Genomic DNA, 121896 nt, shown 5'->3' on the forward strand with positions numbered 1-121896 from the left:
TGCATATGTGTATATATGTTTCTATGTATTTTTATATATATATTAAAGCAGGCAAGGTAATGTCAGGTACTTACAACTTCTTATGTAAGTTGTAAGGAAATTTGTCAGGAGCAGCAAGCAAGCAGATAACAAGAAAGGCAAGGGCCTGCCTTTGAACAAGTAAGGCAAATGAGGCTGTATATGCACTTTATACTTCCCCCCCAACAAAGAACTCCTATCTTTGCTACCCCCAGTTACCATGCTGGGGAAACTGTCGGTCAGAACGTTTCCTATTGTGTAATCTAATCTTCTCCAAGGAAACTAGCTAGGTACTTTGTAGAAGAAAGTGGCAGATTATTACTAAAACTGATTCTACCACCTGCCTTTTAGTTTAGTCTAATTAAGGTATAATTTTCTAGCATATAAATAAGTTTTTCTTGCTCAGTAAGTCTACCTTGAAAAGAAAAAGGGTTTACGAACTTTACTGATTACTAAGTTTCTAACTTATTTCTGATTCTTTACATCAGGTGTCATTCCACATTACTGTTTCTCAAGTAGCAAAAGTGTTTCCCACTGTCCTTCAGTTCTCACTTTCCTCCCAAACTCACTTCTATCCCCAAAAAACGCTTTACTGTCCCTTCATCTGTGGCATGTTCCAGGGCTACACTGACAGAATGTCCTGTGAAATAATCTGAGTTAGATTTTTTTTTTAAGCATCCACAGAGGTTGGTTTTGTTGCCGTGTGTCGTCGTTTCACCCCAGCCGGCAACTAAGCACCACACAGCCGCTCGCTCACTCCCCCCCGGTGGGATGGGGGAGAGAATCGGAAGGGTAAAAGTGAGAAAACTCGTGGGTTGAGATAAAGACAGTTTAATAGGTAAAGCAAAAGCCACGCACGCAAGCAAAGCAAAACAAGGAATTCATTCTCTACTTCCCATCAGCAGGCAGGTGTCCAGCCACCTCCAGGAAAGCAGGGCTCCATCACGCTTAATGGCTACTTGGGAAGAGAAATGCCATAACTCTGAATGTCCCCCCTTCCTTCTTCTTCCCCCAGCTTTACATGCTGAGCATGACGTCATACGGTATGGAATATCCCTTTGGTCAGTTGGGGTCAGCTGTCCCGGCTGTGTCCCTTCCCAACTCCTTGTGCACCCCCAGCCTACTCGCTGGTGGGGTGGGGTGAGAAGCAGAAAAGGCCTTGACTCTGTGTAAGCACTGCTCAGCAATAACCAAAACATCCCTGTGTTATCAACACTGTTTCCAGCACAAATCCAAAGCACAGCCCCATCCCAGCTACTATGAAGAAAATTAACTCTATCCCAGCCAGAACCAGCACACCGTGGACGTTCTGTTCTGTTTCTTTGTTAATCAAATTGCTTCATTAAGAGATTCCCACTTTCCCCTGTCCTTCAACAAAGCAGTTGCTTGTTTGCTTCTTTATAAACGGGATCACTTCACTAAGGTGACTTATCGCACAGCCCTGTAAACAGAACAGTGAAGTGCAGATTGAGAATAGGAATGCGCAGTTCGGGCTGGGGCGTTCTTATATCGGGGAATTTCTTATATTTGCTCTATTGCCTGAGAGAATGTTGCATGGAACAATTTCCTTGCTTTTTTATATTCTTTGCGGCTGAGATGATCATGAAAGTAAACTTCAGCTCCGGATGTGTCTGAACTTTGTGAAAAGTTGGACTCAAATCAGTATTTCCAGCAAGTTTAACCGGAACGGTGCTTCAAGTGCTAGTAGTCTTGCTCTGTTAGGCGTTTCAAGATACTCCCTTGGCATATGTTCCGTTTAGATCACTGGAGGTTGTAATTTCAAAACCAAATTGCAAACATGACTTACAATTTGGACTGAAATTCCAGAAACACTCTGAAGTTGGAATAAGTGCTGACGGTCACCAAAGCTACATTTCCACAGCCTAGCTGAGCTGATCCAATTGCTGTGGTTGAGCAGCGGTCATGTGCATATCGCTTCTCTGCTGCCGTGCTTGGAGATGTAGTCCTGCTCCTTCGTGTGCACCGGCTCCGGCATACGTCTGACCCTACAGTAAGCCCACACTTTAGGGACTGAAGCAGAGAGTAACCTGTCTGCTCTCCCACATAGGTCAGCTTTCTGTAAAATTAGGTTTCTAAACTGACTCACTGTAGAGTCACATGAGTGATGCCAAAGGCAATGCGAGTCTTCCAGAAAGACCTCCAGGCTTGACTGGGAGACATCACAAAGTAGAAAGCCATCTTCTCTTTGACTCTCTCTTCTGGTGGTCAATGGCCCTACCTGAAGAAGAATTGTGACATATTTCCAGTTTCCCCTAATCCAGCCTACATCATGGCCACTGATTTGCACTGTGATGATGTCAGAAAGTACTCTGAATAAAGCTATCAAAAGGACTGTGAATAAGACTAGGGAAATGGGTTTTACCTCTGTGTTTAGTATTCATGAGAACCATAGTTTATTCAAGGTTCATAGACAATGTTAAAATTGGAGAAGATACTGAAAATAACCACAGAATTTGTTTGATGGCTGGATAAAGTGTTTTTCAGTGAGAAACTTCAGAAATCAAATCTATTTAGTTTATCAAAGATTGAGAGGTACAGTCAGTAAGTTTCTTCCTGAGGAGATAATACTAAGAAGATCTTTTATCTGGTGGAGAGAAGTGTACCAAGAATCAGTGGCTTGAAAGCTGAAGCCAAACAAATTTAACCTGGAAAGAAAAGCCCTTTTTTTTTTATCACTGTGAGAGTAATTAATTAATGGGGTTGGGGGAAACTGCCAAGGGAGCGGTGGATTTTCTTCTCTTGATGTCTCCAAATCGAGACTGAATAACTTTCTGAGCAAGTGCTTTTGCCAAACTCCAGTTAATGAGCACAGTACAAGGGTAATTAGGTGAAATGTACTGGTCTGAAATGTACAGGAGGTCAGAGTAGATGATCTAACCATCCCTTCTGGCCTTAACTTCCATGAATCTATGAATTATCCTAGATTTGTTGGCATGCAGTAGGATTGAAAAAGCAAGCCTTTGAGGAAAAAACTGTTTGCGATTTGCCTCAGGAAAGTAATCTTCTGGTTCATGCAAAGGAAACCAGATTGATCTGTATTAATGGTGTCTGGCAGAACATTTTCTCAGTTGCTTGCCAAAGTTTTGGTGAGGGTTTTATTGCCAACTGTAGGAAGCGATATGAATTGATATAAAATATACAAACAACTCAGTAACCTTCTCACGGGAGTGAAGTATATATGATGAACACAATTTCTTCGGGTTTGTTCCCCTCAGAGAATTCAGGAATGTGGCTCTTCCCAAAGTGTAGCAATCATGCCTAAGCATTTTATAGACTTCTAGTGAGAAACTGCCAAGCCTTAGAGACTTGTCAAGGGCAGAGGTTGAATATTAATCTTCACCACTGTCATTTCAACTGCATCTGAGCTCCCTCTTCTGACGTTTCGATTTCTTTTTAACCCCTTAGAGGGACTGTAAAATAATCCCACCAGGTATACTCCCTGGAGCAGGTACTGCAAGTAAGTCTCATCAGAGTGCTGTGGACAGCAACAGCTGAATAGCAACTCCCTTGGCTGCAGGTCCATATCCTATCATTTCAAGCAAGGATGTCTGTGATCCTTTCTCAACAATGTAAATACTTTCTTTTTTTTTTAACTACAATATTTTTCTGCCACTACCTTTTGTGCAAACCCTTTCAGGGTAACTTTTTCAAATACGATTGTACTAGGAATAAAAGTCCCCAGACATTTCAGCCACCTCTCCCTGATTTACTGCATCTGGAGAGCTTCCTAGGATGCTGTCCAGAAAAGACACTGATTTTAAAGCTTGCACGATGTTTAAGGGAATCAGTTCTTTATTATCCTCAGAGGTATGCACTCTTCTTTAATCACATCACAACTATCGTAGTTTATGTCTAAGCTGTCATCTTCAGAGGGCAACATTTTATTCTTTTTTAAATACATAGACCCATATATGAATAAACATTTTCTGTCTTTTTGGCTGCCAGGGGCATGAGAGCATTCTTGCACTTTTTTTTGTTGTTTTGTGGGGTTTTGGGTTTTTTTGGGTTTTTTTGTTAACTTTGCAGTAATATTTATCTCTTTTTGACTACTTTTTTTTTTTAACATTTAAAGATTGCCTGCACGGTCACACATCCCCTCAGACATCTCCACCCACAGCCATATTTCAGCATCCCCTCCCAGTCCCTTCAGTGTATCTGAAGTTTCATCTTCGCCAGACTTTTTTTGGCAAGAAAAGAGCTCCATGGTGGCTGCTAGTTCAGCTTTAGCAAGAGAACAAATAAGGGAAGTCTACAATCAGTTATCAGTATTTTCACTTGACTTTGCATGATATTGCTGTTCCCACTTTATGCTTAGGAGTTTTAGTCAAACTCTTTTTCGTCCAGGTAAGGGGTTTTCTAGCATGGTAAAAATTCACTGCCCAGAAAGTATTCGTTTTACTCATTAGATCTTGGGCATGTCCATTGCACTCCGAAGTATGCTTGCCCCTTAGGGAAGAAGAAGGGAGAAGAAATCCCACATGGTAGTTGACTGTCATCTTTTAGGATGCATCTTCTAGAAGATACGATGATGATGGGCTGGGCTGTGTGGAACTGGTTTCATTTCTGCCAGTACAATCAGATATTAAAATCCCACTTGATCCCTAGGCTAGCAGTGAAGACCTGATGAAAAAGCAGGGAGTTATTTATCAACTTCCTCAAGGCTTTTCCTACCAGACTACAGTCCTCTGGCCAACTCATCTTCTCTCAGCAGACCTGCTTGAAAATACCTGCTTCCTAACATGGGTACCAGAAAAGACATGAACTAGTGACAGCAACAGTAAAAAACTCATGAGAAAATGTTAAGAAAACAGACGAAGAACAGCATATCGAGGAACAGCCTATACAAGGGAAAGGATGGTTTTAGATGGTTATTGGCATACATTGAATTGAGTTTGACAAACGCTGACCATTCACAGAGCACTAATGATAGCTAACAGGCAATTTTGTGCATATTTTCAGTAAAAACTGAGCATTGAATTATTGTTGCTATTCAGACTGATAGAAGTTTTACCATCTGTTAAACTTTTTTAGATTTCAATTATTTGTCTTTTTCTACCTATAAATACAAAATTAATTATAGAGTGGGATATATACAAAAGAAAAGACTGAGAGAAAGAAGGCGGCTCCCCACAATAGCTTGGCATGCTGTAATCTAATCTTCCAGTATCTAAGTTATGATGCTGCAGGCTACAGAGGGTGAGGTTCTCCTCGGACAAAAATACCTGTCTTGGTTGGTACCACAGAGTCATCCCAAACAATATGAATTTCCATCCTCATCCTCTTTCTCTCACTTTCATTCTGACCATAAATTTCATCCTGAACTGGAAAGTTTCTCCATCTGAAGTCAAAACCAACATGTTCATGAGAAAAATTTTAGTTTCAAACTTTCGTTTTCAAATGAAAAAGAATTCTTGCCAAAGTCTGCAATCAGCTCTATTCAAGTGTAGTAGCTGCTAATGACAGCTATGCTGCAGGATTATACACCATATATCCATAAGGACTGGTGCTTTGTATTTCTTGTTTGTCTTGGATGTATTAGTCTTGTCTTCCTTGGGACTCTTCATAGCTGTATTGCAGCTCCACTGGGCACAAAGAGGTAGAAGATGAAGTTCAGAAAAGGCTTATACAGGCTCACCATTCTACCACTGTGTTTTCTAACCCCAAGGTTAGCAGGGTTAGATAGGCAGTGCTGAAAACAACAGCCTAATTGAAAACAATTCCCTAATCTGTAAAGCAGCTTCTGTGAATGCTGTCACAGAGAGTCAAAACTCTGGGTGTAGATACTGACTCTCCCCAGCTTATTTGCTTTGCAGCTGGTATATTCAAGCGCTGGCATGACCTCTTTATGCCTTTCCCTCTATACATTTTTATTCTTGAGTGTAGATACATAAATGTATTATTATGTATTCCTTTCTGTGGTAACAATACTGGTTACGCTTGAGTGTACTACACCAGTTATAACAGCAGAAAAGGTTGTGAATAGATGCTATTTGAAGGTAGCTACTGTTCTGAGAAGAGAAGATGGTTGTGATTAGATGGTCTCATTTCTATGCATGATTCTGTGACCCTAAAAAGAAACTAATACCAAAGCCTTTCTCCTCTGATGATGGAACCAAATATCTGAGAACCTACTATGTTTATTCTCTTGTCAGGGATCACACAGACCAATGATAAGAGAAAAAAAGTCAAAATAGTATAACATGGTGGATAGTGCTTTATTGAACAGAGAATCAGAGAAATGTGACTGACAGTTTGGTAGGCTCTTTAGAGACTAATAAACCAGGTGAAAATAAAAACTAAAAAGTTATAACATCTAGGAGATTTAAGCACTAAGCAGAAGAAAATTAAATTATCTAGTGTACAAACATTCTCCTCCAATTGGGGGGGGGGGGGGGGGGGGGAGAAAGAACAAGAAAACACTTTTTTGATAGAGTATCTTAGAAAAAATTCCTGGATATGAGAATCAAATACACCATCCAGATGGGAGTTTCAAGTTCTTCTAGGTTATGTTGGCTGTTTATATACAGGCATATGTTTTTAAAAACTCATTGTGAAAAATGGCAACAATCCTTGTGTAAACTAGCTGTACGAGAGTATTCATTATGTTGAATACTCAAGTCTAGCATTACACAAACAAAGCCTCTATTGTGATACCAGCTAACAGGACACAACATGATCCTGCAGCGATAAGGCAGGTAGAATTTGCAGTATTGAGCATGATGGGCTGCTCTTTCCAGTGTGGCAATAAGCACAACGTATACTTGTCTACATGATCATGGAGCAATGGATGATTGAAGTTCAGACCTGCAGACAATGCTCGAAGTATTAGTAAGGAAATACAAATAACTGGCCTATTTAATGTCCGTACAATATCCTGTCCTTTTTCCATTGTCACAGATTTCTTCTGGCACCCAAGCCTGCAGTGTCCAAATGAGTATCAGCTGCAGACTCTCTTACAGATCTACCAGTTGTAAACTAGGTATAAGAATAGATATAGAAGGGTTGTGAATTTCTTTCAAGTTAATGGATGCATTAGTAACCACCTAGACTCTGTCTGAGGTTCTGAGCCCTGACTTGGGAAATGCAGATGTAAGCCTTGAAATGTCGTGCTGATTGAGGCCTCAGGAAAACTGCATTCATAAGCAGCGGGACCCATATGCAGTGATTTGCTTTGTTCTTGAGGCAGGGAGGGGGGGATGGGCGGGGGGCAAACTGAATAGCTCTTCTATGACTCAGTATGAGAGGAAAAGGCAATAATAAACAAGATCTCAAGAGTATATAACAATCAGTACATTCCAATACAGAGAACGCATCCTAAACTGCTTTCTTGGGAAGAATGGCAAGGTAAATCTATGGGAGAGGCTTAAAATTTCTTCCAAATGAGCTGTGAGAGGGCTGTGGAAGAGATTCCAGGATCCCAACCTTTACATCAGTCCCTTGATCCACGGGCTCCCAAGGTCAATTGCTAGAGCCACAGAGAGAGTATGTCATGATGATGACTGGGGCATTGCTCAGGAGAAAGGGGTGACTGGGGTGTCATTGGCAGCAATCATGTCCACCTCCCATCAGATCCATTTCCCAGAGTGAAGAGTTTAAAAAGCTGCTTCTTGTAATCTCCCCTTCCCAATACTCATTCCTTCAGCACCAAATGTGCATTCCTCCAGCTCCTCACACAAACAGCTTCCCAAGGCTACTCATATGGCCAAATAGTCCTGAGGTTGGTGAGCAAATGAAATTCTTCCTTCAATTTCACTGTCCTCAGCCTCCCTACCCCTGCAGCAGGCCCACGCCTTTCCTCGTAATTCTTGAAAAGGCTCCCAACAAAATCCCCAAGCAAGACCCAGCAAGAGAGCAGGAGACACACGTCTCTCTCAGAGAGCAATATAAACACAGACTGTGCAGTAGACTTCAGATTCATAAAAATCCAGTTTAGAAAAGGTGATTTAAGGGATTTAGGAATATAGACTGAAACTTATAAAGCTTTTGCTCTACAGCTGAACCCAGCCTCAGTCTTCCTAGGGACCCCAAGATAACATATTTCATCAGTCGTCTGCCTAAATTCTGCCTTCCCAAGATGGGGATAAAACTTTTCTTCCCCACTATGATTTTGTGAGGATAAAATCTGCTGATGATCATGAAGTGCTCAGATACAGTGATACAAACCCTCAAAACAGAACATAAAATATAGTCCCAGACTACACTTCTGCCAATATTTTCCTTTCAGATGTTAATTCCATGCCATTTGTAGTGCTGCTGTGTAAAAGCTTAGCTTTGATTAAGGTGCTTCGTATGAGCAGTCGTGAGCCAGTATGTCCTGTCTTCACTAATCTTTTTTCCTCTTTCCTTACCCTCCCTTTTGCCTGTACCAGAGCTGCAGAGATTTTAGACTTGAAGTGTAGCGCCGGGCTCAGGAAAAGTAAGCTTTGTTCTCCCCTTTTTGCTGACATTTTGTGTGACCTCAGGGAAATCATTTAACCCGTTTGTTTCCCGTGCACAAAAAGAGAGCGGGGATGTTTTCTTTGTCCCATCCACCAGTACGATGCAGCAAGCTCTCCCAGCTGCCTCCGACTGCATGTGCAGACAGTGGACCTTGTCTGCGTCCTGTCTGAGGCCGTTGAGCACCACCATGGCCATAATACAGAAGAGGAGCAGTTAACAGATGGTGGCAGTAATGCCAGGCCCCGAGCCATTCAGAAGAGATTCCCTGGCTTTCAGGTTATGAGGAGAAAGGTGGTGCTTTCCACCCACCTTAATCCTACTTCCATATGACTTTGGGAAAGGACTGCAAAGGAGGAAGGCAGCTGCCAGCTAATAGGAATAACAGGAGCCAAACCGGGAAGTGCTGGACATTTGCACCTTCGGAGGTTTTCCTGAAGTCTTTTTTTGCTCTGTGCCGATCAGAGTCTTGCTGTGGTCCTGGCTGATCTTCTCCCCAGCTTCACAGAGCACCTCGTCCTCTCCCTGCCTCCTCCCAGCCGGCCCCCCAATGCTCCTCCATTCCCCTGGGGTATCCTCCTCCCTGACAAGCTGCCCCTTTTCCACCCCCTGAAAAGGGGAATGGTTTTGTGGCTGTTTCTGCTTGTGCTGCCATGCTCTCTTTCCCATTCCTGTGTTTGTCTTGTCTAACTGTAAACCTTGGGCTTGGTGGGAGCTGCTTACTAGTCAGCATTTGACTACCACCCTGAAAAGCCTTACTTTGTTGGCCCTGCTACTCTAATAAATAATAATAATAATAATAATAATAATAATAATAATAATATTTCAACAAGGTAAGAAGACTAACACAGGGGGATGGTGGATCTTCCACAGGGCTGTTGGACCTGGTTACAAAACAGTTCTCAGAAAAGCAAATTTCTACAATTTCCATGTATTCTTTGTTATCAATTATCACTAAAATTAGTCAGAAAACAAAGCACTTTAGATACTAACACTGTAAAAACTGCTTGAAAGAGAACAATATGTATCTGCCTAACATCATTAATAGAGCTAATAAAAGCACAGTGCAATGGCAAGTGCAGACGTCAATGAGGTTTTCAATAACTTCTTTGGAAACCAGAGCTGGCTTGATTTTCTGTTTCAGAAATATGCAAATATAGTGGTGATTTGAGTAATGCAACACTTTACCTTTCATATTTTCTCCTAATCCTATATATCTGCTGCTTCAGTGGTTAAGATCTAATAAGTACCAAACCATGTCTTCGTTGATGAAGTGTAAGAGTAACTTAAAATGTGTACTGATTTTACCAAGGACACCTTTCAGAAATCTCATCTACAGTTGACATATCTAAACACACATGCTGAGTTAAGCAGAATTAAAACCAGAACTTGAGTTGCTCTTATCTCTGTTTAACTGCAGCAAGTTTGTGATACTTGTAAAGGGTTGTGTATGATGAATGTATCAGTGAGTCAATGCATAACAGATATATTTGTGTGTAGATGTACTTGAAGGTATATACAGATTTGGGTTATGAAGTACAAAATTTAAGGGGAAAAACATTGTGTTTGGAAGACTTCCTCCGCATCTAACCGAACCCACAATCTATCATCAGTTACTAAAATAAAATTAAGAAATACTGGGCCTGAATGCTTCTATTAGTTTATATTCTGTTACCTTTTCTGAAGACTCTGACAACTGCTCAAGTACAACTGTGAGAGTATAACATTTGTACAGCATTTCTGCAGAGCTGAAGACGAATTCCGCCCAGGGAAACAAATGACATTGGAAAGTATTTTTATATAAAGAGATTTCCAAGTAACTCAAACCAAAAAGAAAATATAGATATAAAAATAAAAACAATGCATTTTTTCATTCCCTTGCCAAACTTGGTGATATCTCTGTGGGGCCACCCATGAAGGTTTGAGGAAGAGAAAGAAGCAGGGTGATTTGCCCCGGACCTCATTTTGAGGCATCAGAAGGGAAGCAACTCACTACATTATGATACATCCAAAAATGCAGCTTGTGAGAAGCCCACTTTTTTTTTTTTCTGAGGCTCAGGAACCTTGTGCTCCTCTAATAATTTACTTGCCAACCCCTGCTTTCCCACCCATGGGCACAGGGCCGCCCACCGGGGCAGTGAGCTGGAGTCCCCCTCACCAGAGTTTCCGAACAGTACTGCTAGAAACACCTCACGGAAGGACCTAACCCACCCCCAAGATGTGCATTTCCTACAGAGTGAGTGAAATGTCCTGCCCCGAGCACTTCTCCGACCGTAGCAATGAGCTGGAGACCGCGGCCTTGTATCACCAGTCTGTATCAACACCCAGGCAAACTTAAATTGTGTTTCCTGCATTGTCTCAGCAGAAAAAGATAAAGGGAACCCACAGCTTGGAGAAAGGTGTGGTCAGCCTTCCTCCTCTTTTCACCCTTTTGTTGGCCGGGCAGCTGGATACAGTTTGTATCTCTGAGGAGAAACAGCCAGATAATACAATCATTTCCCAGTCTCAGGTGCTGTAATGCCAAAACCTCCCCTCTGAAACCTTTCAGACAACCTGGCTTCTTCTAATCATACACAATGCCTTCTCCAGATACAATTATCTGCTCCAAAGCACAACCTGACAGTACAGAACAAAGAAAGCTTCCTTTCCTGGGACAATGAACAGCACGGTGAGGGGCAGGATAGCTGTGCTTGCTGATGATGGTACCAAAGGACAATGACATTACAGCTTGCTGACACTACTGCAGAGCTGAGTGTCTGGGACACGAGTGCCCTGCCCCTCTGCTCCACTGGCCAGGTCCAGCCAAACCCACCTCAGCTCCTGGCTCCTTCTTCACCCTGGTCAGCCATGTTCCTCTTTCTCCTTAAGCAAGTGCCAAAGCAGTGTAGAGCTTCTGCACGTGTGGGGTCACTTGTTGGACCTGTAGGTCCCGAGAAGGGGGTGGGGGGGGAGTAGGAGAAGAGGAAGGGTTTGTGCTGGAAGCAGGGTCCTGCACCCTGAGGGGAGGAGGGCAGGAGTCCCCCTGTGCCCAACCCTCTATAAAGAGGTTTTATATGAGGTGTGAAGTATGAGAGGTGAGATATGAAAGCCTTTCAAGGACTGGTCTCTGCTCTATCTGAGGAGTGATGAGCTCGTAAAGAAGAAAGAAACTGTTCTTATCCGAATTTCCCAAGAAACCCACTGACCCCTTGCTTGAAAAGTTTGATAGCACTGTAATATGATGCATTTTTTAGTATCAATGTCAGTGAAGGCTCAAATTGTGTTTTCCATAAAGAACAAACGTCGCAGGCTGAATGCTCTCAATTTGCCTGCTTAAGCCAGGCGCAGCTCCATTTTGAATCTGCCTGAATGTGAGTTTCTGTTTGTCACCACCACAGAGGTTGCAGCCTGTAGAAGAACTAAATTTCACTTTGTTGCAAATGTGCAAAGCCTGGAAGGGGATCTCAAAAAGCATGATGTTACCTGTTTTCTTTGGGCACTGAAAATCCAACTGCACAGCCAGCGATAATTGTTGCTTTTCCATCATCTTTGGCTTGAATTTTTCCTGCCCTTACTAGTGTGGAGGTGCTTCATGCTTGCTGCTCAGTCTTCCAGACCACCCATGACTGCATCTCAAATGTTCTTGTATGTACAAACTTCACAATGCTTAAGAATACAAAAAGTTCCCATGATTATAAATGTTTCATAAAATTCATATTTAAGAAAAACATTTCAGTATTTTTCAGTAATGTGAATGCAATATTAGGCTTATAAGCATTTAAATGAGTCAGATGCTCTAGTAGTCCATTTCAGAAATTTTTCTTTGTACATGAATGAAAAATTTAAATGGAAATGGTTCTGAAAGAAATAGTGCTGAACATAGCCATGTGAAAAGCAATCCAAAAATCCTGACAGAGGTAAAGAAAAAGAAGTGAAAGTGCCCAGGATGTACTGGGGCCTAAGAATGAAAGATAAATTGTTCCTTGCATGTGCTGTGTCAAACCAGTTGTTGCTCCAAAGCTCTTTACAGGCTTTATGTCCACACACCGAGCGAGCTGCACATCCTCCCCAGCAATTCTGAGTAAGATGCAGAAAGGGGAACTCTGCCCAGGGACTGCCAGGATTAAAGCACCTCAGAGGCTTAAATTTGCACTTTTTCTGTCCTTGTGCTAACTGACAGGGCAATGTCAGCCCACAAAGATAGGCTTGATCCCACAGAGATTTCAGACTCCAAATAACTACCAATAAATCCAAGGAAAAAAGTTGAAATCAATGGAGTAACCAGTCATTGCTCTGCACTGGTAGGTGTAATAGCAAAGGGGGATTTTAAGGAAGCATACGAAGGAAGATAATAACACATTTTGCGGAGCTCCTCATAAGCATGAGAGGCAGTATGGCAAAAAGGACATAACTGCCACTTTGAAGATTAAAAACTGGATAATAGAAGCCATCATCATAAGTCAATTTGAGGAAGACACAAGATTTCACCGTTTGAATGTATGGTTTTACAGAGCGTGGTATGCCCAGGAGATGAAAAGGGACTGACTTAAATAAAAATGAGGAAGTGGGAATGAGAAGCTTTAAGAAAAGAGAACTATAAATTCTGTAAGAATAGCTGCTATAAAAAGAACATTTACATGCTAAGAAGGAAGAAATAAAGGATACAGCTGAAGATTGTCAAAATAGCTCTAAGCCAAATGTGAAATAGTTTCCAGTAATTCAGATCCCTCATGGGCAGGCAGGTCCTGGGCTCTCCCATGCAAGGGGAGTGCTCTGAGGCTGGCATGGTATGACGGCATGTCCTCCAGTATGCTCTCCGTGTTGCACATGCCAGTCAGTGAAAAGGAAACGGATTGTAGGGGAAATCGCCATCTGCTTTTGTCAATAAAAGACCGCGTGCATGGCTTGAGCCTAAACAGACTGAGGCCAGCCTTTTATAGCTGCATGGGGGAAATGGGAGACCTTACTAAAGTGTGAGAAAGTATAATTTAAAAGGAATAAACAAAAATTACTATGACACCGTTTCATCTACTCTGTATAGACTCTAACATAGTATCATAGAAGGCATGGGAACTTATAAAGGCAGGGGTTCACATTAAACCTATGATTTTCTCAGCTTCCTAGGACCTAGGTTCAAGAACATTATTACAGATATTGTTTTCTCACACTTTAATGTAATTTGTACTGTGCAGGGGAAAAAAGATTGTAAAGTTTCTCTTTCCTATAAATGTGTACAGAAGGCATTTGTATGCCCCATTTACTGAAAGCACCTCACAATCTTTGGTGTATTTATTCTTCCAAGGCACATAAGAAGATGTATTAATATCCATGTTTCATAAACCACTTAACTGAGGCACAAGGTGACAGAAATGCAACATCTTGAAACTGAAGTGAGTATAGGCGTAGCTGAGGCAGCACTATAGACAATATCACACACCAAATCACACAGAATCACAGCATGGCTGAGGTGGGAAGGCCCTCCTGGGGATCATCTAGTACAACCCTCCTGCTCAAGCAGGGTCACCTAAAGCCGGTTGCCCAGGCCTGTGTTCAGGTCACTTTTGAAGATCTCCAAGGATGGAGACTCCACAGCCTCTCTCTCCGGCAACTGAGGCAACGCTGGCTGGCCTATAGTTCCCCAGATCCTTCTTCTTGCCCTTCTTGGTGATAGGAGTGACATTTGCTTCCTTCCACTCCTCAGGATTCTGCCCTGATCACCACAACCTTTCAAAGATAACCAACAGTATCCTTGCAGTGACATCAGGCAGCTCCCTCAACTCTTGTGGGTACATCCCATGAGATCCCATGGGCTTGTATACATTGAGTTTGTTTAAATGTTCCTTTCAACGGGGTCCTCCTCCACCAAGGATAAGTCTTCCTTGCTCCGGACTTTCCCTCTGATCTCAGAGGCCTGGTGTTTCTGAAGGCTGGTCTTACCAGCAAAGACTGAGGTGAAGAAGGCATTCAGTAGCTTGGCATCTTCTGTATCCTTTGTCACCAGGGCCCCTGCCCCATTAAGTAGTGGGCCCACATTTTCCCTAGTCTTCCTTTTGCTGCTGATGTACATGTAGAAGTCCTTCTCATCCCTCACCAGATTCAACTCCAGGTGGCCTTTGGCTTTCCTAACCCCATCCCTGCACACTGTGTCTATATTCCTCCTGGGTCACCTGCTTCTGCCTCTTGAGTGCTTTCTTTTTGTGTGAGTTTAGTCTGGAGCTTCTTGTTCATCCATGCAGCCCTCCTGCTGCCTTCGCTTGACAGTGGCTTGATAGCAGCTTGGGTACAAGGTGTGTTTGGCAACATGGGCACAGAGAGATCAAGGCAGAAAAATTTTCTTCACCAAGATGTGGAATCAATTCATCTGTGCTTATCTCTGTGTTGGCTTCCAATATCCACAACAAGATGTACTACAGGTAGTGCCCCAATCCAGCAGCCTGGTCTGCAGGGCAGATACACCTACAGAAACTTACCCCAATCGCATGGGCAGTCTGCCACGGGGCAGGAATATGGGCACAAATGCCCCTGTCTTAAACTAGTTATTTTACCAGTAACCCCTCCTGCCTCTTGCATTACACATATGTGCCCTTCTAAATCAAACAGCTGAATTTGTAATTGTTAACCCATTTGTTTTAACAATGCCTAATTTACTGGCCTGCAGCCTTTGAGCCTCATAGCTGTGGTTTCTTGCAATATTGGCTGCAGAAATGACCTCTCAGTTGTCCCAGTCACTACATATTCAAAAATCAGTATGTGGCTGCAGGAACATTTATACAGCAAACTTCTAAAGTCACTGTTAAAAAAAAAGACCTCCATTACCCATTTCTTACACTAAGAGGTTGGATCAATCCCCTCAACGTGCAGACAGTAATTTCCTTTACCTATTAAACTTAAATTGGTGGTTCTCATCCTACAGATCCATACTCCTAATGACAACTGGACTTGCTGTATAAGTAAGGTGGACGCTTCTAGGCGTTTGCAGAACTGGGTATGAACCTAATCCTCTTGCATCAGGTCACTATGAAAAGCAAGGTGCTAAAAGACAAAATACACATAGAATAAACACTTTCTAATATTAAAATGTTTAGACATAATCTAAACCAAAATAAAATTGTGGTGGGTATATAATACTGGAATGATATTCTGAATAGTATGATTCATTCTCTCACTGTGCCAATAAAAAAAAAAAAAAGATGGAAGGCCTGACGTAGCTAATATGAAGTGTCAATGAACCTGTCTTTCTGTTGAGGGGTTAAAAACTGCAGCTAGATCTACAAAGGGTCATATGTGCATTTTGGTCGTCCAAACCCAAACTGAGAATTTAAAACCATCACTCAGTTGCTGAATTCATCAGACTGGACCCAGTAGTCCTAGCTTGAAGGTGTGATCTGTCACAGTTTTTCAAAATGCCAACAGAGAGAAAGAAAGAGGCTAGAGGTCCTACCAGAGGTGCCCAACCAACAGACTGTTTCCCACCTCAGTTGTCCTCTTTCTTCAGAGAGCTCCAGAAGCAGGTGCCCAAGGCGCTTCCCTGGAGAGACACGGAGGAGGTCTCTGCGCGTGTGATGTCCATGGGCATTGACCTACCCTGTGTGTGAAGGAGGTCCTGTCATGTGGTAGTGAAGGGGCCATGGCATGCAATCCTCTCTTAACCCCAGCGTAAGCTGCGCAGCTGACTTGCCTAGCTGCAAGCATGATACTGCCGCAGCGTACCACCTCTCTCTGCTCAGTTTGTTCCACTTTGCAAAGAAATTATTATTTGGGGACTGAAGAATGAGTTAAAAAAGAATCACAACTGTATACTGTAGTCACTGGGTCAGACTGCTAACACTGGGCTCTGGGTGCCAGCCCTTGCTTGCTCCAAGAGCTAGAAACTAGGAAACAGTAGCATTTTCAGTGGAGCAAGGACTCGGGGCAAGCTGTCTCCCGCTCCCAGGCAAGCAAGCTAAACAATTAGACTGCAGAATCGTATTCATTTTTTGGAGCAATTACTATGTAATTCTCCATGCCAAAGAGCTACTCTTAATTCATTTGCTGAACAGCTTCAGCAAGAGAAAATGGAAACATTTGTGCTCACACTCCCTCACCCTAGAACTTCATGGGAAAAGCAGGGGGAGGTAAATGAAGGGATTGAAATTTTCTTAGGTGGGAATTAAACCCGTGTTTCCTGAGCCCCACCATTGACCTGCTGGGTGAAAGGGGACTGCCTCTTAAGCTTTCAAAGGGGCTAAAGCACCTCACGGCAGGAAAGATGACAGAGCACCGGCTCCCGAGTGAAGGGATATGCTTCCCTACAACCAAATATAAGGAATCCAAGTCTCTGAGACAGGCACAAATGCCTCCTATTTCCTATTTTAGATGGTTTTCTGTGTAGCTGGGGCTTATATGACCACTGATATCAAATCTGTGCCCTACTAGGACACCAGACAGTACAGGTCACACAAATTTCTGCCAAGTTGACTGGGATGCAGTCAATAGTGTTTATTCCAGTTACCTGAAGCAAACAATCTTTCTGAGCTGAATATAATAATAGTAATAATAATAATAACAACAACAACAACTTGTACCGGCTTAGCCTTTTGCACCTTGTGGCTACAATGTATTTGTTCAGGCAGAGAGAATCATAAAACCAGACTCGGGGTACCAGCCTCTACTTGCCAGCCGAGCAAATTACAGACTTTGGCACTTGGCTTTCTCCCTGCAGCCGGAGCCCTAGAGAGAGCCTAGGCACTTGACATGGAGGTTGTTAAGTCCACAACCCTGAGCCCTTGCTTGATTTAGCCCTAAATCAGTTTCGATTCACAACAACTAAATATCAGGAATCCAAGTCTCTGAGACAAGCACAAATGCTTCCTATTTCCTATTTTAGATGGCTTTCTGTTTAGCTGGGGCCATCAGTTTCATTTCACACCTTGTGACACTTGTTAGCGTAACTGTGCATGGTTCCATTCTCATTTAAGTTTTCTCCATACACACCGATGTAGCTGAAATTCATAAAAGCCTCATTGGCTTGTTCATCAAAAACGCTGTAGCCACATGACACAAAGCACTCATCATTAAAGCACACATGGTCTTTCAAAAAAACTTGGTGAGGCATCGCCTGTCAATGCCATTGTAACGAATACCTGGTTATTGGGCATTTTTCACTCAGATCAGTCCTCCCAGCACAACTGAAGGAGGAGTGTGAAAATGGAAATGAGCAGAAGTTGCAGAGAAGGGGGATTGTGTGACGCAGTGGTGGTGTTGAAGCAAATGTCATTGGAACTGCAGTTTAACTTCATGCCGAATCAGGTTATCACCTGCTTGTCATCGCTTCTACTTGTCTGGCCACACCAAGAGTTACAGAAGCTAAACCAGCAGGAAACTACCCTTCCCCCCTCAAAAAGGGGAGGGGGGAAAAAAGAGAGACAATAGTTTTCTGCTGGTTTAACTCTCTAAAATGGCTTATCAGGAGGTCAGAGGAAAGCCAGGGCACGCACAATGGGGGGAGTGGAGCTGTAGGGCCAGAACACAGGAACGAAGGGAGCAAAGGACTGCCGCAGCGTTGACTTAGCCCGGGTAAAACTGTTGGGGAACTACAGTCGGAGCAGTATTTATCCTTAGAACTGACGGATGTAAAATGTTTACAACTCCTACTGCAGGGCTACTATCTCCATTTTTTTGTTCACGCACTGCTTAATGCATTGGAGCCCCAATGCCCTTTCTTTGCTGCTGAAATGTGGTTCTTTAAAGCAGAATCAGCATATAGCGGGGACCAGTCATTTAGTGGTATATTCCCACCTTCCCTGTTAGTTGTTGTTTCTTGCTGTGATTGCTCTTAAGGGAGGGGCTTGAGCTTTACTGGAATGTTTTTGCTTTTGTATGATCTAAGGAATTTTTGTTTGTTTTGGGTTGGGTTTGTTGTCAGGTTTTCTTATTCTTGCTTTTAGTTTGTGGGTCTTTTTTTTTTCCCCAGAAGAAACCAGCCTCATTACTGGAGGCTGGTTATCTAGTTGGTTGACAGGTATTTTTTTATTAGATATGAGAAAGACAAACTGTATGATACTTTTAAAATAAATAAGCTCTGTTAAGTTTTCAGTTTCCCAGCGCACCGGACATTCAAACAGTCTGGATCCTACTTAACAAACATTGTTGAATGTATTCAGTTAATAAAAGCTTGGCAAATATTAGTAAAGGGCTTGTAATGGTTGTGAATGACATAAAGGTTAAAAGCCTTCAATAGCATTGCACCAAACTGGAGTAAAGCTTGAAGAAACTGAAGTGATGTGTCAGTAAGAAATCCCAGCACTGATTAGGACATCATGAAATAGTCATTTTTCAGCAACAGGAAAAGATGCAACTATTCCACAAATCTGAATTTAGTTTTAGAACTTGAACTTTTAACATTATTCAGATCATATTGTCCTGTTCTGTCGTTATCAGAAAGTATATACAGATTAAAACAAGAATGAAATTCCCTCATTGTCCCAGCCTGACGGTTCCTGGGAAAGCAAGATGTTTTCTTTCCTATGCATACATTACACTGTTTCTCCATAAAGACCAGAACAAGAGAAGAAAGGGCTTCGGGGTAGATTGGCATATAGGGAACATTATCTCTCGGTGTAAACTTTGATTATCATTTTTTGTTTTGCCTGCTGCCCTCCCTGCACAGAGGAAAGGTCTCCGTGCACCCCAGGACACAAGGAGGCTTCCCAGCACCTCCTCAGAGCTCGGATAGCCCAGGGGAGAGGCACAATGGGAACACCAGAAAGCACACGCTGTTTCAGGATTTCTGTAAACACTGGATTCCAGCCCCCAAAACCGCTCTTAGATTCACTTTCTTTAAAGGCTTGTCTGGACGAGGATAAAGGTGTAATAAAAAAAAAAAAAAGTGTCAGTGAAAACTTTTAATTAACATGTTTTCAAATTCTCAGTGTTGACAGGGTGTGTTGCATTTTAGTGCATTTGCCAGCAAACCTGTTAAAATACATTTGTGTCCCGTCTACACATGGCAAGTTAGGACATGTTTTTAAAAGTTTCAAAATTTAGCAGGAGTTAAAACATGCTCGTGATTGTGCTTTTACCTTAGCCGAGGGTGAGTGTCACTGGTGGGTTTTGCTGGGACTCCGGAGAGCAGCTGCCACACCAGCAGGGAGCTGTTATTTAGCCGCTTTCTCCTTTTCCTGAATTGTCAAATGAAAGTAACATTTCATTTACCTGCCTTGCAGGAATGGATGAAAAGAGATGTTTATACAGTATTGTGAAAAAAAAGTAAAAGCTGAGTATTAGTGAGATGAGAGGTTGGGCAGTGGTTACAGGAGTCGGAAGCCATGCTTTCATAGGGTGGCCAATGGCAGTTTCGGAGGACCTGATGTAAGGTCAGGATTTCTGTAGCCACATAACCCAGAGCGTGGCACTGCATTCAGCTGTTGTTTCAAATGCGGCCAAACACTTTGCAGGGGCAACTTTGCCTCAGCCGCTCTTGGGCCGAAAGCTGGCAGCTTTTTTTCTAGCCTCCCCACAGAAGGTCAGCATAAAGTTGACATAAACACTATATACCATGCTTATACCTGGCTAGCTTGACAGAAAGGTTTGTGTTTATGCCCAAAGTCATAGCTGCAAGGCACAGATTCAGTATTAATGATCATAAAGTCACAGCCGAGCATCAGTAACCCTGAGTCAGCTGCAGTGCTGATTTGCTGGGCAGCACCGTACAAACCACTTCATCAGTCCACACCTCAGTCTTCCCCCTTCCCAAATGGAGAGGACGAAAATAATCTCAGGTGAAATGTGCTGAGAGGAGTCACATTCCGGAAGTACTGCAAAAAGACAACTTCATCTGGGGGGTGCAACACACAATTAGAAATCAGGAAATTGGCTGTGGCGGGGCCCTTAAGCTCTGGTGAAGCTAGAAGAGGCGAATCCTGCCGCCTCCCTGAGAACAGTGCCCCAGCCTTGTTTCTTCTTGTTCATTTTCGGGGTCCCCAGAGCTGTTCTCAGTTATGGCTGTCGTCTTCTCAGAAATATCGTCACCCATGTCACACAGGGGCGGGATATGATTTTTTGCTGACACAGCTATTGTGGTAAAAGCCCTAATGCAAATACACTTAGAATGGTACCGCTTTTTTCAGGCACTAAATCTCCAGCAGCCTATTCACAAGCACCTTTACACTGATACATCCTTGTTCCTGCCAAAGAAGTGCTGCAACATCTTTTGTGTGGAAGGCACTGTAGAAAATTGGTATTTTCACATTCGTATCTGATTAGTCCTGCTGCAATACACCAATCAGGGATTGTTTCGGGTTTGAGGTTTTTTTCCCTTCTTTCTTTCTTTTTTCCCCCTTGGAAGGAGATGAAAAGATCAGGAACTTGAGTAAAGTGCAAGTTTAAGAATGAGGAATCTCCCCTCCAGCGTATCTGTTTGCTCAGAGCTTAAAGGTGTGGTGTGACAAGGAGCAGCCTGGTAACTGGTGGGCTCAAGAGGTCAGTCAAGGGGTTAAATCTTGTATTTGTACCTCATGTTCAAGGGTTTGGGTTAGAAAGCAGAGATAACTGTCCAGGTTGTAGTGCACTGGGACTGACAGAAGGAGTGTACATACATTCCAAATTTCCTGCTTGTCCAGAGACTCTACAGAAGAACTTGTGAAACTAAGCATCAAGAATAACATCAGTCAAGGCTTTTTCTTTTTTTCTTTTTTTTTCTTTTAAAGTTGTAAAACATTGAAATGGTTGAAAAACATATCAAAAGCATAATGCAAAGCACACGCCGTCAAAACTCCCACAGTCATTCTGTGAAATTTTTCAGTGACACTACTCTGAAATTCAGATGTAGCTACGGTGGAAAGTAAACTGCATATGCCCATGCAGGTGAAGTTGCGTATACCCGTGCAAGGTGGACAGATGACTTTTGATACTGCTTGTGAAGTCCTGTCACGGTCTTCCAGCAGGTCTTCTCAGGTGATCTGTTACATCAACCGGTGTAGAAAAACACCAAGAACAATCACGATCCGCTTAATATCCAGATTAAAAGGAGCCGAGAAAACACTACGCGTGGAGTCCCCGTGGGAAGCGGAGGATGATCACGAAGAAGGAAGCTGTCCGGCGGTCCCTGCCCCACGGTCGCGCTGCCGTCACGCCGCAAAGGTGACCCCTCTGCATCTCTCTCCATCCCCTTCTGCCGCCGGTGCCCTCTGCCGTGCACCGCTCCCCCACGCACGCCCCGGGGGGGCGGCGGCAGGAGAGGGTCTCCCGGAGAGCGGCTCCCGCCACCGCGGCCCCCGGCAGCGGCCGCCGCGGCGACCCCGGCCCCACCCGGCCCCGCCGAGCCCAGCCCCGCAGCGGCGGGGCCGGCGGCCGCAGGTGACGCCGGGGCGGGCAGGGCCGCCCCCGCCCCGCTCCCGGCCCCGCCAAGGAGCCCCCGCCGCCCCCCGGCCGTCGCCAGGGAAACCGCCCGGCGGCGCGGCGCCGCCGAGGCAGCACCGGGGCGCGGCGGCGGCACCACCGGCACCCCCGCCCCGCCGTGGGCGTTCACCCCGGCGGGGCCACAGGCCGCCCCCCGCGCCGGCTCCGGGGGCTGCGCGGCCGCGGGTGGGGGGGAGCCCCGCGGGGGAGCGGGAGGCCGCTGCGCCGGGTTCAGCGGGGCGGGCGGCGGCGGCCGAGACAAAGGGAGCGGCGGGCAGCGGCGGCTCTCGGCGGCGGGGGAGCTGTGCGTGAAACGCGGCGGCGGGGAGGGAGAGGCTCCATCCCGCCCCCCCAAAAGACCCAAAGGCCCCTTCTGCCCCCAAGAAACGAAATATTCCCTTGAGCGGCTGAAAGTAACCGGCTGCCCTCGCCGGGGTGACTGCAAGGCGGCGGCGGCCGCACAAAGCCCACCGGCCCCGGGTAATCCGCGGGGAGAGGAAGGTGGGCGGCTGGGCCGAGCCTCCCCGCTCCGCAGCCCTTCATTATCGGAATAATTTTAACATCCTCGTTTATAAACAAGAGGCGTTTGGGGGAGATTACCCGAGTTCGGGAAACGATCGTGCTGACGCTCGCTTCTGCTCCTTAAAAGGGGGGGGGGGGAGGGGGGTGTCGGGGAGGGGGAGTCTGGGCCGGCCTTTCCCCGCACCGCGCCGCGGAGGGAGCCCGCCGGCTCCCCACACACGCCGCCCCCTCCCCCGAGGAAGGAAACCGATCCGATCCGTGGTGTCTCACCCACCCCATCGCTGCTCAGCGCTCGAGATCACCGTTAATTCGCCTGCATTAGTTTCGGGTTACACCTTATTCGAGGGTTTAAATTCAACGTAAATAGGCGTTCGGGGCTGGGGTTTGGGAAAGCGCAAACGTTTCCCCGATAATGCCGCTTCGCCCACTACTTGAGCGCATGGAAACGTAATCTTGAAACGGGTCACCGCCTCAGAAAATACTTTAAAAACACAAATCAGGACTAATCAGACAGCAGAATTTAATTAGAGCCGTAGGCTAATCACAAAATACTTTATTCCAAGCCAATATCGCCATGGGGGAGGGGTCCGTTTCTGCTTCGGCAGCGGCTCCTGCCGCCGCCGCTTTAGCGTTCGCAACATCTGGCCTACAGACCTACTAATTTCGACTCGTGATCTCGTTTGGCGAAACCCGATCTACGTGGTTCAAATACCTTCCAAATTGGGGGCGATTTAACAATCGCGACCAATTAAACCCAGGGAAGAAAAGGAAAAAAAGCTAAAGGGGGGGGGGGGGGGGAAGGCAGCAAATCCCCTCCTTCCCTCTCCCCCCGCCCCGGGCTCGCACACACTATCTGTTGCTCTCTCACGGCGGCAGCGGGTGGGGGCGGGCGGCGGGGCCGGGACGGACTCGCACTCGCACTCGCACTCACACTCGCGCTCACCCGCACGCCCCTCGCACCATTGTCCCTGCCCGCCCGCCCCGCTTTACTGGGGTGTTTTGTTCGCTCCCCGGCGCGGAGCTCCGCGCGCCCGCCCGCGCCGCGCCGGAGCGGCACATTCATTATCGGCCGGGGGCTGATTTCAAACCGCTGCCATCGCGGCTCCATTGTTCGCCGGGCGGCCAGGCCCCGCCCCCCTTTGTGTGGCGCGGCGGCGATTGGCCGGCGCCGGGCGGAGGGCTGCCGTCACCGCTCGGGAAGCCCATTCATCTGTGCACTTGGGCGTTGGACTCCGCATCTTATTAGCAACCAGGGAGATTTCTCCATTTTCTCCTTGTCTACAGTACGGCTACAAATCTGGGATTTTTTATTACTTCTTTTTACTAAACTTGGGCTCCTTTTTTTTTTTTTTTGCTCGACTTTTTCCTCCCTTTTTTTCCCCTCCCTCCTGTGCTGCTGCTTTTTGATCTCTTCAACTTTAAATTTTTTAAAAGGAGTGCATTATAATCGGTTCTGTTCTCTCTTCTCTTTTTTTTTCCCCTCTGGTGTGTGTGTGTGTTGCTGCTGCTGCTGGTCGCCCAGTATTTATACCAACCCAACGCTCTTTGTTTCCCCTCCTTTTGGATCTGTTGAGTTTCTTTGTTGAATAAGACAGCATGGGTGCCCAGTTCTCCAAGACCGCTGCGAAGGGCGAAGCCTCCGCCGAGAAACCCGGGGAAGCAGTGGCTGCATCTCCATCCAAGGCGAATGGACAGGTAAAAAAAAAAAAAAAAAATTTAAAAATATTAAACCTACTCCTTTTTTTAATCTAACTTCGACGGACTCTCTTTCGCATCCTGTTTAATTCTTCTTCCTTTGATGCCCCGGTGGCACATTCAATGGAGAATACGGTCGATCCTTTTATCTTTGCAACTCGAGGCAAAGGAATAATTTATTTTGTTTAAAACGGGCTCGGCTTTGAATGATTTGTTCCTTTATCTTTCCTGCGGGGGGGGGGGGGAGGGAAGGGGGCACATCTTTTTTTTTCCTTTTTTTTTTTCTTTTTCTTTTTAATCCCTCCTGTATTATGGTGAAGTGTCCCAATGGCTCTTAAACGGAAGGATCTTATACCGCTCGGCTTTTCTGCCCGCTTAACCTCCTTCTCCCGAAGACGCTCGGTGACTAGCGCGAAACGCCTCTCGTGGTGGCAGGATGGCTGTGTAGTAGCGGGGGCCGGAGCCGCCCGGGCTGGGGGCTCGGGGCTCGGCGGGAGCGCGGCGGCGGGCAGCCCCCTCGGGCGGGAGCGCGGGGCAGGGGCTGCGCCGCCCACCCCGTCCGCGGCAGCTCCGCCGGGGGATCGGCAGCCGCGGGGCACGGTTTTCTGTCACACCCCCCCCCCCCACCCCCACGCGTGAGCCGGCTGCCGGGCTGGCCGTGCCCCCGCTGCCCCTCGCAGCAGCAGCGGCGGCGTTGCGGGCGGGCACCCCCCGCCGCCCCCGCAGCTGCCGCCCGGGACAGCCAGCCGCGCTCCGGGCGCCTGAAAGATGCAAATACGGGGCGGGGGGGGGAGGAGGGGCGGGGGCGCCTCGCCGCACCGCCCGGGTGGAGAGGGGCAGCGGCGGGCGGGGGGCCGGGGCCGGGCGAGCTTTGTTAGCCTTCCCCGCCCCGCGCCGCCGCCGCGGCTGGACGGGGCGCGCCGGGGGCGGGGGTGCGCGGCGCCGCTGCCGCTGCGTGGAGCCGCGGCGCCCTCTGGCGGCCGCCGCCCGTCCCGCCCGCCGCTGGGGGCGCCCGCCGCGGCCCGGCCCGGCCCTGGCGGCGGGGGGTGGCGGATGGCCCGGGGGTTTAAACCGCGGAAGCAGAAAGCGGGCGAGGAAAGGCCGCTGGGCGGGGAGGGCGGCGGCGGTGGTGGTGCCCCGTGTCCCCCCACCCTCTCGGCCCCGCCGGTAACGCCCGTCGCTGTCTTGCAGGAGAACGGCCACGTGAAGGTGAACGGCGACGCCTCCCCCGCGGCGGCGGAGGCGGGCAAGGAGGAGGTGCAGGCCAACGGCAGCGCGCCCGCCGAGGAGACGGGCAAGGAGGAGGCGGCCTCGTCGGAACCCGCCTCCGAGAAGGAGGCGGCCGAGGCGGAGAGCACCGAGCCGGCCTCCCCGGCGGAGGGCGAGTCCTCCCCCAAGACTGAGGAGGGCGCGACCCCCTCGTCCAGCAGCGAGACCCCGAAAAAAAAAAAGAAGCGCTTTTCCTTCAAGAAGTCCTTTAAGCTCAGCGGCTTCTCCTTCAAGAAGAACAAGAAGGAGGCCGGCGAGGGGGCCGAGAGCGAGGGCGGCGCCGCCGCCGCGGCGGAGGGCGGGAAGGAGGAGGCGGCGGCGGCCCCCGAGGCGGCGGGCAGCGAGGAGGGCAAGGCCGCCGCCGAGGAGGCCTGCGCGGCCGCCGCCGCCGGCAGCCCCGAGGCGGCGAAGGAGGAGGCGGGGGACTCGCAGGAGACCAAATCGGACGAGGCCGCCCCCGAGAAGGCGGCGGGAGAAGAGGCCCCGGCGGCGGCGGCGGAGGAGCAGCAGCAGCCGCCGCAGCAGCAGCAGCAGCAGGCGGCAGAGGGGAAGGGGAAGGCGGCGGAGGAGGCGGCGGGCGCCGGCGCCGCCACGAGCGAGGCGGGCAGCGGCGATCAGGAGGCGGCCCCCGCGGAGGAGCCGGCGCCGGCGCGGCAGGAGCCCCCCTGCGAGAGCAGTCCGGAGGGACCCGCCGCCGAGTCGGCGGAGTAAGCGCCGCCGCCGCCCCTCGCCGACGGACTTTTCTTCCCCCCTGTTTGTTTGTTGGAGTGGTGCCAGGTACTGGTCTCGGAGAACTTGTCTACAACCAGGGATTGATTTAAAAGATGTCTCGTTTCTTTTTTTTCTCTCCCCCCGCAGCTCCCATCTCAAATCGTTGTGTGTTGCCGCCATTCCAACGGGCGGAGGGGGGCCCCCCTCCGCCCTCCTCTCCCACCCTCTATATTTTCGGGGTTTTTTTTGGTTTTTTTTTCCATCAGTATTAATGTTTTGTTTTGGTTGGTTCGGGTTTTTTGTTTTGTTTCGTTTTGGGTTTTTTCATACTTTGCAGCTCTCTTCATACTATAAAACTTTTCCCGATCGGTCTATGGACGTGCCCATATATGAAGGAGATGGGTGGGTCAATAAGGGATATCAAATGAAGTGACAGGGGCCGCAGTGGGGAACCCGGGGCGCGCAGCCCTTGCCGGGAGCGCGCCCCGCCAGAAATGATGTAAGGGGTTAGTCTTTTTTTTAAAAGAAAGTTATTACGATGTATTTTGTGAGGCAGATGTTCTATAAGGTTTACAACACTACAAGTCTTGATTAAGAAGGAAAGGAAAAAGGAAAAAAAAAAAAATAAAAATCAATACCCAGATAAAGAGATCATAGTCTTAGGAATTCATTTAAACCATAGGAACTTTTCACTTATCTCATGTTAGCTGTATCAGTCAGTGATTAAGTAGAAATACAAGTTGTATAGGCTTTATTGTTTATTGCTGGTTTATGACCTTAATAAAGTGTAATTATGTATTACCAGCAGGGTGTTTTTAACTGTGACTATTGTATAAAAAAACAAATCTTGATATCCAGAAGCACATGAAGTTTGCAACTCTTTCCACCCTGCCCATTTTTGTAAAACTGCAGTCATCTTGGACCTTTTAAACACAAATTTTAAACTCAACCAAGCTGTGATAAGTGGAATGGTTACTGTTTATACTGTGGTATGTTTTTGATTACAGCAGACAATGCTTTCTTTTCCAGTTGTCTTTGAAAATAAAGGAAAACTCTTCAGATGCAATGGTTTTTTTGTGTAGCATCTTGTCTATCATGTTTTTGTAAATACTGGAGAAGCTTTGACCAATTTGACTTAGAGATGGAATGTAACTTTGCTTACAAAAATTGCTATTAAACTCCTGCTTAAGGTGTTCTAATTTTCTGTGAGCACACTAAAAGCGAAAAATAAATGTGAATAAAATGTATAATTTGGTTGTCTTTCTTTTATGGATACTCTGGTAGCTTAAAGGGACTAGCCAGCATTGCCTAAATTGGTATAGAGGAAGTCATGTGTGCTGTTAGCAGTAGCTTTGAAAACTACCTTCCTAGATCCTGGACTCTGTAATAAATACTGTGCATCTTTTAGAGAAATTGGGCAGTGCACCAGGTAATACATAGGCTTTTCTGGCTCTAAAAAGAAGACTGGAAGGCAGTCTGGGCATGTACAGCGTACGATTCTCCTGTCCAGGCTCCATCTTGCTTTTAAGACCAGAGGTATCCAGCATACGAGAGTCTTGCCTCTTGAGGAAAACAAGATTTAATTCGAATTGCTTAGGGTGGGGCACTGAAATTCTTACGCCGAGTTGCTTAAAAATTAAGCTCTTGAACAGACAACGTCTTGGTATGCTGGTCCTATTTAGGTACCTAGACAATTAGCTTGAAAAACTTTAGCCTGGAGGGAGAAAGGGGGAATTAACGCTGCCATTCTGCTCAAAGTAATTAAAAGCAATATTCTCTTTTTTTCCTCAAGTGCTACTCCCAAGTACAGGTGAGTTACAAAACAGATTTCAAAATTTGTCTATAAAAATAATCACTTGGTGCTTGCCTTTAATTGTCAGGCTTTTTGGCTAATTTCCAGCATATTGCTCAGGGCATATTATGCCTTAATAAAACAGTGGGTTCATGCAAGAAAAGCAGCCAGTGGTATTTGGAGGGTGGAAATTGATTCAAGAAAGTGTTGCTTCTAAGTTTATAGGAGAAAGTTTAGTGTTACACTTACTTGCTTCCACCTAAATTTTCAGCAGAAACTCTTTGGAAGCAATTACGATTCATTTTATGAGAAAATGGCACGTTAGCACCTTGTTCCCTAAAGAACAAAGCCTAAACTGAATGAAGTACAGTAGATTTCCTGCTGAATGCATACTTTTTTTTTGTTTTTTTCTTTTTTTTCTTTTTTTTGATTCAGCTGTCTACCATTTTAACTTTGGCTTGTATGTACTCTAGTTGCCCTGGTATTTCTCTATAGCTTTAGAAATGTATTGAAACTATGCTATAATTGCTGAGGGACAAAAATAAATGGATGTAAAACAAGATCCTCCATACCAGTGTCATTCTTGGAGTACATGTGTTTGAAGTCTAGTGCATAACTGCTTTGCTAAGGGGTTTTTATAACATGGCTGTAAAAACCTGTTCTGAGACACATGATGTCTTGGCCATAGAGTCAATGTCTCTTTTTAATAAATATATATATATTTAAATCCAAGGTTTCTTAAAGAGAAGTCTGAATTTCTTCTTTCTTTTTTTTTTTCTTTGTCAAACTGTATGTGTACATACGAAGAAAATAATCGCTAGTGAAGTTCTTTTCCAGATTTTTCCCAACCTGCTCACCTCAAACTTTCATGTTCTTTCCTCGTTCAGCTGGTGGTGGTTTCTGAAGCGCTTCCAGTTCCTGGGGGTGCAGAATTGCTCCTGCCCCAGCAGCCGGGCTCCTGGCCTGGGGCTTCGTCATTCCATGGCTTGGCTTGACTTGAAATCTCTTTCCAAGTCTTAACACTAGTAGAGTGTCAAAAATACATCTTAAGAAGACCAGTTGTGTGGTCTACTCTTCTGGTCCCAGCGGTTGGGTGAGATTCGATGATGCCAGTTTTCCACTGTGCGGTTTAAGAAGGCAGGAATCAGAAAGGGTTTGGAATAGTGGAAATGGAGGAGTGTTGAGCAGCTTCCTCCTGCCAAAGAATTGTGCAAGAGCAAGGATTTCCTCCCTCAGTCCCCAAGGCGCTGAGTGGTCACTCCCGTGCAATTGTAGAACACCCTTATTTATGTACAAGGAGAACGAAGGGGCTAGGCGTTAGTGACTGGTGAGATGGTTAATCTTCTTACCGAGAAAGCTTTATGCCTTTGTTTTTATTGCATTTGGTTGCTGCTATGCCTCAGTGAAAATATTAATAAGTATTGTAATTTCAACAAATTCTCTCAGAATTCGAATGCATGTGACTTTAAAATGTGCGATTTCAAGCTGATTTTCCTATCTTGTGGGTTGCTGTGGTTCTTTTTAAGCAGAATGTTATTATTGCTATGAACAAGGTAACTTCTGTTGTGCTGAAACAATGTCATATTTTTAGGTAAAACTTACACCGGAATCTAATTTTGCCTGACTAGGGGCTCTAGAGATTTACTTCTTTTATGTTTATTTACTTAGACCGAGGCAACAGTCTTCCTTGTTCAGGGTCAAAACTCAGTCATACAAAAGTCCCTTCAAATTTCATGCCTATCTTGGTAATATCTAAAGTTAATTTCAGACTCTCCAAATCACAATGTCTGACCTCAAGTACTCGAGTTCTGTATCTGGTCCTGATAGTTATTAATGTGAAATTGTAGAGACTTTGCCTTCAGGCAAGGAAGCAAGGCAAGAAAAGGGAAAGGCAAGCTGGGTGAGGGAAATGGAGCCTAGGCTTTGCCTTCTGCTGGAGTGCGTTCCCCTTCCCGCTTGTGTACACAACCTCTGTATACCAATCAAGTGTCCACGTACCAACTTCTGACATACCTAAAAACTCCTGTTGGTTGTATTTATTTGATGCAAACGTTGCATATATGAGTATTTTACTCCTTTATTGTGAGGGAGGATGTTGTCTGTGTTTTAAGAAAGTTTTTTGTTATCTAATGCTGTTTGAAACAGCTAACTCTTAAACTTCACTTGCAGATGATTAGACAAAGATCAAAGGTTTTAACCTGCTTGGATTGTTCGGGTTTTTCTAAGTTGTAAGTCCTTTTATATTGCTTTTTTAAAAAAATCTAGAATAACATGCGTTCTAGTTTGAAGCTGTAATACCAGTTAATGGTTTCCTGCAAAATCAGTCCCGTGAATTCAGTCTTCACACTATTTGTATAGTAAAAGAGTAGTAAAAGGTCATCGTTGGTGATAGCCGACTCATTTCAGTGTTCGTTTGTTAGGTTTTAAGAGACTGAGGTAAAATGTGTTTTCCATAATGGTGTAGCTTGGTTGAAAGCATCCTGTTCCTAGGTTATGGCCAATTTTTCGACCCTGCTTAGGTCACTGGGGTAGAATGAAACAGGTACTTTCCTTCCTGGAGTATGCAGAAAGTGAAAATAGTATATTGTGTTTATAACGTACTGTAGACAGTGAGGTTAATTTGTCCTCTTTACAATTCCGGGGACCTCAGCTAATTGACAATGAATGGGAACTACTGCGATTGCAACCGAGTCCAGCAGGGCAGAAGCAAGCGGGCCAGGCAGCCTCCTGTTACTTGAATAAAGGAACGTAAGAGGTGGTGCTACGGTGAAGTACAAGGTTACTGAAAGCCTCTGTATTAGCTTGCCCTGGGGAGAGCCAGCGTGGTGGTGAGCTTTTAAGGCCTGTTGCTTGCTTGAGGATTTAGAAAGGGAAGCTGTAGCAGCGTGTTTCATGATGGGTTTACTGAGACAACTGTTGAGTTTGCTCTGAAGTGGGAACATTGCCTATTGGGAGGATCCGAGGAGGGTCAGCAATGGGATCAAAATGATGATTACAGCTAAACAGATGAGTGACCAAAGTGTTCACATACCGTGAATAAAGTAGAGAGTTAGGAATATGTAGATTTGGGCTATATTACTGGGTACACTTTCTATATGAAAGCAAGAGACGTGGCCTCAGAATGCCCCTATTTTAGGATATGGATAATGTTATCGGGTAGAGGTGACATAAAACTTCAGTTAATGCTTTCAGAACGTTTTGAAATCTTGAGGAGGGTTACAAGTATATTATTATTACTATTATTATTATTATTATTATTATTATTATTTTATTACAAGTATCTTTGCCCTCAGTCTTTGTTATAGGATGACATGTTTGTCCAGAACAGGACTACCAAGATGCCAGGTGAACCTGCAAGTTAATACTTGCAGTTAGAAAGACCCAAACAAGATACATGGAATATTAGTTCTCAAAGCTATGATGGCTATGGAATATTAGTTCTCAAAGCTATGATAAAGCGGCAAAGACATTATTCAGTTAAAAGGGGGGGGGGGGTTTCTCTTTTTTTTTTTTTTTTTGTGCCTAACAAAGTTCTGATTTCAGAACAGCACTATGGGGAAGCATTGCTGGTGGTGTACACGTCATTATCACCTAGTAGGTAAATTTTCCAGAGCTTGGGATTCTTAGGTTAATTCTTGTGGCCATGTACATGATAACCTGCACTAGAAGAGCACTGGAGAGGAATTGTTTTGAGCCAAGCAACGCTACCTTCTGAGGTCCTTTCCAGCACCACAGCTGATACCATTGGTAATAAAGTATTTGATAGTTGCTCTCAGCGGAGACCACGGTGACTAGAGATTTATTTTTAGGTACAGCCCAAACTAGACTCTGTCTCCTGAAATTCACAGCTTAGCTTCTAAAAAAGAGAGAGAAAATAAAATACCTATGAATCTATCGGTTAGGGAAATCGTACTTGCTGAGTAGCTGTAATAGCTGCAAGAAGTGACTTGCTAGCCTATATTGGAGTAGTTCTCTCTCTGAAACTTGGTACGTAGACCCACCTGAATATTTTGAATTAATTTGATAACACAAAATCCATGCTTACAAGGGTGACCTGGTGTTCGAAGGAAACAAAACCCATTGTGGAGCTGTTGCTAATAGGCTCCTCACTGGAAAAGAACCATTCTGGACCAGTAAGTGAAGACCTGCATAGGCAGGGCCTTTACAAAAAGGGAGCGAGAGGAAAAAAAAACACCACACCAAACTTTAGGAACTAAAGGAAGAAACTGCTTTTTTTCTAGCCCTCTGGAGCAAAGCTGTCATAGGTGTAAAGTACCCCACCTTCTGTCTTTAAAAAATACAATTTAATTACGCAAGACACTGTCTCCACTGGAGTGCAAAGCCAAGCCCCTTTCGAAAACCACCAAGGAAACCAAATCCAAAATTGATGAAGGTAACATTTTTCAGGAATGAATCATTAGGCCGGTCACAAGCCTTACATTGCAGTTCAGGAGCCTGTTAAAGCAAGTTTACTAGACACAGTACCTCTGAAGAGACTGGGCAGCAAATATTTTCCATCTCAGTAATCAAACAAAATGGCAGAAATCATGGGCTGATACTCAGAATACATGAAGGAACATGAGTCTTTTTCCACTGGTTCTATTTTTGCATATCTTAAGTATGTCTTTCTAATAAATATCCAGGAAGAAAACTTAAACCAGTGGAGAGAGAATAATTCCAAAATTTCTCTGAATCCATTTTCCTGGATGTTTTTATATAGGTTTATTTGAATTCTGTTTTAGTATTTTATTCTGGTGTTTAACACCTAACTTTCCGAGTTAGGGCTCACATGGAGAAACAATGTCATGTGTATACTGAATTAGCTAAGGAATTTTGCAAAGGACTCATTTTGGCCTCATTCTTCTGTCACTGAGATCTGTGAGAGGGAAGTTAACCAATACAAAGTGCTTCTAAAATTCCCCCATAAATGTTGCTGATGATAAGAGAAATACATTTTATTTTTCCAGGCAGCATCTACCTGCTTTCCACCTGAAATGGAGTGTGTGCAGTAAAAGGACAAGAAAGTGACTGTGTTAAGAGACTGAAGACACATAGGACCACACTGGCAAAATGGACAGGAGCACTTTCACGTGTTGCTGTCACCAATGACAAAAATGAGATGCTGCTGGAAGCTTATCCTCATTATTATATATGTGAGAGTTTACACCCCGGAGGTTCATCAGGCCTAGCTTTTCCCCTGCCACTGCCACATGGAGTCTGTCTAATGCTCGACAAGCCTATACTTTGAAGTGATGATGCAGAAATGTATTTAAAAGCTCATGTGGATAAATCATCAGAAAAGTTTGCTATTTTCAATGTAGAAATGATAATTTTTAGTGACCATTGATATCCACTGAATGCTGTGTTACCTGGTAAATTTTTTGTCTTTGTGTTGCCTACATGGAAAGATGTCATTTCAAGATCATGGAGCTTCTGATTCTCTTCTAAATTGGGCCAAAGGGGAGAAAGAAGGGGAAAATACCTTTCCAGTGATGTTAGAACAGGACCATCGACTTCAGTAAACAGGGAAGAGAGATTCAAAGCCAACAGTTCTCTATTTAAATCCCAGTGCAAATCTAATCTAATCTAAAGAGGCTTTAGGGCTTTGACTTGCATCTTGTTGTTGTTATTGCATACATGATATGATAGTCATTAGTTTAGTAATCGGTGGATGTATGGAAGTAGAAACAAAATAGTGCTTCTGAAGTTTCTCTCCTAAATGCTTCATGGTAGACACACCAGGTGTAACTGCAAGAAGCAATCACTGGAAACATTCCGCGTGGCTCTGTCATGTAGAGATGCAGAAGGTGGAAGTTCTAAGTTGTTCCTGAGGATTTTAGGAGAAATAATACACTCTTTATCTTTTGAGACAAAGATAAAATGAGGAACACGCATAGCGTAACTCTTCAGGAAAGCCACACAAGTTCAAATGACACTGTAAAAGGGAGCTGAACACAAGATGTTCCCAGTAGCATTTGAGTGAAGCGACTTACATGTAAGACATACACCATTTGCAAGTGAGACTGGACATTTTAAAATTTTCCATGATCTTACTGCAGGCTTCCTTTCACATGAATCTGCTGCATTAAAGGCAACCAAATAGCAGATGACAGGGACGTAGCCAGCTGGGAAGGAATTCCGAAGGAGGAGCACGGCCGGGGACCGCTTCTGAACAGCAGCACAAACAAAGGTTCGTTCCCGTAAGAACTACTATTAGGAAATATTTATATTTTGATACGGGCTGAAAGGGCCCAGATTAAATATGAGCCTTGCTTGTGCTGGGCACTGTGTAAACATGTGTGACAGACAGTCTCTGCTCTGAAAAAGCTTCCAGGCTAAATGCAGAAAGGTTAGGCTGTTTCACTTCCTACCATTGTTAAAATCACATTTCTATTTGTCTTGGTCAAGATTATGAAGGAGGAGGGAATTAATTACCAACTTCCCTTTTTTTTTTTTTTAGCTCTATGTTATTTGGAAGTTTCTTTTCTCACTTTATGCTCTTTGCCTTCGTAAAACCTGAACTGTGATACTGAAAGACTTGGCATCCGTGTGCAAGTGGCCAGGGCATTTTCATCACCATACATAGTGATGGGCATTTTAAGCAATAAGAAGGATTAAATTAGAAGTGGCTCTTGAGTGAAAAGATCATGAAGCACCAAAACCTTAAAATGTAGCTAGAACCAGATTATCGATAGCTCTCTAGTGACACTTTGAGGCTATTTTCATGTACTGAAAGTAAAATACGTCCTTCGGGTGGCTATTTTGTGCACTGGCAATTCCCACCCTGGGAGTAGTGTGGCTTTTGGGGAAGGAGGGAAGGAAGGTGCCTAGTTTAGGGAGAATATTTGCTTGTAGATACATGATTTTTCTTTTGGGTCTGTTCATTCTTTATCAAAATATATCCTCACCTTTATTAAATATTGGCATATTAAAGTACAGAAATGAAATTCTTCGTGGATTTTCTTTTCTATTAAGAAAGTGCCTTAACACCCTGAATTTTCCAGTTATTCTTTGTGACTCCTAAGAGTATTAATAAGAAGTTTACACAGTCCAAATTGTGTTTTAAAACTACAGATATCAGAAGAAAATATATGTATTCCAGCTGACTTACTGTAGAAAAAAAAGAGAATGGAACTATTGGGAAATTGATTCAGACCCATCATCTGAAATGCCGCGAGTCCTCATGAACCAGCAGCCCGATAAGATGCATGGGTATATTGTGCATTAAATAGAAGAAAAAGCACATCTGTTAGAGATTTTTCATCTTTATTTTCACATGGCATTGAAAGAAAATGGCCTCACTGGTTTGTTAAATTGATCGTATTCACTATCATTTCTAGCACGCTGTGCCCCATTTATCAGAGGCACTTACCTACAGATCACAAGTTTAAAAACTTCTCCAACTTTTCCACTAATGTAGACAGGAATGGTAGTGCAGGGATTGCCTGATGACATTTTCACCATCATGTTGCATAAATCAGCTAAAGTGGTAAAAATGCTTGTGGTTTGGCTATATTTATAGTCTCTGTATTGCTAGCAGCATGGGAGAGCTATGGGAGGGAATTTCCCTAAAACTGTTATAGCCAGTGTAACCACTGAGACATCTAGCACTTGTTGCTACCAAGAGTGTTAAACTTGGAAAACTCTATCTACAACCTGCCAAGAGGAGGAAAGAATAAGTTAATAATTAAAAAAAGTAGTAGTCAAAGGATTTCACACAGCATTAGGAGATGAGCCGAACAATTTCTGAGCCATTAGTGAGAGCTTTTGACAACAAAAAGAAATGGGATAGTCTGGAGAACTGGAGAAAGGCAAATACAATACTGATTTTAGGTACGGTTTCACAAAAGAGCTGGGGAAAAAGAGGAGTGAGAAGTGGTTGGGGAGTTAAAAAAAAAGAAAAGGAAGGGACTGGCAGAAGGACAAAGAGACATGGGTGTTATGTGGAACCACAACACTGTGAAGCAAGGACTAGGGAAATTACAGACAAAGCAGCCAACTAAGATAACTGAAAATACACTAGAGCAAATGCATTTATAGGGAAATAAAATAGTAAGAAATAGTCAAGATTAGCTTCACAAGAATAAAACATGTCAAGTCAATGTAATTTTCTCTTCTGACAGCATATTCAGCCTAATAGTTCAGCGGGAGTCAGGAGCTGTGATGGATCTTGGCTGCTAATATTTTTGATGCTGTCCTGTGCAACATCCTCATAAGCACGGCCAGGGAAATAAGAACTAGGAGAATAGGTGCTGAGCAAAGTCAGCTGAAAAAAATAACCTCAAGGTGTAACAGTCAATGATTTGCTGCTATACTGGGAGGACTGGAAGTGCACATAAAAGGGAACTCAGAATACTATTGGACTTCACATGGTAATAAACTGGAGACATGATCCAAAAATCAAGCAGAAGTTCAGCAAAGGGCTATGCTTCAGGAAAGAGAAGAAATCCAACTCAGAAACAGAAAATGGGGACTACCCAGGCAACAGGAAAGGAGCCTGGGGTTGAGGTGGCTCACAGGCAGTATCAGTCAAGCATTAGTCCTCTTCCGAGTGCAGAGGCAAGGGCTCAACAGTGTCATTTTAGGCATCTTTTAAGAAATATGCACTTTAAGAACGATCTTAGGCAATGTGGAAATTGCACAGGAAAGCAACACACAGGCTTTACAAAGAAAAAAACCCATGGGTTTGTGTACTCCAGGTAAGGAGAGATTTGGAGCGTTAGGAGTTTAGATTGTTTTTTCAACACGTGAAAGGTTATAATAAAGAGAAATCAGTTGTTCTCTGTGTCAGCTGGAGGCGGGACCAAAAATAATTAGTATAGTTTGTAAGAAAGAGGATATTGCTTAAGTTTTAGGAAAGGATTTCTAACTACAAGCATAATTCAGTGGTCTAACAGATTACACAACAGGAAAGTTGTGGAAAACCTTCTTTCCTGTGGAGGTTTGGGGTTAGAACACATAATCTGAAAGGGACAGTTTGTCTTTATCCTACCTTAATGCCAGCGATGGTCAAAAGCATAGCTCAAGATCCCTTCCCTACCTATCTATCTTTGCTTTAGAATTTTAATTCAATGTAGTGATTTCCAAAAGGTCTTGAGAGACCAGGGAAAACTTTGTCTTGTGTTTCAGTAAAAGTTAAGCTGGTGTACAGGAAAGGGAGGGTGCAATAACAGTTGTCCAGAATTTACCTCATGAGATACATATGTATAAACATCCAACTAAATAAAAATACACATGCACTAACAGAGCCACATATTATTCTTAATGCGGTTATCAGTAAGGTCTCTAAGCAGAAACAGATTTTGGAAATAAATCAATTGTTTTTAACGTTTATTTTATAAAATAATAATATAATACTCCATTGCATGTTAACTAGTCAGTCTAAAGGGTGGACTCTATTGAGTTAGGTATTATACACTCACAGTAAAAAATGAGATCCCCATTAAAATCTATAGCCTGTATAGAAAAAAAGTTGCAAGCAAAACAGCACTGAAGTATTGCCATTCTGGTTTCACGAGGAGGAACTGGTTTACCAGTAAGAGTGTCCCAGTCCTTTAGCATTTGGCATTAAACCACTTGAATTAAGTGTCTGTGGTGACCAAAGGTACAAAGACCATCTGCTAAATGTAGCAGTTTCCATATCTACAAGTACAGCTATATATTATAATCTACGATAGACCTGCAGCAAATGTGTTATATACCTAAATAGTGTTGTAGAGTGCAACTGTACACAATGGCAAACACATCTGCAACATGCTGACCAGCAGCAAAGATTAATCAGAAAAGAAAATTTTTTGGCAGAGAGGGGTGCTCATCATTCTTCACTGAGTTCTCCCGTCTGCATTGATCTTCAGCTGCTAAAACCAGATCCACCTTTTCATAGTCTATAACCTCTCATATATATATACACACACTATAAGGTAGTATACAAGTACATATACATACATACATATAGAGAGAGTCTACAAACAACAGCAGTGATGATCTTGTTTACCCCACTGTACTGACCACATTTGAACAGGTTGTGGGTTTCAGGGAACATTGTGTTGGGTGCTCCATCACGATTTTGGTCATTACATATTATGTCTACTCAGGACACACGCTACTCCATTTGATGTTTTCTCCTAGTGTATACTTTTTAACACTCTTCTATGAATGTAACTGGTCTTATTTCAAGGGAAATTCAGCCACTTGCTTCTGTGCATGTCATCTCATTAATCACCCAAGTGCCAATTGGGAGCGTGGTGGATTTCCGTCACTCCATGAGCAGTAATCACCACAGTCTGATCAAGGTAGAGACTGGCATTCCCTGATCTCAGACTCCTGTCAGTCTGAGCACTTCAGAACAAATATTTTTTTCTCCTTTCTTTCTTTTTAAAGTATCAAAATTTCTCATTTATCCACTAAAACAACATGCAGGAATGTGACTTTCAGATATCTCTTATGAGCCCAGTTTCCTCTTAAAACAAGGAAATGCAAACAAAGTACAAAGCCAAGGCTGAGAAACTGTCAAAAATAAAGTTACACATGAAAACTTAACTTGGCTTCTTTTAACAAACACAGTTTTCATGGAAACTTTAATAACGTCATCCTAATCATGAAGGATTTTTTGTAATGTGCCTGCCTCAGCCAGCACATGGGTTTCAGTAGTACCTACCCCTCATATGCCTGTGACCGTCTGAGACGTGGTTATTTATGCAGTAGATCAGCAAATAAAACAGTAATGCAGTGTTCCTCAAAACAGAACAGAATGCGGTTGACGTCTCTCACATCTTACATCCCTATAATTCAGGTAGCAAAGTAGGAACGAAGAAGAGAAAGGACTGTTGTGTGCTCAAAGCACTGAACTGGAGTCCCGCGGAAATGTGCTCTGCCGCTGTCTCTGCTGCTGGTTTTCCATACAACCTTGGGTAAATGATTAGTCCAATATTTGAGAAGTATTTTGTGCGGGGGTTTTACAGATTGTCTGAATATTTACCAGTCTAGCCTAACAAAATGGGAACAGTCCGTCCTTTGGTATTTAAGGTTTTCTACACGAGAATGAGGAATGCAGAAGTAGTGGACCGTTTAGAAATTTTGGGTTTAATCGCTCTGCTCTGTAGTTCTCCCTATATAAGGGGGAATAACATAACTCCTTGACTTCACACATGGATTTGATGTCTAGGCTCCCTTTATAATGTCTGGAGAAAGTTAGCTACCTGGGAAAGACATTTCCAATGCCCCACTCCCAGCTGCCCTGTTTAGCCAGTGGGAAACACAGCAAAGAAGGGAAAGGAAGGATGTGGGGGACTTTCTACATATGTTTTTATGTACTTATTTTTACAATAGCTGAGAGTTAGAGTGCTCTTGGGAACTGCTGGCAAGCTTACATGCCTGGCTGAAGAGATTTGAATACCTATCTCACAGAAAAGTCCTCCCCCCGCTCCCCAATGTATTCACTCTTGCAGGAGAGAAGGAGTAGTAGGAAAGGGAGAGTTTAATCTCTCTCTCCTTGAGGCCATCTCATTGGGCTCCAAATTATTAGATACTTGGTGGACCAGAGAATGAGCTACCTTAAGTCTTACTTTTTCATGGATTTAAGTACTTGAGTTTGAAGGCTTATTCTTTTTTTTAAACACGGGCTTTTGTCAAAGGGGGTTGTAAGCTTTATAAGAATATAAAGAGGGTGTGAAGTCTTAGCACTGTCGTAGCAACCTCAGCCTTTGTGTTTTTCTGACTTCTAAGTGGGTATTTGTCAACTTTTCTATTTAGCCTAGTTTTTGTATGTTATTTCTCTGTTTTAGATAAAAAGGGCAAGAAACAGTCTGATTGTACACATGCAAAATTATGTCATTGTACTGACTTAAGTAAGGTCATCAGGTCTGACACTTAATCTGCTATGAACTGGGAAAGAGAGCTGACAGTACTCTCTAAACCTTTTCATTCCTCATGTACTGAAGCAATGGCATCCACTCTGGCTTTTTCAAGTCAATTGGCCTTAACAGCTGGGGTTCTTGACAAATGTATCCATAACTGAGATGTCGTTAAAGATATTCTTAGTAAATGAATCCCTGGCAAAATCATTTTAAACAAGGGTTTAAAACTAAACTAAGAAAAAGAGAGAGGGGAAAAATGAAAGAGGTCTACGTAGTATGCAGAAAAATGACAAGTTGATTTAAAACTACTTAACCAATTTTCTTCAACCCGAGAGTGTTTTCTTGAAGAGGCTATATTGTAAGCCAACTTAAAGACTTCTGGCTTGCCATTTTTGACTTAAACAGATGCAGAAGATTTCGATAACAACATATGGAAGATATTTTTTTTTTCACATTCATTTAGCTGAAACAATTTTGTTCAAACTTTTCTGACATAATCCAAGAGTAAAACCAAATATGGAAATCCTCAGCCCCAGAAGAATGTAAGAAATTAATGAGAGGTGCTAAGTTGAAGCTAAAATGAAAGTTGGCACTGAACTCTACCTAAACAGTCATTAGGATGGATTTTTAATAAAGCTGCAGCCATCTTGGGTACTTTGTTAAGAAAGAAGAAAAAAAAAAAGACCTACAAAAATCCTCCCTGGTCACTCATGAATCTTTTAAAGGGCAGCTTCGCCAAGCTCATTTCTAGAATTTGAGATGTTCCACCAGGCCTTTAAAGAAATACCACTTTTACAGTGTGTGTATGTATATACATAAAACCCCATATGTCTTGCAGGAGATGAGTATTGGCATAGAGCACAAATGAACATCAGCTGCAACTTTGAAAACCAATATTAAGCATGGCTGCAAATGTTTTGGTGAACAATGGAAATGGTAATTGTAAACAGTAACTGTCAGAATAGAAACTGGTAAAGGCATCCCCACCACCACCCCTATTTAAGTCATGGCCTTATATAATGCTACAATCTCTTTGTCGTTTGTACACAATAAAGGTTTTATTTATAAATTTGCTCTGTATACTGTATCACTGGGTTGCCGATTTTACCAAATGAGTTACACAATTCACGGTGAGAGCACAGCTATACCTGTGTGAAGAAAATTTTTGCAGCGTAACTCTCCTCTCTATGGAGGAATGTGAGAGGGGGATGCAGTCTTTCATCAGCCCAAATGCTCTCAGGCAGGGGCGAATGGGGAAGCAAGCACCTGGGGTCTTGCACCCTAAGCAGGCCAGTGCCGCTCATGCGGTGTGACCGCGAGGACAACGCTGTGGGCAGCGCCTGCATCAACTGTTCCCCCAGCCTGTGGGGACGATTGCGAGCAGACAGGCATGGATGTGGTGGCACCCACACCAACATCGCCATGTCCTGCAGGAGCAGCGTTGGTGGCTGGAAGTGGCGAGGCTCCAGCTGCCCTGGCCAGGTCTTCTCCTGGCCACCGCCCTGGCCACGAGTTGCAGCACGAGCTTCCCCCAGCTGCAGACCAGACCGTGCAGCCCTGGGTGGTGGCTGCGCTTGGACTCCGCTCAGAAAAACCTCCTCGGGAATGCTGAGTGCTGCCAGCAGTGTAATGCAGCCTGGCTCCTTGCAGTTGGGGAGCAAAGTTAGCTGGCTTTTGGCCACCTCTTTCACAGGAGCCTAGCGGGGGACTAAGGGTTCCCTCTGCAGAAACATAATTCTCTGTGGCTTGCTTGTAATTTGATCTATAGCTGTCAAGAGTGAATGCTGCCTGAACTTACCAAGATGCATAAAATAGCGTGTATAAGGACGTCCCTTGTTAAGGAACCCCCATTGTTTAACTGTATTAAAGAATGGAACGAATCATGATATTTATACAGAGAGCATTGCACTAAATCTCTAGCATAAAAATATTTTGTGTGCAGGCCTCGCCTGCTAATTCATTTTATCTTGCTGTCCTTTATTCAGCTTTTGCTATGATGGCCTGAAATAAACAGCAAGACTTCAGTTTTGTCCCCTGTCAAAAACTGAATTTTGCATGCTTGCTTCATGGGAACCATCTAACTGACTTCAGTGCCAGTATATGGAGCCCCTGCATGCGACAGGAGCAGGAGCTAATTCTCATGTACAGCACTGTGGTGTGGTAAAGGCTGACTTAAATACAACTAATGATATAATTAATGGCCAGACTGGTTGCTTTTCATTATCTTGTCCAGCTAAGCAAACACATTTCAAAGCTCCAAAGGAGTGAGTCAACGTCCAGAAAAGTTGATTTATCAGTAACAGGCAGCCAAAGCTGTTCTGTATCCCTTTCAAACAAATAATCCTTTCCAAAACTAAGTAAGTATATGAACTGCTTCCTGAAAGAAATGTGTCTGTGCAATGAAAAACACGAGTCATAAGATGGTTTCTACTGCTTTTTCTCCTTTACCCCTTCAGGCTTTTTATGTTGTCAGCAATTTTAAATCTTAAAAAAAAAAAAAAAATCAGCTTATAAATGATCCAGAAAACTTCATTAAAGCTTCTAATTTTTACCAAACTGACCATACAAATTATCTAGTATGGAAGTGAAACAGCTACAATGGAAATGTCACGTCATGCTATTGTACAAATTAGGAAGCATCATCAGAAACTGATTTTAGTTCCCTTTTAATTAAAATACTCATTTCTTCTCCAAAATTTACATTCTACTGTTTAAAAACTCAATGAAGCACCTTTTGCAATTAGTTATATGTATTCAAACCAAAAGGCAAATGCATCTTTAAGAATATCTTTACCCTAGTATGGTATGTCATCCCTTTATATGGGAAAAGCTGGCTCTGTCTCCTTGAGATGTTTTCATTTTTCTTTTCAAGAACCACTAAACACCATCAGTTTGAACAATAAAGCACTTCTGACATATTTCAAGTAGGGAAACCATTAAATTAAAATTCTCAAAAGCACAGGTCATTTTTTGAAGTGTAGATCATTAAGTTTAATTGTCCCTTACAAGAACTGGGCAAATCAAGCTCTTAAGATTTTAAAAAAAGATCCAGCTGCTAAGCTTGTGGAAGATATAACTATTCACATTATTTATTTTTTTAATTGCACAGTAGTAAAATATAGTATGTAGTATTTTAGACAACTGTATTACATATAACGCTCTCTGTCCATTTTTGAAATAGAGACGCTGTCATTTTCTTAGCATTACAAAATAATTTAGGCAATGAAGATCTGAGTTACTAGAAAATTTTTCTGGATCGTAAGACGTGTAATAATTATCCTTCTCAGGAACAGTATTTTATTTTGTAAGGGTTTTAGAACCGATGCGCACAGCACAACAAAAGGCGTCTGCATGAGGTTTTGAAGACGTTGTGAGCAAGAGAAGAGCTACGGTCAGCAAACTATCAGGTTAGCAATCCCACAAGCGTAACGCTAGTCTCCCCCTCACGGTGGGGTCTGCCCAGCTGCTCCGCGGATTGCTATGCCAGCAAGGGTGTCGCATCTCGGTGAAGGAGCTTTTCTCACAAATTTGTAGGGCACCTGAGACTGCCACGAGCAAGACCCTGCTGCACAGAATTTGGGTCGTCCCAAAGTATCTGTCTCACAGCTCATTACGGCACCCTTTAGGAAGGCTCTGCCCCTTTGCATTTGCTGTATGCTGTCAGCCCTATGCACAACCCCATGACCTACTTTCCAGCCTATCCCGATTTTTTTAGCATCCACAGTTATCTCATAAGGCTAAAAAGAAAGAAGGATCCAAAAGCTTCCCTGATGGCCACAGAGAGGGAGAGGAAAAACTTTCGCAATGCTTAGTGCCTGACCCCTCTCAGCGTTACACTAGACTGGTGAAACACCCTTCGCTGTACTAAGAACAGGGCAGAGCTTCTGGAGCACACTGCCACCCAGTCTCCTGGGCACTCGGGGTTAGCGCTGCTCCTGGGACCACACTGCCCTCCAGACGTAAGGTGATCAACCTGGGGCTGGCAATTTCAGAAAGTAAAAGGCCATGGCCCAGTGCCAAAGTGAGCTCCAGCCCTGCAGAACAGATCGCTCCTTTCTGACCCAGCAGGGCTGCATGGCATGCTCAGATGCCTCCCTGATCACCACGGGCCATCCCCATGCTGCGATTGCACACTAGTCATATGCTTATATCCCACACCAGTGTGTTTCAAAGAGAGACACGGGCTAAACTAAAAACACTTGCCCTCTGCTTGCCTTTTGATTTCAAATCTCTAGCAGGGAGGGAAGTAGAAGAGAAAGACTCATGCTGCAGGGGGACATGTCATCTTCCTAACCCACCACCCAAAAAACCAGGTTCCGAAGCATCATTTAGCAGGATAGATGGAACATGTAGCTGTACTCTGAGTTGGCCTCACATCCCCTTGGAAGTTCCCCTATGCCCTTCCTCCCCCATAAGTGATCAGCCTTCTTCCTTTGGCCCCTCGGCGTGGGTGGCAGAGGCTGGGTGGGAAAAAGGGTGAACAAGGGAGGATTACATCGGATGATCTGCCCCTAGCCCCGCAGGAAGAACAGCTAGCTGCCCTGCATGCCTACCACATCTCAATGCCTCTTCAAAGAACACCCTTCACCCATGAGTTATTTGACTTCAGAGCCAAGTTCCACTTCCCCAGCTTTTATCCCTCCTTTGACCCCTCCTAGCTCTGTGCTTGGAAGCAACTCCTCTCCAGCCAGCCTGTAAGCCCACCCCAGTGTTTATAGCAGTCACCATCTTCTAGGGCCAGGGCATGAAAGGGTGGTGTCTTCATCCTGCATGGGATAAAGGGGAGGGATAGACCTAAGGGCCTTCCCAAAAAGCAGTTAGTTCCGAGGAGACACACTATGAAGCGCAGAAATACTCTATTGTTGTCAAGTGCAAACAAATTTTATTGGCCTCACACAGAGAGGCTGCTGGCAAGGAGTAAGCTCTGAAAGCCAGTCCATGCTTGATAGCCTTCCAGGGACTCTCTGCCCTGCTGGGACACTAAACGAAGAGAAAATATGTACATACAAGCCAGGCTTTCTAACTAGGCTCAGCCTACATTGCAATGTTCACAACCAGAAGATATTTTCAGATAGGCCACCCTTGTTTATTGGGGCCATTTGGATACTCTCCGAGTCCGTTCAGATTAAATGTACGTAGAGGTCCTTCTCAGGCGGCGGCATGAGTTGGGTTATTCTGAGAAAAACAAACATAACACAAACAGGCTATGTTCTGGCCTGACCCATAAAAACACATGGAAGACAGAAAGGCCCCCATCCTTCTAAGGACCACACATCCTTAGAAATAGAGTAAACAAAAGCAAGTGCCAATAGCCCTTCCCACCATGCAGTTCTGAGGCACAAACCCAGACAATAGGCTGTCTGTCCATGCGCTCATTAAAAAGCATCTGTTATTACAGGCTATGAAAACATAGACAGGGCACTCTGCCCCTAGAGATGAAAGCAGCCAAAACCAAGAAGCCCAGGAAGAGAACTTTACATCCCTCAGTCATCCTGTAACACCCTTCTTCTGTCCTCCATACCCATGAGCTCCTTTGCTCCCTACAGCTACTGGTTCATCTGCCTCTGGGCAGGGATGCATACTGCCAGCATTCAGGAAGCTGCATCCTCTCCCAGCAGCGCCTGCAGAGCTATGGGCAGTCCCACCACTGCAGCCACCTGCCAGCTGCGGAGGGGACATGCTGGGAGGCTCCGGGGGGACAATCCTTCCTTGTAGCAAAGCTATGGTGCTCTACCCTCAAAATACCCCTGTTACCACCCCGCTTCTTGCTCCCTGTGATTGCTAGAGACCAAGGTCACACTCTTCCCACTTAGCGTGTCCTTCCAAGTGGTCTGTAGAAAGTGGTTGTAGACCCACATAACATCTACAAGAGCTTGGACTTTCCGGAGGCAACATGTGAAGTGCTCTGCGGGAAAGAAAGCGAACAAGGCAAGATCTGTGCTGCTCCTACCCTTGCTCTGTTCATTCAACAGAAATGGGATTAGCTAGAAAGGACAGCATGGAAATATGGTTTTGAGGGACAGTGTAAAGGCAGCTTGTCCGTCTCTTCATATTGTGTGCCCTAGAAAGGAAAAAGAAGTGATTCCTTTCTTTGGCTGTTGCAATTACACAGCTTGGAGCAGTCAAACTGTCTACCTTCCTACAGGAGATGTAACAGCTCTCAGTGCCAGAAAGCTGCATTCCTCTATTTTGAAGAGCAGACTTATAATTCATGAGCAGCAAAATCTAAAGGGAGCTATAAAGGTTTTCTCAAATAATAAAAAAAAAGAAACAACAGCTACAGCCTCAATTACACATGGAGACTTTGGATCTGTTTTTAGTATTTTCACATGATAAAAGGCATCAGCTGAACCAGAAAAAGATGACATGGGCCAGATGTTAGGGTGCATTATAGCAGATTTCTGTCACTGCCCAGCGGCAAGCTGTCTTGGCCATCAGCAGACCTATCCTCGGGTCAGGGAGGATTCCTCTTGCTCCTTCCACACCACACCCTCACACAGGCAGCGTGGCAAAGGCGGGCGGAAGCTGCAGCCAGCCACTTCAAAGCAGCCAGCATCACTCAGAACTTGGCTCCAGTGGCCCAAAAAAGGGGAGAGCCCAAAGACATCCATTTACCTTTCCTCCTTAACTGCTCCATTTTGTACAAGTCATATTAGTGGGTCTCTTCCAGTTCAGCCTACAGGAAAAAAAAATCTCCAATGATTTTCAACAGAAGAAGACTCCGACAGTTGTCAACACTCAAAGTTTTTTCTCCATAGAAATAATGGAATTGCAGATTTTTTTTTTCTTTCTTTCCAAAACAGTGTAGAAAATTCATCAGGCAGTCACAAAATCCTCTCTCAGGCTGTTTTCCTTGTAAGGGCAAATGGCTTTTAAAAATGGGGGCTGAAGTGTAACAACTGGAAACATCTTGGTTCGAACTAGTATCTTGTTAGTACTGTACATGTGCAGCTTGAGGGACACACAGAGTCTTTTCTTTCCTTCCAAAGCTCTCTCCTTTTAATGTTTAGCCTACCTGTTATATTAGTGACACGACAGGCTTTAAGCTTGACCTTTTCTTAATGACCATGCAAGAGCTCTATAATCTTTATTTTCCTAACAAAAAAACCATGCCTGTAGGGAAGTTCTTCCTGCCTCACCATATGCATCACATACAAACTCCCCACTGCTCTTTGCCCTCCTCCAAAGTCCCATGGGATCAAGCTCCTCCTTGGTCCCTGAAGATTTATCTTCCCTGTCCCCACTTCTCCCCAGAACTATCAAGGACTTTCATGGGGAGGATGGATGGAGAGAAGGGGCTTGGCTCCCTCCTGTTCCTTCCTCAAAGCACGTAAAATAACAAAAGATGCCAATAGCATCGCCATCTGCCCTGGCTGCCGACAGCCAGAAAGGAGAATTAGAGTAAGCCAGGCACATACTCCCTGTCAGGGAGGCACCCCTGTATTTTTAGCCAGAATTTTGCATACAAAACCACACATAATTTCTCCGCATAGCTCAAACACAGGGACTTCAGTCCACAGAGGCACCCCACACACGCTGCCTGCCTGAATCCTGCATGTCAGGAACACTGCTCTTCATAGCTGTGATTTGTCCAGGAAAACTGGACACAAATATTCATAAATCCCAAATAGTAAACTAGACATCTTAAATTCTACCTAAACAAACTTTCCAGTTTTTTTTTCTGGAAATACTGTAGTTCCACTACAGATTCCAAACCAGGAGTTTGGTGAAAAGCAGGAAAAGGACCATATATTCCTATTTTCTGATTTCCCAGCTTGTTAGTAGTTTTCTCTTTATTAGTTTACACAATTTTGCTTGACCTGAAGACTCCTCAAAGCAGCATACTATCACAGGGCTGCCTCCACCGCAGCTGGTTTTTAAGTAGCCATTTGGTCAGAGACGGGGAAGGTAATTAAAGCTTTAAGTATTTCTTCCCAGCTGTTGACAGTAACCTGTCTTTGTGCTCCAAACTGAAGGGAAACAGCCACAAATTAAATCTGGTTTTCCAGGAGGAAGACGACTAGACTTTTACGACAACTGCTCAAAGTCTTCATAAGAGATAAGAAGACCTAAAAAATAAGGTACCGTATGGGTGTTCATCTGTAACATAAGAACTGGTAGGTCTGTAGTACCGTTGGTACAAACTGCCTGTGGTCCCTGGGCAAGCCTTTTCACGTGGAGGTGTGTCTGAAAGAGATTTTAAAAACCAGGTGTAATACCTTACAATTTGTATGGCTAAAGAAGAAAACACAGATGTAACTTTCTTATAGCAATTTTCCAGGCTCAAGGAGATCTGGAACTGTTTTTGGGGCATTTCTGCAGAGCCTACCATCACACATGGGCGCGACACGACCTCCCTGTTGCCTGCTCCCTCCCTGGAAGCTGGAAGGGGTCTCCTTTTCCCATGGTGGAGCATTTGCTGGCTGGTTTCCTGCTGGTAGCTTTGTGAATGCAGCACGTTGGCTGGGGTGAGTGTCTGCCTGCAGCGACGGCTTGAGGTTGTCCTTTGTGTGTGTCCCCTGCAGCTGTTACACTGATGGCTTTAACACAACGCTGAAGAAAGGAGAGGAGAGCCCTCCGTGGTGTTTGCTGTGCAATGCTAGCATGATGGAAATGGCGTTCTCATTGGTTTCCACTGCCTAACTAACACCTCAAGACAGAACAGATCCTGCCTTTGTGGTTGTCATGTGCACAAGGAAAGCCCACGTCTGTGTAAGCCAGTATGGGCAGTCCACCCTTCCTCGCTCCACTGAGGCTGCGCAACCCGATTTTCTACCCTTTGTTGCAGTTTACTTCGTAGATGTGGATGTCCCTCAGGAGGTAGTGCTAAGGAGCACCTTAATTCCCTTTATTTCAATGACTGTGCCTCACCTCTCAGGTGAGCCTTGTGCAGGGTCAAAATAATTCAATGCCAATATGAGATGCAAATACAAGCAAAAGCATAATAGAGACTCTTACATATTCAGGCAATGTTACCTGCTCATAATCCCTTCTTTTCCCTCCAGATACTATTTTCATTCCTGCACGCACTTCTCTTGGGAGTTTGTTTCTGCTGAAATAGATCTTTTCAAATCTGGGAGCTGAAAGGCTAAATTTGCTGATATTTGCGGAACTCACGAGCATGAACCAGGCTGAAACTGTTGCTGTGCTGGCTCCATGCTGCCAAGCCACTGCATTCCCCGTCCAGCAGCCAAAAGAGCTCCAAGCCTGCGTCCCAGAGAAGATTACTGCCTTCTGGTTGGGAACATAATATTGTTTGGCATGTAGCCATAAAGGAGAACCTGAGCCCTAAGAGTGTGAGAGAGACTGAAAGATTCCCCTCACACTTAACCTTAGCCATGTTTTTTAATTACCATTTCACTTACATAATGCTATTTATTAGACTGGGGCTGAATAGACACAACCAAGATCAAAATTTGGTTCTTATTAAATTTCTGCAGCCAAGGGAGACAGAGTTTGTGGTCCCAGAGGATTGAGAAGGGATGGTCATGGAAACAAAAGAGTAAAAGCTGGGCCATAAAATAGCCCAAAGATTTTTTGTAGTTTTTCTTGAGTCATTCAAGGACAGGAGGATAATGTACATAAAGAAGAATGGAGTGAGTCCTAGCTGAAAGAAGGAGGGCATTTAGTCCATCCTGCATCTCGAACCCATTATCCTGGGAACCATCTTCATTGGAAAGGTATCTAATCTAAGCCTCTATATTTTTGATGAAAATGTTTACACAACTTGCTATGACAAAATCCATCTCTGTGTAACTCTACAGATGAAGAGTTCCCCATTTAGGCTAATTTTTCTCTGCTGCTGCTTTAACCTCATTATTTCTGTTCTGTTATTGTTAACTAGTGATAGGAATTTGATTGTAGCCTGTTCTTTCAGTATCTCTTAAAAAAAATCAACAATCATGTTCACTCCTGCTTCCCACATCAAAATAAACCTTCATTAAGAGGCAATTAAGGTTGCTCAAGCAATATGCCACCACAACAACAACTGAAAGGATGGACCTTTCCAGGTTACGCTGTCCCCATTTTTTTTTGGCTTGTCTTCTCTGGAACACCTCATCTGCATCCACTGCTCAGACCTCGCAGGCTTTTGCAAGGCCTTTCAAACTTTGCATAATGACTCTCAGAAAATGTCATTTTTGAACTGGCTGTAATGACGAACTGGTGAAGATTTGAATACGAGTCGTGCACAGCTTTGAGTTTCACTGAACAGCTATTGCTAAAGCCTGTCGTACTAGCACCAGAGGACTGACATTGCTGATGGACCTGAGTAGCTATGTCGGTTAGTGCTAGTAAAATTCCACGAGATTAAGCTGAATAGAGGAACAGCTCTTTGTATGACAGGTTCTTGCATTCTGGTGTAGAACAGTGTAGCACTGGTGTCACTTTAGGCTGGATGAGAAATGGGCCTGCTGCTTTCGATTCTGAGGTGGCCAAAGGCTTCCTTTAGCAAAAGCTTATTAGAACATTTGTATATTTAAAAATTTACCTTGTCTCTGGCTGTTTAGCAAATTCAGTCGTGGAAACTAGAAATCCATGAAAAAGAGAATTTCACAGGAAAAAAAGAACATAATAGTATGGGTTTATATTTTAATGTATTTTACATATTTAACAGATTTAGTCCTTCCTTTGTGAACATTTGGTGCCTACAGCAAGAGTTATAATTCTCAAATTATCTACCTGGCCCTAACTTATCCAAGTAACTAACTTTTTTGGGCAACAGAGCCCCTCAGGGAGCCTATGCTTTTGCTGTTGGGCACATGAATATCTTGACCTCAGCTTTGGACTATGGTGCCTAAAGAAGGACCTCCCACAGAACAGAAGTGTCAAGGTCTTGTTCTGGATCTGTTCCTGAAAAGGACCAAGCTTAAGGCATAACCCCCTCTTTCCCATTTCCACTTGGCTTACAGGTCTGCATCCCAGTCTGCAGACTGGCTTTTGTGGGTCTGATTCTCTGAGCTCCCAGGGACCATATTCAGACATCCTAAATTCCACCTAAGTCCATGTTTCCTCATGGTAGTGTTAAGCTCTCAGAGGCCTCTTGCTGACAAGAAACTGCAGGCTCAGGACAAGGCTGGAATTGAGGCCACCTGAATACGACCCTGATGGCTCTCTGTATGAGACTCTTACTACCTTAAGAGAAGGGGGTGCCTAGAAGTTCGGCACTGCAATGCCATTCCTACATCACCCTTGTCAACGTGTTACCTCCTTTCTTGCCAGATGCCTAATAAAATAGTCTGTGGAATGATATCCTCATAGGTCAGTTTTAAAATAAAATAAAAATCTCATGTTCTAAAGAGGAAAAATCCTGAGCTATTAGCTAGTATTACGGAAAATAAGAACCACGCAGTGTTATAACTAGGGAGTGTGTATGAGACTCTGTATCAAAAGAATTCTGGATTCAGCAAAAACCAAAAATAGATATTGCTGGAGACACTGTATTTAGCACTTTTATTGTTCCCTAAGAGAAATACTTCAATAATTATCCTTTATCTGAATCCTGCCATTCAGAGAAGAAGGATAATTTTCAAGGTAGGGTAAAAATAACGATCTGCATAAGCTGTTTCTGAATCCTTGCCTCCAGGGAAGCACAGGTAATACACAATTATGTGTACTCTTTGCTGCAGAAACTTTGGTGGTAGATTACCAATCGAGAAAGGGAAACAAACCCAGGCTTTAGAGATAATCACATGGTGAAACTCAGGCCGACTGAAATACTTGCACTCTTTACACACATTTTCCTTCTGGAGCACTATTGTTACAAGCAGTATATTTTCATTTACCTAGATGCAGATTGTTTGCCTTTCCCTTTCAAAATTACACTCAGACTTTGTTTCTTCCATTTGCAATTCCTTGTTGCATACTTTGCTGTGTTCTTTGTTAGCTGGTACTTCATTGCCTAGCCTAAAAGACTAAAAATTATCAACAAGAGATAAAATTATGTTAGTATTGATCAGATTGCCCTGTATACTTAAAACAGATCAAATGTGCTGTAAGGGACATCTCAGCCACTCAGATAATCAGAAGCTTCTGTAAACAAAATCCTTTTCGCTATAACTATTAAAACATTAATTCAGGAAAGCTGGAGCTGAATAAGTGGAGTTAACCTGTATTTGCCCTTCTTTTTACACATACATATATTTACAGAAAGTTTCTGTCTCTTCTGGTTGTGAAGATAACCTTTCAAGTATAAACTGAGGGGAATGCTGGCTTGAGTCTGGAGCCAAACACATGGAAACAATAACACTAGACATAAGCTGCCTTCATTCATCTCAGTGGGATGCTAGCAATGAAGTCTGCTTATGACAATGTAAAAGCCAGACTTGTTAACTATTTCATTGCTACATTTTCGTAACAGAAAATCTAATGCAGCTGATCTGTCCATCATAGCCTGAGTCTTTTCCTTTGAAAGGATATGCCACGTACTATGACTATCTATTTGAAATACGTACATAACCCATCTTTATTTTTCCCTTGACCAGACTACTCTTTATTTGACTGTTTTAATAACTGATGTTCTGCATGTCAGAGTCTGCTCTCTACTAAATGCAGAATAAAATCCTTTCTTGAATAACTTCTCTTTTTCAAGGAACCTTTTTCCCAAGGTTTTCTTTTATTTTTTCAAAGGACAGTTGTGGGTGAGCAATCCAAGGACTAAACTTAATCATCTTAAAGGCATAGGGACAGGTACATACGTCCAAATGTCTGTCTGCCCTGTGTTTTTTCCAGAGAGAAGTGTGTCAGTTCATACAGAGAGGGAATGAACGCAGTGCTCTCAGTCAGCAAACAGGGACTTGGTCAAAGGATGTTTTCTCTGTTTCCTTATAAGATTCACTAACAGGATCTGTAGGGTCTGAAATCAGTCTGCCTTAAACCTCTGTTGACTGGGGTCTTTGGCTGTAGCTACCAAGCTGGGAAGAGTGAAGTATGACAAACTTCATGGTTGAGCAGGAAGCTCCTATGTCAGAAAAGAAATGTTAGGGCAATGTGCTTTGTAAAGAAAATAACTTCTGTTTACAATGAAGTGCATCATAACAAGAAGCAACTGTCAGTTGTTCTGTCTCTGCTGTACCCATGGAGGCATCTGCTTTTTCCCTCTGTCTGCCTTAACTGGAAGCAAGGGCCCTGGCTGGAGGCAGAAGCGGTGGTTCTTCTTATCGCCTCTCTCCAGTTTGTGTTGAGGTTGACAGGAAACAAATATATTTACTAATATCATCCTTTTATGTTATTTACTCTCTGTTGCTATCTCTGTCCTCTTTCCTCTGTCCCTTGCAAGGGAAATGAAGCTAAAAGGGAACGTGATAGCATCACTCCAAGGACTGGGCTGGGTAATAACATCAGAGGGATACAAAAACTTGGAGTAGTTAATGTTATAGCAGGTTAAAAAAAATGCATCCTGGGTTTCTAAAAGATGCTGATTCTTCTTAATGATGAAAAGTCAATCCTGTATGGTGTCTTGCAGTTTGTTCCTAAGAAATCCCCAATAATCCTTTGCTTCATTCTTGGCCATTGTTTCCAGTTGGATAAAATGTTCCATCCAACTCAGTCCCGCTGGAAAATGAGGAGAGGTTTTCTTGATTTCAGTGGATTTGTGATCAAGCTTGTAATGGAGATACTAGCGGCTGTGTGGAAGTCTGTGTGCAAAAACGCTGGCTTTTGCTGAACCCCATGAAGCTGAACAAGTCGTAGCAATAGTAAGAAACATTTGAAATTACTTAGTCTTATCAGAGACATCTGGTACGCTGGGTCTTGTTTCCAAAAGTTGCAAGTTCTTTCTTTAGAAATTTTTCTTCAGGAAAACTGCACTTTCTCCCCATCAAACTGTTTAACATAATTCTTAATGATTACACATAAACGTTGTGGCATTCTCTTTCTCCAGCTGCAAGCTGCTGTATTTCAGAAAGTGTTTAGGTCTGTAGCAAGCATTTATAGAAGAAGTTTACTTTCTTAGAAGTATCACTTATCTAATTGTTTTTTCAAGCACAAAACATAATTGTGATCATTGTTTAGTTCTGGGTTTGTGTTTTTGTGAAGGCTGCTGTTGGTGGGCCTGAAGGAGGTTCTTCGGGTTGGATGGGAGGTTTAGGAGATTCCTTGTTCTCTTCTTTCAGCTTTTGGTCTTTATATGTTACCCTCTGAAGATACCCCACCTAAATCCAGTTTAGCATACTGCTTTACGCACATTAAAAAGTGAATGTCTGGATGACTGAGGAAGATCAGGGAGGTAGGAATGGGGTATGTTGCATTCCTACACTCAGGCTAGTTAGATCCTACCCCTCCAGCAAACCACTCAGAGCTCTTAACTAAGTGAGGGCTCTTCAGTAGCTTATGTGAAATATGTGGGATGTGCTCAGCCTAACTCCCAGGGGAAGTATGTCTATCTGAGAAACACATGCTCCTTTTCACTCCCTCTCTCAACACAGACGGGCAGCTCGCTGGGACAGGGGGCTGTAAGATTTTACTTCCAGCTGTGATCTCTGTACGGGGATTTGATGGGTGGGTGATCCTGTTCTCGGGCTGCCTAAGGGCTGGTTGCTCACATGCAAACCCACGGAGAAGAGTAGCAGCTTTATGAAATAAGCTGAAGCGGCTCAAAATAGCTGGTGTTGAGCACAGCCTGTTTAAAGCAGAACAAGGGCATACTGATGGCACAATATGGATTTATATCTATTGTTTTGTTTCAAACACCTCCTAGGGCTCTAGGTGGAGAACAGAAACTGTCATTTCATAAAGATTAAAACCACATTGTTCATTTAAACGGGTAAATGCAGGCACAAATATCAATCCTAGTAGCACAGACTTACTAGCCTCACACCATGTATAAATACAGTTTAACACTATTTGCAAGAAATACTGTATTCCCTGAGTTCCAGCTTCACTATTAGGATTACTGTTATATACCTGGATAAAACGCCAGTGCGGACAATGTTGGGAAGGTTCATACCTGTTAAACTGTCCATCAGTGTCCTGGTTTCGGCAGGGATAGAGTTAATTTCCTTCCTAGTAGCTGGTACAGTGCTGTGTTTTGGATTTAGGGTGAGAATAATGTTGATAACACACCGATGTTTTAGTTGTTGCTGAGCAGTGCTTACACTAGCCAAGGATTTTTCAGCTTCCCATGCTCTACCGACTGAGAAGGCTGGGGGTGCACAAGAAGCTGGGAGGGGGCACAGCCAGGACAGCTGACCCAAACTGGCCAAAGGGACATTCCATACCATGTGACGTCATGCTCAGTACATAAACTGGGGAAAGCTGGCCGGGGGGGCCGCTGGGCATCAGTCAGCAGGTGGTGAGCAATTGCATTGTGCATCACTTGCTTTGTGTATTATTATTACATTATTATTATTGTTATTGTTATTTTATTTCAATTATTAAACTGTTTTTATCTCAGCCCACGAGTTTTCTCACTTCTACTCTTCCAATTCTCTCCCCCATCCCACCGGGGGGTGGGGGGGAGTGGGCGAGTGGCTGTGTGGTGCTCAGTTGCTGACTGATGTTAAACCATGACAATCAGTAAGTGATTTTCTTGTCAATCTGGGTGCTGCTGAAAAGAGCCAGATTGACAGGCTTATTCTATTTCTGCTTTCTTTTTTATGTTTTGTACTTTCTCTCTCAGTTCTTTTACTGGGATTATAGGAAATTAAACTGTAAACTTGTCCACCTAAAAGGCTTTCTTATAACAATGCAGCCCTGGCTGAAATAACCACTTCCAATTTGATTGTGTTGAGAGAGCAGCATGTGTGCACACACACACATATATATGGATGACTAAAATCTCATCCATAATACTGTGTTTTTTCTATTGCTGTGATGGGAATAGTAAAAACCTTCAACTTCCCTCTAGACCATTAAATGAGGTAAATGTAGCAATGTGGTGTTTTCCTTCAGTCTCTCCACCCTTGCCTGCAAATGTGGTTTGTCCTCAGCAGTGAAACACCTACCATTTTCTCTCAGGGTGGAAGGAATTTAAAGCTCTGGAAGTTTCGGAGCTGTTTTTCTCAGGAAGATGAACATCATCAGAGGGATGTACCTTGCTTTCCAACATAACTAGGTTTGCCTAAATTAATTTCTTCTCTCTCTGTCCACCTCAGCTGCTTGGGTTTCCATCCCTTCTCCAGCACTGACATGGACATTTTTACCCTGAAACCCAGGCTCTTGTGATTGAATGATCATTACTTTTACCTTTATGTTTGTACGTACATTAATTTGTGATTCTCTTGAGTGTTTCCTGATCCTCATAATTTAGGTCTCTGTCACTATGGGGCTTTCAACTTATGGATTGCAAAGAAACTTTATTACCTCAGACTAAAAGAACATTTCTAGGGTTTACAAGTCCACCAGGTCACTAAAAGCTCCTATAGCAAAACTGAATGGAGCAAAATTGTATTTCGTAGGGTTAATGTTTGTTAGCTCAAGGTCTTGTCACTACACAGTATAGTGTCGTGGTTTAACCTCAGCTGGCAACTGAGCACCACACAGCTGCTCGCTCACTCCCCCCCACCCCTGGTGGGATGGGGGAGGGAATTGGAAGAGTAGAAGTGAGAAAACTCGTGGGCTGAGATAAAAAGAGTTTAATAATTGAAATAGAATAAAATCCTAATAATAATAGTAATAATAATAAGAAGAATATACAAAGCAAGTGATGCACAATGCAATTGCTCACCACCTGCTGACTGATGCCCAGCGGCCCCCCCAGCCAGCTTTCCCCAGTTTATGTACTGAGCATGACGTCACATGGTATGGAATGTCCCTTTGGCCAGTTTGGGTCAGCTGTCCTGGCTGTGCCCCCTCCCAGCTTCTCGGGAACCTCCAGCCTTCTCAGTCGGTAGAGCATGGGAAGCTGAAAAGTCCTTGACTAGGGTAAGCACTACTGAGCAACACTAAAACATCGGTGTGTTATCAACATTGTTCTCATCCTAAATCCAAAACACAGCACTATGCCAGCTCCTAGGAAGAAAATTAACTCTATCCCAACTGAACCCAGGACATATAGAAACTGTAATTTATTCCAATAGCTGCGGGTACATGAGAGAACTTCATTAACTGAACCACTTTGGAAAATGATGCATCCACAGGATCCACCATAGTGACTGTGTTTTCACAGAAGATTTTCCTCACTGGAGTATCCATGCACTAGTCCTGCCCACCTGGTGAACTCGATTATCTCAAATCAAAACTAGCCTGAAGTTGCAAACAGCACAGAGCAGTTCCTGGGGCCATTGGGCGTATGTGTGGTGATGCACAAGCAGCAGCTTTGGGCAACCACAGAGAGTGCTCTGGTGCAGGACATGGTGATAGTGCACTGTCCTCTGAGCAAAGGCTCCTGTAACGGCCTTGGGGACACTTGGGTCCCATCACGAGAATGCTGCGAGTTTGCAAGGCTGGTTGCAATGTTTAGATTTTTTTCTCCTGTAGATACAGCACTAGAGGAAACTGGGAGAACACAAGAGTTATAAAGGGGCAGGTTGTTTGCTTGTAACCCATTTATGATTAGCTTCTCCATACTGCTAATCTGAACCAGAAGCTACCAGTGTGGTCAAACCACACTGAAACGCTCCTGTAAAAGTCAAAAGCTCTGCTGCATGCTTTAAAAACTAACCTCCCTACCACAGCACTCAGGTTATAGCATCGCCGCAGCTAAGGGCGAGAGCACGAGCAGGACTGAGCCCAGTGTGCTCTGAGGCCTCCCGACCACCCGGCTGCCTTGTTGACAGCCTGAAAGCTGCCTTTGACCGGGCTGCCCGGGTGTCTCTCAGAGCACCCAGAGGCACCTGGCAGGGTGCAGGAGCGTCCTGGCACATGGGGTCCCACCTGTGCCAAGGGATGGCTTCAGCTGTGCACAGGGCAGGCCTACCCATGGCAGAGCTCTTGGGGTGAAATGAAAACATACTTACTCAGGTTTTTTGTTTCAGTAAGGAGAGCACTTTAGAAAGCTGACACGGATTTATCATAGCATCATAGAATCATAGAATAGTTTGGGTTGGAAGGGACCTCTAAAGGCCATCTAGTCCAACCCCCCTGCCGTGGGCAGGGACATCTTCAACTACATCAGGTTGCTCAGAGCCCCGTCCAACCTGACCTTGAATGTTTCCAGGGATGGGGCAGCCACCACCTCTCTGGGCAACCTGTGCCAGTGTTTCACCACCCTCAGCGTAAAAAATTTCTTCCTTATATCTAGTCTCAATCTATCCCCCTTTAGTTTAAAGCCATTCCCCCTTGTCCTGTCACAACAGGCCCTGCTAAAAAGTCTGCCACCATCTTTTTTATAAGCCCCCTTTAAGTCCTGAGAGGCTGCAAGAAGGTCTCCCCGAAGCCTTCTCTTCTCTAGGCTGAACAACCCCAACTCTCTCAGCCTTTCTTTGTAGGAGAGGGGTTCCATCCCTCGATCATTTTCATGGCCCTCCTCTGGACCCGCTCCAACGGGTCCGTGTCTTTCTTATGCTGAGGGCTCCAGAGCTGGACGCAGTACTCCAGGTGGGGTCTCACCAGAGCAGAGTAGAGGGGCAGAATCCCCTCCCTCGACCTGCTGGCCACGCTTCTTTGGATGCAGCCCAGGATACGATTGGCCTTCTGGGCTGCGAGCGCACATTGCTGGCTCATGTCCAGCTTTTCATCCACCATTACCTGTACCAGACTTAGACATCTTGAGCTCTCCCTTTGAGCTCCTGGGACTCTGCTGGGGAGAAATCCAGCTCAACAAACACATGTTGCTTTGCAGAAGGGGTTGCTGCCCGGCAGGGGCACACTAGGGGACAAGGGTGGCATCAGAACCTTCTGCAGATGTTACTGCCATGGGTAATATCCACCCCCTCGTGAAATTAAAAGCAGGAAGATGTAAAAATGGGCTGCAACATAGGTAACTGCAGTTTTTCATAGGAAACAGGCGTTTTCCAAGCCTCTTGTGCTAATGTTGATTCTTGAACAAGGGAGTATCTTCAATTTGTAGAGCAGGCTTTGGCTGCGGTGTGGGTATGGCTGGGATTAAAGGAAAAAGCCTTGGCACTTCGGAGGCTGGTCAACTGCAATACGCAGTTCCGAGGGCTCAAAAGCAACAGGGCTTTGATCCAGAAGGGCATATTTTAGGGTAACATGACCTTCCTCTATTTCCACATGAAAAACAGAATGAGGACTCTTTAATGGAGGAAACTGTAGCCTGCCTCAGACGTCTTCATTTTCAGCTAAATCAGGGGCACACACAGTTTGAAAGACCAAAGTAAAACTTCATAGTTACTGAAATCTTTGACATCTTCCTCTCATGTCTTTGTAGAGATAGGGAACATTTCCTGTCACCTACGCATAGACAGCCTTTATGTGGGGAAAAAAATGAAAGAAGCAATAAAAATAAATCCTCTGTTGGGATCTGCCTACAACAGAGTTTGTGCCTACAGTTTAAAGTTTCTGTTTACATAAGTAAAAGGAGAATTGTGACAAACTCTTTAAAGTGTGTATATTGTACACTCCTGGGTTGTTGTAAAGACCTATTGAAACTATAAGCTTTTCTCCAAGCTCAGTGTTACTCCATAAAGACTGAGGATGGCATTCTGGTCCTCAAGGGGAGGAACTGTGATAATCTATTATATTTTATGCTTTTGAAAAAAAAAAAAATCAATTCCGTCACACCTTTGGGTCAGTTTGACAGCCAGTCAACGGTAATGGTTCAGTTTCCTTGCAGTTATGTGCCCTGGCACATTATAATGTCAAGTAATAGTCACTGGGTTTCAAAGTTGTTTTTCTAAATTTTAATCAGTATAAGAAATGAATCGGGCTTATTAATTTCAATACTGATTTATCTCTAACTCCCCGTTCAGTGTCATATGTATACTCTTGTTTTATGCTTAAAGATCTCTATAGATCGTTTGGTTGCTGCTTTAGCAATTATGAGGTGTGAAAGCCTTCTTTTAAATTCAACACATGTAGACATTAAATGACCAGCCTTCTCATCACATATGTCTAACCATTACAGTCCCTGTTTTGCAGATGAGACAGTCGCAATCCATGTGGCCAGATGCATAAGTGAACTTCAGTAGCTCAGAGAGAGCCTGGTGGTTACTGAACTCGCCAGGGCAACTTAGATTTCAGCCTTATTCAAAAAACTACTTATTACTCTGTGTTTAGTAGACCAGCATCAAAAGGAGAAAATACGTTTACTCCAGTTCTAATAGGAGAGCTGACTTCAGTCTCCACCATGCCCAATTTAAAGGTTGGAAACATCTAAATATTGGCAGGATGAATGCAAGATGTCACTCATTTCTCACTCCTTTGTGAGACTTGAATAAACTATGGTTCTCATGAATACTGAACACAGAGGTAAAACCCATTTCCCTAGTCTTATTCACAGTCCTTTTGATAGCTTTATTCAGAGTACTTTCTGACATCATCACAGTGCAAATCAGTGGCCATGATGTAGGCTGGATTAGGGGAAACTGGAAATAGGACACAATTCTTCTTCAGGTAGGGCCATTGACCACCAGAAGAGAGAGTCAAAGAGAAGATGGCTTTCTACTTTGTGATGTCTCCCAGTCAAGCCTGGAGGTCTTTCTGGAAGACTCGCATTGCCTTTGGCATCACTCATGTGACTCTACAGTGAGTCAGTTTAGAAACCTAATTTTACAGAAAGCTGACCTATGTGGGAGAGCAGACAGGTTACTCTCTGCTTCAGTCCCTAAAGTGTGGGCTTACTGTAGGGTCAGACGTATGCCGGAGCCGGTGCACACGAAGGAGCAGGACTACATCTCCAAGCACGGCAGCAGAGAAGCGATATGCGCATGACCGCTGCTCAACCACAGCAATTGGATCAGCTCAGCTAGGCTGTGGAAATGTAGCTTTGGTGACCGTCAGCACTTATTCCAACTTCAGAGTGTTTCTGGAATTTCAGTCCAAATTGTAAGTCATGTTTGCAATTTGGTTTTGAAATTACAACCTCCAGTGATCTAAACGGAACATATGCCAAGGGAGTATCTTGAAACGCCTAACAGAGCAAGACTCCTAGCACTTGAAGCACCGTTCTGGTTAAACTTGCTGGAAATACTGATTTGAGTCCAACTTTTCACAAAGTTCAGACACATCTGGAGCTGAAGTTTACTTTCATGATCATCTCAGCCGCAAAGAATATAAAAAAGCAAGGAAATTGTTCCATGCAACATTCTCTCAGGCAATAGAGCAAATATAAGAAATTCCCCGATATAAGAACGCCCCAGCCCGAACTGCGCATTCCTATTCTCAATCTGCACTTCACTGTTCTGTTTACAGGGCTGTGCGATAAGTCACCTTAGTGAAGTGATCCCGTTTATAAAGAAGCAAACAAGCAACTGCTTTGTTGAAGGACAGGGGAAAGTGGGAATCTCTTAATGAAGCAATTTGATTAACAAAGAAACAGAACAGAACGTCCACGGTGTGCTGGTTCTGGCTGGGATAGAGTTAATTTTCTTCATAGTAGCTGGTATGGGGCTGTGTTTTGGATTTGTGCTGGAAACAGTGTTGATAACACAGGGATGTTTTGGTTACTGCTGAGCAGTGCTTACACAGAGTCAAGGCCTTTTCTGCTTCTCACCCCACCCCACCAGCGAGTAGGCTGGGGGTGCACAAGGAGTTGGGAAGGGACACAGCCGGGACAGCTGACCCCAACTGACCAAAGGGATATTCCATACCGTATGACGTCATGCTCAGCATGTAAAGCTGGGGGAAGAAGAAGGAAGGGGGGGACATTCAGAGTTATGGCATTTCTCTTCCCAAGTAGCCATTAAGCATGATGGAGCCCTGCTTTCCTGGAGGTGGCTGGACACCTGCCTGCTGATGGGAAGTAGAGAATGAATTCCTTGTTTTGTTTTGCTTGCGTGCGTGGCTTTTGCTTTACCTATTAAACTGTCTTTATCTCAACCCACGAGTTTTCTCACTTTTACCCTTCCGATTCTCTCCCCCATCCCACCGGGGGGGAGTGAGCGAGCGGCTGTGTGGTGCTTAGTTGCCGGCTGGGGTGAAACGACGACACACGGCAACAAAACCAACCTCTGTGGATGCTTAAAAAAAAAATCTAACTCAGATTATTTCACAGGACATTCTGTCAGTGTAGCCCTGGAACATGCCACAGATGAAGGGACAGTAAAGCGTTTTTTGGGGATAGAAGTGAGTTTGGGAGGAAAGTGAGAACTGAAGGACAGTGGGAAACACTTTTGCTACTTGAGAAACAGTAATGTGGAATGACACCTGATGTAAAGAATCAGAAATAGGTTAGAAACTTAGTAATCAGTAAAGTCCTGGTTAAATCACTCTTTTCGGACTCTAACATTATGGCACAGATTCATACTTGAGCTTAGGAGTGCTTGTCTCAAAAGTCCTAATCCAAGTGACAATCGGGTAGACAAAGGTATCTTTGCAGAAGACTTGATCCAGTGAAAGAAGCAGAGGAAATAAAAGCATTCAGCATTTTACCAAAATTCTGCACATTGTTTGTGTAAGTCTCCTTTCGCAGGGATAGGTCAGGTTGAAAATAATGATGTTTTGTAAGAAATTCAATTTTCACTCTTCTGATTTTACCCACACGATTTGTTTGTAAAAGACTATCACACTGTAATTTAATTTTTATTAGTTTATTGTTTTCTGGAGTTTGGGGCATTTTTTAATTAATGAGAAACATGTCCCTGTGATTTTCCCATGTGTTCTCTCACATCAGTGTGTGAGAGAGAACTTATGTACAACTTTGTTATTATTTCAAGTGACAGAAACAGATCGAGTTCAGAAAGTTACTGTTTTTTCAAATAACAGTATGCCAGCAACTGGGACATAACACACATATGGCTTTTCCAAGAATAATGTTACTGATCTAGCTGCACATACAAGGGAAGACAGTGATATAATCAGTATACTTAGGATGGCTCTACACCAGGAAGGAGAGAACACACCACTGAATCAGGTAGGAAATCACAGACCCAGCCACTGCACTTACTGGCATCCACAGGAGTCAGTTTGACACTGAAAGATCCAGAACTACTTTCATCACATCTGATCTCAAAAAAGCAGGTGCCAAACAGCACCGCAATGCTGGTTGGCACCACGCTGCAACAACATCAATCCTCATATCTGCCTCCGGACCTGCTGCAGCAGCATGAAACATTTTGGGACTCGGTGAAGAGACGTGTGGTTTGCTGGTGAAGGTCATCTCCAGTACCCAGACCTTCAAAGCACATGCCGTGAAGAAGACTGTGGCCATCATGGGTGCCTGAATTGACAGTGCTGCGCCACTACACATTCAGGGGTTAAATCCTCAGTACAGATTGCTAGAGCATGTTTTTCATTTGGCCTTAATTATGCAGGAAGGCCACTGTAATCATAGTCATTATTTACGTATCTCCTGGCATCTGCTCAAATCCATCTTTCTCACTACGTCCTAGAAGCAGTTAAAGTGTTTTCATTTCTTGGTAGGGTGGTTCTTTGTTGGTATTTTCAATAAGAATGGGTGTTCAGATTGCTGCCTGTACTATTTTGGATACTTGTATTACTGGAGCATCCCTTAATCTAAGTATCATTTACCCTCCCATCCCCAAAAGTCAGCGTACTTCCAGAAGTACAACTCTATTACACTCCTTTGAAAAGCATAATAATGAACAAAACATTTCCTCTGTATTCACTGTTTTCCAGACATGTTTTTTAATGTTCTAGAGGAGGATGAGATTTACATTCAGCCTCTTCCTCTTTCTTTTGGTAGAAAAGCAGTATGATCTATTTCAGCATTATAAAACCCAAAGTCCCATTATACTTAGAAATATTAAATCCATCCAATAAATTGTCATTAGGATAAATGAACACACTTTAAGCAGATCTCAGAAGACTATTCAGGATTCTCCCACGGAGCTAATTTCAAATGAGTTTTGCCCTTCCCCTGAGATTCGTATCTTTTTCTTCAAGGTGGCTAATTACAAATGTAATTGTAAAAGTATGTACCTATCCATAAAAAATTCCTTTCCCTCTTCAAGGAAAAATCCTATTACAGTTACTGGCACAGATTTTCAGCTGTCAAATCAACAGGTTACATAGCATATAGAAACCATATTTATTCATGTCTCTGCCTTCCACACGAGAGGCAGGCCAGCTCAACAACATCTGGAAGGCTAGTATATTTGTATGCAGTTAATAAAGACAGCAACCTGGAACCCAGGTACAGCTGCGTAGATATTCCCATATACTCACATCTTGCATATAATATTGCATTATATTTACCCTTATATAGATCCCCATACGCCTAATGTGTTCAAATCTTGGCTAAGAGAACAGAATCAGGAGTGACTCCAACGCTGCAGGGAAAGGGGAGACAAGTCCACAGCCTCCAGCACCAGAACTGGCAGCAGAGCTGTGCTGAAGATTGCTGGGTTTGCTTTTTCATTCGCTAATCAAAGTGAATATTTGCTGGTGTGCATTTTCTTTGGGTTTTGTTTTTTGGGATTTTTTTTTGCCAACCTTAAAAAACATCCAAAGAAAACTGCTTTTTCTTACAATAGGAAATTATAAAGGCAATACACGCCACTAATTCAGGTTTACTTCTAGATCCAAAATTTAGTTAAAGGTAGTTAGCTTGTTAGGAAGAAGATTTAAAAAAATAAAAGGAAATATTTTTAAATGAAATATTTGACTATGCTGTATAGTTTTAGCTTTTGGAAGTGCTCAAAATGGTTTCTGTCGATTCTAAGTGACATATTTTGGGAATAAGATCTGAAAAACTTAATCCTATTCTAACTCTGAATGACCTACTTTACAGCTAGAACCAGGATTTTAAAAAAAAAAAAATCTGGAAAGAGTTGACAAGTCTAGTAGCTTAAGTGAGAACTGGGAGACTAGATAAGTCTAGCAGGTCATGGTATCTGCAGTGAGGAAAAGGGAACAGCTTTGCTGTATACAGAGGTCTGAAATCTGTAACCTGTTGCATGTCTAACCGGTCCACTTGAAATAGCAAGCGGAAGGTTTGCTGAGATTGCAGAAAGCCTGAAAAGAATTGGCTCCAAAGCAGGAAGGGACTGCAAAACATTTTTGGTTTTACGAAGAAAAGTGAAAGAGAACAGAAAACTTTTCATAACACAGAATTCTGGGCTCTGCTGCTTAAGTGAAGATTAGAAACACAGATATTGGAAAGCTGCAACTGCAGCATGTGATGTGCTCTGCAAATAAATCAAATATCAAGCAGAAAGCATCACATAAAACATGTGACCTGTGTGTGTTCTTTAGTGTGTCAGTTTCACAGCACTAATGCTTTTCCTTTCAAGAACAAACACTGTAACAACAGAAAGAAACAAAACTGTGAAGATGTTCAGTTGGCCCAAAAAGTAAACCTATCATTTTAAGGCCCCTACCTGAAAATTTCATAGAAACAAACTTCCTCCTCCTAATAGAGACTAATTTATAGAGAATGGTGTAACTTCTCCACTAACTCTTTAATTTTAAGGTCAATGAATGAACTTGGTCGAGGATGTGCTATTTCAGTAATGCCACAGCATGATTATCGGGGGCGGGGGGGGGCGGAGAGAGATGAAGTTACAGAAAACTTTAGGTCTTCCAAAAACGTACAAATCCTTATTTCCCATGCAAGGCTGCAGAAGGTAATATACAGCATGTGCTAAGTCGCCAGGCTATAAAGAAGGATATTGTGTTTTGTTTGGCAGAGAACAACAGAGAGCCTCAGATAGACTGGCAAAGCACCTAATGCCAAAGGCTTAAAAAGTTACAACCTCCAGCCAAAGGAGAAAAAAAATTAAGAAGAAAACTGATGTTTTTCAGGATTCTGCCAGGACCTTAAGATTTACTAACGTAAATTGGTTTTGAAGAGGGAGAAACAGATTTTGCAAATGGAGGGGAAGGCTAGAAGTAGGACTTTGGCATTTTCAAAGCCTTGAGTTATTTGCAAAGACTCCCGGAGCAAGAAGGGAACCCACCAGCAGCACCAGTGATGGAAAGAACGATGCTGTCCACAGATACGGTGATTTCCATGTTAACCATTAGCTTAAAATCATATATGGATCATTCTTCCTTAAAACAGAGAGTATGCTTGTTCTCTAGACTGATGAGTATTTCTTCAGGACCTACCTAGATCAAACTTGTGTGTGTAAAACAGACAGAAAATAACTGCGAGGTACTCTTCGTGACCAACACACACGTGTGCATCCTCATGGCCTTATTTTGGTACAACAGGAAAATGTTAACTGTACATACAAGCCATTCCAGGTACTGATTGTTTCTTGGAAAAAACATCAGTCCCATGAGAGCATCTCAAAAGATATTTGCATCCAAATGCAGTCTTGTGTTAAGGAAAAGCATTTTTTTCCCCAAAAAATTAATGGCCTGCTATGGCTTTACAAAGAAGAAAAGAAAAAAAAAAAAAAAGATGTCTCAATCATGCCAGAAAAACTGCAGCTTATTGTACATTCTGCTAAACCAGACCGTTGGTGGATGGATTGATAAGATAATTAAAGCTTTAAACCAGGCCTTTAAAACCCTGACCTACAGTAGTCTTTCAAAGAAACAGAGAGCACAAACATTCACACTGAACTCAAGATCAAGTGGGTCCAGACACCCACACAGATTTCACATGGAAGAAAAAGTCTTAATAAAATAATCCTGAGCTAATACACAGAGACCAGAACTGATACCTAGAATCAAATGCATCTGCTGACTAATGAAGCAAAATTAGCGCATAATGCACTGGGGAAAAAACCCCAAACATTCAACCCAACTTTGAAACGCGTATGTGGCAGAATATTCTCTGCCTATTGACAATCTTGAACAATGGAGCTTTGCTGTCTTCTATGGAAAACAATGCGTCCAAACTCCGCTATCAAAGTGGCAAAGGCCTGTATATTTGAAGGTAGTAAATAACTCTTTAGCCAGCAAATGTGTCAATATGTTTTCTTGTTTTGTGAACGCTGTGTAGTAATAGCAAGGATTCAACAGGCCTGATGTCAGTATAGCTGCGCTCACATACATCAGCTGAGAATTTTCCCCGATGACTTCTGTTCAATGTGCTTTTACCACTGCTTCCTGAACAAGGCACTTCCTTATCGTCTGTGGCTGACCTTTTAAAAGATGTTTTGCTGTAGTTTCTGTATTACCCAGCTACTTAATTTGGAATGATTTGTCCCTTTTTCACGGATAGTTACCTGGAAACAGCGTGATCAGTTAACGCAGAACATCCTGTATGCTAAAATAATACATGTGCCCTTCGGGTAGATTTAACCTGAGCATCAGATTGGCACAGATAATTTAATTAACCGGTTGCTCCATCTTGATCCCACAAGAGGTTTAGAATCTTTTTAAAAAAAAAAAAAAAAAAAAAAAGGTGTTTTCTTTGGCATGGCCATTCCTGGCATGAGAAAAGGGAGATTAAGGACTTTATCAACAGAACTACTACAGTGATTTTCAGAAACTGATTTTAAAAAGTGTCTGTTTAAGCATGTTAAGCAGTTAAGACCTATCTTTTTAGTCTAAAACATGAACTGAAAGATCGTATCAGCTGTGCAATGGAGTGCCAACAGAGATGCGCAGCTACAGCACTGCATGGAGGCAGTATTTTTTCAGCTGAATGCAGACCAGCCATGTCCATATGGTTCTGCACTGAACACATCCTGTCCTTCAGCAGAACGTAATTCAGGGGAACACCGTCCCATGTGATTATGCCACATCTAGTTCCAAAGACAGCTCAGGAATGTCCTCGTCCTCACTCCAGGATGAGATGCTGACGTACCCTAAAAACTTATTTCTTGAACTACAGACCCTTCAAGAATTTCCATGTTTCCAGTCCTATCCCTTCTCAACTTCCAGGCAGATTTACCTTCTGAAATGCAGCATGGCCGGAATGTTTCCTTTAGATGCAATGCCTGAAGGTGCTGGAGAACACCATGAGAACACCTATCCATTCTCTGCATTGTCAATACACCACCACCATAGGAGCTTCATCTAGGAAGCCCTGTGATGAGATAGCATGTTGCGGGCTGGGGAGGTGGTAGAGGCAGTAATACAGACACAAATATATGGAATAAAGTGTTTTGTCATACACTCTGTTGCTATCCTATACACTGGAGAATGAAGATCATATCAATGTAGGAATTTAAGCATCCTATGATCATCCAAGTCCATGATAACATACCATCTAGTGTTGAAAACACTGCAGTGCAGAAGCACAGCAGGTTTCAGAATTCAAATTTGTGGAGCACATTCAGAGAAGGTGAACACCCAGGAGCCTGCCTGGTGTTCCTCTCCTTGTCTTATACGAGAACCTTGAGCCTTATGCATCCCATGAGGACACCTACAGGGTGTCCTTTTGTGGATCAGCAGTTAGGAAACTCACCCAAGATGCAAGAAACTGTAGCTATTTATCTTCTTCCTGAGACAATTCAACCCCATGCGGTTTCCAACTTCTGAGCTAGCCCCAAAGAAAGCATGGTTTAATCACAGCTCCAAAGCCAAAATGACTTGTGCAAGAAGCAGGATTAGCCTTTGACCAACTGTGATTTACAGAGAGGGAAGAAAAGTAAATTTTTTGCCTTTTTTAAATTCAAGACTCAGGTACCTACTTTCAGGAGGTCCAGAGTAGAGAAATTGGAGAGAAATGGAGCGCCTCTCAGTGTGTATCTGCCAAGGGGTGCTTGAGAGGTAGTTTAAAAACATACATCAACTTCTATTAAGGCCTACTTTAAGCAGCTATCTGTTCAGTAGGCTTACAGTGTAATTGCCTCAATTATGTCATAGAAATTTTAGGAACAACACTAAAGAATCTGCATTCTTCCAGGCAATCAAAATTTAGGTACAGTGATGCTAAAATTCACAACACTTAGATCCAATTTACCCATGTAACCCCCAGCTACCCCAAGCAGAGCACAGTTTCTTGGTTGCTGAGCAGAAAGAAAAAGTTTACCTGATAAAAGTCTATATAGTTACGAGAGCAAAATATTTCTAATGCTTTTTTATAGCATCCATATGATTTTAAGGGAATTACTTCTTCGCTAGAGCATTCCAAATGATGGATCCACGCAAACAGATCACCATTCCACATCAGTTATTTGGCCTGCTATTTGAACAGGACTTTTGCAGAAGACTGGTGATCTTAGGGGCGTGCACAGAGGGGCTCCGATTGCCTAAACCAGGCCTTTTAAAATCTCCAAAATGCATTCCTAGCCATATGTATAACAAGGGCTCTTTCTTCCATTTCAGGACAGTGACAGTGTGCTACAACTGCCTTACTTGTTTTGTGAGGGTGGGGGTAATAAGAAGTGATTTATTTGTCAATATGCTGCTTTCAAGTGGCACAAGCATTCTGGCATTAAAGGACAAAAGTCAACATGAATGTATGAGTTGCTAATATTTTACCCTGTGCTACACATGCTCTTTCAATATCTGACATTTGTCTTGCCCACAGCTATTCTCATTAGGATCTTTATCTATTGTCTGCTTCAGACCATAAAAAGGAGACTGAGTGGTGGCATAAAAACTTAAAGAGATGGGAGGGGAGGAAAAAAAAAAAAGAAAAAAATCAATTAAAGACTGTCTTTAATTTGTACTGGGTTAGGACTTGCTAACTGTTGCCTCCCTGTTCCTATCAACAGAAGGAAGCAATAGAACTCACCTAACTCACAAGGGCTCTCTGAGAAGCATGCAAAGTGCCAGGTTGTCGTGATTTAACCTCAGTCGGCAGCTGAGCACCACACAGCCGCTCGCTCACTCCCCCCCGTGGGATGGGGGAGAGAATCGGAAGAGTAAAAGTGAGAAAACTCGTGGGATGAGATAAAAACAGTTTAATAATTGAAATAAAATAGTAATAATAATAACAATAATAATAATAGAAGAATATACAAAGCAAGTGATGCACAGTGCAATTGCTCACTACCCGCCGACCGATGCCCAGCCAGTCCCTGAGCAGCGGCCCCCCCGGCCAGCTTTCCCCAGTTTATGTACTGAGCATGACATCACATGGTATGGAATGTCCCTTGGGCCAGTTTGGGTCAGCTGTCCTGGCTGTGCCCCCTCCCAGCTTCTTGTGCACCCCCAGCCTTCTCAGTCGGTAGAGCGTGGGAAGCTGAAAAGTCCTTGACTAGTGTAAGCACTACTGAGCAACAACTAAAACATCGGTGTGTTATCAACATTATTCTCATCCTAAATCCAAAACACAGCACTGTACCAGCTGCTGGGAAGGAAATTAACTCTATCCCTGCTGAAACCAGGACAGTATCCACCCCTTATTCTATACCATCTACGTCATGCCCAGGTCCCCCACTTTTCAATACTTTTCCATTAATCACCACCTCTTTTCCTGGTTTTGATGTATATATAGACATAGATATCATTCCCTTAGTCTGTTCCCTAGTCCGAAACCAGGACACAGGTCATCCCATCAAGTTTTATAAAGCAACAACTTGTTTAAGAAGGGACTTTACATTGGTAAGTAAAAAATTCTGCACAGTCTCCATGACTGTTGAATTGGGATTTCACGATAAATCGGAAAAAAATTCAGCAAACAGTGAAAGTAGGGATAGTTAAAAAAAAAAAAAAAAAAATTAAAAAAATCATAAAGCAGCTCCAAGAAGCTTAAGACAATAGAACATTTGAAGGATACGACCAAGTATTTTTGGCAAAGAAGTAACCCCCACCCCCTACAGATCTCACCAAGCTGAGAAACTCCAAAGGAATTTACAAACAAACCCTCCATCCATAACAAAACTTCAGGCAAAAGTGAAACAATAAATAGGACTATGCATAGTAGCAGGACCACAACAGTGGTCTGTAACAGATCTTCAGTGCCAAGTTCATCAATGACCATGGGTGACATGCCACCAGCATTTCACTGGCCTCACCACTTGGAGTTGGAGAATGCAGACAGAAGGAAAAAAAGAGCCGAAACAGTGAAGAGATCAAACAAGACAAAGTATTTTGCAGATACCTCATTTTGTTGTTTGGTTTTTTTTTTTTTTTTTAACGTAGCACATAAGGTTTTACCCTGAAAAAGTAGTCAAGTTTTTATCACCAACTTAATGAGATGTTCTTGCTAGAGCAGCAGCAGCCTAGGAACTGTTCTCCTTTTAAAAATCAGGTATTTTCCAGTTGTCTTATTAAGCAAGGACTAGTTCACTACTTGAACATTAATACTGAAATACTGAAAAGACCAGGCACCTTCAATATGGAATACTTCCATAATACTGCTTTTAAATCGATGTAATTTGTACCCTGAAAAATGAGCCCTATAAATAACAAGGAGCAAGAACACCAAAGAAAAAATGTTTGATAAGCCTTTCTGTCAGTGCTGGTACCACATCAAGTGACTTCTGCCTCTTCCCACCTACTGGGGAACCGCTCGCAGCGGTGCCAGCTCATGAGGGGATGAGCACACAGAACCTTTTTGCTGGCTTATTCCAAGTCCCAGATCAATTCCCCAACCCAGCCTGTTATGTCACCTTTGACTGGGTTACTGGCATAGTTGAGGAGGTGTGGGGGCAAGAGAAAAAGAAGTAAAACAAGCAATGTTTGAGATGACACTGTGGACAGCAAAGCTCATCCAGTGCTCTCAGTCTCTGGGTCTGGTCTTATTCTACTGGGGTGAGACGGGGATGCTCTGAACACATTTTAGCCTTAAGAAACACACTTCAAATTCCTTAAACAGGGCAACAGTGGTTTTAATGACCATTCAGGAGTTCAGGAAAGGGGCTGCAGGAGTTCACTGGGTATTTTCTGAGCTTTTCAAAATCAGAAGCATGTTAGTTATGTGCCTGCTAATGAGGCTTTCCGGCTCTGATGTTTTGCTGAACAGTTTCTAGAGAGCCTTGCACATCTTTTGTATTAGCTGTGTTTAGATTAACAAGAACTATCATGTGCAAGCAGCTCTTGTTTATGGCGTTTCATTGCGAGGGAGCAGAGCTGAGTGAGGTCATACCTCCTCTGTTTGTCCTGGAGGCAGCGTCCCAGCGAGGGTGAGAGCCCAACAAACTCCCACATAACTTCCTGCACAGGGAGGAGGGAAGAGGTGGAGACCTGATTCCTCTTTCGCTGGCTCTCACCCCCTTAGAGCCACAGATTCGCGCTTCCCAGAATCGACTCCAGGTTCTGGTTGGGCACAGAAAACTGGTAGTGCCCACCAGCTCTTACAGCACGTGGAGCGCATGCAGAACTAAGCTGCGTGCTGCTCACAAACAGAAGTGATCAACCAAAAGAAAGGGAACAGAGGAGTGCACCCTAGCTAACCTTGCAACATCTGAAACTCCGTAAATACCTTACCCAAAGGCCCTTCTTGCAGGGTTCAGTACTCCCGGTAACTCCCATATCCTCTTGTTGGAGAGCTCAATGCCGTGGTTGGGACTGCACGGGCAGGATCTGCTTGTTTTTAAACAAGCACAGATGAGACTGCTGTGGGGGAGGAGGCGGCTCTGGTGAAGCAAGGTCTCCAGGACTAACAGTGAGAGTCCTGTTGTTGCACCCTCTGATGTGACCAGCAACAACAACAAATTTCCCTTCTATCTATCTCCTCTCTATCACATATCTTAGTTTCAGTCTTAACATGAGAGTTCAACTCGCTGCTGCTGGGATGCATTCAGCCAGCACCTCAAAAGCAATGTTTCAAGTTATACACAAGCTCAGCCTACCTGAGACCTAATTTTAAATCAACCTGAGCTGAACTCTGTCCTGGCAAAACTGCTACTGAAAGCTGAGCAAGGTCATTTCAAGCCAGCGTGTTATAAGAGATGCACCTTTAGTTGCGGTCTGTCTCAACACTTGTCCCTGCAGGAGCTACCCCAACTGTTTGTCAAGGTTTGTATCACTCTGGGCTACAAAGAGCCAAACCAGTCACGGTATTGTGCACTGTTGCTCCTTTGTAGCGTGCCTAGACATGCTTACCATACACTAACAATGAAAGCTACGGGGACATGCCAAGGCCTGCATTATAATTCTCCTGGCCTGCCTCCAGAAGACAATTTAGCAATCTGAGAAAAGAAAACAAACAATGAACCCATACCAAAGTGGATCTGTAACAGTACTGGAAATATTTTTAATATTAAAAATAGAAATTTGTAAAGAAACTTTTCATGTCATCATGTAGCACAGAGAAACCAGAAGAGGCATGTATGCAGTAACTAATCATTGTTGCTGTCACATAGAGGCTTAACTCATGTTCCAAAATTTCAGTTCATCAATTTAGAAACTACAAGATGTTCAGGCTCTCTATTTCATTTGGAGGTGCTGATTTGCAGAGCAACTTTCATTTGGAGCAACTTTCATTTGGAGGTGCTGATTTGCAGAACTGCTGTTTATCTGCCTCTCAACATCAAATCCCAAATGCCTCTCAGATTAGGCACCCAAAATAGCTCATATCTTAAATTTAACCAGTTGTTTTAAGACTTAAGGCACTATTCATCTGGGAATAGGAAACATCTACTAAGGTAAACAGAACAGAAAACACTTTTGTCAAACTTTACAGATACCAAGGGATTTTTTCTCCCTCTAAGCCTGCTCCACAGTTAGATTTCCTTTCCCTTCCCTCTGACACAGCAAACATAGCTTTAGGCATAGGCATGAAGAATGAAGTGGGTTTCCAAACAAAACCAGTTTAGGAGCTTATGGGAGTCTTAGAGCTGTCCCCTGCATGCAGTCCAGGCTGAGAAACACCAGCCTATGAAGGGTAAAGAAGAGAAAGTTTAAATTAGGCTAAACAGAGACCCGTATTCTCCCCCTTAGACAGCCGCTGACAGCTGAGCAAGCTTTTTTAAAGCTACCACGTACAAGAGACCTTCACTAGGGTTTGCAGAGCAGCACAGCCTTGTAGTGGTGCTTCTTTCTCATCCCGTACATTGAACGTGTACAGCACAAGTCCTTATTTCTGCAAAACACAAAGCTGTGATCTCAGCACCAGTGACCAAGGCACTGTTTTTCTCATGCTCTGTGCGCACACGGAGTCACGGGCTCCTGCTGGTTGTGGGTAGAGGGAACAGGCATTTACGTTTCATTCCTGTGCTGCCAATGGTTTAGACCAACCCCTGGTCTGATGAGAATGTGCCACCTTTACTGGTCTTAATGTTTCCCTTTAGACAGAAGAAGCATATAAGATTCTGCAGGGCAATTCTAGCAATATCCAGCTTTTTTCTTTTCTTTTTTTTTAAAAAAAAAGAGTGTCTAGGTTTTTGATGTTCAACATGCATAGTGCAATTTTTTAGACTGGTAACATATGTATCTGCAGTTACAGCAGCACTGTCTATTCACAGATTCCTTTAGTGTGTTACCACTTACTGACCATGGAATGAAAAAACACTGCCAAAAAATAGGGAAAAAAAAAAGGGAGGGAAGGGAAACAACCAAAAAACCCTGCACAGTGATGCAAGTAGGGAAGCATGCCCCATTCATTCGCATAATGAAAAGGTTAGCGTGAAGACTGTTAGCACAAAAAAGATTCCATTTAAAAATCCGCGGTGTTTAAGTCTTTCTTCCAATCTGAGCTGTCAGAAATCTCCCTCATAATTTTGGTCTCCACAGAAAGGTACTAAGTAGAAACTTTAAAAGAATATTGCTATTGTGTTTAAAAACCTTTCTGACCAAATGGGGTCTCAGTCAGCCACACAACAGCGTGGTTTTCTGACTCATAACCCTTCTGGCTCACTCTGATCTTCCCTTCACTTCTGCTGATTTGTCTGTCTTCAATTGCTTGCTAGCCTGAAAGAAAAAAGTAACTGCTTTTAAAATATTGAGTCAATTTTGTTCTAGGCTTAATACAGCAGCATGATACAATCTGCAATGATATAGAATTTTTTCCTCCACCAGCTAAGTCTCTGGGGCATTTTATGGAATCAAATATTGTTAAAAGCAGCATCACATAAAGAAAGTTTTTAAAATAGATTTAAAAAACAAAGAGCAATTCAGCATATGCATTATCCATGTGGAGCTGGTTTGGCAACTGCAACATGGAATTACTTAAAGCTTGCCCACAGCTTTTTTATTTCTTTTTTTTTTTCCCCCCCTCCTTCTTCTGGCAGCATGATCATGGAAAACATTAGGCCTAGACTATTATTAATACAAGTTTCTAACCTAGGAAGTTATTCTTTATTTCTGCCTGCTGCTATCCAGCCTCAGTAGCTAGTTTTGCCAGGTTATTCTATTTACAACGAACGCCATTTCAAAAAGATACGGTATTCTCTAAGGTAAGTTGAAAAGCATTAAACACTTCACTAAATTTACTGCTGACTGTGGTATATAACGTCTTTTTAAATAAGCTCATATAATTCCCTGTTCCATTTGCATGTACTCTTACAAAGGTGTTATGACTAAACAGAATGACACAAGTAAGCCAGGAAAAAAGGTAAAGAATTTGAAGGATTCTTTTACTAGCAAAAAAGTAGCAAAACTATCACTTAGAAGACAATGTTTTCAAATGGCTGCATCCATTCATAGTTTTAGTGAGCTAAAGAACCGTTTTCAGGTGTAAAACTATCTCACTTAAAAAAAAAAAAAAAGACTGAAAGAGAGCTGGTCAAATCGAGATACGGCCATAGAGGGAGAAGAGATTGCAGCTACTCTTTTGCCGTGGGATGGGGAACAAACAACGTAGCGTATTTGGTGGTGCTGAGGAAACAGCAGCAGAGGGAATAAGGGCGACGGCTGTAGCTTACCTAATCCCCTCCCTCTGCAGATTCCTGCCTGTGCTTCAACCATACCCAAGAACAGATGTGTACATTTGCATTTACAATTTTATTTATTGAAGTCAACTTGCAATCATTTGGAGTGAATTATAATATGACCAAATATGGTCACACAGTCTCCATTTTTGCTGTCTTCACCTCACAAATAGGTAATTATTACAAATCATTACATTCTTTAAAAAAACACCGCATGGTTGCTAACTGTATTGATAATATGTACTATTTCTGCTACCATGTTCTGAATAGTATCTTACAGACTGTATCTTTGCAACATCTATTAACCATATATAATAATCCTTTCTAATATGGTTCAATTTACGGATCTCTAAATCCCACTGAAAATTTGGCTAAGAGCAGCCACATTGTCCATCTTAAACCACTAGCATATATGTGAACAGAAGTAGTCAATTCTAGGCTCTGGGCAAAAGAAATTCTGGACTCTGAATTCCCTTTCAGGTTTTTTTTTTTCCTCCCCACACACAAACTTGTTCCCAAAACGCTGCTTACTGAAAGAATGGGAAGCTGCAAGTACATGAAATGTACTTTCAGTGGGGCTTGCAAATACATAAATGAAAACCATGTTATAAATTCAAGCTTTTGGCCACAACTTGAAGTCCATTTTGAATTAGCTCTTCTGCTAAAACGGCTGCTACTCCTCTCTGGTTACTTCTGTCTTCCCTGGAAGACCGGCCAAACATTGCATAGTCACTTGGGGAACAGGACTGAAGAAGAAATCCAAATTAAAAAAAAAAAAAAAAAAAAAAAAAAAAAAAAAAAAATCCTGATCCTTCTCTCTCCTCTCCCCGAGCTAAGGAACAGCTGTTGATATGCATTCATATTTATATTCCTGTTAAACAAAGAGAAATTAACAATACAAAAATCTGCTTCTGGTCTGTACGCAGACCTACAGCAAGTGTTTCAAAGAACGTCTTGGTACAGGTACTGTAGCTCTTGAAATAGGAGCATCTCGTATTCCTACCTGAGCAGAAAGTAGTTGTTTACACCAAAATCCAGCCTGCAAAATATCTGAACACTGCATTTTGGAAATACTCGAGTATTCTGTGCTTTTCCCAAGACAAAACATTCACAAACTCCTTATGAAGTGACAATATCGGATGTTTTACAAGGTCCTTCGTGAAAGAATGGAGATGGTAGTAATAAATGGCATACTAGAAAAAAAATTAGTAAAAAACCCTTCAGCATTGATAGCCAGCATGAACATTAAAAATCTATTGTTATTCTTAGCTTTCAGAGTTTTAAAAATTGGATGGTGACTGTCAGTGTTTGGAATAAGCAAAAATCTTTTCTTGGATAGGTAAAGCTACAAGCAAGTTATGCTTGAAATATGGATCAGTTCTTTAAGGACAAGGGAAGGAAACTTCCCTCCTCCAGACATAAACACTAAGCATAAAGTAACGTTATATAAGGCACTAGAGATAGCCAAGTCTTGCGGAGTAAGTCTGCGCAAGCTGTAGAAGTGTGAACAACAGCTTAAGAGGGGGAAAAAACCTATTACAAAATAAAAATAAAAACAAAATTATTGTGTCCAGAGAACTTGCATGGTTAATTCAAGTAAAGTTGCTTAAACAGTGAGGCTACACACAAAGTTATATATTACACCTTCCTTCAATAATAGAAGAGATATTCATCAGTCCTCGGCAGGATATGAATAGCATCGTCATTTTCAATAAATGACTGAGGGTGAGGCAAAAAGGTTAACCTTTTTGCTTATCTTGAGCGAGTTGAGGGTTTAGTATCACTTATGCATATTCTTGGATTTCATTCACATACTAAAGTCACTACATTTTACTGCTTTGTGCTGAAGTGAGCCAAAGTCACAAGCTTGGATCTTTTCAATACCTGTATCCAGGAAATCCAGCTAATGAAGAATAAATAGTTCTTGATCTACTTGTAATGCTAGAAGAGATGACAGGTTACTTGAACAAGAACTCTGTAACAGACGTGAGCAAGGTATATAACAACTTTAAAAAAAAATATACTAAGATGTCCATCACTGCGAGTATAGACATATATGTTACCTTCAGTTCTATAAAGTCAAAACTTCTGTAACAAAATGTAGAGTGCCAAACGCCTTACGGATACCGGTGGACACTTACGGTGTCGCTGATCTCTTCCCACCCTCTTGGCACGATCCTACAGCCTTTCTACTAGTTGCCCAAATCCAACTCTTACCCTCTTTGCCCTAGAGAGCTGGCAGGTATTGGATCCACGTGGGAGACTGCACACCTGCTCCCAGATGTTGTCTCCAAATCCAGGGCTCAACCAAGAACAGAAAAATGCAGCAAGTCCTCCCAAACCTCTTTGGTTTACAAAGAGCATCTCCAAAGTTCCAGATGCTCTAAGAGGTGTCCAGAGAACATGTATAACCTACTGAAAGCTCAAATAAGTTAATTTTCACAGCACACCTCCCCAAATACTCTTCCCCCATCCTCACAGAAGTCAGCTGCAGACCAAGACCCTTTTACAGCACACAAAGGCCGCAGAGGGGCTGCCTGCTGTTGTTAGAAATATTAAGTGAAAACAGCTTTCTTGCTTTTTTCTTAAAAAAAAAAAGAAAAAAAAAAGAAAAAAAAAAAACCTCTCCAGAACTGGATCGGCAACATGAGACTAGAGAAAGGCAAACGGACCATTTGGCCAGAGCATGGCCCCAGAGCATTTGTACCTTAACTATCCCCACCTCAAATAAAACAAAAAAGCAATGCTTCACCACATGGGCAATACTGGAGCGAAGAGGTTCTCAGTCCAGCAAAAACACACTGACATGTTAAAGAGTCTACTGATAGCAACAGTCTAATTCACATAAAAAAACCCAAACTATTTTATTCCCTTAAATACTGTATTTCAGTCCACTAATTCTAACCACATACTTAGTCTTCATTCCCAACAGAACCAGCAATTAATCCACAAACTATTTAAGATTAACAGCATCTTAAACTACAGAGAATTGCTACCTTCTTGCTAAACTTCAGTCAAACAGGTAACAATCTGCCAAAGACTTGAAGCAGGCAATTAAGAGTTCACACTATTCTTCGTAAAACTGAATTGTAAGGCTTTTCTGTAGCCTTACGTAGGAACAGGTTAGCATAGCGTTTAAATCACTGGGCAAATTTACTATGAAGATTATTATGCAAATGTTGGTTAGGGAAGCACCGGTCAGCTCGACTGAACTGCAGCAAAAAAATTGTATCTGCTTTTTCAATAGAGTCAGACAAACCTAATGGGAGTCTTTACGGGTACTTTCCTGGAAGGAAGAACACAGCACTAGTACACAGGTGTTGAAAAATCCCACTCTCTCTCTCCTTGCACCTTTAAGAATCTAATCCTTAAGTTTACTCAAGAGTCCAAGTGTCAGAGAAGACTCCAAGATGAAACATTCAGGAAGATTAAAGGTAGGTTTAAAAAAAAAAACAAAACCCAAACATATATATACACGCTAAAAAGGCATTAAGAAAATGAAACTCTTCTCCTCCTACATATTCCAGTAGTCCTAGTTGTAGTGCATTGGAATTTTAAAACGAATGAGTCAATTAGGCCATAGATGACAATCCCAGAATTTCATGGAAAAGAGAGAATAGGTTAAAAAAAAAAAGTAAGATTTTTATTAAAAAAAGGAAAAAAGGACTGGGTAGCAATGCAGTTCTGCAAACTTTTGTGCTCACCGCTCTGAAATCTTGATACCAAAGTTTTAAACGTCAACCTACAAGACAACTGTTGTAGATTGAGAAAGCAAAAAAAAAAAAAAGTGTGCACTCAGGTCTCTGTTTCAATTCAGGCACCAGAACTAATGAATTAAGAAGAAAGGCAATAAAACCCTTTCTTTTTAAGGGGGACAAAGTTTTATGTTGCTCATAGTTGTAAAAAATCAGAATGGGTTATAAATGAAATCCAAGCTTTCAAAGCTTGCAAGATAGGAAGTGAAAGACAACCATATATAAATTTCATGAACAGCAAACGAATCAGTCTTTTGGGTAGATTCTGATGGTGGAAGAGGTTCTTGGACAGTAGAAGTCATGTGACTGCCGAGTTTTAAACCTTTACATTAAAACGCAAGTTCATACAACCACCTCATTCCAACATCTCTTCACCCATTTATTCAGCCTGTTCGAATCTCACGTACTCGTATTCCAGTCCATCTGTTTGCACCCCACGCAGAAGCCACTGCAATGTGTGGAGTCGATGGAAGCACCACAGTTCAACTTGTGTGTTCGCCAGCCGTCCATTTAAATCCACTGGCTACTCATAGATAAATGTAAGTCTGCTTCATTTACGTGGAATTTTTCCTCTTTGTGGTTCAATGATGGACAAAAGACAACCAAGTACAATTTTTTTTTTTTAATAAAGATAAAATTACAAAAAAGGTAAAATCAGCTCAGGAAAGGCAAATTACTTTAATAGATCAGTTTAGACATTTAACATAATAACTCACATCCATTTTTAAATACTATTACATAAAGCATGGTGAAGAAAGGAATTTCTGCCTCATAATTAGAAAACTCACAATACAACTTGCCAAAAACCAGAACAAAGCCGTTTGAAAATAAATACGGTCCATGCCAAATAGTACAAAATGAAATCAGCAGTCTCTCTCAATACGAAAACTTCTCTTCTTTTAGGTATTCTCCAACGCTAGTATTATGTTCTGCAACTGATGAGAGGCTATCTTTTGTTCAAGGATTGCTGAGCTGTTCTGATTTTGCTCTGTAGAAAGGCAAAAATAAAATTAAGTTGTTTCATTTTCTCAATTAACTGTTTTAGAAATGCAATTTTGAATTACTACTGTCATGAGTCTGAAATATTTAGTATTATGAGGAATTGAAGTCTCTACAGATATCAACACTTTATAGTATTTTAAATTAATAAACGCTCTTCAAAAAGGTGACATTCATTATTACTTAATTAGGGTTTACCCTTTGGCATCTGTCTTTTCACCACTGCTGTCCTTGGATTTATCCTCCTCCTTAACATCTGAAAAATAACAAGATTTTAAATATACCAAAAGATGCAAGAAAACCTTGAAAGACCTCAGAAGAAAAAAGCATGACCAAGTTATAATTTTTTGTACATACTCCTAGCCAGAGGGAACTAGCTTTTAAAAGAAGTCACTGGTTACATATTAACATACAGTGTTAAATGCATCCATCCAAAGGAGTGATGTGGGCACAATGCCAGGTGATTCAAAATACCTCAAGGCAAGCCTCTCTTGACTGGCCGTAACGACGGTATGCAGTAATGAGACCTGGATTTCCCCTGAGCTCCATGTGGTAGTCTTGTAGCCCTAAGATGTAGTCTGTTCTTGCACAAGTCAAGAGCCCTGGGAATTACACTTACCCCAGAACCCTATCCAACTTCTGTTTCAGAGAAAACTAGTTGGCTCACCCCACAAAAAACCAAACAGGAACAAACTCGTCGTCTAACGTATTTAAAGCAAGAGCCTTTTTTATCCCCATTTTCATTAAGCTATATAAATCCCTGGCTCTCAGATTTCAAGCTTGTGGGGAAGCAACAATAACCCTTGGCTGAAAATACTATTCTAGCGTGAATAGCTGTATCTTGAAACCGATTAATTTAAAATAGATGCTGTAAATATGATGGAAAGAATAAATCATCCTCTCAACAGCTAATTAACTGTTAACAGAAAACGCATCTTTCTCCTGGCAGAACTGACATTTGCAGCTCCAAAACATAGGATGAAATCACACCAGAGTCCTACCTGCTTTTTTGTCCTCTGTCTCTTTTTTGTCTTCCTCTATCCTGGCTTTCTTTGCTCCTTTCTTATGATCTGCAACATTTCGTCGTCCACCTTCCCCTTCATCCTCAGAATCTGAAAATTCTTCATCACAGGCTATGCGCTTATCAGACGCTCGAACTAGTATTTAGAGTTATGAAATTAATTGAGCATAAAGTCAACTGCAATAGGTCTAATAACAAAGAACTATCAAATTAAGAATGAGTAATAATATACTATAATCATTTAATACTGATGAACTAAATTATGGCTAAAAATACTATCTTTCAAGATACTCTGGGACTCTCACAACGACTTCCGAAAACAGCTTTACAGAGACACAGGGGGAGGGTGGGAGTATTTTAACACGTATCAAATGAATTTCAAATACTGGAAACTAAATCACAGGAGAAAACATTATGGTTTCAGCAGTTCATAAAATGGACAGTGCACCAGTAAGAGGTTATAGAATTACTCCAATCACCATCAAAAAAGGTTAAATGTAGGAGGAAACTTAGCTATAGCTGAAGAACAACTCACTGTCCATACGAAGGTAATACAGTGAAGGGCAGTGTTGCAAGTATGGAAAACCTCTCTCAACAACAACAAAAAAACCCAAATAAAAGAATTTTTTTGAAAATACAGTATCTCACTTTACATCAATGGGGAACAGGTTTTTTTTGTGAATAGCAAGACAGAAGCTAAGTCCTGTATTCCTTTAGTTACAATTCATTGAGACTTCTGAAGCATCTATTTTAGATTTGAAATAGCCAGACTGTTTCATAAGATGCAAAACCCACGTTCTTTCAGCACTTCTTTAGACCCCTTTAACAGGTTCAGATTTCTGCAGAGATGCCACCTTAAGAACAGCAAAACTGGCAGATCAGTGGCAAGATTTTTTACTCAGGAAACAGAACTGCCAATCTTCCAATACTGCACTACTAGGCCTAAGGTTCTGAACGATTAAATCTAAAAAGACTCTACCTGGACATGCTCTATCATGAAAAGATATTTCTTACTAGAAATGCGTTTGTCTGGATCTTCTCCATCCTCATCTCCACTATCTTCATGAACAGCATCTTCAGGAATGGCCTGCATCTGTACACCAGGTGCATGAGGTAACATGCGCAAGTTTTCAAATAAGCGTTGCCTGCAAGTAACAGACGAGGAAAGTTATTACTACACAGAAGTAGCATTTCCTTGGATTTTGTATATAATTCTGAAAACTCTGCTTTCAAAGTTAACCTGCTTTGCTTTAGAGTCACTGTTTCATTTAAAAAAAAAAAAAAAAAAAAAAAGCATGCCAAGTTCAGAAAGCTCTCCACCCCTAACGGATCATTAGTATCCACAGCATACTTGAACATCATTTTCTTTGAACTTTTTAAACACTTACTACAATCAACTTCAGTCTTCAGTTCCCCACAGGGTCAGCACTACTACTGCCCACTTGGGCTGAACTGAGTGACAGTATTACTCTGTTTATAATAAGCTAGAGTATCAAGTAGGATAATAAACTATCCTCTAGTTTCTTAGAAAGAAAGCCAGACACTTAAAGCATGAACACTTCCACACTGTGTGCGGCAATGACTTCAGGGTCAAAAGCGATCCATCTGGGTAAGATTCCTTATCGGCTGTTTCAGGGAGAACAGAGAGAAGTTCTCTCCTGTCTAAGCAACCTGATGCGATGGACCCCACGTTCCAAAGCACCACATGCAGGAAGAGGAAGGACACTGGACTTCTCTTGGGACTTAAAACTTTTGTTCCAAAGAAGTCCAAGTAGAAAGGTGTGGCAAGCGTCAAATATTAGCACTTATAACAACTATCTCAGTATCATTCTGCCCCATTTGAAGAGCTAAATGGCAACCGGTGCTTTTTTGGAATCCTTACAGTCTCTGCCTATGTTCAAATCACATGACCTGGCAAACCAGCTTCGCCAACCCAGGGAGTCCCCTAAACTTAGGTCTCTGTGAAAGCATACAACTAACTGAAGGAGAATTCTCTGAAATGATGGGTCATTGCTCTTCTTGTGGGTGCTAGTAGAGGATGCGAGATTGCATCTCTGCCGACAGAACATACACAATCCGTGCCCAGTGATCTGTTAAAGACCAAGCAAGTTTTGCTGCCTGCTTGCACCACGGAAGTTCAACAATACACAATATACAGCAAGCAGCCTGGCGGATCACCAGCTGGAGCACTACTACTACAGAGAAATTTTGTAGAATTACATCAGTGAAAAATAGGTGGGTCTTCTCCCCCTTACACATTATTAAAAACTAAAACCCTTTCATTTGATTGTGATTTATACTTTTGTGTTATGAACACCAATCACAGTCTATACACCACACCAACCACTTCAAAAATTAGTATTTTATCTGCTTTGGTGAATTTTGCAATTTGACAGTTTTACAGGTTATAGCAGTACTGGCAAACTTATACAGCTAGTTTCACATCTTTATTCAGCTATTTTTAGTAACCAAAAGAATTCCTGTGCACCGTTAACAGCCTGTTAAAGTTGGGGCAAGGGTGGGGGTTTATTCTTTTAAACCCAGCACAGGGACAAGCCTCAGTAAGCAAAGAGTACTTCAGGCTAACCAATTACCTCTTATCAGCTGAGTACAGAATTGATTGTATGTACGCATTACTCCAGCCCTGAAGTAAAATATTTGTTTACAATCAAACCTTCAGGATGTGAGCAGGAATAAACTAAGTATCAGAAGCAGCACAGGCTAAAAATACATACCCGCTATACCTTGGCAATGAGCGCTTCTCAAACCTTGTGGATTTGTCAAACCACAGTCACTCAATTGCCTGCACACATATCACTATCTTTCCACAGTTTTGGATGTTCGAGCTCACATGTGAATTTTTGTTTTCACAGCTGACAGCTACAAAGAATGACAATCTCGGTTCGTGTTTAGACACAGAACTGAGAATTAGAAATCCTAATCAACACAGCATACCGGCTTCTTTCCTGACGGGATAAACTTTCTACAAAATTAGAATGGGAAGCCAAGTAAAACAGTCATCTCTTTAGTTGCTGGAAAAAGTAAAAATCCAAGCTGGGTCTTAAATTTTCATATTTATAGTCACAGGACTTCATAAGCATACATACTGTTGTAGGAACAGACTTTTAAAAAGTACCTCTTCTGACAGAAATGAAAAACGTGTCAAATCTATTCAATATTTACTTTTAGTGTGTAACAAAGAAAGGCATACAGTTTTCAAAACTGCCTAACAATTAAATCTCTGGAGAAATGTGATCCACATGACCTACTTGATAGATAAGGTAATCACTACTTACTTGATCTTCTCCATATATTCTGGTGTATTCTGATTAGTCATATTCGAAGGACTAATATGAAGCTTGAAGTCTGGTCCGAAATACTCAAAGTAGTCATTGTATGGCAACTCTATAAACCAAAACATAAAAGACAACTTTGTGACCTAAAAAAGATTTTAAACATTTTAAATACAACAGTAGTTTTGACAGGATTTTAGTTAGAGAACTACCAAACCTGAAGCATTCAGGTAAACAATAATACTTAAGTACTGCCTGAACTGTTCAGTGTTTTTCCTCTAAAGTATTCAATAAGTGAACTTAAATTTGTTGGCAAAATACAAAAAGCAAGAGAAAGTTCTACTGTAATCATGTTAAAACATACTGGAACAACGTAAGCAACCAATTTGACAAAATAATTAAAAACGCTACTTCTGCAGAAAAGAGAAGATCAGCTGATGATTTCTCATAGCTGTTTTCAAAGTTAGTCCAGTTTGAAACGTTTAAGTGAGCCATTCAAAAAAAATTCCTTCAGTAAAACATAATACATATTATTAGGCTAAAGATCACAGCTAGTTCAATATCCATGGTACACGCTGTACAGTGGTTCAGTAACACCCATGTCTGTCTGTTCCCTCCCTCCCCCTTCCCCCGCTTTTTGTATTTTTCACAGATAATGGTCCCCTGACTGGAACATCTAATCCCCAAAATGAAGTCGATGAAAACTTCATATCCAGGAAAATGGCAGTATTTTATATTGAATATGACTGTACCTTCCCAGATAAAGTAACAGAAATCTAAAAAACCTAGAACCCTTAAGAAATAAGACACTGAAATCCACTTCTAATCTAACTCCGTGTTTTCTTCCTTCATTTATGGATTGTTACAGGATAAGCGATCTTATTAGGTGGATAGAAAGGAGACAGGAAGATTAACTTGCTGTTGCAACATTTAGAAATGCACTGTTCTTTTGCGGAACAGATTAAAGATGAGAGGGACCCACGAAGTTGAGAGGAATGTTAAAAAAAAAAAATCCAAAAAACCTGCATATATATCCATTGAATGGGACATGCTAATGGGAAAAAAGTCCCAAAGTAAGGAAATACTACTGTCTGTTCAAAAGCTTTAGCTGACAATGAATACATATATATTGATATGCAAGATGGAAAATATACATCTTGAAAGGTACTGTCCAAATATTCTTTTCTCACCGACAACAGCATTCCACTGAAGTCAGACAGAAACACTATGAATCCATCAAGAGATACATGAATAGCAAAAGGTTATCAGCAAAAGTTGCAGTCCAACGTGAAAACTGCCAGTGACTGATGTGCAACAAACCAGTCCAAATACCAATTTTATAAAAAAGGCATTCCAGAGACCACGTCCAGAAGTATATTTGGCCAGAAGTAAAGGGAGTGCAGGATCTTTGGGGATCTTCCTAAGAGAAATTACTTCACTATTCAACTATTTGAAAGAAGTCTACTATTGCTTTTTTTATGTTAAATTTTTTTAAGATAGCTTGTATAGTCAAAATTGAGTTAAATGGAAGTGTAGAAGTCAATATACTTTCACAGTTACTTTTAAGTCACAGATACAATGAAAAAACAGTTATGTTTTGCTATGTAAAATGGACACTTGCATACTCATTAGTTTCTTGTGAATACCATGTCCGTGGTGCCCAACTTAACACAGGTCTACGCTGTTACAATCAAAACACAGTATATATTCTATCATACCGATGACATTCATATTAAAAATAATTACAAGTAAGGTTCAGTAAGTTTTACGTTTTGAATTTTCAAAAAATGATCCAATCATTTCAAGCTTTTGCTAAGGCATAAAAAAAGCCCCAAATGCTTAAGTTCATTTAGTGCATAAGCTACTGAAAATTTATTGGCTAAATCCTAACAATAGCTTTCTACATAGTTTAGAATAAACTGATGCATTACAGTTAGCTGTAGAAATATTTGCTATCTGTTCACTTAAACCCTCCCATGATTATTTCTTAATAAAATATTAATTTGGGTATTAATATTTACCATTAGGAATTTCACAATCTAAGGCAACAGCAGTTTCATATGTCCAGCATCGAGCAACATTACGAATAGTATATCCTCCTCCTCCTAACATCAGCAATGGCAAGTTAAAAGTCTTTACAACTTCCACACATTTAGCATGACCTGTCAAACACAAAAAGAATTTACAATATATACCAAATATCTATTAAACAGAAAAATATAGAATGAACTATTTAATCAGACATATGCAATCACGCTTATCAAGTGAGAACTGAATTGATTTGCGTAAAACAGAACTGTCTCCCCCAAAAGCTAAGCACAACCTCACAAGTAATCAAGATCTACAGATAAGAAATGTACAAGATACATCAAACATTATCCACCCCAGTCTTCAGAGACTGCATAACAGCCTATTGCTGCTGTTCTGAAATGCTCTTAGGATGTTTAGTGTTTTGTCTTTTTGTAACTGATGTCAATACACAGTGACAAATCTAGGGACAATTCCTCAGTCAAATGCAAAGGGGGAAAAAGGGAAAGCAGCAAATCAGTACTCGGTCCTTTCTACTTCTAAATTTGAACCTGTATTAGAGGTTGCTAAGTCTTGCTTACAGAGCGAACTGGTGCCAAGACAGTACACACTCCAGGGAGATACAGCATACTGAAAGGCATCTGTAGGAGGCAGCAGCTCTCTTGATTTCCAAGATATGTAAGATGGAAAAAAATCTGAGCTGTATGGGCAACTGAAGTAGCTTTGCCACCTGGTGCAAATCAAGAAAAGAACCCTGAAACACTGCAGACCTGACAGATACTATACTGCATTTTGTTGCCTACAAAACTCTAATTGCCTCATTAAGAAAACAAGAAAACCCAGAAAATGAATGATTCAAACAGGCTGGATTCAAGGCTTAGCAAAAGTTCAACATACATTTAACATTTTATCACTTAAATAAATAAATAAATAATAATAATATAGCAATAATGTAATAATATGCTAATAATACAATAAGGTTTGCTAAATTAACATCTCATCCCAATTTTGAGAATCACGCTTTTGGGTAGAAATGTAAGTAATAATAAAATAAATTAATTCTATAAAAGTTAATAAAAATGAATGTTAACCTAAGGCTCAGTATAACAAACACCACTATAAATTTAACAGTGCAGTGAGTATTCTCATTTCAGTAATACCTATTTTATGCCCAACAAGGTGTTTGATGTTTAGTATCTGTAGTCCTACTAAGTGAACGACTAGTTTTGTTATTTGCCCATCATAGTAAGTGTTGCAGTAGGATGACTGTTGTCATCCTGTCAATCCAGAACATTGCTTTAAAGCTACAGAAAGCCTGTGCATAGAAGAAAGGGAATCACTTGAGTGGCTAGGAAGAACATGGAAAACCAAGCTGCTTAACTTTTTTAGATGGACAGAAAGAAAGAGGCAACTTCTGGGTTTCTTTTGGCCATCCCTGTATAGCAAAGAAAGAGGTGATTAATCATAGTAATGAACAAAATCTTTGTGACTCCAGTCCTCATCATGCAAGTGTCTTGAAAAATAGTATGAAGGATAGAGGTTTCTATTAAATAAAGTTACAGACAACAAACACATACTTTTCTGCTTACCTTTAACAGTAAGATTAAAGCATCCCAGCCTGTCACCAGACAGTGAATCCGCTCCACACTGTAATACCACAGCACTGGGCTGGTACATCTCCATTACTTTGGATATAATCTATAATCAATATAAAACAGCAAGTTGTTAATTCACATTACGAAAATAAATCCACAAAATGAAACCATTATCTTTCCAGAGAGCTTAAAAAAAAAAGTACTTACTGGTTTGAATATCTGTCCATACGATTCATCATCTATACCATCCCTCATTGGAAAGTTGACAGCATAGTATTTGCCTTTTCCAGCACCAATGTCCTATGAGCAAAGATGACAAATGCTTTATTACAAACATAGAAGCACATGATGGTATAATGGAAAAAAGTCTACACAAGTCTGCTGAGCTATTTTGTACCATTATTCACATCTGTGAGGGGGAAAAGAGGCAAAGTACCTTACTTGATTCCCATTCTCCCATAAAATCATTTTGGCGTGTAGGAATCGTACACCAAGACTAAATTTGCAGTAAGTACACTTGATTTTTTTAGTTCAAAGATTTAAGACAAAAGGACAAAACATAACTGATCAGTTTAGCCCGGTAAAAATAGTTGAGCAAAAACAAGCAAGAAAACCGAGAAGAGCAAGGTGATATGCATGTTTTTGGTGCCGTACAGAAGATTTGGATTTAAGAAGGTTTTTAAAACCGTATTCTTTGCTCCGAACATAGGATGAAGAACTAGCTGCAGCAAAAGGAAGAGAAGAAATCAAACAGAGGCCACTTATAGGTACCCTTGAAGAAATTGAGACTTTTTAAACAAAAAAAAATGAACTTGCAGATTATTCTCAGTTCCATCAGGTGACAAGGCAGGAACTGTAGTAGTCTATCTTACCAGGCTTCCTGGACAACATACATATTAAAAGAAAAAACTCTTTGCAAAAAAATCGAGTTGTTAAACCCTGAATCCATCCATTTCTGTTTTGATGATCAGCTCAAAACTTAAAGATCCCTGCTTGCCACACATTCCCATTTCTTCCCTTTAGCTCATCACCAAGACAGACAGAAACTGATCCAGTTTACAGAGCAGTTCTTTGCCACTAATAAAGCTACAATGGGGAAGACTACAGCCAAATTGAACAGGTTAAATGTTAAACTATTATCAGACAGCAGCTCGCAGTGAGAGCACACTTCAGGTCCAACATCCCTGAAAAGCTACACATCATCAGTAGGATGGCCCAGCAATACAAACACTAAACTTCTCAACACTAGCTATTGATAGTCACGGACTTTTCCCTCTTTCTGAACAAAGCCTCCTTAGCAGCGAATGCAACAGTACTGTGTCACTTCCAGTAACTATCTTTTATTGGAGGGGGAGGGGGGGACAGGGACAAATGGCCCAATGCAGCATAGGCACAATGTTAACAGCTGACTTTTTTTTTCCTCCAGCACATTATTAACATTTCATAGTATTGCAAGATTAGTGACACTGAAGACCCCTGCTGAACTCAACTCTGGCTGATTTGGAGCATGACAGTTATCCAGAATCTCCCAAAGTGAATCACCTAGGCTTTCAGACGCTGATTTTTCTGAGGTGACAGTGCCTTGCTTTCCAGATTTAAAAAAAAAAAAAATAATCATAAAATTGATCTCATCTTAAAACATAGCAAAGCCAAATGTTCACACAATTTCCCACTAAACAGGACAACTGCTTTCCAGCCTGAGCTACTCAGTGGATGTTTTTTTGTAACCTATACTTGCATTGGCTATAAACACTGAAGAAATACAGCATTCTGGTAGTTGCCCATTCATCAACGGATCAAATTTCCTCACAGAACCTGGGCCTCTACGTAGCACTACAGTCTCAACTGACCTATCTATGTCTATGTAAGACAAGATTAGTGCTATCATGTAAGATGTGTAGAAAGTCAAATAACTTACTAAGGACACTGGAAGTTCAGAATGCACAATACCTTCAGTAGAAAATGGATGAATGCAGCTGAACTAGACAACCTCCATGAGATTCAGCTACACTGATGGAGCTGCAATCACAAAATCATCAGCTGATGCATGATTTTTTCCTGCATCAAATAAGCATAGCCTGATCAGCAAACTAGACCAACTAACTAAATTACAGAAACAAGCTTGAATGGAGCCCACTGACAAAAACAAAGATAAGATTTGGCTGTTAAAGTTGATGTTAATAACCAGCAACAGCAGATCAAGTTGAGCAGAAGTAAGCAGCACAATACTGGTCTCCAGAAGGAACGCTGACTTTTCAGAGAATTAGTTCTCCCTTTAGTTCAATTAGCTTTGCAAGCTCTGGAGATAGAGAAAAGCTGATGTTTTTTTTTTCCTATGGGGATGTAATAATCGCAATAAAGCCTGCTGAAGTCTGTATGCAGACAATGCTCATTTCAAAATACTAGCTAGCAGCACAGAATAAAAGTTACTATGCCTGAGGTACTGTTTGCCACTGACACTGTGCTAAAAAAAATCCCAATAACATACAATATTCTTCTATTTATTTCAACTGTGTATCTTTAAATTCTTTGTCCTGGGTGTGGTGAGGTGAAGAATCCATAAACTTCTCTGTCAACGGGAAGTGCTGTTTTTAAAAAGCCAAGATATCTAACCCTTCAAAAAAAAAAATTCTAGCCAAATTCAGCAACAGCTTGTCATTGTAAACATCCTGGTCTGAGCTGCTTTTTGTTTGAAACACCACTACCACCTTGTGGCCAGTCAAGTTAAACCACATGGATAAAAACAATGCCTAATCTGATTCCTACCTAAATCAATTTAGAACGCAGTTTAACAAAATCTAACAACCGTAATAACATTCAGCTCCAACAACCACACTGAAATGAACGCTTAGCATCCCACTGATTTAAAGCTCAACTTTCATTTACTCCTGTGTCCTCTGGGTATCATCAGCACACTGAGGAGAACACATTCCGGGAATATTAGCAGAAACACAAATACCTGCATCTCTTGAATCAATTTAAAGGTAGTAGGAAAACAGTGAATTCTTTCCCAACACAGCATTTTTGTAGGTCAGGTTTTTAGAAATGTTTATAATTTTTAAAAAAATTACTAACTGTATGTACAAACTAACGTACAAAGTTGCTAATACCAGGAGTGACTTATCCTGGGAGTGCCTCTGATAAAAAGATGTTTAATTTAAGACTTTGGAGCTAGGAATATATTAATCCTAATACTTGAAATATTCTTTCAAGTTGTGAAGTGGAACAATTTCCTGTTCTAATGGACAAGAGTCTACCATGAGGAATGACTGACTTAAAATTAATATGAAGGGCCAGAAAAATTGGTTTCCATTCTCAGCTTTGTCAGAGATTCTACAACAGCTTAAATGGTAATTCTTCACAGGCCAATGCTCCCTCCCTCAAGCTAGCTATAAGGCTTAGTACGCAATTGTCTGTGGGGCATGCTAAAGTTCTTCAGCAGTGAGCATCATGAGAACTCAAAACACACTTTATGACATAAGAAATATTCCAAAAACAAGCCAACTGTATTACTAGGCAAATAGAACACAGTAAATTCAAGTTGCAGCTGAAGCTTTGTGACTATTAAAGCTCTCGTATAAAGATATTCTAAGATTTGAAGTAAGTTTTGAAGCCATGTGATCTCCAAACAGCTACTTTTCGCTGTATGTGCAGAATTGAAATGTACAGAAAATCATTATAAATACAATTCATTGTCTTCCTAGAGACATTTCCAAAATCTGAGTGAATTAATTATACATTTGAACTAAAATTTCAGACAATTTATCCAGAAGTGAAGGTGTTGATTTTGTCTAGAAGTAAATAATTTACTTCCCCACTATCCTCTATTTTTTTTCTAAGGTTCTTCAACAAATCTATCACTCTAGACTAACATACTTTCTGAAAACTTACTGCTGTATATTATTACTGGACATAGTTATTGTAACCTAGTATTAAAACAGTATCTACAAGGAAGAAAATAAGAGGGAATTTATCACCTAATGAAATTTCATGTTCAACCTTACCCTAAGGTCCCCTGTGCCCGGAAAATATTCACCATACTTATGGAATGATACTGTCATGACACGATCTGTGGTATAAAATGCTTCTTCAACACCATCACCATGATGGATATCAATATCAATATACAACACTCTTTGGTGATACCTAGAAAGAAAACCATGTATGAGAAATCATAATTATCTGTTATGTTCATAATATACTGATACCTAACAAGGAAAAACCTAACAAAAAAACCCCAACCAAACACTAAAATCCAAGATTATGATCATTTTGATGATTTTGGTTGAAGTGACCATATGCTCTTAGAATTCTCAGTACAGTTTGGGTAATAATGAAAATAAGTTTATCTTCATCAAAATAAGCAATTTAAGTATGTAATGTATTTACTATTTACCCCAAGTTGTCTCACTCCATAGAAGCTATATTTTGTGTTTCTGTTCACATCTGCTGAATTCACCCCTTTCACAAGGCATTTCTTTCTGCCTTCTCAATAATTACTAACACAGTCTGCACTAAAACACCTCTTAGTGCACGCTTCAAACAGCATAGTGCCAGGAGCAGGAATAACCCACGTTCCATAAACCCACAAAAAATAGATTTTTTTTTTTTTTTTTATGTGGGAGAACATCAGGTGCGAGACCATCTAAGGCAACTGAAGGTGCACAAGCCCATGGGACCCGATGAGATCCATCCACAGGTCCTGAAGGAACTGGCAGATGAAGTTGCTAAGCCACTATCCGTCGTATTTGAGAAGTCGTGGCAGTCCAGTGAAGTTCCCACTGACTGGAAAAGGGGAAACATAAGCCCCATTTTTAAAAAGGGAAAAAAGGAAGACCCGGGGAACTACAGGCCAATCAGTCTCACGTCTGTGCCTGGGAACATCATGGAGCAGATCCTCCTGGAAGCTATGCTAAGGCACATGGAGGACAGGGAGGTGATTCGAGACAGCCAGCATGGCTTCACCAAGGGCAAGTCCTGCCTGACCAACCAGCCTTCTATGATGGAGTGACTACATCAGTGGACATGGGAAGGGCTACAGATGTCGTCTATCTGGACCTCTGTAAGGCCTTTGACATGGTCCCCCACAACATCCTGCTCTCTAAACTGGAGATGTATGGATTTGATGGATGGACTGTCTGGTGGGCGAGGAATTGGTTAGATGGTCGCATCCAGAGGGTAGCGGTCAACGGCTTAATGTCCAGATGGAGACTGGTGACGAGTGGCGTCTTGCATGGGTCCATATTGGGGCCGGTACTGTTTAATATCTTCATCAATGACATAGACAGTAGGATCGAGTGCACCCTCAGCAAGTTTGCAGATGACACCAAGCTGAGTGGTGCGGTCGACACGCCAGAGGGACGGGATGCCATCCAGAGGGACCTGGACAAGCTTGAGAAGTGGGCCTGTGTGAACCTCATGAGGTTTAACAAGGCCAAGTGCAAGGTCCTGCACGTGGGTCGGGGCAACCCCCCCAGTACCAATACAGGCTGGGGGGTGAAGGGATTGAGAGCAGCCCTGCCAAGAAGGACTTGGGGGTACTGCTGGACGTGAGCCAGCAATGTGCGCTCGCAGCCCAGAAAGTCAACTGTATCCTGGGCTGCATCAAAAGAAGCGTGGCCAGCAGGTCGAGGGAGGGGATTCTGCCCCTCTACTCTGCTCTGGTGAGACCCCACCTGGAGTACTGCCTCCAGCTCTGGAGCCCTCAGCATGAGAAAGACACGGACCTGTTGGAGCGGGTCCAGAGGAGGGCCATGAAAATGATCAGGGGGATGGAACACCTCTCCTACAAAGAAAGGCTGAGAGAGTTGGGGTTGTTCAGCCTAGAGAAGAGAAGGCTTCGGGGAGACCTTCTTGCAGCCTCTCAGGACTTAAAGGGGGCTTATAAAAAAGATGGTGGCAGACTTTTTAGCAGGGCCTGTTGCGACAGGACAAGGGGGAATGGCTTTAAACTAAAGGAGGGTAGACTGAGACTAGATATAAGGAAGAAAGTTTTTACACTGAGGGTGGTGAAACACTGGCACAGGTTGCCCAAAGAGGTGGTGGCTGCCCCATCCCTAGAAACATTCAAGGTCAGGTTGGACGGGGCTCTGAGCAACCTGATGTAGTTGAAGATGTCCCTGCCCACGGCAGGGGGGTTGGACTAGATGACCTTTAGAGGTCCCTTCCAACCCAAACCATTCTATGATTCTATAAATTTAAATACTTATTTTCCATCGACTTTTCTTCTTCACCTCTGCAACTTGTAAAGATAGGCACATTCTTATTTCCAAGTGTATCACACTTACTATTAGCATGAAATTGTTACACTACTGCTTAGTGTTTCCTTAAATACTGCAAGTTTCAAATCAGTTTATTTGAGATGGATAAAGAAACCAGTTGTCTGAAGCCTCAGAGCACTGGAAACAACAGTAAGTATCCCTTAAATTCCATGTTGTTCAGTAAAGAACAAAGTCTATCAACATCAGAAGATGCATTTTCATCATGCTTTGCATAGTGCTATAGAAAGCGAGTCTGAGCAGCCATAATTTCCGATGGGCTAAGATTTTTTGCTTAACAAGACACCGAACAGGACAGTTTCCTGTGGTTACATAACCCATAAGTTTCCTTTCTTCACATGCATATTAAGCTAAAAAATTCAAGACTGGACCACAGAAAATCCTATTGCTTTTCTTAGACTGCAGAGACACATCCTGAATATATGCTGTACATTAAAATGAATGTCTTGATTAATATGTTAATATTAACTATTTGTTAGTGTCTTTAGAAACTTTTTCCAACTTTAAAAAACACTTCCAGATTACAGCTGCTTTCCCCATCCCTCACCAGCAGACTCGGCTGCTTCATTCACAAGAGTCAAATACCTAGAATATTTTTTGTAAAAAAAAAAAGAGATTTATGTGTTATTAGAAGGGATACAGTCCCCTGAAGCAGTACAAGTAACACTCAGGATTTGAAATTTTAGTGAAGCATTACTGCTTTAAGTTAATTATATGATCACTTTTTCATTAGTCCTCTCATTTTTTATTTTGCAGTCACAGCAGCACAGCTGTTATTTCATTATTTATTCATAACATTAATGAATGTTACATGAATTCACACATTAATTCATGAAACAACCCAAGGAAGCTCAGTGCATGATCTTCCCTGAATATTCCTGTTTGGTTTAGTAATGACTCAAATGATAGGAAACAAGCAAGCATACTGAGAAACCAAATGGGTGTATGACTGTGAGCATGACTGCCCTAAGGGGTCAGGGCAGTGATCCATCTAGCCCACTATTCTGTCCCCATGAGTAGCAACAGGAGATTAATGTTTACAGAAAGCATGTAAGCCTGTCCATTTTCTGAAGTCTGCTACCCTAGTACTTCCCCACCGTCTAGAATTACAGCATACAGCGTTTTACAGGGTGCATTGTTGCTTGGATCTTTAACATTCATTTACAGACCTCTTGTCCATGATTATGCCTAATCTCTTTTTTGAATCTGTTGTTGCTGTCTGCTTCCTTCAGCCTCCTGTAGCAGCAAGTTCCAAAAGGTCACTATCCTCTGTGTAAAGAAGTACTTCTAAATATCTGTTTTAAACCTATCTCCTATTAGTTATTGTTTCAGCTTGCCTGTATTTTAGTTTAAACTTCTTGCTGAAGCCAAACTGGGCAGAGCTTGGTGATTTCTTAATTGAAACTGTACGAGTTCAACATGGGCTATGAAAACTCACTGAAATAATAATTACAATCCATATCTTCAAACATTTAAATACTTGAATTTGACACTTTCTATAATTTTATCTTGTTCCCATCATAAACTTACTTCAGTAACTCAAGGATGGCAAGCACGATATCATTGACATAACAGAAACCAGATGCCTCCGATTTCTTGGCATGGTGAAGTCCTCCAGCCCAATTAACAGCCATGTCTGTTTGTTGTCTGTTCAATTTTACCGCCCCAGCTGTAAAAAGACACACAAAAATGAAAGGAAATGCACTCAGAAACTTTTGAAGACCTTTAAATCTGTTACATGAAACAGTGTCTTATTTTTTAAATAAGTTGATCCTAGACCTGATCTCTTACCAATACTGAGATACAGACTGTCAAATATGAGATATGTCAAGTAACTGATATACAATTATTATTTATTAAAAAACCTTACATTTGCTTCACTTTTAAATATACTATCAAAGTTTTAAGTTGCTGACATAAACGTAATAAAGCTACAAAATAGCTGGCAAACAACCTATACTTACCAACAGAGCCTCCAGTTGACAGCTGACAAAATTCAAACAGGCCATCAAAGACAGGACAATCTTCTCCAACGTTAACTGTGTAAGAAATGTATTACTTTTCAAAAACAACATTCCAATAGAATTGCTATACGCATGGATAACACTTAGAGATGCAATGCATAGTTCACTCAGCATTTTAAACTACTGCCCCCCGCCCCACCTCATTTTTGTCAGGCTAAATTTTAAACGCTGAAAACAATGTAAAGTCTTATTATCTAAATTACTCCAACCTATCTTTTTTTTCCCCCCGCTTTTTAGTTTCCACAGGAAGCTTTGTCTCCTCGTTAGCAAGAAGTTAGATCATTTTTAGATTTTTGAAGAAGTGCTGATTAACATAGGTCATGTAAAGAAACGCACAATTACTTGGAAAAATAATTTGCTGAGAATAAGGCATCGTAAAAAGGTTATAATATTGCCTTTTAAATTGATATAATAGCTGTCAAACTGCATTCCTAACAGTACCTTGAGTCTCTTCCTATAATTAAAGAAATAAATTAACAGAAAGGGTGAGCAGTGAATAATGTACAATTTTTACTATCTCCCTCCAACAGGAATGAATAACTCCTTTTCTTGACTTAAACACATTTTCACACATTGATTTTTACTTCTCTACTCTTCTAAAAGCCATTCTTTTTCAGAAAGATTTTGTATTAGAAAAAATTTTAAGACACTTTTGCAAACAGCTCACAACGAAAGTTTAATCTGTGCATTAAGCCTACAGAAAGTATTATTTCATATCTAGAATACACCCTGTGAAAGGGCAGGCAAAAGTCCTTCCATAAGCTTAAAGAACGTTTTTGCCAATATGGCTGCTTTTAATAGAAAAGTCCCATAATTAGTGTAGCTAAAGGCAGGCACATGTTACTCTTGTTACACTATTTCTCTAACCCACCCACACAATTAGGCCATGTTCATACCTCTGTATTGGTGAATATTTAGCTTTAAACAATGCTAACCATCAAAGCACATAAACATAGATTTAGCCTAATGTTGACACTTACATCTCTGCATTTGCTTGCTGTACTCAGACATATTGTCAGGCCTTATTGATCGGAGAAATTTGATGTATTCATCACTATGGTACTTGGTCATTTCCTCAGCAGTAGCTTTGTGGGGTCGCTGATAACGAGAACAAGTTATAGAAATAATCAGTGCTCTGCAAAATCAGCTAACAATTGGCTACAACGGACAACTCAAGAGAAATCTAATCAACTTTGAAGGGAGAACAGTGAAACTGATTGTAGTAGTGTTTTACATAAAGCAAGGACTACTCTGTTGTTAGTATGAAACTTGATTAATTCTTTGTGCAGTTACCCCAATGTCCCCCCAAAACTCCACCCCCCCAATCATAAAGATACTGGTGAAAAGTCTCTACTGGGGCTCTACCTCACTTTTTCCAGACATGCACAACAATCTGCAATCCTCACCAGTTATAAAATACTGCTTCATTTCTAAGTAAGAGAGATCCGAATACACTATTTAAGTATTTTCTATTTCCACTTCCACTTCTCTCCATTTATTTGTGTGAGAATACTTGAAGCCCTTCAAAAATAACTTAAAATGCTCCAGTGGACATTCTATTGCTTATACTCACATAAATTTCCATTTTTCTGTACAAGCCATAATTTAGCAGCAAGTTGTGGGTCATTCGGATCCTATGAGGTTTCATTGGATGCCCTTGTCCATAGTAATAGTTTCCGATATCACCTGTCAATATTACACAAATGAATAGCTATTCATGTCACAAAATAACTTTTCATTGCTACTTAAAAGAATCATTCCTAGAAGAAAGCAAGTATGATGATTCAAAAAACAAACAAACAAACCCCACCACAAACCTATAAAGGGACTACTGTCGATTTCAAAAAGGCCATGAGGAAAAAAACTGCCTATAAAAGGTATATGTCAGAAGCAGAGGGCAAAAAGGAGGCCAAATCTAACACCTTTACTACAAGCAGACAGTAGTGGGGGAGCAAAGATGCCTACAAGAAGTGGTTTCAAATCAAGAGTGAAGAAAACAGTGGGCAGGAACTGGAGAATAAAGTAATGGGAAACAAAACTGGAATTAAGAGGGGAGCAGAAACTACTGATGACATAGCCACATTATACCACAACAGAGGCTGTAGTAAAACCTACCATTTTGCAGGAGCTGATTTTAAGACACTAACCTCAGCCTGCCCTTAACTACTAACCCTAGCAGTTACATTCCAGAAGTTAGCTTCAGATCCATTGCTGCAACCACATGCACAAACATTCCCCAGACACCTGCTGCTAGGAATCCACAGTAGTTTAACAGAACCTTGTTATCGAGATTAGCCCGTCTCTGTCAAATTGGAGAGTGACGAGACACACAATTAAGATAACAAATTTGACACTAACTTCCAAGAAAAGAATGGCTGCTGTCATGGGCAAGTGTTCTCCCCAGCTCGGGTACTGTTAGAACATACACGCCTCCACTTTGAACACTGACATTCCCAAGACACAAACCATTTTAAATAGAACTAGCGGTCCATATGTTTCCGGAAACGTAGACATGCCTAAAAGGTATGTCCAGTTGTCAGTGGCTTTCAGCTGGAGAATTCCATAACAACTCTTCACAATAGCACCTCTTTTCTTTTTGACCAAATTTCCTGGTAGAATTAGTGAACTTTACCTTCTTGAAATTTTTACTTTTCTTTCATATCCTCCAACATGCTCTGCCTTGTCCACTGGGAACAAAAGAAATACTATTTTCACAATATCATACTGTTTTACAATTTTTGGTAGTCAGCGGTAAGAAGCAGCACTGCTATGAAACAGCTTTAGTTTCACCTCTTCAACATGAGCTCCAGCTCAGGAGGAAGGGAAAATGTCAGCTTGCAGTAGCATCACCAACTACCAAGAAAAGCAAGCATTACAGTAAGATTGTAAGTCTCAAAGCATTCTAAAATCCAGCTTTCAAAGTGACAAGGAGAGTAAGGACACCTGGGAAAACAGATATAACCTAATGTAATGTAAGTTATCTAGAAAAACATTTGTTCAACAGCTAGCTCTTAGCCATCCCATAACACTGGAAATACCAAGTGTTATCATTAAGTTAAGAACTTTGAAGAACCTGGACCTACTCCTACCTTAGGTATTTAAGTGGAAGATTAGCACTTCTTGTCAGTTACTAAGACCTGGAGTCTTGCAAATACTTACTGCAACCCTGCACTTTTGGTCACATGCAGGTCAAGAACAAAAAGTATTAAGAGAGTATAACCACACCCCTTCCCACCAGCAAAAACATTTCCAAGTATTCTACAAAACAGTCCTAAACACCAAATTTGTAAGGTAAAGATCTATCACAGCTCTTTAAAACTAATGACTGGAAGATGGAAATTAACCATTTACTAGCCCTACTTTGTTTTATGAAATTACTGTTAAGTCCCAGATTTACAAAGCTTCAAGCTAGTAAGAGCTTAAAATTTTGAAATTTTTAAGGCAATGGTGACTTTCAATAACATGATGCTTTTGAGGAAAGTTCATTCCAAATGCATTTGTGGCTTAAAGAATGTGTATGTATTTCATACTTTTTTTTTTTAAACAGGTCATTTCAATTTTAACTACTTCAGCTTGTATAGTCCTCATCATTGACATTTTACTCAGAATGCTGATGGATAACGAAGCAGACAATTAAGAATGATTTTCTGTCTTATGTAAAATGTAAGATCTGTTATTTTCCCTTATGTAAAAGAAAAACCCCACCATTAACAAGCTTCCCAAATATACTTGCAACATATCCTTCGATATATTGCAATTAATCAATTAAACAGATTCAAAATTAAGCATATTCTATATACCATACACTGCAGTGTACACTTAAAAAAAAATCCATAAATTAAGCATACCTTTTAACTTTCACTTTATTTTTTACCAGAAAGGAGAACTTTTAAAAGAATTGGCAAGTTGGTAAATTTAATGGGAGCTTATTTAATCAAATAGAAGATCTGTGGGTGAGTATCTGGCAGAAGCATATTGATCCTTCCATATTAGAGGTCAGCAGTAACGACTAACAATAGATATCAACATAATACACTTCAGCAACAGGCAATACCATTTACATCTTTCAGGTCTTACAGGTCTTAGCATCACCAACAAAAAAGGGATTTGGCATTAGCCTCATTAAAAAAAAAAATCAGGGGTGGGGAAGGAAAAGGTATGCAAGAGCTTCCTCTTTCTTCATTAGTACCTTGATTTCCAGCCAACATCACAACACAAAGGGGACCCATCTTGGAGACATCATCCTGTGGTGAAGGCAAAGGTGTCAAAAGTCTCTCCTCCTTTACCCAGTGAAGGAGAAGGTGCCCTTCCTGCTACAAACACTTCATCCACTGATCCTGAAACCTCTATATCTCTTCTTCATATATCACAGCCTTACTGGAGTACTTTGGGGAGAAAAGCAAAATGTACCTCCCCCACTGATGGAGCTAAAAAGCTCTGCACGTAGTGCCAGACTAACTCTGGCTAGAGTATGCGTATATATGAGAAACGAGTACAGTCAGGCCAAGTACACAAGCCTAGTATCGCAGATAGTATAAGTACTTGATCCTAAACTTGTCAATACAAAGGTAAAAATCATACAGAAGTGTTACAAGCATATTTTATATCACTTGCCAGTGCGGGTGCACATGGCAAGTGCAAAAGAAAAGAACATAACTGAAAGAAAAAGCAGAGGGAAAAAATGCAAAGGAGTATATGCAGAAAGTTGGCAAATCTATTAATCTTTCACAGCAAGGCTTCAAAGACTGAAATTTACTGTTTTATACCAGTAAAAATATCAGCTAAATGACTCCCATTGAGAAGTAGCAACATGATCTCTGAAAAGTTGAGTCCTTAACTAAAACAAGATGAATCAAGTGCCAATTTAATGCTAACATGAGTTTAGTGTCCTGCACTGTTCACCATGTGATGCAAAATGTGATACCAACAAATGACCAGAAGACCTACCTGAAAATTAAGTTGTTACATACACTGGGTTCAAATACCATACCCATGTTCTGGGTTCAAATATATTAAAAAAAAAAAAAAAAAAATACTTCTCATCAATTCATACAAGTTACTCACCTAAATTCTGAAGAGTGCTATCAAATAAAAATAAACCCATGTGATTCCTTTGATGAACTTAAGTTTTAGACACTCACTTCTCTATCCGAGACTTCAGCAACGTCTACAGATGTTAAATATTCTAACACATAGAAAAATACAAGAGTATACATGCCCTAAAGGAGCTTCAATTATGTCTGACAAACACACAACCAACTAACAACAGCTGCTATGTCCCCCCAGAAAAGCACATTGGTCTCTCTAGTTACCAAGATATATAGAAAAGTAACACCTTTAAATTAACCCACTACAAAACAGTCTTAACATTAACAGCCTGAACAAAGAGGCAAGATATGACATTTACTTATCTTTTTTGATACTTTGTAACTTGTAAGTTACATTACTTTGTAACTTTGATACAGACAAATTGTTATGTACACTGACCACATCTCTGCTTATTTTAAGTACGGTTACCACGAAATCATGAAGCATTTCAGAACTGCACTAAGTGCAGAAACCTAACCGCTACAATGGAAACCACATGAAAAAAAATCTTAATAGTGGTAGTTACATTTGGATTGACTTCTGCAATACTAACGGGTGAACTCATGTAAAGATGAATGTAAAAAAGATCACCAATGCCTGATCAATCCAACAAACAGCTATTCAAACAGGCCTAAAATTACTGCACTAGCATCTGAAGGGTTGGGGTTTTTGTTCTGTTTTTAAAAATTAAGCAGGCAGCAGACAACTAGCAAAGTTCTGACTTCTGAGCCCTGAGCAGAGGTTGGACACCACCGCTGTGCTTGGAAGACACTGCACAAAGCATTGATGAATTTCCATGAAACACCCTTCAGTTAAAGCTTACATCTGCAGATAAGATGGACTTAAACTAGAAGTGCTAATGTACTTAAACAATGTCTGAATATAGTAGCATTATGCCCTATTACAACAGGTTTAGTCTCGTCTTTATGGGTGGAACCAACCACATTCTGATGCAGATCTCTCAAATTTTTCACGAATGTAGAGCCTTTGGAACACCCACATTAAATCATGCACAACAAGCAATCTAAACAATACTGCTAGTGCACTGGCATGGAATAAATACACTTATTAACTGTAGCCATGCTAGTTGCTGCGTGATTCTCTAGAACTGTACTTTGCTGTATAGGAGCACAGAGTTGGAAAGACCACCTGGGTCCTGCCCTCATTGCTATGGGCAACTGTACAACATGTACCTATTTTGGAAGAGGCCACTGAACTACCTGAGCCACACACTGCAAGACCATGGCAACAACCTGAAGACACATGGTAAGAGGCTAAGATAAAAGCTACAATATCCTTCCATATCTAGCATGGTTCTAAGCAGTATGAGCAACAGACTTCGCTAAGCTATTGCCATATATATATTAAGACTAGAAGCATTTATTAAAAATATTTCAGATAAGATGACTGAAGTGTCTTAATTGGTACGTTTTTAGTTCTTCCCATAGTATACCGGCTCAAATTTAAATAGAATTCCTGACCTGAGCACAATCACAAACAATGCAAATTCTGCAAACTGGATGTGGCTGACAGTGTATTACAAACAAACTGCAGAAAATTAAATCAAGCTTCTTCTACCCAAAGTTTATTGGTTCCAGGTACAGTGTGAAGGCTATTAAAACTGTTAATTATCAGAAAACGTTAACAGCAATACACTCCGAGAAAAATGGGTGACAGGCTATTTTAAAAAAGCAACTTTAGATGACACAATCACACTGAGCTTCACAAAAAGCATGTAGGAATTTATTGCCTCTCAAAAGAGACACATATATGCTTCTAGTACTTTTCAACGCTTTTTAGTGTATACTTTTAAAGAAACAGAGTGAAAGTATGTGTGGAGGGAAAATTATGACAAAAAAATTTTCATTTACTTCAGTTATGACATGCTTGGAGATACACCACTACCTAGTTGTGTGCTTGAGGTATCTTTGTATTTTTTTGGTGTTGAGTTATTTAAGGCTTTGAACACTCCCCTCGCTTTGATTCAAGATTTTACTGGTACAACACAGTTACAAAATACTCAGAATTGCCAGATGAACCACAAATTAGCATTAGAAATATTTACTGCAGGTATTAACTCTAAAATTTCTTCTAAGAACTCCATTTCCAAAAGAAGTGTAAAATAACTGCTGGCTTTGGCAATAAAAAAATAAGACATCAAAAACATTCCGAAGCTGTTCATTTCTGTCACAGAGAACGCATTTCTTAAAATCACTTTTACAACAGATACTCCTTTCTCTACATTATTGTTAACTGCATGCATCCTAGTCTACATATTCAAAGCAAGGTATGAGCTACAACTGCTTTTAAATCGCCATTCTCCTGCCACTTCAAAACTTCTTCCTTCTCCAGTTTCTCCCCCCTCTTCACTAGTATAGCTTTTTGGCTGTTAAGGGAGCTTGACACTAGCACCGAGTACCAAAATCCAGGGATCACAGAAAAACTGAAGATATCGATATCTAGTAAACTATAGCCACCTGACTTTATTTAAAAAAAAAAAGCAAAAAAAGCGCATATTGATAAAAAAACCCACCCAAACCATGCAAACATTTGCAGAGAGAAAGCTTCTAAGCTATCACTGCAGTCTTCCTTTCAACAAGGCAAAAAGCGATTCCTCTTCCCTAGGAAAAGTAAGAACCCAGCCTCACCAAAATTATCCCTAACAGGGGCCTCCTTTCCCCTTTAGGCTGAACAAAGAACCAGAGCTAGCAACAAAGAGAAGGGGGCGGCAACCACCACTCTGCCTCCTTTAGTGTGGTAAAAAAACCAAGACAGGCCCCACAAGGTCTGCCATCTCTAAAGAATAGCAGATTTGCTACAGCAGCAGACACCTTTGATATCTTAGTGGGTTCAGCCACTCATCTTCACTTCCAAAATGGTGAAAACACCAAAGCGCTACAGCAAAACCAGCTTCAACCTCCGTTTCCTGGCTACTACCAATACCAGTCTCAGACGCCAACTTAAAGGACTGTTACAATAGGAGGCAATTAAAAAAAAAACAAAAACAAAAACAAAAACAACCCAAAAAATCAAATCTCTTAACTAATCTGACCAACGAGTTTACTCTCCCAGTACAAAAAAGGAAAAACAACTTTCTGCAAAAGCAGAAAACGAAAAGTTCTCGCTGCTGTGGCCAGAGAGAACCACGAACAAGTTGCTGCAAATATCTGAAACTGAGCACAAGCTTTTTGTACTTTTTCGACGTGACTGACAATGCAGATCACAAGTCGCTGTGCCCTCATCAGACAAGCGTGCAAACTTAGAAGGCCTGCAAGCAACTCAAATTTCACTATTATTAAACACCTACGCACGCAACTTCAGTGTTTTGCTGGAGGAGAGGCTCGGGGAAGCCAAGCCTCCGCTCTGATGCATGCTCGTTTGGGGTGGGGGCAGAGTCCCCCTGCCCCCTCCGCACGCCAGATCTTGGATGAAAGCCAGAGGAAGGGGAAGGCCTCCGCGCAAGAATCACCAGGTGCCGAAGCTACACATCGCCTAGACTTCTTTTGCAAGGGAGGAGCCAGACACGGCAGCGACTCCAACGCCTCTGTGCTTAGCGGATGAAGGGGAGTGTCTCAACTTTTAGTCTTTTTTTGGGGGGTTGTGGGGACACACACACACAATAGACACAGCATTCACCGCCGGGCCCGGCAGCCGCTCCGCGGCGGGCCGGGCAGCTCCCCGACCCGCACCTCGCCCGGCTCCAACCCCACCGCCGCCGCCACCACAACCCCCGCCGCCCCTTCCCCCTCGCCCGGCGGCCCCCGGGGCTCAGCCCCGCGGCGGGGCGCGAATCCGCAGGGCCGATGGCGGGAGCGGAGCGCGGCGGCGCAGGTGGAGGCGGCGGGGACCCCCGGCGGGGGTCTCCACGGAGCCGTGAGGGGTCTCGTTCCGCCGGGGAGGGGGCGCCCATAATGGCGGGGGACGGGGGCAAGCCGCCCCAGGCGGCCGTTAGAAGGGCTCCCCCCACTCACACACACGCGCTCCCGCGCCGGCCCCGCTCACCGTCATAGTAGTAGCAGACTTTCTTCTTGCCGCCGCCCTGACTGTACGCCATAGGGCCGCCGCGCCGGGGCCGAGCCGGGGCCGGGGGGAGGGAGCGGGAGGCCGAGGCGAGCGCTGAGCCGGCACGGAGGGAGGGAGGGAGGGGGCGGGAGAAGGCAGACGCGGGAGAGCGGGAACTCGCGACGCCGGGCCCCGAGCAGCGCGAGCGGGCCCGACCATCGGCAGCAGGAGGGGGGAGCAAGCGGGACGCGCCCAATCCGCCGTCGCCGGGGGAGGAGAGTTAGAGAAGGAGGCGGAAAGGACGCGTGCGAGCGAGATCGGGCTCTCGCCTGCTTGTCCCTGCCCTTGGCGCTTAGTCACACGCGCAGTCAGGGAAGGAGCCAGCGGGGAGCCCTCATAAGCGAATTCTCGGAGGAAGCTCTTTTCTCGCCCACCCCCGCGCCGCGCAGTGGTACGGTCCGCCGGCGGGCGTCGGGCTCTGTCCCCGCCCCTAAGCGGAGCCCTCTGGCGCATGCGCGGAGTGTCCGCCCCCTCCAGCCCGGTGCGGGCCGGGGACCGCATGGCGGCAGCGGGGCGGGGGCCGCGCCTGGGTAGGGGCTGTGGTGGGGCGGCCGGCAGGGAGCAAGAAACCCCTACCTCACCGGCCGGCCCCCGTGCCCGGAAAACAGCGGGCCCTTCCCCTGCTCAGCGCGGGAGTAAGTCGCGGAGACTCCCCGCAGCCTCCCCCTTGGGACTGGCCGGGGCCGCGGGGCTGTCCCGCTCGTGACCGGGGAGCGCTTCCCGCCGCCTTGGGGCCGGTACCTCGTCCTCGGCTCGTCCCAGGAGTACAGGGAGGGTGCAGATGCTCGACCTCGCGTCCCCCCCCCCCCCCCCAAGTGAGAAGTCACGCAGTCTGCTGTTTTCCACAACAAAAACGGTTTCTGTTGTGTTTTTTTTTTGTTTGGGTTTTTTTTTCCAGTACTGGAGTTACGTACGACTTCGGTCTTTTGCTAACTAACAAAGTTCTGAAATTTTACGGAAGAGCTGCCCGTTCACCCTCGTTTGAGAAGAGCTCAGGCCGGCCCCCCCCCCCCCCCCGTGCAGCGGGTACCTGAGGCAGCAGGTGGCTGCAGCCAGGCTTCAGGCTGAGGCAGAGCTGGGAGGAGTACTGACGGTGCGTGGGCCCTGTGGGCACTGTTGCTGCTCAGTATCCCTTTTCTAGAAGGAGTTCGAAGCATACTTCACAGTAGGCATAGCAATTCTTCCAAAATTAAGGCATGCTATGCAAGATGGAAGTAGTTGGCGTTTACTTACATAAAGGGCTTAACATCCGAATCAAGCTTCAGTTTAAGATCTACCAGCACTTTCCTCTGCCTGCCTCAGCTCAGCTACAAACACAGGAGGAGGAAATACACAAAGTTAACATTACATTTGTGCTTACCCAGTAACTACAGATTTCTTGCATTTGCATTTACATAGGGGTTCACGCTTGTTAGAACTTAAGGTCTGATATATCTGAGTCTGGGGATGTGTATCAGTTACACAGAAGACTACTGTTTCTTCAGCTGACATGAAAATGCAATATTTGGGGACTTGCACTCATTGTGGAAGTCTTGACCAAGGTTTCTTGATTTACTAGAGACTCTAAAAGTACCTAGAAACCCTGACTGTTGCCATGTGTACCTTTATATTTGATATAAATGCCTACTTGTTATAATCTATGTCGCTCATCAAAACCAGTACATGCCCAAACACAGGTTAGATCTTTTTTCCCGGAATTAGGTTATTTTCAGTCGTAGAGATACCTGAGAGGAAGCTGGATCCTTGTAGCTGATGAAAATTGTCTGTATATTCTTGGAGAGAACCAACTGTAAAATACATTTATGTTAACTACATGTATACACACAACACCCTGAGGATAAACGTAGGACAGGCTGAAATAAAAATGGGTTCTGTGGTTTGTTTTTTCCCCCCCCCCCTCTTCATGTTGTAACAAAAGAATACTATTTTGTCATGTAGCCAGGTGGCGTAGCATATTTAAGAAGCAGTTGCCATATTCCATTTGGAAATTTCTCTCTTAGAAATAACATACAAGATTGATTTCTACAGCTTATCATACAGCTGCTAGTGTGCTTCTTGCTGCAAACTGCAGCAAAATACCTGCATGACATTATAAGCTATAATAGGCATGATATTATTCACTTACCACTAACTTCCTTTTAGTCTCAGCCTGCTTAATGCTGTCACTGAACAGAGTTAGACTGGACTCCAGAAGCTCCATACATTGGTTACCTAATAACAAAATGAAGTATTATACACTTCATTGACCATTGAAATTTAATGTGTTTGTGAAATTACTTGGTGTATTGTAGTTGCCTGATAAACATTTGTATCCAAACAATATAATAGCACAAGTCAGCCGGCTCAATATGAGGAATACTTTTACTTGCACTGTGAAGGGATTTCAATACAAACAGTGACATATTGTCAAAGTTCTTCTTAGGGACTTTATCTAAGGAAAAAAGTTCATAATTACATTACTAAGTTATACAATTAGCTTCAGATGGATACTCAACCTCATATAGAAATAGCTTATTTTTATTTAAATGAAACTGAAGTGACATTAGCTAAATCAAGAGAAGTTGCTTTACTTTCAGGGTAAAAATGACTATACGTGTTCTTCTAACACTTGAATTTGTATAAATGTAGTTCTCATTTAGAGAAGCTCCTAGAATAGTAACTCATACCTGAATCAAGCAAGTGCAAACAAGCATTCAAAGTTATCCTTTAGCCAGAGAGAGAAGGATTCGTTCACTGAATCTGCAATAATCCAGTATGACAGTAAGGACACTATTAGATTTAACAGGTCGGTAAAGCTTAAATATCAAGTTTCAAAGTTATGTATACAAGGTTGATTTCCTAGCCCAGTCTCACTTCTAAAAATGCAAGTTCTACAGATACATTCAAACCTACTTGTTAAGGGAACAGCATGGCAGCCATGCTACAAAAAGCTGATGATATGGAAGAAACTCCGGAGCGGTCACTCCCCACGGTAAGCACACATGAACATCAGCTGTTTGAGTCCCAGGCTGGTTCTGAGATAGAAAAGAGTATATAACAAAGCATTAGTGGGAAAGGTGACTATTCCATTTTAATATGTAGCTACATACAGACATGATTTTACAACATAATGGAGATATTTTTATACCTTCCTGTAATTGCTTGTTGCTATTACTGGATGACTTTTAGCTTTATTTCATGCTTTCTCTGCATCATTAAACTAGCATTAGCTTGTTCTTTCACACAGTATTTATGTTGTACCTTAGATAGTGTTTATTTATTGTGACATGAAAAAGGGCACAATAAGGAGCTTTTAAACAGAAGAATAACTTTCAGTTTCAGCATTTGCAGCCAGCATTGCAATAGAAAGTATTACTATTTCTTACATATCTCTCCTAAAACACATCCACTATGAAAGCTCAGTGAATGCTTATGCAAACAGTGAATGAGAAGTCTCTATAGGAGAAAGTTCAAAACTTTGTTTTTCCTTATCAAAAAGTGATCAAGACAGCATTCTCAAATCCAGAGTACCCCCCCCCCCCATAAAAGCCAACCAGACTATTTTAAAACAGAGGGCTTAAATGAAGGATCTATAGCACCTATTTTTTTTCCTCCTAGCAACTGCTATAGAAAAGTGGCATTACTCATACCACAGAAGTCATGACCAGATCACCTTCCTTCTCTCTCCTTGTGTAATCTAGAAGCAGAACGATACAGCTAGAAAACTTGCCATCACCTAGCCCATTACTTACCCAAACTGTGCAACCCCATGCACACACAGCCACATCAGTTCATTTTAGCAGAATTCAATAACTAATCAAGTTAACAGCAACAAAAGAGGAAAAAAAAAACCCACCCCAAAACCACAAACAAAAACCTTTAAAGGTTAAACTTAATGATTAACAAGCCTCCTCATTATCAAAGGCCAAAGAGAGCCTTTTAAACTACCTCACTCCAGACCATATGCTCAGAAAAAACAAACTAATTTAACCTAGAGATTCACACAAAATCTTTTCATTAGCTTGCCTCTTCATAGAAGTTATTCCTTATACCATTAAGTACAGTACCACCCAACCCCCCCCATATCCTTCTTTAACCCTAGCTATAGTTATACTTATTCTCTTCCCCCCTGCACTTTTTTATCTGTGAAAAGTAAGCATTTTCAGGTGCTACCTATTAGCAGCATTCACAGCCACAAACTTGTAATCACACATACATAAATGTAAGGAGAAAGTCTCAGACAGTGCTATTGACTTGCCCCATTGCCCAGTAATGCTAACAATCTCTTGACAGCATGGAAGAGAGCTAACATGGAAAGAGTAGTTTTCTCAAGACATTCATAGAGTTTACAAGAGTTCTAGAAAGCATAAGAGTAAATAGGGCTCGGGCGCTGCTTTCCTGAGAAGGAAACACAGGTTTCATCATGCAGACACCTTGCTAATGAAATCATTTTATGCAGTATGTCAAAGTCATTAAAGAACAAATAGGTAAAGAGAACTACATAGAAAACTAACTGTGAGACTCAGGTTTTCTCCCTTGGTTATTTGTGCAATAAGCACTGGCAATATTGCTATCTACTAATTGCTTTTGAATTTCAAGAGGGTAGACTGCTGAATATTTTTCCTTAATTATTGCTGTAAAATGCCAAGACTCATAGTGATTTTGTATTAATGCTATGGAATAGTCGTTACTGTTGGTCTGGGAGCTAAGAGAACTTGCCCTGCTCCTGGATGCTCACGTCAATAGTAAAAAATGGCAGTGATTTCAGTTTAAGTGATAGGCCAGTATATACTCTTACATGCCTATCATTTCTCTGTGTAGTGCCTTCATCTCTGTGTGATGTGTGTAAACATAATACATCAGTAGTCTATTCTGCCCGGGGCAGCTATACCCACCCATTGAATCTCTTCTGTAATTGCCTGAAACTGTTTCCCTGTTCAGTTGTGTGTCTGGCAGTCTGGTAGCCAGGAAAAGTCTGTCTTCAGCGCGCAGCACATAAGCACAGATGCAGTGTTTATGCAAAGCGGCATGATATAATGCAATAGCTCTAATGCTTGTCTTTCTCTCTTAAAAAAAATGGCTATGTAATGTTTTTAAAACACATAATCATCAATATTCAAATATTTTCTTTTAAAAACTTACTTTTTATAAAGTCAGTAGGAGTAGGAGGGTGGATCAGAAGAAACATGCAATGCTAGGTATAGTATAATGAAAGTAAAGTAATTCACCTTTCCTGTTTGTATTGAAAACTTTGACAGACCTAGAGAAAATAGTATACATTCACCTCTATAAGAGTTTAGATGGCTATCACTTGCTTTTGCAGTTAAAATACTGTTTCTTGGTGACTGCTGGAGTGCCCAGTATATGCAATCTTCCAATGTTCTTTGCTTGCAAAGAGAGATCAGTTTAAATTATGCTAGCTTTCGGTGAGATGACTGAATTATATTCTCTGTATCTGGTAATGCCCGAAGAAAGATAGACATCTTTGTAAAAGAAAATCTGACAGGTAGTTATGACATTCAAAAAATATAGATTAAAAAAGTAACCATTCATTACAATATATTTCCCAGAGCCACAGACCTCCATATCAAGCACAGGACTTGTGACTTACTGATGTCTGCTTTACTTTGCTTTATCCTATCTACTTCTGAGCTAAATACCAAAGTTGGGTGGAAGGTAAACTTGTGTAAAGTAGCAGACAGGTCTTCTCAACCTATAAATGATGTTTTCATAGCTCTGTATGCTTACAAATTGCTAGTGTTAAATTTTCTTAGCAGCAGTCTAATTTACAGAAATTGGTATGGACAAACACAGGTAAGTTTTTCTTTTCAGTAAGTAGTGGGAAACTTGTACCCTTATGGTGGGAAACAGTCTGCTGGTAGAAAGTCCCCAGATGAGGAGCATATCAGTCCATGGGAGAGCAATGTGCAGAGTACCACTGTTCTCCAGCAACTCCCAAAGAGTGAGTCCTGAACTGCTATAACCTATAAATCACTTCCTTATTTCTTCTCTGTCTCAGGCTGAACAGATCACAGCTGATATAAGACATTCTGGTCCCTGCATGATTCACTCTCCATCCTCATTCCTTGATTAACCCTTGATATCTCAAGCAAACAAAAACCAGTGAGCCACTGGCCATCTATGCACACACCCTGCCAGTGCTAGTTTTTGCATATCAGGTGTACCATGTGAAGTGTTATTAAAATAAAGCTGTATCTGCATAAGGAAAATGCACCAATTTAACTTAAATCAAATTTAAAACCAATTTAAACTGTAGTGAGGCATTGTATGAAGACTATTTCAATTCGACAGCGGCAGGTTAGCTTCAATTTAAACTGATTCTAACCTTCAGAGACGAATCTGATATAAAGCAGCATCCACATAGTCATTGGTATCAATTAGAAAACAATTTAAGGTGAACAGAAGCAAACTTCTCATGTAACCGGTGCCTATCAGTTTGAATTTCCTATCTGATTCAGTCTTGGCAATGAATAAATTGCCAATGAATAAAAAGAGAGAAAATAAGTGGAATTCTGGTGTCTGCAGACCGTTCACTGCTCAGAGGACAATACTGCTCACTACTCAGTTAGCCATACCAGTGAAAGGTTAAAAAACAAAAAGGGTGACCTGAGGATGGATGCGTCTGAGGAGACGTGCAGTTGTCAGCATGCAGATGAGATCCTTTGCAATTCTCTTTGGCTTTATTTCTGCTGTGCAGGAATTACCAGCAGGCTGTAGATCAGCAATCTCATTATTGCAAAGTCATGAATGTTCCTTCTCTCCTCATCTGTTCTTAGCGTGGATATATCACAGGTACAATGTACCACAGCATTTCTCTGCAGCACAGCAAACCTGAGTGTAAAAGAACAGAAGCAAAGGTGTGAGAAAAAGCATTTTTACAAAATGGGTCCCAAAGAAAGATTTTCTTCTTACTTCTTATAGATCTAGTCAAAAAAGGTCGTCATTTAGAGGTTTTTAAGCAACTATGATTTTTTTCAGGAAGCTCACTGAAAAAGAAAAATAATCATTATCTCTCCCAAATACGAAAATACCCATTCTACGCCACTGACCCAGCTTCATATTACATTCTAGAAACCATATTAATTTTGCATTTTAGGACCTGTGAATAATTGGTAGTTGTCTGTAATAATGTATCATATTGTACAGAGATGAAAATACTGCATTGTATATACTGTGCATATATTGTCACTTTACTAGCAACACTGCCTTTAGAAAAGGAAGGAAGTTCTTCTCTACCCTTTTCTGCCATCTTTTTGCCTGGAGCCATCGATGTTGATGTGCTGGCTGTACACTCAATTCTCTGCCAAGATTCCTGTTTCTTCACCTCACCCCACTTGATAAGCAGATTTCTTCAGGAATATCACATTCATGCAGGTGGTGGCTGGAAGATCAAAGCATTTGAAGGGCAGGCTGAAGCATGTTTCTTGGCACTGAAGTGATCAAGGAGCAAACTAAAACACAGTTTTTAGGTTTTTGCAGAAGGAAAAAAAAGAGAGAAGGTCCCTGTTACATTTTTATTCCCTGTTAAATTGTCCATAACATTTTATTTGCTTTTTAATCAGTTTTAGCCCATGATATATATTCAATATGAGGGTTAAATAACAGACATCTTAGAAGGCTGTCTGAGGGCTGGCATGGCCGCATGTGTCTTACTGGCCCCTACAGCATTTTCCTGTTTCCAGATTTGCCTGTGCACCCCAACAGCAGGCCAACTGGACCAAGAAAAGCGTCCCTTTCACGCACCATCATCATATCCTCAGTGTCTTCCTTGGTTTCTCTGCAGGTCAGTGGGTCCCTTGGCACATCCATCAGAATGCCATTCTGGGCAAAGATCAGACAGGCAGGGGCGTGGGAAGTGCCGCAGGGTGCTTCACCAGTGAGAAGACTGTGGGGACCAGTGTTCTCCAAAGGGAAGAGCAAGAACGTGACTCAGATCTGCTGAGTACTCATATGGTATTACAGTAATATGTAGTGTCCATTAGGCTGAAAGCTAAGAAAAAGAGTAATATGAAATGTGATGTCGTAAGACAGCATAATAGCAAGGTTGCCCTCTAAAATGACCAGAAGGAATGACAAGGAAGCAATCTGCTTTAGCAAGATCATAACCAAGAAAGAGGCTATGACTAGTTGCATCTTACATATACCCCAGCTCTAAATCTAGCCTGATTCTTTCATATCTCCAACCCCAAGTGGGGTCTCTCACTCTTTTCCCAGCGTCACAAATTCCAGAGTCTCCTGGTAGCCAGTCACTTCTGTATTTTAGGTTTTCCGTGATACTTCCTGCCTGAAGAGATGAGGCAAGTCAAAAAGATGAGAGATGCAGAGGGAGAAAGCTGGTTCAGGGCCTGAGAATGAATTCTTAAATTCTAAGCTTTAGCTAGCTTATATCAAGCATTTTTTTTTTCTTCTTTTCTTCAAATGTGATTTACTTAAGCCTAAATGTCTACACAAACAGCTGGTTTAGCACCTAAGCTAATTATACCAGCTGAGGATCTCGACAAGTTACATTCCAAGTAATTCCCAGACTACCTACTTTCACTGTAGTTTACTTAAATAGCCAAACCTATTTTGGGAGCACTGAGTACTTATTTCTGCTACTGTATTTATGTCAAAAGTTTTAACAGTTCTAAATATATCTTCAGTCTCCCAAGAGACCTAGGTTTTAAAAGCAAAATATAGCAGAAACCAAAGGCTCTAGTTCTGACATGAAAAGCAAATAACAGAACTAAATCTCATATCTTTTTTTCAACTCAGGTATTTAATGCTCTGTCATGGACAATATGAAAACTTGAGGTTACTCTGCCATACATAGCCTGATGGCCTAATTCTCCACTACTTTGCTTTTTATGGAGTCCAGGATTAAACAGGATTTAATACTGTCCATGAAGTGTCCCCTGATTCAGATTTTCAGATGGTAATGATTAAACATCCTGAGGTATTGATATGTAGCTTTTACAATGCTGTGAACTTATTATTGAACCATAGGATAAACATATGAAGCTGCATATGCCTACCTTCTATTCCAGGGGTGGGAAAGAAGTACCTACAGATTTGTTTAGCAAAAAGCTAAGGAAACAAATGTTTTCAAATTCACAACTTAAAAAGAGGTGATAGTGAGTTTACCAGTTAGGAGCTGCAGTTGCTACATTTTGGACAACTGGCAGATTCTCTACATTGTCTAATGTTCAAGGAGTTTCCGAAGACTGATAAAGACTTATGCCAAAACCTGATGTTTTTCAAGAGAAGAAAAACAAATCAAGTCACATTTCTTGGTGCTTTTTTAGAAGAAAAATACTGACTTCCTTGCATCTGAAGACACGTCCAGTCTCATTTTAAGCTGTTACTCTTAAGCTTTGAAGTTACTTTCTCAGGGGGCTATATTTCACATCAAGTGGATATATATAACTGAAATTTTGTCGGTGGGAAGTGTTGGGTTTTTTAATTATTGTGCTGGTTTTAGCCACGGCAAAGTCTGTTTCAGTGTTCAGTGTGCATTCTGGAGTACAGGAAGAACTTGCTGTACTTCTGTCCCTGACGACTCTTGAAGCAGTACAGACAACTGGCTGAGTCATTTTCCAAAAAAGAGAAAATGCAGTCACCAATTGCATGCTACTAACCAAATTTGATAGATGTTCCCCCCTCATGTCTACAGCTGAAAAAGCAGAGAGAAGGAGACCACTGGTAGAGACTATTATAGTTTCTCAGAGTCAGAAGATAGGATGAAAGGCCAATAGGTTTCATGAAGATTATCCAGTCCACTAACCTTCTTCTTTCTAGTTAGGGAGATTTGGAAAATTGTATTTTGTTTTAGAATTTGCTCAAGGAGCCATGTGAACTAATTAATTATTTTTTTCAAATCCCTACCTTACTGCTCTGATGAGTAAAAAGTAGTGGTTGTGATACGGTCTCTACAAATTATGTTTTCTTTTACTTAATACCGTAGCATCATGAGCAGATAAAATGCTGACACATTTGGACTGCTTTGCTAGATTGCTCCTGGGGTGCGTCCAAATGAGAGTGCTACAGGCCATAAAACCTTGCTTGTGTCCATGCTCTAGCTGCAAGGGATGATACAAAACACTTCATTTATGAGTAGGTAACAGTGTACAGGGTATCCTGAGAAAGGAGCTCTATCAATGTGCCTGGAAAGACTTTCCTCAGCCCTTATTTTACCATGCATGCATTGGGACCCCTCTATTCAGTGCCGTCCCCTCACGCAGCTCCTCAGCACCTACTCCAATCTCAATGCATCAGTATCTTCTAGCAAGCACACCGATATGATATATGTGGTCGCACATGATGGTGGGAAAGATGAGAAAGGAACAAAAGACTTCAAAAACCTCACAGGAGGGAGCAGCATACTCACACCCAAAATATTTAAGCTCATTTCAAGGACCATGTCACCCTGTCAGGTACCAGTCGTAATCTCAGGTCAGCTGCTCATGACATAATAAGAATATAATGAAATCCTTGTAAAGACTTGGTTCACCATCTTTGATGTTTCTGAAAGTATGTACTGTGTGATGACCAACAAGAGTTAATCTCCAGATGGTCTTGACTCGCTGCTAAGTGAAGAAGCCTGGCTGATAAGTGGGTGGGAGGAGATGATGGAGGACAGCCGGTGGCACAAGACACAATTTTGCCTGCTGACTCTCATGGAGAAGAGCTTGGAGGATTGGACTCTCTGGGAAAAGGGATCTCACTGCTTACTCCCTGTTGTCATCTTTAGGGTTTCTGTGGTCAAGGCCATGGCTAGGGAAGGTCCCTGCTGCACAAGTTTAGTGCCCCATCCAGTTTTGTGGCTACGCAAAGTGATTTTCTCTGCTACCCAGCTCAGAGTTTGTCACTGACATTTTTCCTTCTTTTTCCCTGCTCCCATGCTCACTCAGAGGCTGCACAAATTGCCCTCTGCTGTGGATCTCCTGAAACACTTTGTCTGAATTAGGAAAGCCCCCTTACCCTGAGCAGTTATTTTTGTCCTTAGTCTCCTTACAGCCTTTTTCTCCTTCCATGAGCACAACCTCCATGTTTGTGTATACCTGACTGGGACATCTACACTTCAATAAACTCAGGGATGAACCAACTCAGGTCTACCTTGGCAAAGCTAGGGTCTTATAAAAATCTCCTCTAGAAAGAGACTCTTGTTAGAGCATTTCAGTCTGAGTAGCAGGCTGAAGACTCTCCGCACATGTGGCTCAATACCAAGTGAGCTGTGGGATTTTTTAAGAACAATGTGTTATGCTCACAGTGGAGCTGGGTGTGAGGATGCAGTGACCACATCACAGTGCCTTGTGAGATTTATAATGATGAATTTGAGCCCTTTGTGGAGAAGGAGACTACACTTTCAGAATATATCTAGGGGTTTCTGGAAGCACTGTGAGGACTAGGTGACCACCAGGTTTGCCCTGCAGATAATAAACAGATAATAAAGACAATAAAAGATAATAAAGAACCACTCTATGATGTTCCCAAATAGTTTTCCAAAAGTTAGGTATTTAGTCTTGGAGCCATCATAAGGGGACTTTTACAGAGCTGTATTCATCATTAGGTTAACCACCACAACTCTCCTGTCTAACGTAGTTTCTTGATTTAGATAATGTCCTTGGAGTAGGAAGGAAAAGCTCTGAAAGGAGCTATTGCAAGAGAGTCTTTGAAGTACACTTCTGGCAGTACTTTTGCTGTTAACAGACATGTAGAATAGAAACAAAGGACTTTTGTTTGTTTCATACAAATCCTGAGGTTGCAAATTTATTGGATTCCTAGTTCTTCTGAGAGAGAAAGAAGGAATAAAAAAGGAGGGAAGGTAGAAAATACCCCCAAATTAAAAAATAATTTAAAAAAACCCTCGGTATTTTTTCTTCTACCCATAACAATAGTTGCTAAATATTTACCTCCACATTTTGCTTGAGAGAATTTGTCCTTATATAAGAAGTAGCTATGTTAATAATTGATAGCTTTTGTTATTTATAATATTAAAAAACCTTTCATAAAAAATATTTCCTCAGACACAGTAGAGTCGGATGATCAGATGACCAGGCATGTGAACGATGCATGCATAGACTTGTGAATATGCCCCCCACCCTCCAAATTAATGTTGGGGTTCCTGAGCCCAATCCTGCTGTCTGAGCTTCATGTGTCCTTGGCTCAACTTCAGCTTGTAAAGGTGGAATATCATTGGTAAGTATTTTAAGGTTCTTTTCTGACTGAGGGTTGGGCAAATTTGATGGTATATTGCAGTCATTCCTTTTCTGTCTCTGATAGGCAGTGATAGAAGGGTGTTGACATTTAAAGCATTATCAATGTGTAGCTAAGTTGGTTCTCACTGAGAAGGATGCGGCAATCGTTCCTCAGAACATTTTTAGTTAAGGTTCTGAAAGTGCAAGCAGATGCCACTGTATCTGTTACATCCTCTTCCCGTGTTTGAGTGCATCTCTCCAACCACGTTAGCTGGAGATTTCAGTTTGAGGGAAACAGCAACAAACACAGATATTTCCCCTCACCTCCCAAGCCTTTAGGATCTGGAAAACAAAGAAATAGCATTTAAAAGATGCCAATGTACTTTACAGCTTACTTGCCAAATCCGAACTGTGCATATGTTAACTATTAATATTTATGCATGTGATGCAGGAGAGACTTATTTTAATACATTTTGGGTAAATGGCTACAAATGTATGTGCTGACAACAATGTGACTGAGAGACCTAGAAATCTAAGGAAATAGCTGTTCTAGGTGAGAAACATAAGGGACAAAATGCATTACATGGTTTATATGGCCAGTTTCACAAAGAGAATAGCAAAGGAAACAAGCAGTAAATGACTAAGTAGGAAGCAGCATTTCTTCATAGTATCGCTTGCAATTATGGAATAGTTATAGGTCATTCATAACAAGAAAAGTTATGTGTGCTTTGTTACTTATTTTGTAGAAGTAATTGAACCATTTTTTAATATATTTGTTTAGCATGTTGAATTAGTTTTCCTGGCTTTGAAATATTTCTATATATCTATTAGTAGCATTGCTCTTCTCATCATCACATGCTTAGAACATACAGAATTAGGGCCTAAGACCTGTGAATCTTAATTTAAAATGATGTTTAAGTTCTGTTGCTGATGTTGATTTATCAAGGCAGTAATTTTCAATGGCTGCAAAAGTTCTCTTTTTTCCTTTTGTAGCATTGATACTACAGTAAATCCCAATGGAATAAATTCTGTGTTGCAGCCAATGGAATATAACCAGCACAGTGTTTACAGAGTTACTGAAGTGCCAAATATCAGGGAATCTGTTATAAAAGTCCCCAAGAAGCTCTGTTAGGAGTCAGGAGGATAGACATGTGATAAAGGAGAGCCTGGGGAAGGGAACACTTATTTCATATTTACACATTGAGCAATACCTCCCTGTTTAATTCCTTTAAAGCAAGGTATGTGCACCAAGAAAACAAGCAATTAAATCTAAAAAAGGGAGATTGGATTACAGAGCCAAGAATAGGCACAGCATAGGGCTCCTCCTTATACTTGCTCTTTCAGGTTCAGGAAATCCTGAGTCCCTTTCTGCAGAGCTGCAACAAAAGACTTGAACAATTTTGCTTTTCTCTCCTCCAAACCCTTCCTGTGTCTATTATTTAGGTGGCTTCTGGTGGCTGGGAAGACGTGGGAGAGTATCTGAGGAAGAGGAAGGAAGCCTCTGCTTCCTACAGGTGCAGTTCCAAAGACACATCACCCCTACCAAAGGCTGCAGCCGCCACCTCCTCCTCATGGCCTCAGGACATGCTGATTGTCTTGAGCTGCCACTGGACTCCTCCACAAACTGATTCAAATCCCTTAGCAGAAAAGTAAGCTTGCAAAGGCAGCAGGTAATTTTGCGTTGGATTTGTGAATTGAATTCCCTCGTAGGAGAATCCTGTGTGCAGGAGAATTGACACAAAAGATGGGGTCACGCCATGTGCTTGGGAATGGGGAGAGGAGCACGGTCAGATAGCGCGAGGAGAACAGCGTAATGGAGGAGATCAGGGGATAGAGGAGGAGGAAAGATGAGGGGAGAGGAGGAGAGGTCGTGAGACCTAGTGACAAGCAGCTGTTAGTGTGCTAACTACTAAGCAGGTCACCATGGGTGACAAGACCATCAGGATCATCAGAAATGTGACTTTACTGCCTTTGCTTATCTGTGTCTCCAGTATCCCAAATGCTCCCTCACCTTTACTAATTTCAGGACTGGTCACACACCGGTATAATTGTCTTGCATAGGAAAAGTTTTATGTCTCAGGATTTGAGCCAGGCACCTTCTTCAGTGATTTTTGGTGGTGTTAAAGCCTTCTCTGCCTGTCCACATGCAGTGAATTATAGCTTCCCTGCAAGGAGGTTTACACCCTGTGGCACAGCTCACCACCAACCATGACTGGCTGCTGCAGAATCTGTTTTTAATTTCACCACTTCTAGGATGAAAGAAGAAATCACAAAGCTTAACTCTGGCAGGGAGCATTGTAGGGCAAACAATCAGGGACAACAGCTGCTTACATTTCCATCGCCATCGAAAATTTACTCCCCTGTAAGTGTTCTACCTGCTAAGCTATCATACAGATGGAGAAAGGCAGCTCCAGACATGCCCTAGAGAAAAGGTTCAGGAGAAGCTACAGTCAGCACCAGCTTTCAAGAGAAGGCTGTGGCTGTGGGTTCCAACCAGACAGAGGCACTTTCTTGGGGATCCTTCTGAGCATAAGGTCATGTTTCAGGCAAAGCTCTCTCCTTGCTGTTTCTTATTAGCTGGCTGTAAGTGGCTTCCCATCAAGCTCGTTTCCTGCAGACAGCCCCCGTTCACCATACAACCTGATATTAATCCCGTTCCCAGCGGCTTTATTTCCCTGACTCACGGTGAAGGAAGACTTACTCAAGGTTCTGGTTTTCAGAACCTTTTCTGAGCTTCTGAGCTGTGTTGTAAACACACCAAGACTGCACGGCAAGCCTTTTGTGTTTGCCATAGGATCAATGTCTGCAAAGTCTGCGTCTATTCCAGCAAACCAAACAGTTCCAGGGTGTGTTCCCAGACACTGCCACTCAAGTGTCTGTGCTGTACAACTGCCTGTGGTTGCTGGTTTTGACCCAGAATAGTCATCAGTCTTCCAAACATAGGCCTTGGGCGTGGGTCAGAAGTTAGTATGGTTATGGACCATTTCCAATAGGCAGTTTGGATGAAGCCATCTGGTTTTGAAGAGCAACGTAATTTTATGTTATGAATGTGGGCTGTACTGTTCCAGTTGACTTCAATGCCACAGAGCTGTCCTGGGCTTGCTTAACTTACTAGCAGAGACGTAGGAAAATAATTGATTGTATTTTAGGCTGCCTGTGTTAATGCACAGTGTTTAGTATTAGTGCTTAATTTGGACAGAACCAAGCCTAAATAAAGGTCGCTTATGCATAAAGTCTACCTCTTTGCAGATTTTGTTTCAGAAGAGTCACACCAAGAGTTTATTATGTTGCTGCCTCATGCATTACAAGGGACATTTTTTAATTGACTTGACAACACAATTAAGCAAAAAGTTTCATGCCAGTGGGGCACAAAATGGTGTATTTTGGTTTTTGTTCTTTTTTTGAAAGCCATTCAAAACAGAAAATGTTAAACCTCTCTTCTTTCTTTTTCATTAGGAGGAAGAAACATTATTTCATTATTTTTTATTCTCTTTGTTGTCCTTAGTGTCAATTCTGACTTTAAATGTCTGCCATAAGACTTTGCTAATGACTTTTTTCCTTAGACCATGCAACCACTTCTTTAGACTGTACTTCTTTTTAATTGACTTGATAAGCTTTCTTCCAAAAGCCTCTCTTCTTTTCTTCTCCCTTTCTTTTGGAATTCAGAGAAGGCAATTTGAAGTGATTTCAGTCTCTTACAGATTTTGGAAAGATTCCAGAGGCAAAGATAGGACTAAAACAAACTGGCAAAATCGATTATTTTAAAGTTTTAGCTTTTAGTTTAGGCAATTTTGACAATAATGCTGAAAGGATGTTGGAAAATGTCACGGTCTGGTCAGGAAACTGCAGTATAATGTGTGGTGAATAAATAACATACCAAGTGACACTGATAAAGGAGTTCTGGGGAAAATGACACCCTCAAAAATGTTGACAAATTATTATACCCCAATTTCTGCTCCCACTTACATCGAACTAAGTCTGCAGCAATTTCTTGACTTAACGTCAAGATTGGATTCTTTATTCCCGTTCACAATTTTTTCACAAAAGGTGAGCCTCATTGGAGTTATTTCAGTGAGAAATAGAGATAGCTCAAGCTTTAAGTGAAGGAAGGGACACCAGAAGCTGAGGGATCACTGTCACTGCATTTCACCTAAGTGGTGGGTGCATGGCACAGACGGCTGGCACATCTCCCTTTGCGGCAGCCAGCAGCATGACTGCAGGTACCGGAGGTCAGGGTGTCCGGGCTTCTTCCCCGTGAGAACTGTAGGGAGGGGAGAAAGT

General features: G+C 42.0%; 2 protein-coding genes across 2 annotated transcripts; one reads left to right on the forward strand and one right to left on the reverse strand.

The window, feature by feature from the left end:
• The first annotated feature begins 23372 nt into the window (after positions 1 to 23372).
• On the forward strand, positions 23373 to 27278 carry MARCKS (myristoylated alanine rich protein kinase C substrate). Its single transcript, XM_076333446.1, has 2 exons — positions 23373 to 24048; positions 25240 to 27278. The coding sequence occupies exons 1-2, from the start codon at positions 23950 to 23952 to the stop codon at positions 26026 to 26028; spliced, it is 888 nt and encodes a 295-aa protein (XP_076189561.1). The 5' UTR covers positions 23373 to 23949; the 3' UTR covers positions 26029 to 27278.
• Positions 27279 to 79658: 52380 nt separating this feature from the next.
• Positions 79659 to 105498, reverse strand: HDAC2 (histone deacetylase 2). The gene is made up of 14 exons (XM_076333447.1): positions 105380 to 105498; positions 97863 to 97975; positions 97270 to 97387; positions 96230 to 96304; positions 95796 to 95934; positions 91992 to 92133; positions 88195 to 88287; positions 87982 to 88090; positions 86386 to 86526; positions 84368 to 84476; positions 82086 to 82216; positions 81052 to 81207; positions 80249 to 80306; positions 79659 to 80039 (listed from the first exon to the last, which is right to left on the reverse strand). The coding sequence occupies exons 1-14, from the start codon at positions 105429 to 105431 to the stop codon at positions 80009 to 80011; spliced, it is 1467 nt and encodes a 488-aa protein (XP_076189562.1). The 5' UTR covers positions 105432 to 105498; the 3' UTR covers positions 79659 to 80008.
• Between the last annotated feature and the right edge of the window lie 16398 nt (positions 105499 to 121896).

This window comes from Aptenodytes patagonicus, chromosome 3 (assembly GCF_965638725.1).
Source record: "Aptenodytes patagonicus chromosome 3, bAptPat1.pri.cur, whole genome shotgun sequence".
Lineage (NCBI taxonomy): Eukaryota > Metazoa > Chordata > Aves > Sphenisciformes > Spheniscidae > Aptenodytes > Aptenodytes patagonicus.

Excerpts from the sequence above, each read along its gene's own strand:
- HDAC2 (XM_076333447.1), bottom strand. The coding sequence starts at position 105,431 with ATGGCGTACAGTCAGGGCGGCGGCAAGAAGAAAGTCTGCTACTACTAT. Across the intron at positions 92,134-95,795 it reads GCCATCCTTGAGTTACTGAA|GTATCACCAAAGAGTGTTGT; the intron begins GTAAGTTTATGA and ends TTTTCTTTCTAG. Across the intron at positions 81,208-82,085 it reads TCCAGACAAACGCATTTCTA|TTCGAGCGTCTGATAAGCGC; the intron begins GTAAGAAATATC and ends TCTAAATACTAG.
- MARCKS (XM_076333446.1), top strand. The coding sequence starts at position 23,950 with ATGGGTGCCCAGTTCTCCAAGACCGCTGCGAAGGGCGAAGCCTCCGCC. Across the intron at positions 24,049-25,239 it reads CATCCAAGGCGAATGGACAG|GAGAACGGCCACGTGAAGGT; the intron begins GTAAAAAAAAAA and ends GCTGTCTTGCAG.